General features: G+C 41.3%; 1 protein-coding gene and 1 pseudogene across 1 annotated transcript; both read left to right on the plus strand.

The window, feature by feature from the left end:
• Nucleotides 1-27,456: 27,456 nt before the first annotated feature.
• LOC147608954 (V-type proton ATPase catalytic subunit A-like) lies at nt 27,457-75,970 on the plus strand. Its single transcript, XM_086788789.1, has 20 exons — nt 27,457-27,814; nt 35,484-35,610; nt 35,703-35,758; nt 35,872-35,928; nt 36,092-36,203; nt 36,282-36,319; nt 36,401-36,502; nt 38,944-39,000; nt 39,282-39,353; nt 39,458-39,559; nt 39,661-39,723; nt 39,814-39,946; nt 41,057-41,163; nt 41,288-41,482; nt 41,593-41,679; nt 41,907-42,011; nt 74,200-74,297; nt 74,386-74,464; nt 74,665-74,753; nt 75,273-75,970. The coding sequence occupies exons 1-20, from the start codon at nt 27,746-27,748 to the stop codon at nt 75,385-75,387; spliced, it is 1,863 nt and encodes a 620-aa protein (XP_086644915.1). The 5' UTR covers nt 27,457-27,745; the 3' UTR covers nt 75,388-75,970.
• LOC147608955 (uncharacterized) lies at nt 28,006-32,062 on the plus strand (annotated as a pseudogene).
• Nucleotides 75,971-129,606: the final 53,636 nt, after the last annotated feature.

Consider the following 129,606-nt stretch of genomic DNA (forward strand, 5'->3'; position numbering starts at 1 on the left):
TCCACTACCCTTTCAACCATATTGAAATCTCCCAAGATAATACAAGGAGCCTGAATATTTAAATTGGCAATCCAATTCCACATCTCACTCCTGATTTTATGATTGTGAGCCCCATAAACATTAATGAGCCAAATTCTTTCTCCCCTCACCAAAGCTTCTACCACAAGAAACCTACCATTAGGGTGATTAGCTATGATGCTAGGGTTGAAATCATTCCTCAATATAGTCATAACCTCGCTATACCTCGCACTTACTCCCCCATACATTATTGTCCAATCTCTGAATCTATAGTTAACGAGGAAGTGCAAGTGGATGGGAGTCCTTGATGCTTCGACTACCTCGGGGATCCCCATAATACATTGTTGGGGATGGTCATCGAGGGAGCTGAGCGGAGGGAGCTCTTCTTGGCTACCCTCTCTCTACTTGAGCACTCTCTCTCTAACTATTACCACCACCATCTCCACCCACCACCTCCTAGCCCCCGCCCCCTCCACCACCAACCTTTCTTTCCTCTCTCCCTTATCTCACTCTCCCCTCTCTCTCTCTCTATTCTGCTTCTTTTCTCACTCTCTCTATTTTGTTTCTTTGCTCCCTCTCTCTATCTTGCTCCTCCCTCTCTCTACATTGCTCCTCCCTTTCTCTCTCTCTCAATTACCATCTTCCCTTCCTCTTCGTTAATCTCTCCAAACATCTCACATCTTTCCGTTGTTATTCTCTCTCTCCCTTGTCTCACTCGTCTCATTGTCCCCCCCCTCTCTATATCTGTATATATCCTCCCTCTCTCTCCCTCTCTCTCTCTCTCTCTCTTTTTTCTTCTCTTTTCTCTTATCCTCCCCTCTCTCTCTATCCATCTCTTTGCTCACTCTCTATATCCTCCTCTCTCTCTCTATCCTTTTCTTTGCTCACTCTCTCTATCCTCACTCACTCTCTCTCTCTCTCTCTCTCTCTCTCTCTCTCTCTCTTTGTGTATGTCTCTCTTTATCCTTCTCTTTGCTCGCTCTCTTTATCCTCCCTCTCTCTCCATCTCTTCACGCACTCTCTTTATCCTCTCTCTCTATCCATCTCTTTGCTCACTCTCTATAGTCTCCTCTCTCTCTTTCTATCCTTCTCTTTGCTTGCTCTATCCTTCTCTCTCTCTATCTTTCTCTTTGCAAACGCTCTCTATCATCCCTCTCTCTCTCTCTCTCTCTTTCTCTTTGCTTACTCTCTATGTCCTCCCTCTCTCTCTCTCTCTCTCTCTCTCTCTCTCTCTCTCCTTCTCTTTACGCACTCACTCACTCCTCTCTCTCTCTCTCTCTCTCTCTCCTTCTCTTTTTGCACTCTCAATCCTCCCTATCTCTCTCTCTCTCTCTCTCTCTCTCTCTCTCTCTCTTTTCGCACTCTCAATCCTCCCTCTCTCTCCCTCTCTCTCTCTCTCTATCCTTCTCTTTGCTCACTCTCTGTTTCCTCCCTCCTCTCTCTCTCTCTCTCTCTCTATCCTTCTCTTTATGCACTCTCTCTATCCTCCCTCCCTCTCCCTTTCCTTCTCTCTCTCTCTCTCTCTCTCTCTCTCTCTCTCCTTCTCTTTATGCACTCTCTCTATCCTCCCTCCCTCTCCCTATCCTTCTCTTTACTCTCTCTCTCTCTCTCTCTCTCTCTCTCTCTCTCCGCTCACTGTTTATAGCTATCTCTCTCTCTCTCTCTCTCTCTCTCTCTCTCTCTCTCTCTCTCTCTATCTCTTCACTCACTCTCTATAGCTGTCTCTCTCTCTCTCTCTCTCTCTCTCTATCTTTCTCTTTGTGCTCTCTCTCTCTCTCTCTCTCTCTCTCTCTCTCTCTCTCTCTCTCTCTATCCTTCTCTTTGCTCACTCTCTCTCTCTCTCTCTCTCTCTCTCTCTCTCTCTATCCTTCTCTTTGCTCTCTCTCTCTCTCTCTCTCTCTCTCTATCCTTCTCTTTGCTCTCTCTCTCTCTCTCTCTCTCTCTCTCTCTCTCTCTCTCTCTCTCTCTCTCTCTCTATCCTTCTCTTTATGCAAGAAAAAATGAGAAGTATTTATTACTTACTTTTAGGGATTTGTGACTCCTTTAGCCTTTGCAAATTGCCACATCAATCAAAATATCTAAAATCTATGCTTTTTGGCCATTTGGCAATGAGCTAGCTACTAAGCTGTACAACCTATCCTCTGTCAAGCAATCTGGTTTCTCGTCTCAATTAACTTGCACTAGTCATCTATTACACAACACCAAAATTAAAAAAAAAACACTAATAAAGACCATAATTGTAAAGGTGGAGAGAGATAAAACAACACTTACGTAATCTCTTGCTGGCCATACAATTGATGTAGTCTATGGTTTGATTTAACTTGTCGATATCACCATCTCCGAGGGGAAAAAGAATAGGTACTTCTCCCACTCAACATCTTCTATCGACACGCCAACATGACCAAGTGGCAAACGAATTCCATGGACAATATCCACTGTCAGCAGTAGTTAGCAGGTGTACATGCAAAATAGCCCCAGTAGATGCCTTGGTACCATTGAACATCAAGGACACTCTTGTCCCTCTTTCAAGCTGGGGAGACACCATGTAAAAAAAAGGACAAGCAAGAAGCACGAGAGACAAGAAAGAGATTGCTGAATACAACCACTTGGAAAGAAGAAGATTGAACAAGAAAGAAAGAATCCTAGAAGATATAAGAAAGAGACGAGGAAATATAAATAGAGCAAAAGTTATAAATAGAGAAAAAAAGCAAAAGATATAAATAGAGGAGATATAAATAAAGCAATAGATATAAATAGAGAGAAAAAAATATAAATTTAAAAAAATTAGGGTTTTAAAAATGGAACGTTAGAGAGAAGGAGGAGAAAGTGGGAACAAAGAAGAAGAGAGGAGAGGGAGGGAACAACAAAGAAAAGAGAAAAAGGAGAGGAGAGAGAAGGAGAGGGGAGGAAAATGGGTAGAGAGAGAGAGAGAGAGAGAGAGAGAGAGAGGGAGGGAAGGGAAGGGGTGGTCCATGTGTGAGAGAGAGAGGGCGAGAGGGGGGGGCTTGTCGCGTTTGAGTTGAGGGGGCGGTGCATTTTAGTTGAGAGAGGGGGGGCGGACAACCACACTAAGGGCCCTTAATAAGGACAACCATCGCCCTTAGTGAGGTTGGGCAACGGTCACCCTTATTGAGGGTGACCGCCGTGAGAAAAGAGAAAAGTAGAGGATAGAGCAATAGTCCATTTATGCCCCAAGATCAAATATGCTTCCAACACATACTCCTCCACAAAAAACTTGCAAGTGAGGGGGTTAGTTTCAATATACATTGTATGTTCAAAGTACCCCAAACATGGCGTGTTCAAGTCTTGTGTAAAGTTTATTCTTTCAGGATGGGCCATGAGTGTTGGTTGACCTAATAAATCCCATAGCTCTAGGGTCATGAGATTGTGTTCTCGTGTTGGGTAAAGCTGTGCTTGAGCTGTGGTGATTTTATTTGCAATTTCCAATCCAACCAGAATCCTAGGGACCTTTTCAGTAAGATATTTTGGAAGTTCCAGCTCTTGCAAGGTCTCTTCCTCCCATAATAGCAATTTTACATTGCTTGCAGGAGTGTTCAAGGTGACTATTTGCATGGATTCATCTATTGAATACAACGATTCACCTATACAAGTTCTTCCAAGGACGACATCATACTCAAGGGAATCTAGGGTAACATGGAATGTAAATTCCATATCGCCATCGATTGTTTGAGTAGTGTATCTAAAGTAATCTGGAACTTCAATGTTTTGTCCATTGGCTCCTCTTGCAAGACTATTGCTTGTAGGGATGAGTTTAGGTTGTCCCAATGACACCCAAGTGTCTATTGTCACTCACGATGTTATGACTAGCTCGAGGGCTGCGATTTAACGATTAATCCAAGAGTAATCCTTTCACTAATCTTTTCCTCTTTTACACTAATCAAGGACTCTACTTAACCACTAATCCCTAATTAATTCACACAATTGAGCATATCATTTGATAGAGAAACCTTTATGTTGGACATATAGTTATTAAAGAGGAAGTGCAAGTGGATGGGAGCTTCTGCTCCCAATCTGCCTTGATGCTTTGACTACCTCGGGGATCCTCATAATACATTGCTCTCTTCCAAGAGTGGCCAAATCGAGCCCAATTCAACATCACCAGAAGCTTCTCTAACAATTGCGATAAAGCACTTCCCACTTCCATATTTAAAACCTTGGCTTTGTTCCTTGTGCTACTGAATCTTGATTGACTTTGCACCAATACTGATATAACTCAAAACTCAGAATGACTCATCAAAGCTTGTAAGATGATGCTAACAAAACAACTTTTGACTGCTGCATTGTAAGACATCTACATGGAAAGGCTTCCCATCAAAATCTATACAAATAGCTAAGTAAATGAATCTAATAGAAATTAAATAGCATATAATGAGAATAATATTAAAAAATCAAGAAAATAAATTTCAAGGATAACGAGCTCTTGAGAAAATGATAAATGTTAATAAAAATTGACTAGGACTTGAGAATGTTCAACAAGCAAGGTGTGTGTGTGTGTGTGTGAGAGAGAGAGAGAGAGGGGGGGGGGAGATGACTGATGAGATCAAAACTGAGAGAGAGAGAGAGAGAGAGAGAATTATTGCTCAGGAAGCATCATTGAGGACGCTGCAGACCTTGCGGATATTGCCGGCGGTCTGCTTGGAGACGACGCTGCTGAGTCTGATCATGGATTGGGCAAATTGGTCGAAGAAGAGCTGCTGCGAGCTGACCCACGGCGAATCGCGTAGGTCCATGTAGTATGTGTTGTCGAAGCCCAGGGATGACGTGGGGTCAAATGGTACAATGGTCCCCCCCTGCCCCTCTGCAAAGGTCGGGTCCATGCTTGGATCTGTGCTGTTGCTGCTGTATAGCCTGTCCCTGAACTGATCGCAGTGAGAGAACCCAATTGTGTGGCCACCTGTGAGTATAGGCCTATGTTAGTTCACTTTAACGTGTGTGTGTGTGTGTGTGTGTGTGTGTGTGAGAGAGAGAGAGAGAGAGAGAGAGAGAGAGAATTTGTGTGTGTGTGTGAAACCCATAATGTGGCCTTGCCTGAATGTATGTGGGGGGGGAGGGGGAGGGGGAGGGGAGAGAGAGAGTATTAGTTCACTCTGAAGTGTAATAAGACCATACACACATGGGGGGAGAGAAAGGAGCCTGGAGTGTAATAGTTCACTCTGAAGTGCAACAAGACCATACACATAAATACATAATGTGACCTTGCCTGTATATGTTTTGTGTGTGGCACATCTTGTGTGTGTGTGTGTGTGTGTGAGAGAGAGAGAGAGAGAGAGAGGGAGAGAGAGAGAGACTTTGCCTGTATATGTGTGCGCATGTGTGTGACATTATGATCAACGAAGAACTGAAATCCTTGAAATCTCAAGAAAGGCATCATGACATTGCTTCTACCGCGAAGACCCTCTTGCCCCTGCTCCGAGGACATGCACCAATTAAAGAGGTGGTATTCTCACCACCACCACAGCTGCAAGTAGCAGTAATCCTACACATGAACAACATCACCTTCCAACAACCTCGTTATGGTCTTAGCAGCTCCTACTCTGCCACAAGTTTTCAAGTGGCAAGGGATTTGACAGTATTCCAAGCGGCATCTACAACATACCACATCCTGCTATGCATTCTCGAACTTGGAAGGCTTATCAAGCTCTTCCTGTACTTTTGCAGGTTTGGCGTACATGATGACCAAAGTGCTGCCAACACAAAGGTCTCTTTTACAAACTTTTGGCAATCTGAACATGCTCGATCTTCTGGTACTACACTGCCACACACATCTAAACTGCAAACAAACATGACAGTTCTCCCTGCCACAGCCATGTTTGGCATATCATTCCACAACTGCTGCTCAGGAGACATCTTAGCCTGGAAGCTTTGTCAAACACTTCCTCTTCTCCAAGCAAGCCACAGTTGGCATACATATCAACCAATATATTATCACTTTACGACCACCCGCTTTTGGCAAATTTGATGTGATGCTGCAACAAGCTTTCAAAGTGCAAGCAAGAAAGAGACAGCATCAAGGGAGAGGCTGTCCTACAATCAGTGCGGTCCACGGTACAATATCTTCAAGTAATAGGTTGTTAAGAACATCCTGTGCCTGCTGACACATGCCAGCCAGGTGGGTAGTGGGCAGGTGGTGGTGCACTAGAGGGCATATGTGAAAGATGTTGGGCTGTTTAGCAGTACAGGGTGAGTTTAATATCTTCTGTCTGATCTGCCTGATTTGCACAGGGTCAGGGCTCCTAGGAAGAAAGCAGTACAGAAGAGTCAATCTTAATGGGATGATTAAAAAAGGCTAAAAATATCTTTTCATTTCATTAGTTGGTCTGCATTTGGACAATGCACTGCCTTCCTAGCTCTGTGTCACCACAAGTTCTACAAGAGAGATGATTTGGCATCGTTCTAAGGAACTCTTCTGCCTTCTTGCACAACCAAGAAGATCAATAAGAGTGTTTAAGAAATGGTATCTAAGTCAAAGCCGCTTCTCATAACCTTCTGATGGACATGCCTGCCCTGCTTAAGGGTGAATTCAACAGAGGAACATGCTTTCATAATTCAAATTTGCCGGGGGTTTACTTATGCTGTGCATGTGATGGTAGAGCTGAAGGGCCACATCATGTCTCCCAAGAATGGTTTTTATGTCATGCCATGTGTGGACAGCTGAGCATGCAAAAAGGAAGATAAGCAAATAAAACGATCTCCTAGGACAGCTATATATGCCTGCCTGCTTCAAAAGCCTGCAGTCTTGCGGCATAGAATCAATTTGGTGTCTTGAGAAGGGCACCCAGAGGGAATCAAAGCAGACATGCTGAAGGAGGAAGACTTACGTTTGACAACCAGCCCAACAAAGAAGTAAGTTTCATGCAAAACGTGTGTGACCAATGTCTGCTCTGCCCAAGAGATTCTCGACCCTTATCAAAGGCTTTAGGAAGAGTCTCAACCTTTCAGGGGATGGCAAAATATAAACTAGGGATATCGTATCATTTCATTATGATGGCAGTATGCTGTGGTTCCAAACACACTGCCTTTTTACTCTGTGTCACCATGAGTTCTACAAGATACATGATTTGACGTCATTCCAAGGAACTCTTCTAACTCCTCTGTGCATTCGGCATGACCAAGAAGATCAATGAGAGTGTTTCTAATAACAATATCCAAGTCACAGCCAGTTTGCATAACCTTCTGATGGGTGCCTGCCTGCAACATAGCTCTATGCGACCAGAGCCTTCAAAGTCCATTAAAAGACAAAGCCATCGGGCTTTACAGCCTCTTCTAGCATTCTTTCAAAAAGCTTGTTCAAGCTCCCACATTTGGCATACCTGTGAATTAGGGTGTCCTGGAACACTACATGTGATTTGAGCCCACTTCACATAATCCAGCCATGCTGTAGTTGGCTTTTAAGGGTGAATTTAATGGAGGAACATGCTTCCAAGTTGCATGAAAGGATGAATTTGCTGGGGCTTTATACGATGCTGCTAAAAGTTGATGGGCCACATCGTGTCTCCCAAGCATCGAATGGGCTGAGATTCTGGCATATGCCATGTGTGTAGACAGCAGAGAATGTGAAAAGGTGAAGAAGATGATCTACTAGGACACCTTGTCACGAGAGAGCTGTTAGCCCATTCATCTCCAGATTCTGCTCATCATTGGAGTCCCCTTTTTGGTCCCTTTTCATGGCCCTTGGTTGTGGGCTGGCCAACCTATTTTTGTATATTTTTCTGGCATTTTTCCCAGGTCGGGTACCTCATGCCTAGTCGGCCAGCTACTCCATGTCCAGTTGGCCTGTTTCAGGTGTCTAGTCGGCCAGCCCTTCTTACCTATAAATAGGTGGGCTTGCCTCCCTCTTTTCCCATGGTCTAGTCTTCCTTTTGCTTCCCTCACTTATGAGACTGTTCATGTCTCTTGCTTGGGACTGTATCACTTCAGTATATTCAGCATAGTTGCTTCATATCTCTCTCTCTCTCTTGCACTCTCTCTCAGCACACTCTAGTGCTTGTTTGCTTCCGCTTTGTGCACTCATTCATGGTATCATCGCTCCCGGTTCAGCGTTAATTTGCTGCCCTAGATCTGCCTCAGTTTTCAGCACCTTCACATCTGCGTTTTCTTCTCAGATCTGCTGCTAGTCAGCTAGCTTCTTGCGATGCCTCTCCACTACAGATTCAGGTCTCCCTTCACCAGTTTGATCTCTGAGATGTCCCTTTTCACCTGTCAGCTACTCCTTTTCAGGGTTGCAGCATTTGTTTTGCTGCGTTTTCTTCCCTACAAGTGGTTCTTGCAGTTGTTGGTGTTCTGAGTTGAGGATTGGTGGCTTTTGGTACCTATGGTGGACACTCCTTTCCAGATTGTGCATTTTTTTCTTCTGAGATTAAGCCCAAGCTCTTGTGATGGCTGCCTGACTATGCTTCATATGTTCTCCGAGTCTGCAAAGTTGGATGGCTCCAACTACACTTTGTGGAAGGTGAAGGTGAAATTAGCCTTGCGTGGCGTGGATCTTTGGGATTGGCTTGTTACACCTGCAAATGCTACCTCTCCCACCCTTGCTTCTAGTGGTGTAACTTAGGCACAGATTGATATTTGACAAGCGAATGATTGTCGTATTCTCTTTTCTAATGTTGAATTGATGGTCCATAAACCCTCAACCAACCCATCCTTCGAAACTCGCTATAGAAGCTAATAGCTCAAATGGCCAAACCGAGCATACCAAAAAGAGCTAAAAAAGAGCCAGAAGAAAGCAAAGCGGTCAACTTGTACAAACCATTATCTTGGACTCCTTAAGCCAAGATGCTACCAGTCTCCTTATCACGAATGGTAATCTCATAACAAGAGAAGATCACCTTCGCAACAGCCTGAGCTATAAAAGCACTCACTGACAAAAGATTAAATGCCAAATCTGGAATGTACATAACATCATAGAAGTACCTCTTATCCTCGGAGGAGCGAAAGATGGAGATGGTGCCATGTCCATGCACTGGCATGAAAGAAAAATCACCCAAAGTGATCTCGCTTGTCCTGGTAGTGAAGTCCTCGAACCAATCTCGATGGGGTGTCATGTGAGCAATAGCACCACTATCCACAATCCACGGCCGCGACTGAGAAGTCACAACAACAAGTATACAAATAGAAGAATACCATCATCCTTCTTGGTTTGAGACACCGCTGTAGAGGAAGAGTTCTTTGCTTCTTCATCCCGCTTCTTCTTGTGACATTGAGGCGATTTATGACCCTTCTTGTCACAATAATGACACTCAATGTCTTTGTTTTTAGAAGATCTGTTTTTGTCTTTGTCTTTATCCTTATCGTTATCTTTGGAGTTCTTGTCAGAACCCCCTTTCCCTTTCTTCTGTTGATTCTTCCCTTTATCTCGTGCAGACAAAGCTCCATCACAACCACCAGAGGTGCCAGTCCGCTCCTCAAAACGAGACTCAATCTGCATGATGGAAGGGAGAACTTCCTCCCAAGTAACTGAAACAGGACGAGAAGAAGAAACAAGAGACTGAAAATAAGCATCAAACCTCTCTGGAAGCTTGGAGAGAAGCCGAATAGCCATATCCTCTGTAGAGATATCCTTGCCACAAACAATTAGCTCGTCTCGGAGTCTTCTGTTTGTTCCTCTTGTTTACAAGGGAAACAACACCGAGCCGCCTTTTCGAAGGAGGCGACACACAGATCTTCGACATCACTTGCTCTTGTTTATGCAGACTTATGTAGTCCTATGAGTATCACGTCTTTGAGTAAGGCGTTGTACATGCTTGTGATGGTGGATGACTTCTCCAGACATACTTGGGTCTTCTTTCTGAACTCCAAGGATGAGGCTTTTAGCACTTTTGTGATTGGAGGGTTGAGGTGGAAAAAGAGACCGGTTCCTCGGTCAGGACTTTTAGGACCGACAGAGGGGGTGAGTTTACATACCAGGAGTTTCAACAATATTGCAAAGCTCATGGCATTGGGAGACAGCTTACTACAGCATATACTCCATCATAGAATGGAGTTGTAGAGAGAAAGAAGAGGACCATTATGGAGATGGAACATGCTATGCTTAAGCATTCTTCATTACCTCGACGATTCTGGGATGAGTCGACTTCTACTGTTGTCTACATTCAGAACATGTCTCCTATTGTTACTCTTCCAGATAAAACTTCCTATGAGGCTTTCGATGGTGAGAAGCCCTCTGTTGTTCATTTTCGGGTATTTGGTTCTTCGACGTATGTACATGTGCCTAAGGAGCATCGCTCCAAGTTGGACTCGAAGTCTCAACACATGACTTTTATTGGATACAGTATTGTGTCCAAGGCATATCGTCTTTATGATTAGCAGACTGGCAAAGTTGTTGTGAGCCGTGATGTGGTGTTTGATGAGACTCCTACACCTTTAGAGGGGGTAGTGAGCTGCTTCTTCCTCCTCCTCCCTCTGTTTCTATTACACCTCCAATTGTGGATTCTCAGTCAGACGATGATGACTCTACTCCTCCTTGAGCAGATCTGTTCTTGGATGGTATTTTCAGATAGTTTGTGATTCTGGGTTACGTGAGCTTCCTTTTGCTCCTTTGCCTGGTTCTCTTAGGCGATCTTCTAGAGTTTCAGGGAAACAAATTCATGAGGACAACATGTTTGTTAACTATGCTCTTATGTTCTCTATCATTCATGGTCCTTCTGATCCCACTTCTGTGGACAAGGCTCTTTCACATGAGCCTTGGCGTCGTGCTATGCAGGCAGAGCTGGATGCTATTGAACGGAATGGCACTTGGACTTTGGTGCCTAAGCCACTGTAGCGTAAGGTGATTATTGTGCCCTGGATCTTCAAATCGAAGTTCCGAGCTGTGGTAGCTTGGACAAGCACAAGGTGAGGTTGGTTGCCAAGGGTTATGCTCAGCGCCCTGGAGTCGACTTCGATGAGACCTTCGCTCCGATGGCCCGGATGACTACCATTCGCACTGTTCTTGCTCTTGCAGGACATCACAGATTGTCCGTATTCCAGATGGACGTTAAGTTAGCTTTCTTGAATGGAGAGCTTACACAGGAGGTTTATGTTGATCAGTTGTCGGGATTTATTGTTTCAGGCAAACAGGATCAGGTGTATCGAGACTAAAGAAAGCTTTATATGGTCTGAAGCAAGCTCCGCGGGCTTGGTACCAACAGATTGATGAGTTCTTTCAGAAGCTTGGCCTGAGCCGTTCTCATGCAGATTCGAACATTTATATCCTCCTTGAGAGGGGGTTGATTGTTATCATTGTAGTCTATGTTGATGACCTCATCTTTACAGGTTCTTATTCTATGAGGATCCGTTCAGTCATGGATGCTTTGGAGATAGAGTTTGAGATAACGGATCTTAGCCTTTTGCATTATTTTCTTGGCTTTGAGATTTGGCAGACCCGAGATTGGGGGAATTGCTTCGCACTTTCCTGGCTTCGCCCCTTCCTGCTTCCCCTTCCTTCCTAACCCAGCAGGGGAGCGGCCCCCTACCCTCTTCCCTTTTATGTTCCCCCTTCCAACGCTAGGAAGCATTTTCCGCCCCTCGGGCCTCCAAGCCAAGGCCAAAGCAAAGTCTTCGCGCCTTCATTCGTCCTAAGGGCATTTTATTCTCTCAGTAGAAGTACACACAGGAGATACTTGACAGATTTCAGATGACTGGATGTAGATCAGTATCTTCTCCTACGGATACTAGTGAGAAGCTTTTTCTTCTTGATGCTTCTCTAGGGATTGATCAGGGACAATATCGAGTTCTCGTCGGTTGTTTGGTTTGGTTGACCTACTACTGATTGGACATTTGTTTCGCAGTCAACTTATTGAGTTCTTTCTCATCCAAACCCCGTTAGTAGCATTGGCAGTGTGCCCTTGGAGTTCTTTGGTAATTATGTGGTACTCTGGACTTTGGTATCTTCTATGGCCAAGGATGCACTCTTCTTGGATGGTCTGGGTTGGAGATCCAGATACTCGGCGTTCGACCACCAGTTGTGTTTTTTCACTTGGGTTTGGAGCCATTTCATGGAGTAGTAAAAAGCAGCCTACTGTGGCACTTTCCTCTACAGAGACGGAGTATCATGTAGTTTGTTATGCTGCATGTGAGGCGATTTGGTTACGGAGATTATTGGGGGAGCTTGCCTTTCCTCCTACTGAATCTACTCTTCTTTGGTGTGACAATCAGAGTTGCATCGCCATCGCCAAGAACCCTGTGTTTCATGCTCGTACGAAACACATTGAGATACAGTATCACTATGTTTGTGAATGGATTCTTACGGGAGATTTGCGTTTGGAGTATTGTCCTTCAGCGGGGAATGCATCAGATTTGTTCACCAAGCCGGTTTCTCAAGCTTCCTTGGCTCCTCATCTTCGGCTTCTCAGAGTATGTTCAACATCTGGTGTGCTGAGAGGGGGTGTTAGCACATTCATCCCCAGATTTTGCTCATCATTGGAGTTTCCTTTTTGGTGGCTCTTGGTTGTTGGCTGGCCATCCTATTTTTGTATATTTTTGTGGCATTTTTTCCAGGTCGGGTACCTCATGCCTAGTCGACTAGCTGTCCTATGTCCAGTCGGCCTATTTCAGGTGTCCAGTCGGCCAGCCCTTCTTACCTATAAATAGGTGGGCTTGCCTCCCTTTTTTCCCATAGTCTAGTCTTCCTTTTGCTTCCCTCACTTATGAGATTGTTCACGTCTCTTGCTTGGGACTGTATCACTTTAGTATATTTAGCATAGTTGCTCCATCTCTCTCTCTTGCACTCTCTCTCAGCACACTCTAGTGCTTGTTTGCTTTCGCTTTGTGCACTCATTCAAGAGCATGCACAAGCCTGCCTACTGCAAAAGCCCACAGTCTTGCAACATAGAATTAATACGGTAGGGAATCCCAAGAGGGAAAATATTACAACTGCCAATCAAGGCAAACATGAAAAGCAGCGTGAAGAAGTAAGACTCATGTTTGACAACCACCCCAACAGAGAACATGCCTAGTAAGTTTCACAAGAATCTGTGTGAAAGCCCTGTCCTTTGTGAACAAAGGGTATGATCGGCCAAGTGTGAACACTAACCATTTATTTATAAGGTAATTTTGACATCAAGCAATACACAATCATTTCTTTCCTTGTAATGCAATTGTTGCAATACACAATCATTCCTTCCCTTGCAATATAGCTATCTTCTCTCTTGTCTCTACTCTGACCTTCTTAGGTAGGATTAAAAAAGTGAGAGAGAGAGATTGCCTTGTATGGTGGTGTGAGCGACTCTACGGTGACAGCGTGGAGGTGAAGCTTAGAGGATTGGAGCTTCTCAAAGTGAGCTTAGAGACCTCAAGGGACACGAGCTCGAAGAATTGGTAAGTTCCCTATGACGGTTGTGATCTATTGCTTCTTCCAAAGGTGAATGTTTAGAGTTTCTTCTTGGGAGGTGTGGTAGCCTATAACATTTTTGGCGCCACCAGGGAAACACCCTTGTTTCTTCCGTCTTCCTTGAGTTTCAGCTCCCACTATACAAGTTTCATCGTGGCCTTTGCATTCTGGTAGTGCATTGTGTAAGGAATGAATGGATAAGGTTTGAGTGGAAGTGAAGGTTTGTTGAGAAATTGTTTTTTTTTTGTTGTGTGGGGGGTGAGTACTGGGGTGACCCCAGAGGAAAGCTACACTGTTTTTTCCTTTCCATTTTGATGTTTGTATCACCAAATTCATGAACGTGAATGAGCAAGGTGACTCTATTTTCTGTTTTTTGGGAAAAAAATCCACAAAAATCATAAAAATAAGGAGCCATTGGTTGCATTCTGGTAGTGCATTGTGTAAGGAATGAATGGATAAGGTTTGAGTGGAAGTGAAGGTTTTGTGAGAAATTGGTTGTTTTTGCTGTGTGGGTGAGTATTGGGGTGACCCTAGAGGAAAGCTACACCGTTTTTTCTTTTCAATTTTGATGTTTGTATCACCAAATTCATGAACGTGAACGAGCAGGGTGATATTCTGTTTTTTGTTTTTCCCAAAAAAAATCCATAAAAATCATAAAAATAAGGAGCCATTGGTTGCATTCTGGTAGTGCATTGTGTAAGGAATGAATGGATAAGGTTTGAGTGGAAGTGAAGGTAAATTGGTTGTTTTTGTTGTATGGGTGAGTACTGGGGTGACCCTAGAGGAAAGCTACACCATTTTTTCCTTTCAATTTTGATGTTTGTATCACCAAATTCGTGGATGTGAGTGAGCAGGGTGACTCTGTTTTTTATTTTTTTGGGAAACAAAATCCACAAAAATCATAAAAATAAGGAGCCATTAGTTGTGTTTTGAACTTGCATTACACTCCTTTGAACTAGCACAACCATTTTGGAGCATCTAGATAGGTAATTTGCACCCAAACTCCTCTCTATCGACGCGAGAACTTAATACATGAAAGTGTAGGAAAACATTCACGACGTGAACTATTTCCTGCTATCTTTCTGACACAACGGGTTCTATAGAATTTTATTCCGTGAACTAGCAGAGAATATTTCACGATGTGAAACACCATCTATTTCATGGCATGAACCAATTAGATCTCACGACATAAATCGCATATCTTTTCATGACGTGAACCAGTAAATATTTCACGACATGAACTGTTTTCTGTAGTTTCACGACGTAAACGAATCTAGAACACGAACCAAGTATTGTCAGATTAAGGTTAGGGAAGTGCCTTAATTGAGCAATTTGAGACCAATCAACTTAAATCAAGGCAACACGGACTTGAAAATTTGAAGTAACCCTCGAGCACGTGATAGTGCAGAAACTAGTTCATGACGTGAACTACTTACCATTTCACAACATGAACTATGTTTCACGACGTGAACGATTCCCTGACATCTCACACCGTGAACTACTATTTACAGCCTCACAACCAAAAAATTCAGATCGATAGAACCCTACCAAAATTCAATCAGGGTAGCAAATTAGCTTATCAAATCACATTCACATGCACTTGAGGTCTAGCAAATTCATCGGATTGACCCTAGAAGGAAAGACTCATTAATGGTTTCGAACCCTCAAGTCAGAAGATAAGATCAATTTCACTCGGCTCAAGAATGTGTTCGTGCCAAGTTTTGCCCGAACTGGTGACAAATGGAGCCCTGTGACATAGCTGCATAATATTAAACAGAAAGAAAACGAGTCTATGCGAGACTATGTATCCCGACTAAAGCACTTGAATTCGAGATGTAAATTATAGGAGACGCTAACTGATGACCAGTTATTGCCCTGCTTCCAGAGAAGAGTCCGAGATCACAAAATGCATGATTATCTAGTGTTAGCCCGTCCGACTACTCTGGATGCATGCTGTAAGTTGGCAATCAAATATGAAGACAATATGCTTGAATTGCGACAACCTGAAGATGTCAAGGCAGCTTCAGCAGAGCAGCAACGACTTCGCGAGTTTTGAGTCATCAAGACACAGAAACTCGGAGTAAGCAAGTGGGAAACATGACTGTGGATGAACTCAGTAATGCCATACTAGACAAAGTGAAGGGGAAGGATGGAAGAGAAGCATCAGGGCATGAGCATGCTCATCTCTACCCTCGTAGAGATTTGGTATGGTGTTCTATGTGTAGAACGAATCACACCACCATTGAATGCCCTAAATTAAGAGTAAGGCCATTACTCTATTATGCTCATTGTGTAAAATTAGGGAACCATGACACTTCCATGTGTAGGTGTCCGAGATTCCAAACTGTAGCACAATTGCCGGCACACCCAGAGCACCATTGGTCTTACCAGCACCACCAGGGCAAAGCACTGTGGGGCTGCAGGATAGCCAAGCCCATCCTATTTACCTAGGGGGATGTTTTGAATACAGGATACGTCACCTCTGCCGCGCCACCTCTTTTATCGCCACAACCACCACAGGTTAAAATCAACCAAGTGCTGATTGAGGAGCCATCAGATGAGGGTGAAATGGTGTGTGAGGTAGAAATCAATAGTGAGAACTACAAGGAAGCTGCGAAGATTGCACCAGAATTTTATGTCTTACAAAATAACATGCCAGTACAGTTGTTCAAAACCACGGTACAGTGGAAAGGTAAGGACATAAACACAAATAGGAGGAGGGGGCCACTAAAATGTTTTAGTTACGGTGGACCTCATCAAATAGTATAATGTCCTAATAAGAATGTGGTTCATACGCATCAAACTTAGCAAATGGCTGCACCGCCTAATGACATGCCAATGCTTACTTGTACTAAATGTGGGGTTGATCATTTGATTAAAGACATTTGATTGAAGACTGCCCATATCGTGCAAGTGGTTCTGCTTCCACTTCTAACCAGGCCACTATCAGGACCATAAGTGTGCAACTTGGAAACATCACGCCACTAAATGTTCTTACATGAGCCCAAGCCCTAGGGGACAAAGGGAAGAACCCAGCAGATGGCACCACTTCTAGAACTGGCAGGAGAAGGAGAGTGAAAAAAGTGGGTAATAGTGACACCAGGGTCACAATTCAGGATGGATCTAAAGAAGATACTATTGACACCGGATCCACCCAATCAAGGGAAGAGAGTGATTAAGCACCAAAATCAGACGAGTTTGCCCAGGAGGTGTAACGAAAAAAACTAGCAACCCGTAAGGGGATTGGTGAATACCCAAATGTTGAAGAAGAGATAAGAAAGCTTGAAGAAGCTAGGGCCCTAGTAGAAGCATGTCAATGACTTCATGAAGCCAATTAAGGGCTAACCAGGCCAAGGATACAATGTATCCAAGAAACAAGCCGATAAGGGATAGAGAATTCGACGTGCCTACTCCAATTCCAGAAGAGTCTGAAGAAGGATCTCAAGGAAACCTTATGGCAAGAATGTTTGAGGAGATTGAGCAAGATGTGTCCATTCATTCATTCCCTAGGGGTGGATATGAGATGCACATGTGGAAGGAACCCTCACTTGCTAGAGAGCCCAGAGATATACGCACTCTCACAGCTGTACTATCCACTCCTGTACAAATGCCATTGGGACAACTACTACACAGTTCACCAACATTGTGGGCATACATAAAATAATGGGTAGAGGGAGGACTAAAGCCAACGACCACTATAGAGGAGATCCAATCACCTCTAGTAGAAAGAAACTTAAAACGCACAGGGAAAAGAACGCCTAGATTTGTCAAGATATCGATCAATCAATTGGGGGGTATTATGAAAGTGACGACACTAATGCTAGAATCCCAATTCATCATAACAGATACTAAGCATTGGCCATCCTGGATGAAGGAGCAAGAGTCAAAATCATCACAAAACGATGTTGAGAGAATTGGAAAAAACCCGATCTGGAAAGAGCGGATCTCATTGTTAAAATGGCAGACATAACATCTTCAAGACCCATGGGGCCTTTGAAGAATGTACGACTTAAATTCTTTACGTTCCGCTACTATCATACATTTGTTGTAATGGACTTTTTGTGCCAACCAGACTCATATGAAAACATTCCAAAGCAGTTCACGTCGTGAATTGGTCCTAAATGGTTCACGTCATGAACCGCCTTACTACTTCACGGCGTGAAACACTCACCTTCCCTCGGCCAATCATGGAATACCACGTAGTATACTTCATTAAGATAGCCAGCAAGGCCAATGGCCGCGTAATAAAATCAAATTTTTCCTCTTTTGAGCATTTCGCTTTTGCGAATTCTTTAACGTTTGCATTGCTTGTATATTGTTGTTCATCATTGTCGATTTCCAAGTGCTCACCAGGATATGCGGGCAAGTGCTCACTTGCCCACATATCCTGCAACTTCGGTTTGAGGTGGGAGCTTGTGCCTTACCTTTATTTACTTCTTTTTGTTTCTTTCTTTCTTTTCAGAATTGCAAATCGCATGTCATGATTGATTCTTGCAAACGGTGAAAACTGTGGCTTCTGCATGCATGTGTATGTTCATGTTTCGTCCACACAATACATAAAATGATCACTCACAACTTGATATTTCACAGAACACAATTTGACTCTCAATATGCTGACAAATCACAAGTTTTCTAAGTCAAAAGACCTTAGGGGTCAAAAAAACTTGCTAACTCACGGGTCCGGAACCTACAATTTCACGGGTCAAAAAACTTGCTAGCTCACGGGTCCGGAACCTGCAATTTCACAGGTCAAAAAACGTGCTACCTCACGGGTCCAAAACCTGCAATTTCACGGGATTAAAACCCCACTATCTCACGGTTTAGCCATCTCACAGTTTGAACCATTTCACGGCTGAACCATCTCACGCACTAACTGTCCTCACAGTTTAAGCCATCTCATGGCTGAACCATCTCACGACATAAAACCGTGCAATTTCACGATTCAAAAAACATGCTACCTCACGAGTCCAAAACCTACAATTTCACGAGATTAAAACCCTGCTATCTCACGGTTTAGCCATCTCACGGCTTGAACCATTTCATGGCTAAACCATCTCATGCACTAATTGTCTCACAGTTTAAGCCATCTCACAACAATTGAACCATCTCAAGGTGTAAAACCCTGCTATCTCATGGGAAGAATCTTGCTCTCTCACGGTTTGCACCTTCACGCCTGTACACTCGCACCTTGTTATTGCTCACCCCACTAACACCCTTTTTAAATATATGAAACACACATACTCACTTACTCACTTACATACACACATACTCACTTACATACCCCCCCCCCCCCCCCCCGAAAAAAAAGAGGCAATATGACTGACTCTCTTATCATTGCTACAGATGTCGATCTCCGCAACCTCAGAACCAGAAGTCGAGGAGACTCTGGTTGTCACACAAGCTAGTGCTACAGAATCACCTATAGACAAGAAGAAGAGACCATCACGAGGAGACTCTGGTTGTCACACAAGCTAGTGCTACAGAATCACCTATAGACAAGAAGAAGAGACCATCACGAGGTCCAAAACTGAGCTATTTAGGACAATATGCATAGATGTTCCATGGCTCAATCATTAGCAAGGACGTCCAAACTACTCATGGGAAGATAGCTCTGCAGTACCACATCATGGAATGTTTGCAGATCCTGGAAGATTCAAAAGTCAAGGACAAGCTACAGAAGGTAGGCCTCAGACCAATGAACAGAATGTCTCCCCCCCGCACTATCAATACAGAATTATATGCAGAGTATCTAAAGTCCTATAATAAAGCCACTAAGAGAGGGAAAGTAACCAAAGCAGATGGAACCACTGAACAGGTCTTTCTCTTAGAGGACTTGATCCGGGAAGCCTTACAGTTACCACCACCAATAAAGATCCACACTCACAACTTCGAAAAGATACATTTGGATGAAATGTTGAAGAAAAGCTCATACAATTCCAACGGGGTGGATATGAAAATATTAGGGGATGAGGTGACAGAGAAAGCTTGCCGAGCCATGTCTCTCATTACATGTAGGTAAAAAAACCCGTTGACCGTTTACAACAGAGTTCCTCTTAACAGAATTGCCAAGGTGCATGAAGAAAAGGAAGATGATTGGGCCTATTATATTCATAGGGATATGGAAAACTACTTGAAGGTGCACCAATCAAAGGTTTGCCACCCCTACTTACTTGCCAAGGTGCTAAGCCATGTAGCACAGCTTCCTATTCCAGATCCAGTGCACAAAGAACAGGAACAGCAACCAAGCAACACAGGTAGAACCACCCGCACTCACCTCTGGAGAGTTGCAAGAAGGGAAAACATTATTAAAAGACAAAGGAAATCATGAAGGAGCTTAAGAAAAGTAGAAAAAAGAAAACCGACATGAAAATGAGGGGTATCATACTTGGTGTCGCTGAGGAGTTGCGACGCCTAGAAGCAGAACTGGCCCAAGAAATAGCTTTTTATCAGGAAGTGGTAAGGTAAAAGGAAGCCAGGGGCATAAGCTTATCAGAAACTCCCATAAGCACAACAACATAAATACCTCAACAAACCCCCCTTCGAGCCCACAGCACATATCATTTTCAGAAACCTCTCCCCACTTTAGAATTCCATTATATCAGATCCAAATGCATCAACTGAGTTTGGTACTGAGAAAGCCACAGGAAAAGAGGTGTTGCAAGAGGAAGGGAATCAAAGACATGAAGAGGTAACCTCATCACCTATAGAGGTCCATGAAGAAAGATTGGAAGTAGATAAGAGAAAGAGAACTGAGGAAGCAACCAGCCCAAGAAAACGCCAAAGATTGGATGATGCAGAGATAACATCCCGTCAACTTCCTTCTTACATAATCTAAATTACGAGCGTTTCCTCCACGAGACTATGGAGGGCCTAGACAATTTATTACACCTTAAATTACGAGCGTTTCCTCCACGAGACTATGGAGGGCCTAGACAATTTATTACACCTTAAATTAGAAGGTGCAGTTACAACAAGTGCCTCCATTTGGGAACAATAACAGAGGGTCTGGCGCTATCACCTGTTGACCACTCACATGCTTAATGACATAAATGCAACACTGTGGTCCAGGAAGCCACAAACCAAGTTTAGACGCTCCAGGAACACTTGGTAGCAGCAGAATGAGACAATCAATGCCAAATCTTTGGAGATGGAGAAGCTGATCAATACCCACAAATAGGAAATGCTACATATTACTCAACAACTCCAAGCCAGCCAAACATTGGTAGCTAAAAGGCTTAAGAAGATTGAAGAGTCTCACGAGTTGGAAGCATCAACCAGAAGAGAACAAGAAGATTTGAGGAATTAGATACAGCTAGAATGGTCAGAGAAACAAAATTTTCAGATCTTCTAACAACCCAAGACTCAAGGATATAGGAACTGGAGCACCAGCTAGCTATCCAGAAACAAAGTGAAAGACATGAGCCTACAGAGATGAGTTACGCTTGTTTCTTGAGGGAACCTCGAAGATAGGTTCGTTGTTGTTGCCGTTGACTCGTCGGGCCCCTCCTCAAACTCTTACTCTCTTTTTGTCTGAAGACTTAAGCCTAGGAGATTTAACACTAATTAGGCAAAATAAAGAATGCGATGCCAACCCTACCATTATTATGGATATCTTCCAGGGGGGACCTAGTACTAACCGATCCCAAAGATGTATTCTTTTATCCATTACACCCTATTGTGCTCAACCTACGTAGTTGGTGTTGGGTGTTGCAAACTCAGACATCTTGGACAACAGTGTCAGTAAACTAGACCTGTTTGTACAAGATAATATTCCTGATACACTGGCCAATTATGAGGTTGTAGCTCGAAGCTACCAATGGATAATCTGTCATGGGTGGTTAGAGGTGTATAATACCCATCAACACTTAAATCTCTGTGAATCTACTCTCTATCATCCTTTTGGCATTCTTAAACTTTATCATTATATACATAAACATCTAGAAGCCATGCTGACAACAGTAATCTATAACTTTGATAAAATACACATTGAATATCCTGACATATCTCTTGAGGAAGTCATAGAACTCAAGGAGTTTATGAAGCTCAACAAGCCCACCCACCCACCCCTAGTTCCAGAGAGGGTCAAGAGGAAACCACAAGTTCATATAATCTTCCAACTTATCATGTGCTTTTCTTTGTAGCAAGTAAATTACTAAATCCATACCCTAGTGTTCCTCTTATTGAAAAATCCCAAGCAAATTGTATATTCTCTCATCTTCCTTCTCTTCCTTTAGAATTTCCGACTTAACACTCTCGCCCCCGAGGAGTTGCTGGCACCCCACCCGTCTCCACCACGGCCAACTCAAGAGGTATGTCACACTCTACCACAAGATAATATTCAACCTTTTAGTGATGATACTGTGCTTAAGTCTTTGTCTACTACAGAATATGAAGGATTAATTAGAGCAGGAAATCCATTGTTGAAGCCAAAGTTGCTGTTCAAGGTGTTTCTGCAAATCACATCATTTAAACCTACCAGGCAGATCTTGCCAGAAGCGTACTCTGTCGCCATAACCTCTACAAAACAACTTTATGTACCATATCCTCTCCGAGCACCCATGCCGGAGTTGGAGGAACCATTGCCCATAGTTGGAGTGGGCACCTTATGGGCAAATGTGGCAAGCCATACAAGCTGGCTAACCCTCATTTGGCATATTTACTTGATTTCCGGATTGTGACATTTATATGATCAGCTACTGCTTCCATAGGTGGAGAAAGGCACATGTATTTCATACACGCCGGGGGGGGGGGGGGGGGGGGGGGGGGGGTATACAACAATTGTCACAAATGATGCAAACCCCAAAATTGAAGATTTCGGTATACAGCCAGCATGGTGGCGAGAGTACTTGACAATCCTAGAATATAGTCACTAGTACATGTGTGCTCCGCCCACATAAAGAGTGGATCCATTGTATATGCCACTGAAACGAAGATGGACGCCACTAGAATTCCATGATGCAAAGCAACGGGATTCACATATATGCTACAACTTTCCTCTATTTTTGCCAGCAATATTTTCAGATATAGGACAGCAAAGACAACAATTGTTGACATGGATACGTGCATGGCACCGCATCCCGGATCCTACTGTTGTGGCCAGTGTTCGATTTTTGAAGTTGATCGTGGTACTTATTGACCAGCCCAAAGAGAGATATGATGGATATGAAGCAGATCAACTACTATTCGACATGAACAAAGGCCCCATTATAGAGGCATGATGTTATACTACCATCGCCTCAGGTGTCTACCAGCTTACATGTATGTACCTCGATGATAGGTTCTGAGAGGACAAAAACTACATCAGGTAGTAGGGGGGATGTTAATCCCAGTTAGGATTAATAATTATGCTCCTCCATTTGAGGACATAAATAAGTGTCATGCAAAGGCACTGTAAAAGTTGTAACATTATATGAAATACTAGCCACCCAAGGCCTTAGTTAGTAAGTTTTGACGCCCAAGTGTGAATAAGGGCCAATTGTATATAAGGTATTTTCTCATAATGAATGGACCTTGGGGAGTACACTATTAGAAAACCCTAGGTATCACGTGCGTTCAAGAGGTATTTAGAAAACACCTTAACTAAAAATTCCCCCCCCAATAAATCAACCCCTCTTTACTTATAAACTAACGGATTTTTTTCTAAAGTTAAATTAAAAAACCCCTCCTGTTAATGTAATCCTGTTAATTTTTCTCAACGTATCTAATTAAAAAACCCCTCCTTTGCTGAACTCACGTGATACACTAACATTTTTTGAGGTGAACCCCTCGAGGAATGGACATGATTCCCCTTTGTGCTATGAGAGTTCTTACCTTGTTTTGAGAGAGAGTGTGAAAGTGTACTCTAGTACATGTGCCTTCTCTATGCTTGTATGCTTGTGTAGAGAAGTGAGAGAGAGAGATTGCCTTATGTGGTGGTGTGAGCGACTCTCTACGGTGACAATGTGGAGGTGAAGCTTGGAGAATTGGAGCTTCTCGAAGTGAGCTTGGAGACCTCAAGGGACACGAGCTCGAAGAATTGGTAAGTTCCCTACGGCGGTTGTGATCTATTGTGCTTCTTTCAAAGGTGAATGCTTAGAGTTCCTTCTTGGGAGGTTTGGTAGCCCATAACATCTACTTTTTTTATTCTCATAATGGGATGAGTCTATCGACATTGGTCTTACTCAGAACCTCATTGTGTATGCTTTATGAGGACTTTTAGCATGTGATGGTCTTTCTAGCACCTCATTATGTATGCTTCAATTATAGAGGACTTTTAGCTTGTGATGGTCTTTCTAGGCTTGCTAGAAATTTAGTGTGGAACTTTCATTTATATTAATCTTGTAATTTCTTCTTATCGCTCGCAACTTAACCTTGATGTTAACAGCATGGGTGCTGATGGTGCTTCAGCCATGATTGGACATGTGAATGGGCTTGTTGGCTATAGAAAATGAGCTAGTCCATACATAACATCTATTCATTTACATTGCTCTCAGGGCATAGTAAAAAGATCGGCATGTGCACAACAAAATGATGACATACCTGGAATAAGATAGCTAGAATCTTCTTTAAAAAAGCCTTGGAAAGTGCTTAGGATACCCTATTTTTGAGAGTGATTCGTAGGAGCCAAGATGGAAACTTGTTACCATTGGCCACTGGCCAAAAAGGGATAAGCGAAGGCCGCAATCTTTCAAAACTTGTTGCCAATGGTAGCAAGTTTACATCTTGGCTATACTACGAATCGCTCTCCAAAATAGGGTAATCCAAAAGACCCAAGTTCGATTCACCACTGGCCAAAAAGGGATGAGTGAAGAATGGAATCTTTCTAAACTTGTTGCCAATGGCAGCATGTGTCCATCTCAGCTACTATGAATCCCTTTCAAGAATAGGCGAATCCGAAAAGTGCTTCATTAAGGAACCTAGAGTTGGAGTTTGGTTGTGCTGAGTTACACATGAGTCACATCCACAAAACGAGATGGCTGAGCAGATCTATGTTGCTATTCATTAAGTATGTGAATCTTACAAGTCTCTGCTAGTGTTGCTAAAATTTGAGAATGCATATTTGTATGGGAAAGTGAGCAAATTTCAGTTTATATACTACATTCATTTCATGGTGGCCGATATCCTTGAGAGGTTAGCTATACTCAGTTGACATAACAACTATGGCCAGGCTTATAGTAATAGCTATGGTTGGGCTTATAGAAACATAAGTATGCCTAATCTGTGTGTAACTCATTGAGAATTCAAAAGTCGATTCTACATGTAATAGTATGGGTTATCACGTATTCTTGACCACGGGTCCCTCGCCTGCCCTTCGATCCTCTCTTCATGATAATAGGTATAGGTCTCTTTTGATTTAAAGAAAGCTTAATGACATGGAAAAAGGCATTGAATTTCAAAAAGAGTTTACAAATTTGGAAAGGTTTCGAGATAAGGATCTCATAGGATACTTCAAAGCATCGGTACCTTCTACCTTTTCTAGAGGTAAACAATTTAAAAATTATGGTATTTTTGAAATTGAAACATTAGCCTCTTATTATGGTGAAGCAAAATTGCTGGAAAGTGGAGAGGAAATTATTCCTCTTGTTGATATAAGAGGAGGGAAGTCAAAAGAGAATATCAATAATTAAAGGCCCAAGAACCTTATGAATGGAATGAACATAGCTTGCGGGGACACTTCTGGGTGTCTATAGGCAGAAATCACCACGTGTGCTAAATATCCCATATTGCTTAGTTTGGCACATATTTCCATGCTCCAATGTGCTAGTACAACAACATGTGAGGGGTTTTAGCATCCAAAACATAATCAAAGCTTCAAAATTCTTTGAGTTTCAACATCCAAAACATAATCAAATTCAAGCTTCAAAATTCTTTGAGTTTAAGAAGTTTAGATGCACTCATGCGTGTGTCGATCAAAGGTCCCCCTCTTGTTGATTATAATTTCAATATTGCCATTAATATGTGGAGAAGTAGTGCAAAAACCAACCGCCATATCTATGGTGAAAGCACAAGGTATGTTGCTTAGTGAGATACTCATTTCATTAGTAAATATTGAAATTAATAAGTCTTACTTTATTTGTTTATATGTAGGGTTGATGGGATTTAAAGAGGTTAAAGTTATTTTGGTGATAATAGTATGTAAGTTTTGTTTCAAAAGGCTTTTATTGTTCAAGTAAATAATTAGAGTTTAGTTTTTAGTTGTATGCGCTCTATAGTTAATTGCACCATGGCTAGTTTTTTAGTTATATCTGTGCTATGTTTATCTAGAAGAGAATGGATGGTAATTTTTTCTTTTGTTTTTTAGAAACTAATTAGAAAGCATGTACCTTTGTTGAAAATCTTATGCTATTTGATTTTGTAGGACAATTTTTTGTACTCAAGTTATTCTCTATTTAAGTTTTCCATATACTTTTAACGGAGATACCTTTTGAGTACTCTAAAGGATAAGTATATCAAGTTTATACTTTTTCTTTAGCCATCTTCCTCGTAGTTATGTAATATCTCAATGGTAAATCCACTTATCTTGTGTTAATTTGCAATACTTTGAAAACATGACCTAAATCACACATAATTTAAACTCAAAGGTTATATATTTATGTGCTAGATGTCTTGGGGGTGCACATGAGAAGTGAGGTTTTTAGGTTGGTGCAGTACTATATGGACATACCATGGGACATTGTCAAATGCACACACCATGGGTAGGCATGTAAGTGGTTGCCATGTGTGCCCTACAAGGCAACATGGGTATTCTATTTTATAAGCTATCCAATCTTTAAGAACTATTATTATGAGAAATTTGATAATTTCATCATCACAACTTATTTTTACATTGTTTTGTGTGTAGGGGCTAGGTCCTCTCAATCAACATCGACAAGAAACATAACTCTCAAATCTAGGTGTTTGTTGTTGGTGTGGTGGGCAGCTACATCAGAGGGCTGGGCACATTAGATTTGCAATTAGAGGCAAAGCAAGAACTTGACTTAATGTTACATTGTTGGGTAGGTACATCTGAGTTGTCCAAGTGGTGTAAAACACATAACAAAGGGTTGGGCAGCAGATTTACAGGTAGGCATGGGCAGCAGATTTACAGGTAGGCATGGGCAGCAACAAGAAGGTGGCTTCAAGAGAGCCAAATAGAGGCATACACATCATGGGAAGAGAAAGACAAAAACTTGTTCTATAAGGCAGAACAATTGTAATGCTTTGGAAATAACGTTCAAGTAGCATAGCTAGCAATGTTGCATGTATTTTTGAGCATATTTAGTTTTTAGCAAGCATAGTTCTTAAAATAGCTTGTTATTAAGCAATACTGAAACGTATATGCTTGTGTTTTTTAGCATATTTAGTTTTTGGCAAGCATAGTTCTTAAAATAGCTTGTTATTAAGCAATACTAAAACATATATGCTTGTATTTTTTAGCATATTTAGTTTTTGGCAAGCATAGTTCTTAAAACAGCTTTTTATTAAGCAATACTAAAACATATATGTAATTTTCTTGGTTATTATAATATTAAAATATTTTCACATCATATTGGTTGGTCTCACATAGATAATAACTTTTAAAGAGATTTGAAAGAAGATTACATGGGTGTTCAGCTACATGTGAAAGCGTTACGAGAGTTAAGTAGTAGGAGCTCATTCAAAAATAAATTTGGGAGCGAATTCAAAAATTAGTTTCTCCTAGCACTTGTTCAAACCAAAAAGTAGACAATGCCCTTTGTAATGTGGAGGTTGAAGTGTCAAGCGGCTCAAAATCAATCATCTCCTTTTATAAAGGTTTCATAAGAATGTGTGCCTTTAAAAGACTGGTTGAAAATTAAATAACTCTTCAAGAACGGTTGGAATTTTAAATTACTGGATGTCTTAGAAAGCTGCCTTTATTTTGATTGGTTGATAAAAAGGTTTTTCGTGGATGGCTCGAGGAACAAGATCTCCCATGTGTGCAAGGGATGATAACCAGGGCTTGACAAAAACGACATTTCAATGTATTTTTACTAGCTGAAATTTGGAAAAACCAATTGGAAATAAATCAAGCCCTTACAAAAAACTATTCAAATTTACTAGTTTTTAGTTAAAATACAGGCGAAATATGCAAATTTAGCCTAGAAAACCGGTTGTTTATGAGCATGTCCTTATTTTGACAAGTAAAAAAAAAAGTTTTTATTAACATGTGTTTTCAAGCCAAGATTTTGTTAAAAAAAATCTAGAGAGAGATACCCGTGGCAACGAAATAGTGAGAAAGACAAGGTAGTTGTCTATACGCACACGCGAACACACACACGAAAGGTCTGTGTGCGCTCCTCTCCATGAGGAGCTTTCAGTGAGAGTAGTTTGCCTTCTTCTCTTCTGCAAACCCTAAGTTGAGTATAGCTTAGACGACCTCTCTCTCACACACACACACACACACACACACACACACACACCATGCCTCCCGTCGGATTGGCTACCTTCGAGGACTTCGAAAAGGAAAGCGAATACGGATATGTCCGCAAGGTACCCTCTCTCCCTCTCTCCCTCTGTATGTGTGTGTGTAATTCTATCGTGCTTTGTGTTTGTTCTTAACACTCTTTCTCATGTTGGATCACCTTAATCACGATTAATTCGGCCATCCCTAGCGTGATCATGTCAGTACATCGTAGCTAGGGGGAGCAGGTCGTACATTATTACCTGCATGGATTACCTGGATGGAATATGGAAAGGACGTTGAGAGCTCGTTTTACCAGCAGCCGGGAGGAGCCGCTTTTGGACTGGCATCCTTTCCAGGCCGTCATGGCTGGAAGAGACACCAGATCAGAAATTGGTATGCAAGGCTGAAATTTGAAGGCCTACCCTAACCTTCAATTTGAAGGCCATAAACTAGGTTGACTCTCAAAATATATATGTTTATGTGTAAAATTTTGAAAATAGTGGCCTTCCTTTGCAACCCTATTTTCTAAGAGGCCTTCTCTAGAAGGTTTAAAGGGCTTTGATGCTCTCCGAAGGCTTCAAATTTCAGCACTGGAGGTATGAGTGTTGCTCTCGACACATCAGACACCAAATTCTTGTTTTTTGGAATGCTAGCTGCAGCAGACACTTTGTTGCATGGAGCCTAAAAAGGGGCTTTGTCCCGGTAAACATACCACTTGCACGAACTGTTGAAGGCCATGACGGGTGGAGTAAAGCTACATTTAACCTTGAGAATTCTATGGATTGTAGTGATCTCTTCTTTGAAGACTTAGTAGATGGGTCAATTATAGCCACAGTTTTGTCGCCTCACTTTTACCCGGAGACATCTTTGGGGGTGGATGATAGCTGCATTCAATTTGGGGATTACCTGGACAGCTGATGCTTCGCAACTAAATTTACCAGATTGACTCGATGTTAATTGAAGATACGAGCATCTTGAATGTCAGGATCACCATAGCCCGCTTTTAGTTTGGAGACTCTAGATGGGTGCTACAGTCAATCGGGGGATTACCTTGATGGATGCATTATAGCTACATCCAATCTTGAGGATGATCTAGATAAGCATTAATGACATCAGCTTGAGCAATGATTGCAATGCTTGAAGCTGACTAGATAGAAGGGGGTTTTTCATACCCTACTTTGGGCTGCAGCCGACAGGCCGTTCTCATAGCAGATAGTATAAATGCCAAACTTAGTATTTAGAGAAGAAGACTCCAGGACATCCAGGGTGTCCAGTTCAGCAAAAGTACTTGCAGATTGGAAGAGGAGAATAAGATAGGCTTGCCCAGTTTTTGGCCTTATTGTGCATAGAGCATTTGTACTTTTCACTAAAGTCACTTGAAGGGAAGGATTCCGGCTTGCCATTGGTACACCCAGTTCTGTGGATGAATTCAATGATTTCGTGATTGATTGCTGTCAACGGTGATTCAGATCAACAAATTCTTGTTTTAAGATAGTTGCTTCCACTAGAGTTCCTCGTATAGGTAACAGAGCAAGTGATTTTTTCTTGTTTGTGGGAGGTTTTTTCAAGCCTTTTTTTTGGGCGTGTTGTGCTCGAATTGAAGTACAGATGTGGATTCCTCATCATAAGAAGGAACAGTTTTGATTCTGACAATCAGACTCCTTTATAGACACTTGAAGGAGTTGAATCTTTTGGTGCAGACCTTAGAATTCCCTACAGACATCAAGTGATACGATGATGCAAATGATCCTTCATTTGATGTAGAGGCAGCAGCATTACATGGAGAGCTAGTGGCAGACATGCAGACGAGTAGACCGTCTTGTAAAACACCAGGCACACATAGGCACACATTGAAGAATTGGTACTACAGAAGGCACAGATGGACCACAAAATTGTCATACTGAGCACTAGTTGGACTCGGAGCACAAGAAAGAGAAACTACTAGCTGAAGTGTTTTCTCTACAGTCTTTTGATGTTATTTTCTTTTTGTTATATAAACTCACACTTCTGATAGATGCGCCTTACAATCATCCTGCGGTACCTTCCACCTAGACTCAATATGGTCTCGGCGCCATCTTATTGGTTGTTCTAGCCCCCACTCCAAGGCATTGATAGTTTATGTGTGTTAATGAGACCATCATAGGTGCCCGATCGGTACATACAAATGGGACTCAATTCTGTAGAAACAATGTTCCAATGTACAGCGTGCCCCCATCAGTAGCATAGTTCATTCTATTTATGGACATGAATCACTTATTTAGACAAGTGTGGATACTAGCTTCATCATGTCTATTTTAAAAAGAAAAATCTGATATGGATGAAAATAAATGAATTGAAATAAACAGGCATGAAAAAAAAGTCGAGAAATAAAGCAAGCAGATATGTGCACTAAACAAAGAAGAGTAAACTCTCATGAACTTTATAATTCTTCTCAAAGTTCTTTTCCAGAATTATAACGTGAGAAATTTTTTGTAAACCTTAAGTTTTGAAGCATTTGAACCAGTTAAAGAGAAAGGCCTCAAGATTTGAAGTGCAAAACTATAGTATGTATCTATATAAATATTGTGATATATGCATGCACATAATCATGCCTCTGCAAACATACATGCACACACGAATGTTGCTAAATGAGTACACACAAGACAACAAAAAATTGCTCATGAAAGAGAGGGACAAGAAATAGGGATAGTGTTTTCACTTTGGTGACCTTTGGAAAAATCTTCTTAAAGATACTGACGTGCCTAAAGACACAAGACACAAGTTGGGTCTTAAAAGACTCTGTAGGAGTAGCTCCCGTCTTGAAATTCTTAAACTCCTCTCGGAGCTTGGCTGAAAAGTCGTCTCCTTTATGCCTTCAAACCTTTTACTTCACGACCTTATACACCAAACTAGACTTAGGAGACTTACGTGTAAGGATTAGATCCCTTATGACGAAAGTTTTTGCCTATAGATTAGAAAAGGATAGATGCAAGGCTTTATTAGTAGAAAAGTCAGCTTTGCATTTTGTTTTTTTTGGGTTAAAAAGTAAAAATCAAGATGTAGATAAGAGAAAGAAAAGATTCACCAAAATTGTAGACAAAGATGACATTTGTACGTAGTTAGATTTTCTCCTAGATAACCTTTATATATCCTTAGGTGACTCTTTATTTAAGCAAGCAATTGGTATTCCCATGGGTACCAATTGTGCCGTCTTTCTTGCTAATTTTTATCTTTTTACTTATGAGTTTGATTTTATGGAACGCCTTATTTCTGCTAATACTTGTCCTGTCTTTCTTCACAAACTTTGTAATGTAAGACGTTTTGTAGATGACCTCTTCGCTCCGGACATTCCTTCCTTTTAAGAGTTTTTGTATATCGGGATCTATCCCAAGGAATTTTGTTAACTTAACCGCACCTCGAATAGCGATAGTTGTGCTTTTTTAGACCTTAAGATCACTCAATCATTTTCAGGCTTCATAGTAGATATTTATGACAAACGCTTACAACTTGAATATGCTAGCTCAAAGATCATTCGGATGCCACACTTTTCTTCCAATGTTTATGATACAGCTAAGTATGGTGTTATCTGCTCTCAACTTTTTAGATTCTCTCGTCTTTGCTCTACTAAATTTGCCTTTGTCTCTCAATCATGCCATCTTATTTTGCTGCTTATCGAAAAAGGTTATAGTTTCAATAAGATTTTGAAAAAGGTTCGTTCTTTCATGAATTGTAGTAAGTTTATCTTTGGTATTTTAGCTTTTGGAATGTTTAAAATGATAAGGAGTAAGTTTTATAGAAGTGGGAAGTTGAAAAGCCCACTTAATTCATAATTCAATGCTCTTTTTTGTAAAAGTGGGTTGTTCTAGCTTAGAGTAGGGTTTGTTGTTTTAACTTAGAGTAGGCCTTGTTTAGTCTTTTCTTTCTTGCTCTAGCTTAATATAGACTTGGTTTGGTTCTTTCCTATGTTTTGTAATTGTTTGTTGTTATACCTTAGAGCAGACTTTGAGTGCTAGTCTCTATCATGGCTGAGTATGCCCATCACCTCCGGAGAGTGATAGAAACTCAGTTCGTTGGTTTTATAAAGCATGTTCTTTTGGACTAACCTTATACAAACGTGCACCTACTCTTGGGCACTGATGACGTGAGTAGGGACATCATAGCTTATTGTCCACGCTATGCATGATAGAGTTGATGAACCTACACTTCATGTTTGGACAGACATTGGAGTTAATGGTTGCACTTTTGAGTCGAAGTCTTTTTTAAAGTTTAGCTTAATGTTTGGTTCTAGCTCTTAGTGCTTTAGGTCTAGAGTTTACAGTTCTCTGTTTTGTTATTTTGTTTTTTGTTTTTTGTTTTTTTTTGGTTTGTTTGTTTTTGTTTTTTGTTTTTTGTTTTTTTGGTTAATGTCTTAATTAAAAGTCTTCATTTGATATTATCTTTTGATTTCCTCTCCTTAGTAGCTAGGTTTGTTAGTTTATTTATTTTTGATCTTTCAAATGCTTTGGTTTTGTCTTTGTCCTTCTTCACTATTATCTCTTTCTCAAATCTCTCAATTCGTAAGTTCAGATTTTTCTGACCTTATGAAGGTATATATATATATAAGCATCCAACTTGAGAATCCTAAGGTTTCATCAGGTTGAAGCGAAAGATTTTTATTAGCTTTCATGAGCCCCCTTGTTACTATTTATGCAGTAGGAACTTGGAAGTGATAATAAGTTTGAAGTCTTGAAGAATTAGGACCTTTATACGGAGTTATGGATGAAGTTTAACTTCAGAGACATTAAAGCTATCTATCGTATTGAGTGAGGTTGTGCAAGTTATATGTTATCTATGTTTTTTCTCAAAACTAAAGTGCAAATAGCCCAATGCTTGCGGAGATCCTTCATTGAATATATGGGCAAACTTGCAATTTCGGGTTTAGTTGAGGGGTTACATTGAAGAGTTATGCCCCATGCATGGAGGTATGACCTTTTGTGTATGGATGTGTGCTTACATAATCAGTCACAAGGGTTGTGATCCCCTTTTTAAATCCCCCTTGAGTAGATCATTATGTGGTCGCAATTCGGTATCCACCCAGGGGTGGGTCTTCATGCCCAAATGTGTTACAACTTGTGGCCGCAAAGTGGCCACAATATTTACAGGGGCCTGTGGGGATTTAGGGTTGTGACCTTCACAAGTGTCCTTTGAGATACTAATCAATAATTAATCAAGTGTAAAGAGGGTTAAGTCCCAATTGTCAGTAGGACCCTTGTCACGTGCATCCCGCACTTGGATGCCACGTTGACATATCTGAACAGAAGGTGAAGGACTTAGGATGTAAACTGGTCCCATGTGAGCCCAGTCCGGAGAAGTTAGCCAGGGATCCATCTCAGTCGTCCAAGGTCAGGTGTGCATTGTCCTGCACGGGAGTCCAAGGTCACAGGTGTGTACTGTCCTACACATGAAATAGTGCCAGTCCGCGCTGTGAGTCTCCCTCTGGAATGATGTCAGTGATTCTGTGTATCTAGTATGGTACTGGATGCCAGATCATTATGTAGATAGTTAGGGTTTGCTTTTAGGAAAAGGGGCCAGCCCATAGGGCTACCCCAAGTCTTAGTGTGGGCATGGGGATAGTGTGAAACCACCCCCATGAGGGCCAGGAAGGCCCTGGCTGAACCCACCAGCCATGGAGAGGCTATAGGACAGCCCTAGGGGCATTCCAGGGGCAGCCGACAACACATCAAGTATTCTGATGGCTGTAGAGCAAGTTTGGGACAGCCCATACAGGCTGCCCAGTCCCCAAAGCAGCCTAGATTCAGTGCCCAGCCCCTATAGATTCAGGTGCATGATGCCCAGCCAGCCATGAAGAAAAGCGCAACCTTTTATGTGAATTTTTTTAGCATTAAATGCTGATTTACAGCCGTGGGCAGAAAAGTGAACCGGCCGCTTGGATAAGAGCTGGCCGACTGCTGTTTATAAGTAGTATAAATAGGTGAGCCATAAACCATTTGTGTCATCTCATATTTGCTAAGGCAATCAAGGGCCAGGACAGCCAAGGAGTGCTAACGCAAAAGGGATGAAGGACTGCAGGTTAAGGGCAGAGATTTCTCAGCCAAGAAAGGTCAAGATTTCTGTATTTTCTTTTCAGATTTACATCATTCTAATAAAGCAAATACACCATTCGTGGTGGGGGCCCTACAGAGGGTATTTGGGACCCAATATTGTGTCCTCTCCTCTCTCCCTCTCTCTATCTATTTTTTGCACATCTTCATTCAGTTTTGTGCATTAATTCTGTCGTGAAAAGTGTGCTGATTTCTAAGCATTGAAGTTACCGATTTCCCCTGAAGCTTCCTCATGTTACAACCTTATAGCCTTTCCTCATCTGCTCCCCCTATGTGGATGGTGATCTTCTCTTGGTATGAGATGCCCTTTGGGTCTTCGGTCTCCACGAGGATCTCACCATTTGGTCTTCGGGCTTGGCTTATGTTTGAAGATTCATATCCATGTCTTTTTATGTCAAAGTAACTTCCGAAGTCTATTGGTTCAAGGGTTCTTATTTGATTTTCTATCGATAGAGTCTTTATTCATATTCTTTTGACTAAACCAGTTTCAAAATTTTAGATTACTGTGCAATAGCTGCACATTGAATTTCCGCAACCTGTTCATGTGTAGAAGTTGAGTTCATGTATATCATGGCTCAGCAAGAAGCAGCCTACAATGGCCACTTCTAGCTATGAAGCTGAGTACAGGGCAGCTTTTACAGCTACAGTTGAGTGTGTGTGGCTCAGACGTTTTATGACTGATTTGGGTGTTGGACAGTCGTCTAGCACAACGATTTTCATTGACAGCCAGAGCGCATTAGCAGTTACGAGAAACCTAGTGTTTCATGCTTGCACTAAGAACAGGGAAAGACTCTTTACAGCAGAGATCAGCTTGGTCTATGTGCCTACACATGACAACATGACAGATTTATTCATGAAGGCTCTTCCTCGTGAAAAGTTCGAAGCTTTTCGTAAAGCTTTGAGTTTACTGCCTTTTGAGGATTGATCAGCCATACCTGGTACATGTTCACATTATCACTCTAGGAGGGATTTGTAGCATTATATGGTAGTGATGTGTGTGAACACACTTAGGACCTCCGGGGTACTTTTTTTCCCTCACTAGGAGGTTTTTTCCCCCGTGCGTATGTACACCATCTTATCTACTCATTTTGGGGTGTGTACTTATCTTTTGTATCTGGGCACACATTTTTTCATTCTAATCTAGTGAGTTTGTGTGCTCTCAAGCTTCTCTATCTTGTGTGTGTGCATTGTTGCAACCCTAACCATAATTCCAACATACATAACCCTCTGGTTGCTCTATAAATACTTCCTCTTGCAAATCACCATTTAGAAATGCATTCTTGATATCCATTTGATGCATTTCCCAACCATTTGTTGCAGCCATAGCAATAACTGACCTCACAATTCCCATCTTTGCCACTGGACTAAATGGCTCTAGGAGTGGGTAAGGGTTGTGAAAGATGTTTTACTTGAACCTCAGGTTTACTTATGTATAGCTTTGATGGAAGCATTGATTGCTTCTGATCGATATTCCTTGGCAACTCTTTGGGTCTCCAACACCTTCTTGTCTTTTTTTAATGATGTCAGCTTCTTCTTTGCATAGAGCTGAATAAGTACATGATTAGTGCATGCCTTTTTCTGACTATGGCATACAATGTCTTCTAATTTTTCTTGCTTCTAAAGCTTTCTTTCTTTGCATAAAAGTGTGTATTTAACACGCCTAATGGAGATGCAGGTTTCTGGCCCAGTGGTGGTTGCCGATGGCATGGGAGGTGCAGCTATGTATGAACTTGTTAGAGTTGGTTATGACAATTTGATCGGTGAAATTATTAGGCTGGAAGGTGACTCAGCTACTATACAAGGTATGTGAACAGATGTTTGCTCAGGCTTAGAATTGAATAACGCATAAGTAATCTGATATGGAGCTCTGGCCTTATTCTGGCTGTTTTTCCAGTTTACGAGGAGACAGCCGGTTTGATGGTTAATGATCCTGTATTGCGCACACACAAGGTACTTTTCCATGCAATAAGAAGCCTGGTTTCTTACGTCTCTGTGTGGAGCAGTGCATATTGTGACTGGAGTTGATGTACTTATACATTTTGAACAAACCGTCTTGAATGCAGCCGCTTTCTGTGGAGCTTGGACCTGGAATCCTTGGAAATATTTTTGATGGAATTCAGGTTGTTTGGTGATAAAGTCTAATGTTAAGTTTGCTGAGTTATTGTGGGCTGCATCCTTGGCTGAAGTCTAAACTCTGATTTGCTGAAAAGTTAAGGACTCCAAGTAACTCCATTCTAGTCATCATTCACATTAATGTGTCATTCTACTATTACTTTTTGTCAGCGCCCTTTGAAAGCAATTGCTATAAAGTCTGGTGATGTATACATCCCTCGTGGAGTTGCTGTCCCTGCCCTTGACAAGGATACTGCATGGGAGTTCCAACCAAAGAAACTAGGTGATTTTTGAGGTTTAAGTTATACACATTGCTCTTGTGATTCATAGGAGTATCATTGATATAGAGTTCTCAATGCAGCTGTTGGGGACGCCGTGACGGGGGGAGATTTTTATGCTGTACGTTTTCTTTTTGATGGTAGGCTTTGATTTGCATTAGCTGCCACGGAGCTTTGGTTGATTGTTAAATGGTTGTTACAGACTGTCTTTGAAAACAGCCTTATGACTCATCACATTGCTGTACCGCCTGGAGCAATGGGAAAAATCACTTATGTTGCACCAGCGGGTCATTACACACTCAAGGTTTTCTGTTTCTACTCTCTAGTGTTCTTACATGAAGGACTTTAAGTGGAAACTTGTACACATATGCTGTTGAAAGGGTTGAACCGCAACGCGTTAAGTGCATACCAAGTTGGGTCCTTGCATAAGTGTGTCTTGTGAAAAGTAAATGTTTAAATGTGTGGTGTTAAACTGGAATCAATGGAAAATCAACATTTTCTGTTCAAAACTAAAGCACCCATGTTCCCCGTGATCAAATCTGAAGCAGAATCAGACACAAGTCAAATAAGGGTTAAAGCATTCAAGAAAAATGAAGCATTCAACATTAAGGGTGAGTCCGTTGAAGCAATAAACAAGTGGAAGATGAAGACAAAGTGTTCAACTACATTCATGAATTCAAAGGTCAAATCCAGAAGCCCAAATGCAGACTAAAAGTGGTGAATTTCAGCATTCATCATACTCAAAGTCAAAGAAAAGGAGAAAGTGAAGAAGATCCCAAAGAGATTAAAAGTGGAGATAAAGGCATCAAAAGATGCAAGATTATATGTGGGGAGGAAAGCTCCTCAAATGTCATCCAATCCTAATAAGTCGGTGACATGATGAAGTGAAGTTCATCTCTTCTAACAAGGAGATGAAAAAGACGAAGGCTCTTCCAAAGGGAGAGAAAAGAAGTGTGGAAGACACCTCCATGGAGAGCTTGTGACCAGATGATCAACTTCAAAGAGTAGGAGTGACATGCTAGCAAAGTTTTCATTAAGGGAGGGTGTAAAAAGTGAATGTTTAACTTTGCTATGCCTTTGAGATAGATTTTAAAATGTGAAGGATTAAAAGACATGATGTAATGGGTGTGAAGCATTTATGATTTAAAGAGGTACAAATGTACACGAGGTATGTGATGCTAAAGCCTGAAGGGCACGTATGTTCATGTGAATCTTCAGCTACTTCGTCAACAGCAATGTAATCATGCAATTCTGATAATAATAGAATCATCGTTCATCTCTCTCCTCTCCTGTGCATATACTTGAATCTGTGTGTTTAGTTGTGTGAGGGAGGGCGTGAATTTCTACCAACATGTCTTGCTTTCAACAGGATCAACATATACTAAACACAACATAGACAATGGATTTAATAGAAGCATAGAGAATTGTCATATGCATACCTTTACTACCTTAGAGTCTCTAGTTGATATCTAATAACTCGTGTGGACTCTCCTATCTCCCAAGATCCATCTGAGGGGAGATGTGGGGTTGCAAAGAGAAGGTTTTCTGGCACCATTGCAATAGTTACAGACTAGCTTCCACCCCTTCAAGTTAGACGTGCGATGTAGCTCAATGGAACCTGGAATTCTTAAAAACACCTTAATGCACAAAGTTGAAAATATACAGAAAGTAGGAAGAGAGGAAAAGAGAGTTGACAGTGGAAGACCTAATCTACTGTATATTATTTATTTAGAATGATCTACTGAAAATGGTTCTCTCTGAATAGCGCATGAAGCAACTGATTTGAATTAATGCTGCTCTTTGGGCTGAATCTGCTAGTGATCTTGACTTGATATTCTCCTTCTCTCTTGGTCCTGCAAACGATTGTAAAAGATGTCGTATTTGTAGGAAAAATCGTTGTCCAAATAATTTCAGTTGGCCAGCCTTTTGCAAGCACAAAATAATGTCATAAAAGCCACTAATCATGTTCAAACTAGGCTAAAATGGTGCCCAATCCTTGGTCCCTCGACTAGGCTGGTACCCAAATAATGTCATAAAGTCATTAATCGTGCTCAAATCAGGCTAAAAAGGTGCCCAACCCTTGCCCTCTTACCTAGGCTGCTCTGCATATGCAAAGGTGGGTCAAAACTCCCCCAAGTCTGCAAATTTTTAACCATGCTGATTAACTACCAACTCTACCCCAACGCTAATGATTTAGAACGGATCTTTAGCATGTGTATCTATGGTGTGAGAGTGAACAAATGTATGTATGCTTGGTTTATGGTCAGATCTGGGATTCAAAGATGTGAAAGAAGAGCCTGGAAACTTCATCTAATTGCAGAATGGACGAGCATAGATACTTCTTTATTGAAGATCATCCCAGTGACAAGCAGGAGGAGCCTTATGTTGTGCTCACTCCAAATGCAGATCGTCCCCTATCAAATGAGGAGTTGTTAGCTTGTAGAGTCCAAGCTGCAGACCGAGCTAAAAGTAGCATGAGTGTCTTTTCTTAAATGCGTGCTTGCTTTTGGTTAAAATAATTATGCAGTTTTGCCTTAATAACTAGGCCCTCATCAAGGACGTAAATAGGCTGCTTTTGCTTGCTGCGGGGTCTACCACTTTGAAAGAGAGCTCTTTCTATGGCATGGTTACTAGCATTTTCTCTGAATTGCATGTTGTCACACCATGCTCAAATGCTGAGATAATGGCACTTCTTTACCCACCATGAGCACTTTCTATCTGCTAAGAATTTGAATGTTTTTTCAGGATACAGTGCTTGAGCTTGAGTTTCAGGGTGTCAAAAAATCAATAACCATGCTTCAGGTGAATCATCTCTCTGCTTTACCATTATTTGTGGGTGTAAATAATCGTTGCCTCAAATTTTTGATATGGTACACCACCCTCCCACCCTCCCACCCACAACAACCCCCCACCACCCCCTAACACACACCCAACCCCCCACTGGCCCCAAAACCCTTCGGCCCTAGTAGGCTAGTGGTCCTCCCTTCTCTTCTCAATTAGACTCTGTAAGTGAACATAGTAGCTCATTAGTTGCTTTGATGTTGAGGAGGAGCTTTTGTCTAAACACACTTTTGCATTTGTAGACATGGCCAGTTCGGACGCCAAGGCCTGTTGCAGCAAAGCTGGCTGCAGATACACCATTATTGACAGGACAGGTATATCACAAGATCTTTGTCTAATATTCTAAATAGGTGAATGTTGCTTTACTCTTATATGCCTTGAAGAGCTGATGCATTTGGTTGGGTGTTTTGAAAAATAGAGAGTTCTTGATGCTCTTTTCCCTTCCGTGTTGGGAGGCACATGTGCGATTCCTGGTGCTTTTGGCTGTGGAAAGACTGTCATCAGTCAAGCTCTGTCAAAGGTTCTCAATCTTCAAGTTTTTGCTAGGAAATTATTGCAATATATACTTCATTTTTTGGTTTAAATTCTTTTTTTTTTTTGGGTGTGTGTGTGTGTGTGCAGTATTCTAATTCAGATACTGTAGTCTATGTGGGCTGTGGAGAGCGAGGAAACGAGATGGCGGAGGTTCAGTATTGAGTTCAACCTTTTTTACAAGATATGTCAAATGCTGAATGCTGCAAAACATTCATTTCTCATCCTTCCAATGTATTCCAGGTGCTTATGGACTTTCCACAGTTGACAATGACTCTACCTGATGGCCGAGAAGAGTCTGTCATGAAGCGAACTACTTTGGTGGCCAACACATCAAACATGCCGGTGGCTGCTCGAGAGGCATCTATTTACACAGGTTTGTGTGGATCCTCATCATCATGAACGTAGTATTGTGCTTAGAAGGTGGGCGATATTGGTTCAAAGACTTTCTAGGAAGAGAAACATACGACCTTGCTAGGGGAGGTCAGAGCACTCACAGAGCCTGAGGCATTGCCAATGCCTTGGTGACCACTCAGATTTAGGCTAGACTGACATGGCGCTATTTTCATTGCCCAAAATCTGGTGTGTTATACCACTGGAGTTATCCTCAAGGAATCAGGACCTGGATCAAGTCGCTTAGCTGAAGCTTTACACTGGTGCATCTGGTTAGCTTATGTCTCACTTTAATGGACTCTAGGTGAGAGTGTCGTTAACTAAATTCACTATACACTAGCTCATAAATCATTATATTATAAGACATCTCTAGTGGGTAGTATCCATATCCCATGTGAAACAAACACCTACTTCCAGCCAACACCTGCAAACACTCAATAAGCACAGAGAACATCATAGTTGGGGTTGAAAAGCTTCTTATTCATCTGAAGCACCCCCGTTCATAAGACTAGATCAACACTGGGCCATGCTGTTTGCCCAAATTGTGGCAAGGTCCTGCTTGGGTATCTGGTTTCTTGGGGTCTCTTATGTGATATAACTCTTATGAGCCTGTCGGCCTTAACCCACTTATATAGGCGGTGGGTTTTAATAAAAAGCACACCTAATAATGATTATGTCCTTTCACACTGATCAACCCCCTATTGGCCTTAACTATAGGCAGTGGGTTATAATAAAAAGCACACCTAATAATAATTATGTCTTTTCACACTGATCAACGCTCTAAGTGACCCATGGATCACTTATAATCATAAATGTCCCTTGCAAGGGCCATTCCTAGGTTTAAGTCTAACCCAAAAACTAAAGCCAGCCATGTCATGACCTTTGGGGCCATAACCCCAAAGCATCAGTCTAACCTCATTATTAACGCCAGCCAGTTAAAGCCTAGGGGGCATAGCAGTCTTCAACCAGGACCAGGTTGTCTAAGTGAAGTAAAGAAGTGCAGTATCCCTGCCAGCCGACAGAACTCAAGAATTTTCTTCTTGTTTTTGAATGTTATCATCAACTTAATCTTGTGTTGCTGTTTGAAATGCAGGCATTACGTTAGCAGAGTACTTTCGTGATATGGGCTATAATGTGAGCATGATGGCAGACTCCACATCACGTTGGGCAGAAGCTCTCCGTGAAATATCAGGCAGGCTGGTATCTTTCTTAAGATCTTTACCACGTGCCATTGGATGTTTATTTCAGTGCCCTGTAAAATGTCTTGTTCTTGGCTTACTTTTGTGAGGTATACAAGTTAAGACTGTGCTAATGTTTCATGTAGGCTGAAATGCCAGCAGATAGTGGTTACCCCGCCTACTTGGCAGCCCGACTGGCATCCTTTTATGAACGTGCTGGAAAGGTGAAGTGCCTTGGGAGTCCAGACCGCACAGGTAGCGTCACTATCGTGGGTGCCGTTTCTCCTCCCGGTGGAGATTTCTCAGATCCTGTCACTGCAGCTACTCTTAGTATTGTGCAAGTATGCATTTTATTGGTACAAAACACAATTAATTGCAAAATTAGCCGACTTAGTTGGCCTGCTTTTCCTTATCTGCTGAACAGTTTCTGACCTAATGTTTTCCATGACAGGTGTTTTGGGGACTGGATAAAAAGCTCGCTCAGCGGAAGCATTTTCCCTCTGTCAATTGGCTTATATCTTACTCAAAATACTCAAAGGTGAGGCTTGCAATTAAGTGAAGTTTGTGTTAAAGGATTTTTTCTTGTAAAGTGGCTACATGGCACAAGCTGCCCAGGAGAGGCTGTGAGTTTGAGCCCTGACATCTAACATAAAGTGTTTTTTGTGATTTTAAGTTATTTTGTAAAATGGGCTGTTTTGAATGGATTTGTCTGTTTGGCACTTCATATTTTTTTCCTGATTTATGTTTATTTGTTCTTGAGGGCAGGCCCTGGAGTCATTTTATGATCGCTTTGATCCAGATTTTGTGTCCATTAGGACCAAGGCCCGTGAAGTCTTACAGCGAGAGGATGATTTGAATGAAATTGTGCAGGTATAATGCAACATATTTGTGTGTCTAGAATTTAATACATTGTCCTCGTGAAAAAGAGAGACGTGAGCCAGAAAGGGTTGTGGTAATGTCCAGCTTGTTATTACGATAGGCCTTAGTTGACAGGCCAACCCAGGGTTATCTCATGATACTATATGGTTCAACACATTGGAGATTTCTACCACAGCTCCTGCACGGGCTGATGCCACCACGACAGTAATTTGGATCAGGTGCCCCAAAATTTGGAGAAAACATCACCTAATCACCAAGTAGACATAAGTGGCCTTGTGATGGAATTGGCATGTTATTGCACCATGACGATCCTGGGCCTAGAGACTCTCATTGCGTAGATGCAGGAATTCAGGATGTTGATATTGTTATATCGAGGAGGAATGATATCCTCATCACTCACATATAGAGTTCCTAAGCCTGTATTGATGAGAATTTCTATCCCACCTTTCAGCCACTCTATAGCTAGGTGCTTTTTTGTGCATAGAACTAGCTGGAACTTGTGAAGGTGAAGCATTGATTTGCAACAAGAACTGACATCTTATGAAAGACGATAGGTGTTTATGTTGAAAGGCCCACTTTGTGAAGAGAAGCCGCTTTTGTCTTAGCAGCCCAGACGCTGAGCAGGTTCCAATTTGGACACTAGATGGTGGTCAATTGTGGCCTAGATGGTTTGAGACGCCTTGGATAGGTCTGACATAGAGCCAGACAGGCTACATACAAGTGTGGGCTGATATTTCATAGGTGACTGCACTAAGGGCTGAGGGAGTTCTTCATGGGACACAGTCCTTGGGTTGCAGGGCCCAAAGGGGTGCCAATGACCCCGAATGGGTTTGAAAGTTGCACTTAGACCTTTAGTTTATTGCTACGCCTAATATTACCCCAATTGGGTGAGATAGTTGGTTGGGCCTAGTTGGATACAACCAAAGGTGGCCGACATCGGCAGACTCTCATAGCTCTAGTCTTTGTGTTCTTTTGTACCATGATGAGATTACATGGACACTATTGTATCACTTTTGGTCTCATAGACCCACTGGGTCTTTTGAAGACGTTTAATATAACTTTCTTTCTTCTCTCTCTCTCTCTCTCTCTCTCTCTCCCAGTGAGGCTATTGAAGATGAATTTGACAGAGTCAGGGATACAATGGACCTTAGTGGACACAAGGCAGGAACTTCTAGAGATGGGTGCCATGCATGGGCTGTTTATTTATTAAATAAATGGATGTCCCATTGGCCATCATTAGACAGCCTAACCTGCTTCCCACTTGATGGTGGCTCGGGCATAGTTGATTACTTGATGGGGCCTCTTGCATCCCATCCCCACATGTAGAGAAAACCACGCATATCTTCCTTTCTCTGTCTCCTATTTCCTACCGCTGCCATTGTCCAATCCTTCCACCTCCACCTTCATCCGCATCCACTTTCACCACGACCTCGACTCAGTTTATGCTGATCATCTCTACCACCACACAGCCAGCTTAGACTCGTCGTTACCTCTCATCATCATCACTTCACATAGCTTACCTCTATTATTCTCCAGTCTGCTTAAGTGAGCTTCCCTCACACTGTCTCGTCCATTGCCAAACCTCCCATGGACGGTGGGAAAAGATGGGATGGTATGCTGAGCCACATGGCTTCATCTCTACCGGAGGGCTCCAGTAGAGAGGTGTACCCTCTACTGGGGGATGATGTGCTTCATATTCTCATATACTCCATGATGAGACTCTCTTGTACTAGTGCTTATACCCCATGTACTACCCCATGATGATCATTGTATCAGCCTCTACTTTGAGAGAGCTGTTATTTGTACTTGTTTTGTTTATCTTTTCCATGACGTGACATATCATGGATAGCATTGTATCACTTTGGTCTCATAGACATTGTGTCTTTAGGAGACGTTTAATATAACTTTCTTTCTTTCTTTCTCCTCTGAAAAAGGGATTGCAGACGGACCTCTGTATAGAATTTTTCTTGCCTCTGGAAGAAGCGAGTCTGACATCAGCATGCACCTGGTTTATCCCAGCTTATCCCACACACCATGAAAGACCAAAGGGTCTATGAGACCAAAAGTGTTACAATACATCCATGAAGTGATTGTATCTTGGAAAAAGATAAAACAAAATAGACAAAGAAACTAATGAAAATTTCAATGACAATATTACAAAGGAGCCCATGTACTGCCATTAAGAGCAAGGAAGGTGTACTATCTTTTCAGATGCTGAGTGTACTATGAGATACGAGGGAGATTTCATTCTCTTTTCAGGGAGGGATTTGGGCCCATAGTCACAAGGGAACGTCGTTCCAAGCTCTTGGAACGGGGGAACGCGTTCCATACAGATAGCCGTTCCCGTTCCCGTTCCAAAATGGCACCGCAGACCATGTAAGAAATATAAGTGAACTATGTATCATGTAGAACACATCTATGCATTATCATGGCCACTACTGAGATGGTTTGAGGTTCTTTCTTTACTATGCCTCTTTCCAAAGCATTTACAGATATATAAAGTAAATTTATAAACACATTTATGCAATGATGTGGCGTTCCCGATTCCGTTCCCTTTTATTCAAGCTTTTCGTTCCCGTTCCAAACAGTCATCCGTTTCCCAAAACGTTCCCGTTCCCTTGTGACTATGTTTGGGCCACTGTCTCGGGCCATTGATTTCTTAGACCAACGATGCTTGGGATTTGATTTGATTGAGCTGCACCACCACAGAGATCAGCTATGCAGAGAGGCATAGAGGCAGACTCCAGATACCTCGCAGCCCACCATCGCGAGTTTCTTTCATCCGACGGAGGATGGAGGCCCTCGCCAACGACCATGAGATAACCCTAACCCGGATGCCCCTACTCAACGGACCAGGCAGTGCACTTTGGCAGCACATGTGCTGCAAGTGCACCCCACCTCTTGGGCGTCTTCCTAGACAAAGCAGTCCAGGTGCAGCGAGCTAGACGCTCGAGACCAAATGGTTCGAGGGGATGCTATTAGATTGCATGGTACCAGGAGAGCTGGCTGAGAGAGAGAATGAAATGAAATGTTATATTAACATCTTCAAAAGGCCATAATGACCTATGAGACCAAAAGTTACAAAGTTGTGTTACAGAGAGAGAGAGAGAGAGAGAGAGTTCTATTAAACGTCTTCAAAAGACCATAAAGGTCTATGAGACAAAAAGTTACAAAGTTGTGTTACAAAATCTGGTAATAGATGAAATGAAATGGATAAAAGAAAACTTGTCTACCTCAAGCCCGAGGGCCGTACATCATGTCAGCGTAGATGTGCCATTGCTATCCACATCCGTAAGGTAGGATACCTCCACTGCTAGGGGAGGGCGGTTCTGATGTTGTTGAAGTAGATTTCAGATCTGGAGCTGTTGCATAGAAGGGCCTCTCCTTGGTGGTTGGGGTCGTCGTGCCCGTTGGATTTGGCAAGCCCTCCTAGTAGTGACTCCTCGTGGTGGGCGTGTGCTCATGATAAAGGTGCTGGTGAGTGTGTCTGGGCTGAATATCCTCCTGTGCATGGGCATGCCATCTGGTCACCTCCTGTGGTGTTTGGGTAAAGTACTCTGTGAGGATTATCTGTGAGTGTCTCCTCTTGGTCTTTGTGCTTGGCATAGCCTATCTCGGTGGTGACGCATCTCCAAGAGAAATAGACCTAGACATCGCTGGTCCTCATAGTCCATGATCGTGGAGAGTGGGCCAAAACCCCCCCCTGAATAGGCAGTGGTATCTGCCTCATATCTCATAGTACTGTGGGTATCTGCAAATGTAATGCTCCTTTGTCTCTACCTCCTCTTTTGCAAATCCTTTACTCCTCTATGTCCTCATATCTCCTTGTCTCTATTCTTAGGCTGTGGGATTATACCCGAATTTGACCAATGGCTATCCTCATAGCATGTGATATGTGTCTTTGTAGGTAGCTTGGCCTCTGTATGAATCCATCTAGTGTGAGCTTGAGGAAGTGCTCTTTGTAGAAGCGGGATTTAGGGGGTAGCTCTTTTGTGGACCCAACCATGTGGTGTGGGTGTCTAATCTAATGTGGATGAGACGAGCGATCTCTCCGTGGGAGAGGGGTAGGAGAGGGACATCGAGATCGTAATCAAAAAGTGGCAAGTCATCAATGTTCAAGGAATGTGAGGCAAGCAAGTTTTGGCATGAGCGATTTGGTCACATTGGATTTGTAGTGCTAAAGGGGATGCAGAAAAAGGATATGGTAGCTGCATTTTCAGAATTGCAAGAACCATGTGAAGCTTGTATGATGGGCAAGCAACAATGCAAAGCAACAATCGGGCAAAGCCTCCTCTAGAGCTGGTACATGCTGATCTTTGTGGTAAAATGCCTACTAGGGGGATCTTCTTACTTTATGCTGTTAGTCGACGATTACAGTAGGAAGATGTGGGTTTATTTTCTTCGGGATAATGTTGAAGCTTTTGGCAAGTTCAAACAGTGGCATAAGCTTGTGGAAAATGAGACAGGAAAGAAGGTGAAGAGGTTTCGTACAAGTCGAGGAGGAGAATTCCTTTCAACGGAATTTGATAACTATTGCAAGGAGAATGGCATCAAGCGCCAGCTCACCATTGCTGACACACCTCAGCAAAATGGTGTTGTAGAACGCCGCAATCGAACTATCATGGAGATGGCTCGATGCATGTTGAAGGCAAAGGGTTTGTCCAATACATTTTGGGTTGAAGCAATCAACACAGCAGTTTGTCCTCAATGGGAGCTACACAAAGACACTCAAGGATGTTACACCTCAAGAGGCCTACTCTGGTAAGAAACCTTCAGTTTCTCATTTCAGAACCTTTGGCTATGAATGTGCATATTCTAGATGTATCCAGGACCAAGCTAGATGCCAAAAGCAAGAAGTGTATCTTTCTTGGATATAGTCAAGAGTTGAAGGCATATCGGCTCTATGATACAGAGGCAAAGAAGATTGTGGCCAGCCGAGATGTGGTATTTGCAGAACAGTCACACTCAGTGGAGGAAGGAGGTTCATCCACTCTTATCATTAGCCAGAGAAATAGTCCACCATGAGCCCAACCCACCAGTCAGATTTCCTCTCAAGAAGGAGTTTTTAGAGGATGAAGACTCTCACACATCACAACAGCTTGCTGTTGCACCACAAGGAAAGCCACTTCCAAAGTGGGCACAACAGCTCTTTGATGAGCGTAATCCAGTACCTGAGAAGCCAAAATCTTAAGTAGATGGACCACGCAGATCAAGGAGAATAGAGGAGCAGAGAAGAGCATCTGATCTCATTGTCAATATGGTCTTGATGGCTGAGATAATGGGAACAGTGAAGGAGCCAGCCACCTTGGATGAAGTCTTAGCAAATCCAAAGTGAAGCTGCGATGCAATCTGAGTATGACAACATCATAAAAAACAACACCTGGGAGCTAGTTGACCGACCACGAAACAGAAACGTAATTGGTACCAAATGGGTTTGGAAAGCTAAGTATAAGGCTGATGGCTCACTTGAAAAATACAAAGCTAGGTTGGTTGCAAGGTAGAGGGTTTCAACTTTGATGAAACCTTTGCTCCCACAGCTCGTATGGCAACTATAAGGGTGGTACTTGTCTTGGTTGCTCACAAAAAGTGACCAGTTTTTCACATGGATGTCAAATCAACATTTCTGAACGGCCACCTCAAGGAGGAGGTATATGTAGCTCAGCCACCAGGTTTTGAGATGCTCGGATCAGAAAGCAAAGTTTGCAGGCTGAAGAAGGCATTGTATGGACTGAAATAGGCCCCAAGGGCATGGTTGTCACGATTGTGACGTATTATCAGATTCTCTCTTCATTGCTGATTCTTGTTGCAGATGCAAAGAGTAACCAGCCAAAGGGAACCCCTACCCTCGACTGGTTGCGACTCTTCGCCAAAGGATGTACCTCTTCATCGAATAGCCACATCCCTTCGACGAATGGTTGTATCCCTTGATGAATGGTTGTGCCTCTACATCGAATAGACACATCCCTTAGCCTAAAGTTGTACCCTTTCGTCTAAGGTCATGTCCTTTCGTCAAAGGACATGCCTCTTCAAATGTGTCTCTTCATCTCTTATATAAGAGACCTATTGTACTCAGTTCAATACAACAAGTCAATTCAATCTTCTCTCAAGTGTTCTCCTGAAGGTTCTTGTTCCAAGTTAAGTACTTAAGTAGTAATTAGTACACAATATAAAGGATTAACAACATAATCCTCACAGTGGTATCAGAGCAAATTTTTTTCCTACCGGTGGGTTGTGAAGCCCTCACCCTCTCCGCGGCCCTCCCTCATCCACCTCTCCTCTCGGTGTTGTATGGAAGAAGCAGAGCGATGGTGGACTTGGCGTAAATCCTTGCTCAAAGTGATGTAAACAAGAACAAAAGGTCTCACACCCATACACACGCATTGTGTGTATAGCAGAGAGGGACCCCCTGCTGTATTTCCGGACTACCCTCCCTCCTTGCTGACCGGTGGTGATCGGCGTTCGATTTTCTTGGGACTTGCTAACTTTTATCACAACAAGGTGCATAGATTTTCAGAGATTGCTGCCCCTTTGACAGAATTGACAAAGCTGGACAAACTTCAGTGGTCTTCGGAAGCTGAGCAATCCTTCAATAATCTCAAGCATGCCTTGACGACAACCCCGGTCTTGGCCATTGCAAATCCCACTCAACCCTTTGATGTAATGACAGATGCCTCAGATTGTGCTTCTGGTGGAGTTTTGATGCAGAAAGATCGTGTCATTGCTTTTGAAAGCAGAAAGTTTTCAGCCATTCAAAGCAGGTATCCTGTGTATGATAAGGAGTTTTTGGCAATCGTGCATGCTTATCGAACTTGGAGACATTATCTTCTTGGAGCAGATTCAGTTGTACGTACAGATCATCAATCTCTGACGTACATTTTCACTCAGCCTGATGAACTCTCGACAAGGCAGATAGGTTGAATTCTTCGCTAATTTTCACATGATTATTCAGTATGTTCCTGGTCTTCAGAATGTGGTTGTAGATGCTTTAAGCCGCATGCCTCGAGCCATTAATTTTGCCATCACAGATGTGCAAATGAAAATCCCTGCTTGTTTCAAAAACGAGTATTTGACTGATAGAGATTTTGGAGATGTGTTCCGTGCTCTCAAATCTTCTAATCCCAGTCCTGTAGAAATGAACATGTTTGCAGCCTACATTATCATGGATGAGTTGCTGTTCTTTTCTGATCGCATTTGTGTGCCTCACAATACTTCATTGCGGAAGATTCTTATTGAAGAGCATCATGAAGTTCCTTATGCTGCTCACCCTGGTATCAACAAGACATATCGGCTTTTGTCTGCTACATACTTCTGGCCTCAGATGCAGCAAGATGTTATCAAATTTGTCAAAGCTTGTCATTCATGTCAAACAATGAAAGGCTCTCGACAACTTCCTCAAGGGTTACTTCAACCGTTGCCAGTTCCCAATGAGAGATGGGAAAGTATCAGTATGGATTTTATCACCACCTTGCCTCGTTCATCCAAAGGCAATACTCAGATTCTTGTGGTGGTTGATCGATTTTCCAAAATGGCGCATTTCATTCCTTGCAAGAAAGCTGCTTCAGCCCCAGATGTGGCGTCATTGTTTGTGCAACATGTCTTCAAATTGCATGGTTTGCCAAAGACCATCATCTCTGACAGAGATCCAAAGTTCACTGGACATTTTTGGACGTCTTTGTTCAAATCTCTTGGCACGAATTTGTTGTTCAGTTCAGCCTATCATCCTCAAACAGATGGACAGACTGAAAGAGTCAATCAGATTTTGGAAGAAATGATTCGACATTACATTCAATTCCGTCTGGCATCATGGGAAGATTATTTACCACTCGTGGAATTTGCTTATAATAATTCCCATCATTCAGCAATTGGATTAACTCTATTTCAAGCAGCATATGGGCATACTCCTCTTGTGCCTACAAACTTTGTTTTACAACACAAAGTGGCGTTGGCAGATCAGTTGGTTCAGGAGATGCAAGATGTGCTTGTGCAAGTTTGAGATAAATTGGTCCATGGGCAACAAAAATATCAAAAACAAGCCAACAAGCATCGTCGACATGCAGATTTCCAAGAAGGAGATTTGGTCTTGTTATATGTGGCACCTCACCGCTACAAAACAGTGAAGTCAGTTTTTCCAAAGTTGCGACCTCGCTTCTATGGGCCTTTCAAGATTCTTAAGAAAAATTCAGTTGTCAGTTACAAGTTGGAACTTCCACCGTCATGGGGAAAGATTCATCCGACTTTTCACATTTCTTGGCTCAAACAGTATGTTCAAGGAGATTCGCCTGTTCCAGACTTATCTTCATATGTACCAGAAATTGAAGATGACCATATTATCCTTGTTCCAGAAGTAATACTTGACGTACGACAAAAGGAAACAAGAAGAAAGTTGACTACAGAATTTCTTGTGAAGTGGATGGACTTGGATGAGTCTGATTCCACTTGGCAAACAGATGAAGAAATGCAGTAGTACCCTAACCTTCTTCAGGAGTTCTTTGACAAACGGATGTCTATCATTTGACACATGGGTTTTATTTTAAATGGGAGGGAATGTCACGATTGTGACGTATTTATGTATCAGATTCTCTCTTCATCCGGAACCATATGCACATTAGGCTTTGATGCATTTGCATTATCACGCTTCTTCTTGTTTGGGCATGCCTTTGCAATATGCTCGGTGCTACCATAAGTAAAGCGTTTCCCCTCACTCATATATTGCTTTTTCTGCTCTGGAGTGAGACCATAGTCTCTCAGTATGAAGGGATGCTTCTTGGTAGTGTTATTTTCAGCCTTTGGACCATTTTTATCTTGGTTTTGGTCCTTTTTAGGTGGCTGTCCATTATTTTGTAGGTTTTGGACAACCCTCTCTTTGCCTTGAAATGAGCTTATTGGATCGACTCAATATGAGTTCCAATTGCTCGGTGGCGGTGGCAGCTGCGATTAGTTGGTGTAAGGTATGACGAGGATACATTTGTAGTCCCGCTTTGTACACGGGTTGCAATCCCGATTGAAACCTTCTCTTCCTTTCCGCCTTGGTGACATGCATAAATGGAGACACCTCCAAAAGCACTTTCCAAAACTTTTGTACATATGCATTTATCGATTTCCCCTCATTTTGCTTCACCCAATCCCACTTCATTGTTATCTCATTCAATGCATTGGGAGGCAAGAACCTCTCCTTGAACTCTTCCCATGATCTAACAGGATTCGGTGAGAGCTTCTCCGTGAGCCACCAATGGGCAGCAATGCCTTTCATGAACATGCTTACATGTTGGATCATGGATTTCTGAGTGAAATCCTCATCACTGAAAGCAATATCAAACTGGGCAATAAAAGCAAGTGCCTTTGATGCATCATATTCCCCATGATATGTGTCAAACTTCACAGATTTGTCTCCGGCTTTGAAGTCACGAGACTTTGATGCATGTGCGTGCATCTCAACATGTTTTTCCCAATGTTTGTCCATTGGGACAGCCCCTGTGACTGGCATCATTTTAGGACCAAAAGGTGATGCATAAGGCATAGATACATGTGCCCTGTAAGCATGAGGCATGGCTGGCCCCTCAACATGCATTGATACATTTTCAGCCATAGCTTCTCTCTCACGAGCACACTCGAAGCCATGAGTGGCATGAGAGATATGCGGAATACCTGCACCAACAGAAAATTGCAGCCCATGTTGCGTGTGTTGTGCACGCATATTTTCAGCCGGCAATGGCATTTGACATACATTTTGACCACTGCCATAAACATTATATCTTTCACGGGCTACATAAGGTATTCCTGCATGGCGTGAAGTCACTGATTGTTCCTCTCCCATAGCATGGAGATTCATCCTCTCAGACATAAGTTCTTGTTCGGGCACCTGTGGGGATTCCAAGACATGTGGGATGGTTGCCTTTTCTACATAGGCATCCTCGGTACGAGCCAAGTATGCACGTACTGCATCCCTCGGTTGCATGTGCAACTCTTGAGCAATCATTGCCATTGCATGATCCATATAAGATTCAGCTTTCTTGGCCATCAAACGGTCATGTACCAATGGATCCTCACGGCGGTAGAGATTCAATTCTTGTTGTTGTGCATGGAGAAGAGCTTGCATACGAGTAAGTTCAGCCTTCAAGACTATGGACTCTTCTTCCTGCATCTTCTCTTTGCCACGGGACGGCTGTCCCACATATTCATGTTCCCTATTGTGCACCACATGAGTTTGCTCATCGTGTAAAGCATTTGAAGCATGCATTTCATTGTCCCTGCCTCTTGTGTTAGCATCTCCGACATTCATTGTATAGCTGTCCATAATGTTGTAAGTGTAGAGATAGCTAGTGTTCACGGTGATCGTCTCTCAAGATAGAAGTGAAAGAGAACCATATGCTCTGATACCAATGTAACTTGGTTGAACACAATGCTAATCAATACACTTAAATACACTAAGATTTGATGGACACTTGCTCAAATACAAGAAGTAAATTGCTGAATTGACAAGACACACACAATGAGCCGGAACGGCCGACCCCTCCCTCAAATAAAGTATATTGGAGAATCAAGTACATAGTGTCATGGGCATTTCTGACCAGATTTCCATACCAATGCATATGAATACAGTATTGCAAACAAGTGGTTGTCAATGTAGACTTGCAACCCACACTACCCTCTCAAGTGCCCATGTTCCCTACCATCTGCTCTCTATTGTTCCACCAATACATGGTAGCAACAATTTGCAAGAGAGCACGTAGGACAAGAGAACACTACACAGGGTATATGATCTTGTAATCGGGTTCCTCCCTCGTGCTACTTGCTTCCATATTTAAGCATTAAAGCTTACCAATTGCAAGTAGAGTCAATGACAGCGGAAGTCTTCGCGATGGAAGTCCTTCGAGTGATGAGATCTTCAATTTGTCGCATTTCTTTGTGACAAAAGTCTTCAAGAGGATGAAGGGAACCTTGGGAAAGCTTCCCCTATGGTTCAACTTGAGAAAGGAGGGCTGAAATTAGGGTCTTCAGCAAAAGAAATTACAGCAATAAAGAGAGTTGTTTTGCTGAATTTCAGTCATTGGGAGTGTGTAGGAGAGTAATTAGCATCCGGAAATACTCTTGGAAGCTTGAGAAACACCTTAGCAAGCTTGGAAATGGAGTTGGGAAGGAGAAAGTGCAGAAAATGCAGCCCAACAGCCCTCATGAAGGAGGCGCTGTCACCAGGAGGTGAAACTTTTTGCAGTTGTTTTCTTTATTTACATTTCTTTATAAATATATATATTTTTCTTTTCTTTCTCTTTGGTTGCTGTTTTCCCCCGGGATCTCTTGGAAGGGCTTGGGCCATTGCAATGTCAGAATGGGTCAGCCAGTGGTTGGCTAAGCCTGAGAACTGCACTGAAAGATGAATGACAGTGTCCAAGTGGCCGCCACCGAAATGTGAATGTATCTTGAATTCTAAGCAAATTCTGAAGTGACCATAGTGGTCAAAGATGGTCAGGAGACCAGAAGGAATGCAGATGACATCATCCCTAAAATCTAGGGAACTGCTATTTTTGGCAATGTCGGAATTGAAAAGTCTTCGCGTCAGTTTGTGCAGAATGTCAAGGGGACCAAAAGCTGGCAAAGGACTGTTGTGAGAGTATGAACCAGTCAGGAGATTTTTAGCTTGGAAGATTGCATGTGGAAAAGGCTTAAAAATGTGCCAAGTGTCAAATTTATGTGCATTTTCCACACTGGGAAGGGGGAAGCGTGGGATTTTGGGCTGAATGAGACTCATTTGCAGCCATTATGGTGGATTGTTGTTGCAGGTTAAGAGCTATTGTGGTGCACTCCCTTGCCCTGCAACTCATGTATTGAGGGTTGAGCTTGCTCCCCACAGCCTCTCTCTCTCTCTCTCTCTCTCTTTCTCTTGCAGACTATGGTAATGCTCTCATCAGATAAAATCAGGTACAGTTGTGTGAATTTCATGCTTATATGCAAAGGCTAGTTGCCTCCTTGAACAGGAACCGGTGTAGTTAGTTCCTACACCAAAGCAGGGACAGAAGAGGGTAATAACCTCTTCAATACAACGCTGTTTCAGCACTGTTTAGGTGCTGTTTTTGGGCTGTTATGTTGCCCGGTTGATGCCAGAATGCAGTAGGACTTTGCTAAAGTCTTCCAGGACAGTACAAGGGTTAATTTGGGCTGAAAACAGGTCTGTGCAGAAAATTACAGCAAGCTGAATTGTGATGTTTTGGACTCCATTGGGTAGTCTGATGCCTATGGAAGTGAGCCTGTCAGTTGGGACTCATTCTGAGATGTTATGGAACAGTTTTAGTGCAGTTATGTTGGCAAATTTCTCCCAGAATTTGTAACTCAGCTGGTGCAAGTAGAGTGCTCTGTTGCACTCGTGCTTTGTATTTTCCAACTTTTTAACAATAAAGAAATACCGCAAGGGGCGGCGGACTTCGGGGCCAATGTGTTGTTGAGCGAGGGAGCGAGGATTCTGTGATTGTGTGTCTGAGTAAGTCCAGGTTATTTGTGAATGAATTACCGCTTTATGTGTCCATAGACCGGTTTTATGGTTCCATTGCCGGGATAGGGTCCTCTTTTCTGCAAGAGCCCGGACACGGATTGCATTGGGTGAACAAGAGACACACACAGAGAGGTACAGCTGATTACAGGTGAGAAAGATTACGAGATCTTTCTTTGGATACAGGATTCCTTTGAGGGCTCAGTAGACAGCATGGCAGATAAGGGAAAAGGAAACCTCCCGGCAGAAGAGAGTTCCTCTTCTACCCGTCGACACCGTAGAGAGATGACAGGTGCCAGAGTGTCAGCATCTGAGCGGACACAGCCATTGTCATAGCCAGCCATGTCAGTAGAAGAACAGGAGAACAAGAGGATTTATTTCATGCGTAGCTCCTGAGCATGGTTGGTACCTTTGAACAGCTGGTGAAGAATCCCAGGATGAAGAGATATTTGCAGTCAAGGACAGGGGATTCCCAGGCTGAATCATCTCAGCATGCAGTTGAGAGGGCACAGGAACAAGTGCCATGGATGCCACAGCATGTAGAGCAGACACCAGCAGTGGCAGCTGATCCAGTGCAGCATGTTACATAGGCACAGGATCAGACAGTTAATGGTCAGGGCAGTAATGCACAAATGGTTCTGCCGACCATTCCTCCTTTCCTCCGCAAAGGTGATATCAAAGAGGGGGATGACGGAGAGCTGAAATTCAGAAATCCACCTCGTCTGAAGCATGGAGATCCCGCATCTCAAAGGCTGAAATCTTTTATGCAAAAGGAAGAGGTGACAGTCACCTCTCGACATACATCTTCTCCGCAAGGCACTAAGCCTGACAGATATATGTATGCCAGTGCTCATGGAGAGCATGAAAGTCACATGCATTCAACACATGTATCTCTTGGTAAGGGAGACAGGTTTGCTGCCAGAAAATTTTTGCCTTCTGAGTTGTCTCATGGAGAGACATTGCCTTATGCAGGTAAGTCACATGCATCTGAGTTTCAAGTTCGTGGAGCACATGCCACCGTGCCTCATGAAACTTCTATGACGGCCCATGGAGCCCATGCAGATAGGGCTGCCCCGTTGGATAAGGGGAAAAGAAAAAGAGAAGACCATGAGCCTCATGCCAGAATGTTGGGGTAAAGGCACTATGCCCACCCTTATAGTGTGTACAAGCCCATAAGTTATAGTACATAGTACACTTAGTACTTTTAATGTACTAAGTGCACTATGTGTACTAGTGCAATATACATGTGTGATAGGGGAGTCACACACTCACACTTGGTGAGTTGACTTATCCCCACAACTCTCTCTCTCTCTCCTTGTTCTCTCTGTGTATGTCTCCCACATGAATCTCTAACCCTAATTCTCTCTCCCATTCAACTGGTATCAGAGCACAGGCAAAGGCAAGAGCAATTGAAGACTGAATTTCAGTTGCATCTGTTGGGTAGAGTCGCTGCAAAACCATACAGGCTGAATTGATGATTGTAGCTTTCGTTTCAGCACTGTAGTAACCTGGAAGCTGAGGTATCCGGCGAAGAGGAGGATAAGCGCAGCGACGTGCAGGCAAGCTTGCTCGTAGGCGTTGAGACGCTTGGTCACAAGCGGTGAACGTATAGAACACCTGTAGCGCTACTAGGCGAAGGCTTTCGAGCGCTGGGCGTAGACTGGCTGCTGGGCGTGAGCGAGCGCATCGTAGCGTGTAGCGCTACACGGCGAAGGCTACTAGGCGAAGTCGTCGGCTGGCTACCTGCGCTAGGCGTCAATACAACAGGCGAACACGTCAGGGAAATCCTTCTCATCCGCTTCCGTCCTGCGTAGCGAACCCGTGGTGCACATGGTGGATGGCATAGCGGGCGTCCATCGAATACTAGGCGGCGTGCTGCGCTTGTTGCCCTTTTGCTGCACAAGAGCCTCCAACAACAAGAGGGTAAAGGACAACCATGAAGCTTCTGCCCAGGGAAAGCGAGAAGCTTTTCTTGCATCAGGCATGCTTCCTTGCACAAAAACGCCTTGCTAGAGGTCTCCGCCTCAATTGTGCAGAAGCCGTTGCCCTTATTGCTTCTCAAACGCCATAGCTCACAGCTCTCGTATGGTCCTGGTTGGGAGCGAAGCCTCCTGTGGACAGAATCGAATCCACAGCAACAAGCAGGAGCAACAGCATCAACATCAACAAGAAGTGCCCCCCCCCCTCTCTGCAACAGCATCAACACAAAGAAATTCAGCCTGCAAATCTCAGAGAAATTCAAACATTAAGAGGTATTTGCCTTCAATTTTGGGAATTTCTTATCAATTCAATCAATTGAGCAGGTATAGGTGCCGAATTGCTCAATTTCTGAGCAAAATTGGCAAAATTGGGTGACATTGGTCACAATCAGGATCAATTTGCAGGAAATTGGATGTCGAAATTTGGGGCTTTTGATGTAATTGTGCAATTAAGCATTCATACATGCTGTATGATGTGAGAAATCGCACATTCGGGCAAAATTGCAGCAAATTGCAGTGCAAATCAAGGGGCTTTTGTGCCGATTAAGTTGATTTGCATGTAGGCAATGGCATTTGATGCTGTGGATAATGTGTTGATGCCTTACAAGCACTCAATGTGCCTGTAAATCAAGGGGCTTTCATGTATTGGATGTATATGTGGCCAGGGGGAAGCATCGCGAAGACTCTAAATGCCTTCATGTGCGTCAATGTACCATGTATGATCAGCAATTGATCTTAAATCAAGGGGCTTTTCAAGATTGTATGCTTGTTGAGCTTGGCAAAGCAGCAGGCAAGACATTTATGCCTTGAATCCTCAGAAATCAGCTTGCAGTCAAGGGGCTTTTGCCCAATTTTTGTTCGGAACTGTTGTATGCAGTGTTCGGGACTGTAAAAGTCTGATTTTCACTCATTTGGACAGCCAGGAGAGCATTTATTGCTACTGTACCTGCTGGTACAGATTTGGCACAGCTTTGTGCAAGTTTTGGCATGGCTGCACATTGATTTGAGTGAGCAAAAGGTTCAATTTCAGCTGCTGTACTTGCTGGTACAGGTTTGGTATATCATTGGTGAGCACTTAGTACTGCTGTACAGTACTTTGGAAGGGCAACAGAGCACATTTAAGGTGCTGTCCTAAATCTGCAGCAACCAGATTTTGGTGGTTTCATCACATACAGTGGGAGAAAAGTTGCATTTGTGCTTCCGCAGTGGGAGATAAAGCTTGGGAGAACAACTGTGAGCACTTTGTGTGCTTTTGGTGCAGTGTTTGCACATTTTGCAGGGAGTCAGGCATTGACAGGTTGCATATTGCTATGGCAACCACAGGTGAGAGCTCTTCATTGCTTCACATCAAGAAGCTTGAAGGCTCACATAACTATGATATTTGGCAAACCCAGTGCTATAATGTGTTGCTCCAGAAGAAGTAGCACAAGCCTATCAAAGAAAGGGGTGTAATGCCCGCTTCTCTTACTGCTGAAGAGTGGGAAGATATGGATGAGCTGGCAAGATCTACTATCATGTTGTCTGTGTCAGACTCTTTACTTTTCAGCATTCGTGAAGAGAAGACAGCTTGGGGAATGTGGCAGAGATTGCAGGACTTGTATGCCCAGTAAAGTGCCTCAAGCAAAGTGTATTGGTTGAAGAAACTCATAGGTCTTCAGATGAAGGAAGGGGCGTCTATGACAGCCCATCTAAATGAGTTTAATGGTATTGTCAGCCAAGTTATAAATCAAAAGTTGGCAATGGACGATGAGTTCAAAGCCACTTTTCTCTCATGCACTTTGCCAGAGAGTTGGGACACATTCAGGACAGCCACTAGCAATTCGAATGCTATGCTGTCATATGCAGATGTTGAGGGTGCTCTCCTTCAAGAGGAGATGAACAGGAAAAACAACTCTGTTGGAAAGTCAAATGCAATGAATGCACGTGGGAGATCCCAGCAAAGGGGTAAAAGCCAAGAACGGGGAAGGAGCAAGTCTCGCTCCAAAAAGGACTTGGAATGCCATTATTGTGGCAAGAAGGGACACATCAAAAAGCAATGCTACAAATGGAAAAATGATCAAAAGGAAAAGGGAAAAGGCAAAGACAAAGACAAAGATGAAGCCAAAGATGTAAAGCCAAAGGGCAAAAGTGGAGTCAAGATTGAAGAAATCAATGTGTCACATGCAGGTGACAGTGAGGATGAGGTCCTATTTACGTCTTCACTTGATGCCCATTCACTTCTTACAGGTGGTCATGGTATGCACTCATGGATCATTGATTCAGGTGCCTCCTTTCATGTCACAGGTTGCAGAGACTTGTTTGTCAGGTATACTGCTGGCAATGAAGGAGTGGTTTATTTGGGTGATAACCATGCATGCAAGATTCTTGGCAGAGGTGATGTGAGGCTTGTGTTTTCATATGGCTCACAGCTTATGCTCCATGATGTCAGGCATGTGCCTGAGATCAAGAAGAACTTGCTTTCTACTGGACAGCTTGATGATGCTGATTATGTTACCACATTTGGTCGTGGAAAGTGGAAAATTAGTAAGGGCTCACTGGTTGTTGCCAGAGGCTCTAAGGTGGACACTCTTTACTTTATGCATGCAGGTGTTTGTCACCATGCTAATGTAAATGCAACCGAGCTGCCGGAAATCTCTATGTGGCATAGCCGGTTGGGACACATGAGTGTCAAGGGAATGGAGCAATTGTCTCGTTTGGGTTACTTGCCTTCTCTAAAGTTTTCAAGTTGTCAGTTTTGTGAGCATTGTATATATGGTAGGCAACTACAGTGCCCCCACAAGAAAGCTCTTGGACAGAAAGATGCTCAGTTAGAGCTTGTGCATACAGATGTATGTGAGATGCCTCAGCTTTCTTTGGGAGGGGCAAAATATTTTGTGTCTTTTATTGATGATGCCACACGCAAGGTGTGGGTTTATCCTCTTCGTTTGAAGAGTGATACATTCTCAGTGTTTCAGAAGTTTGTTGCTCATGTTGAGAATCAAACTGGCAAAACACTGAAGGCTTTGCGTTCCGACAATGGTGGAGAGTATATGTCCAAACAGTTTCAGGACTTTTGTGATGCTAAAGGCATCAAGAGGGAGCTCTCTACTCCTTATGATCCTCCACAAAACGGGACAGCAGAGAGGATGAACAGGACCATACAGGAGAAGGTCCGTTCTATGTTGTCACATGCTGCGTTACCTCATGGTTTTTGGGCTGAAGCTGTTATGACAGCCGTTCATCTTATAAACAGGTCACCTAACACAAGGCTTGGTGGGAAAGTGCCAGAAGAAGTATGGACAGGGAAGCCTCCGTCATACAAGCACTTGAGAGTGTTTGGTTGCGTTGCGTACGTGCACATACGCAGGGAAATGCGCACCAAACTTGATCCTAAGTCTCACAAATGCATATTCCTAGGATATGGTGACAGAGGTGAAATGGGGTATAGACTTTGGGATCCCGTGAATAGAAAGATTATACGCAACAATGATGTCATTTTTGATGAAACATGCATGTATAAGGAGCCTGCAAGGCAACAGGAGCCAGGCAGAGTCATCTTTGATGATGATGGACATCATGGACAACAACCAAGGGCTGTAAATCAGCCATTACAGCAGCAAAACCAGCCCTTAAATGGTGCTGAAAATGGTCCAAATGGACAGCCAGAGATGGCAGAAGATATCCCTATGGATATACCACAGTTAGAGGAGATACCGGGCATGATTTTTCAACCATATGGCATGGAACAGGAGCCACCAATAGGCGATATGCAGGCTGGACAGCAACCTGCAAATGATGGTCATTGGGTACGGAGGTCCACAAGACCCTCCAGAGCCCCTGACAGGTTTGTTCCTCCAGGGGTTGACTACTTGATGCTTATTGACTGTGGGGAGCCCTCATGTTATAAGGAGGCTTTACAGAGGGCAGACAAGGCTCTTTGGGAGCGTGCCATGAAGTCAGAGATGGATTCTCTGCACAAAAATGGAACATGGAAGTTGGTGCATTTGCCTGCAGGCAAGAAGGTTTTGCCTTGCAAGTGGGTTTACAGGCTCAAAGTTGCACCAGATGCTAAGCCAAGATACAAAGCCAGGTTAGTGGCTAAGGGCTTCAAGCAGGAATATGGTGTGGACTTTGAGGAGATCTTCTCTCCAGTGGTCAAAATGACCACACTTAGAGCTGTGTTAGCTTTGGTTGCGCATGATGATCTGGACTTGATTCAGATGGATGTGAAGACTGCTTTTCTTCACGGTGATCTCCATGAGGAGATATATATGCAACAGCCAGAGGGTTATGCAGTAAGTGGAAAGGAGAAGCTTGTATGCAAGCTGAAAAAGAGTCTTTATGGGCTCAAACAGGCACCAAGGGAATGGTATCATAAATTTGATACATTCATGAAATCCCAGAAATTCAAGAGAAGTGACATAGATCACTGCTTATACACCAAGAAAGCTTTGGATGGCAGTCTATTGATCCTCATCTTGTATGTTGATGATCTGTTAATTGCCGGAAAATCTCGTAAGGAGATGGATGCCTTGAAGAAGAGGCTGTAGGAGACCTTTGATATGAAGGATTTGGATGATGCAAATCACATCTTGGGTATGCGGATACTTCGGGACAGAAATCAGCAAGTGTTGTATTTGTCTCGGAAGGAATACATTGGCAAAGTTTTGCAGAGGTTCAATATGGACGGGGGGAAGAAGACTAGTACTCCTTTGCCTCCATATGTGAAACTCAGTGCTATGGACAGCCCACAGTCAGATAGTGGCAGGGTTGATATGGCCAAGATTCCGTATGCTTCAGCTTGTGGCAGTCTCATGTATGCCATGGTTGCTACTAGGCCGGACATTGCATTTGCAGTGGGAGTGGTTTCTAGATACATGGCCAACCCTGGCAAGAAGCATTGGGAAGCAGTGAAAGGTGTCATGAGATACCTGAAGGGCACACAGGATATGTGCATTTGTTTTGGCAAACAGGATGCATTAGTGCATGGTTACACGGATTCGGATTATGCCGGTCATCCAGATAACCGGAAGTCTACTACCGGTTATGTGTTTACATTCACAGGAGGTGCTGTGTCATGGATATCCAGGATGCAGAAGTGCACTGCCTTATCTACTACAGAGGCCGAGTATATTGCAGCCACAGAGGCTTGCAAGGAGGCATTATGGCTATCTCGGTTAGTGGTTGATTTGGGTTATACAGGGGATATTCCATTGTTGCATTGTGACAGTCAGAGTGCCATCCAGTTGGCAAAGAACCCTGTCTTTCATGCAAAGACGAAGCATGTGGATGTGAAGTATCACTTCATCAGAGAGGTGATAGAGAACAAGCAAATTCAGCTTGTTAAGATTCATACGGATGACAACCCGGCTGATCTGTTGACAAAGAGTTTGCCTCCGGAGCGGTTTGCTCATTGTAGACACTTAATGGGCATTGGATGAGGCGAGTTTCAGCCTTGATATGGCCTTGTATATTATCATGTACATGCTGATTTTTCTTTTCCTTTACTTAAGGGCACTTTGCCTTTAAGTGGGAGGTTGTTGGGGTAAAGGCACTATGCCCACCCTTATAGTGTGTACAAGCCTATAAGTTATAGTACATAGTACATTTAGTACTTTTAATGTACTAAGTGCACTATGTGTACTAGTGCAATATACATGTGTGATAGGGGAGTCACACACTCACACTTGGTGAGTTGACTTATCCCCACAACTCTCTCTCTCTCTCTCCTTGTTCTCTCTGTGTATGTCTCCCACATGAATCTCTAACCCTAATTCTCTCTCCCATTCACAGAAAGCTCAAGGAATTCAAAGCAGGTGACAAATCTGTTAAGTTTCATGTCTTTCATGGTGAACATGATGCTTCTAAAGTGTTAGCATTTTGTGGCACAGTTCGACATTGCTTTTAGCGATGAGGACTTCACCGAAAAGTCAAAAGTACGCCATGCTAGCATGTTTCTGAAAGGGACTGCTGCTCATTGGTGGATCACTGAAAAGATCACCAAGGATCCTATTAGCACCTGGAAGGAATTTAAGGATAGATTCTATGCTCAGTTTTTGCCACCAAATGCAGAGCAAACTCTCACTCAAAAGTGGGACAGGCTGGAACAAAGAGATAATAAAAGGGTGCAACAGTATGTTAACAAGTTCTGGAAAGTGTTGCTGGAAGTAACTCCCTTTATGCAAATCACTGAGGATGAAAGAAAGAGGAAGTTTCGTTCTGGACTGCAACCAGCATATCGTTCGGGCATTGAATTGCACCCGAAACATACCTTGCAACAGCTCACAGCTTCTGCTCTTGCTACGGAGCAATTGGTGCTCAAGATTAAACAGGATCAAGGAGGTTCAAAGGGGAAAGACAAGGCTGTCCCAAATCTGCAAAAGGGTGGACAGCCACCTAAAAAGAACTTCCGGGAGACCCACAAGGGTGGTAAAGCTGAAAATAACACATCTAAAGATCAGGGCCCAAGGAAGAACAAATTCGGCTTAACCCAGGAGCAAAGAGAGCAATATGCCAAGGATGGAAAATGCTTTTCTTGTGGTAGCAAAGACCACATGTTTCGACAATGCCCAGATCGCAAACCAAAGCACGAGGACAAGCCGACCAAGGCTAATGTACATGCAGTTCTTGATGTGCAAGGAAATACAACTCATGATGCAAAAGAGCGAACGGTTTGCAAGGCTTGGGGACAAATCAAGGATCAGCCCGCACTATTCATGTTTGATGACTGTGCAACCGATAACTTCATCTCTATGCAAACGACAGCTGCATTGGGTATTGAGGTTGAGAACATGGGACCTCAGATTGAAGCCGAAGCTGCATTTATTGGTAAAGAGGTGCAGGTTACCCCTTTGATAGGGAAGTTGCGCATCCATATCCAGGGCTACCTTGATAATGAACAGTTCCTAGTTGCTCCACTAAATGGATGTGATGTATTGTTGGGCAAGCCGTGGTATCATAGGCTTGAGCCCCGCAAAGACTACAAGTCCAATATGATTTCTTTTATGCATAAAGGCCGCATGCATTTTATTAATGCTGGCAAAGAAGGGGATTCCATCCCACTTGTATCACACATCCAAATTAATAAAGCAATCAAAAAGAGTCTTTCTGCGTACTTGGTTTTTGTGCGTGATAGCCTTGTGCCAAATCATCAAAATGTGGATGCTATGTCTAATGATAGGCTGAATTTTCTTTATGCATTTAATGACTGTTTTGCTGATACTTTGCCAGGAGAATTATCTCCTCAAAGGCTCGAAGATCACCGCATAGATCTTGTGCCAGGTAGTTCTCCACCCAACAAACCCGCATACCGAGTGAGTGCTGCACAACAAGAAGAAATCATGAAGCAGGTAAATGAGCTTTTAGAGAAAGCTTTGGTTCAGTCTAGTTCCTCACCTTACTGCTCTCCTGTACTTCTTGTTCAAAAGGACGGATCATTCCGTATGTGTGTGGACTATAGAGCTTTGAACAAGCTTACCATCAAGAACAGATTCCCAATCCTGCGAATTGATGATATTTTGGATAAGCTTGATGGTTCGGCTTGTTTCAGCCTTGATTTGAAGAGTGGTTATCACCAGATACGAGTGGTGCCACAAGATGTCCATAAAACTGCATTCAGGACAGCCTTCGGATTATATGAATTTTTGGTAATGCCTTTTGGTCTCACCAATGCTCCTGCTACGTTTAATCGTATGATGGATAGGATATTCCGACCCCATCGCAAATTTACAGGAGTATTCTTTGATGATATCTTGGTTTTCTCCAAGAATGAGTAGGAACACAGAACTCATTTGGTCACAGTGTTCGAAGAGTTGCGGAAGCATAAACTTTTCATAAATGCCAAGAAAAGTGAGTTCTTCCTTTCAGAGATTCATTATCTGGGACACATTGTATCCAAGGATGGAGTTACAATGGATCCTGCAAAGATAGAGACCATTCGGAATTGGCCCAAATTGCAAAACGTACATCAAGTACGTAGTTTTCTGGGATTATGTTCGTATTACAGGCGTTTCATAAGGCATTTCGCTATGATAGCCACTCCTCTACATGATCTCACAAAGAAGAAAATCACTTTCAAATGGACTCAAAGGAACAGGATGCTTTCTTGCAGCTCAAGCATGCTATCATATGTGGTCCAGTATTGATTGTTCCTGACTTGCACAAGTCATTCGTAGTTGAATGTGATGCTTGTGGTGATTGCATAGGAGCTGCTCTAAATCAAGAAGGGCATGCAGTTGCATATGAGAGCCGTCGTTTGCATGATGCCGAGCTTCATATGGATATCTATGAGAAAGAGCTCTTGGCTGTAATTCACGCCTTAAAGATATGGAAACATTATCTTCTTGGGGCTGAATTTGTAGTCAAGACAGATCATCAAAGCTTGAGATACTTTCTATCTCAGACAAAGCTTTCAGAGAAGCAGATGAGAATGGCAACAGCTCACAGCTTCTGCTCTTGCTACGGAGCAATTGGTGCTCAAGATTAAACAGGATCAAGGAGGTTCAAAGGGGAAAGACAAGGCTGTCCCAAATCTGCAAAAGGGTGGACAGCCACCTAAAAAGAACTTCCGGGAGACCCACAAGGGTGGTAAAGCTGAAAATAACACATCTAAAGATCAGGGCCCAAGGAAGAACAAATTCGGCTTAACCCAGGAGCAAAGAGAGCAATATGCCAAGGATGGAAAATGCTTTTCTTGTGGTAGCAAAGACCACATGTTTCGACAATGCCCAGATCGCAAACCAAAGCACGAGGACAAGCCGACCAAGGCTAATGTACATGCAGTTCTTGATGTGCAAGGAAATACAACTCATGATGCAAAAGAGCGAACGGTTTGCAAGGCTTGGGGACAAATCAAGGATCAGCCCGCACTATTCATGTTTGATGACTGTGCAACTGATAACTTCATCTCTATGCAAACGGCAGCTGCATTGGGTATTGAGGTTGAGAACATGGGACCTCAGATTGAAGCCGAAGCTGCATTTATTGGTAAAGAGGTGCAGGTTACCCCTTTGATAGGGAAGTTGCGCATCCATATCCAGGGCTACCTTGATAATGAACAGTTCCTAGTTGCTCCACTAAATGGATGTGATGTATTGTTGGGCAAGCCGTGGTATCATAGGCTTGAGCCCCGCAAAGACTACAAGTCCAATATGATTTCTTTTATGCATAAAGGCCGCATGCATTTTATTAATGCTGGCAAAGAAGGGGATTCCATCCCACTTTTATCACACATCCAAATTAATAAAGCAATCAAAAAGAGTCTTTCTGCGTACTTGGTTTTTGTGCGTGATAGCCTTGTGCCAAATCATCAAAATGTGGATGCTATGTCTAATGATAGGCTGAATTTTCTTTATGCATTTAATGACTGTTTTGCTGATACTTTGCCAGGAGAATTATCTCCTCAAAGGCTCGAAGATCACCGCATAGATCTTGTGCCAGGTAGTTCTCCACCCAACAAACCCGCATACCGAGTGAGTGCTGCACAACAAGAAGAAATCATGAAGCAGGTAAATGAGCTTTTAGAGAAAGCTTTGGTTCAGCCTAGTTCCTCACCTTACTGCTCTCCTGTACTTCTTGTTCAAAAGGACGGATCATTCCGTATGTGTGTGGACTATAGAGCTTTGAACAAGCTTACCATCAAGAACAGATTCCCAATCCTGCGAATTGATGATATTTTGGATAAGCTTGATGGTTCGGCTTGTTTCAGCCTTGATTTGAAGAGTGGTTATCACCAGATACGAGTGGTGCCACAAGATGTCCATAAAACTGCATTCAGGACAGCCTTCGGATTATATGAATTTTTGGTAATGCCTTTTGGTCTCACCAATGCTCCTGCTACGTTTAATCGTATGATGGATAGGATATTCCGACCCCATCGCAAATTTACAGGAGTATTCTTTGATGATATCTTGGTTTTCTCCAAGAATGAGTAGGAACACAGAACTCATTTGGTCACAGTGTTCGAAGAGTTGCGGAAGCATAAACTTTTCATAAATGCCAAGAAAAGTGAGTTCTTCCTTTCAGAGATTCATTATCTGGGACACATTGTATCCAAGGATGGAGTTACAATGGATCCTGCAAAGATAGAGACCATTCGGAATTGGCCCAAATTGCAAAACGTACATCAAGTACGTAGTTTTCTGGGATTATGTTCGTATTACAGGCGTTTCATAAGGCATTTTGCTATGATAGCCACTCCTCTACATGATCTCACAAAGAAGAAAATCACTTTCAAATGGACTCAAAGGAACAGGATGCTTTCTTGCAGCTCAAGCATGCTATCATATGTGGTCCAGTATTGATTGTTCCTGACTTGCACAAGTCATTCGTAGTTGAATGTGATGCTTGTGGTGATTGCATAGGAGCTGTTCTAAATCAAGAAGGGCATGCAGTTGCATATGAGAGCCGTCGTTTGCATGATGCCGAGCTTCATATGGATATCTATGAGAAAGAGCTCTTGGCTGTAATTCACGCCTTAAAGATATGGAAACATTATCTTCTTGGGGCTGAATTTGTAGTCAAGACAGATCATCAAAGCTTGAGATACTTTCTATCTCAGACAAAGCTTTCAGAGAAGCAGATGAGAATGGCAAACTTTCTTTCCATGTTTCATTTTCAGATTGTGCATACTCCAAGAAAGAAAAATGTAGTGGCCGATGCACTATCCAGGAGGCCTTATGTAGCTGCAGTCTCAGTGGCCTCTCATGGAGACTTATCTGCTATGCGAGATTTCGATCATTTGGATGCTGTTTTTTGCCATATATGGACTGATTTGATCGTTGGTCATTCACATGCCTCTTATGTTATCAACGAGGGTTATCTTATGAAGGATAATTGCCTATGTGTGGTGAAGGATTTGCGTCCAAAGATTATGGAGGAATGTCATGCTCCACCTTATGCTTGTCATAGAGGTATCATGCCTACTACACGCATGATTCAGAGATATTTCTTTTGGCCAACCATGCGTAAAGACATTGAGGCTTATGTGCGTGCATATATTACTTGCCAAAAGGTGAAATTTGACAGGCAAAAACCTCCAGGTTTGCTTCAGCCATTGCCTATTCCCTCGCAACCTTGGGAAAGTATTACTATGGATTTTATTATGGATTTGCCTAGATCCCAGCATGGGAATGATGCTGTTTGGACCATTGTGGACAGGTTTAGCAAGCAAGCTCATTTCTTGCCCGTCAAGAAAAACATTAAAGCTGAACATATGGTAAAGCTTTTTCTTGCTAATATTTTCAAGCATCATAGTATGCCTAAATCCATTGTTGGGGATAGAGATCCCAGGACTACAAGCCTCTTTTGGAGGGCTTTATTTGATAATATGGGTACTAAACTTGAGTTTTCATCAGCTTATCATCCCCAAACGGATGGCCAAAGTGAAGCTGCAAATTCAGCCGTGTTGGATTTATTGAAGTGTTATGTGGCAGATCAAGCTGCATGGGAGAAGTATCTTGAGTTTGCCTACAACAATACGATCCATGCCTCCACGGGAAAGGCTCCGTTTGAGATTATCTATGGTAGAGTGGTATTGCCACCCATCCTTCGTACAAAGGATGAGATTTTTGCAGCTGATGAATATGTTCGTGACTTGGATGTAGCCTTTGGTCAGGTGCGGATAGCCATTGCAAGATCTCAGGATAAGCATAAAATGGCTGCTGGCAAGCATAGAAGGGACATGGAAGTCAAAGAAGGTGATTGGGTTTTGCTGAAATTTGAGAAAGCTAGGCTTCGGAAGAGACCAGGACGAGAAGGATCATATCCTAAGCTTTCTCCTCGCTATTATGGACCCTTCACCTCGCTATTATGGACCCTTCAAGGTGATTCAGAAGATCAATGAAGTATCCTACAGGCTTGCTTTGCCTAGTCACTGGAAGATTCACAATGCTTTTCATGTGAGTCTATTTCGGAAATATGTGGGGCCAGATCCTGATGAGCCTGTCATAGAAGATCCGCCAGAGATTGAAGAGCTTGAGGAGATCCTCCAGCCAGAACAAATTGTTTTTCACAAGGAGCGAAAGCTACCTGCAGGAAAGCTTTCCAGGAGATACCTTGTGAAGTTTAAAAATTATTTGCCAATTGATGCCAAGTGGGTAAATGAGGACTATTTTGTTGATTACCCATAGTTGTTGCAGGCATATCTTGAGGCTTTTCAGTTGAGGTCAACTCTTTAGAAGCCCGGGGGGATGTCACCAATTGGCCGACCATTTGGTCCATCTCCAGTTTTTTTGTCTCGTTCACTTGAGGCCAGGCCAGTGTCTCATGTGAAGAGGCCAGTATTTTGCTGACATGGACGGGAGCCAGACTGGTGCCACCCGTGTGTTAGCAGGATGGTGTCGTATGGACGGGAGCCAGACTGGTGCCACCCGTGTATGACCTGGACTGTGTTCGATCCATCAGTATTCGTGCCGTGTTTTGCCTATGGGGACTGTCACTCCATAGGGAGGCTCGTGCCTGGAACTGTCTTACCTATGGGACTGTCACTCCATAGGAAGACCAGGTTTTTATGTTTTACGTCGTGCCATTTTTGTGCCGACAGATATTTTGTACTTGTTCCATGAACGGGAGATATGTCCATGTTACTATTTGCACATGCACACATGATTTGCATGTTTGAAACTGTTTTCGCATGACATGTATTTTTGTGTTTGCCTGCTTGACGTGTTACTTACTGAGCGGGGACGCCTGCCAGTGAGTCGTGAAGTCTGCTCTGTCTTCTGACGAGTTTTGGTGCATGTGAACAGGTGGTAAGTATATTAAACATGTTAGTTTAATACTTTTATTTTTAACCCTTCATTTTATAAGGTCATTTGTTCACACCCACTTAAAAGTGGGCACCCCCTTTGGGCACCCACTTAGGGGCCAAGGAGGGGAGCCCCACTTAAGTGAGTGTGTGGGGGTGGGTGCATGGTCACCTACCCACACCCCCAAAGAGCTGGCCGCCCACATGCAAGCGTGGGGAGCCAGCCAGCACTAGTTGTATCACTCCCTCTCCAACCTTATTAAAAAGATGCCATCATCTCCATCGTGGATACCACCGGCGTGCTCTCCCACCATCTTTCGTAAGAGAAGAATCTGGCAACCATCTCCCGCACACGAAATCCCAGGCGGCTGCTGAACCAGTTGCGCTCCTGTACTCACTGCTGACGGCTGTACATCTATAGGCGGCTGCATACTCCACGCCATCTTTTCCTGCAGGCTGCTCTTCCTACACAGAGGCGGCTGCCATATCCTGCTGTACGGCTGCGCATACTTTACCAGGCGACTGCTCCTAACTTCAGCGTGCTGCCTCTGTTTCCTCAGGAGGCTGCTCCTACAGGCGGCAGCATACCTGCAGAAGGCGCTGCCCGTTTCTCTTGCAGGCAGTCGTGGGCCCTCTTCAGCGAGCTGCGCCTGTTTCTCCAGCAGGCTACCCACTACAGGCAGCTGCGCAGGCTGCAGCCAAGCGGCTGTGCACAGCAACCAGGTGCCTCCTCTCGGCTACTTTTCCCTCTCAGGCGGCGGTGCCTACAGTAGGAGGCTGTGCCTGTCTTCAGTTGGCAACTGCACAAGCCTCTCCTTCCGTTTGTGTTCTTCACCAGGCAGCTGCATCGCTAGGCGGCTGTAGCAAAACAAACTACGCCTCCTCCTCCACAAGAAGGCAGGTTGTGACCTGCACAATGGGTGGTTGCACTTCCTTTCCATAGGCGGTGTTTTCTTTCTTCAAGTGGCCACATCTCGGTATTCCACTCAAGTAGCTACACACACGAATACCTCGGGTATTGGTCTACAATCTGCAACCTTCAAGTAAGTGAATTTCAGATTTAAGTAAAGTACTTTGTGTTAAATCTGATAAGAGATTCATCCCCCACGGTAACACCCGTTCGGTGCCGGGTAGTCCAAGCTCTATTGGAGAACCTCAGTCCAAAGGTGCTGAGATCGGGAGAGCCAGGCGTTAGTACGAGAGCGCCTGTTTGTGCGTGGTCTCGGAACACCAGTGAGGCGCTCTCCGCGGAGTCCAGTGAAAGCACAGGACCGTAGAGACTGGACCACGCTAGTGGTCGTTCTGCTTCGAACTTCTACTTCGAACGTCGACTTCGAACGTCGACTTCGAATCTATTTGTTTGGTACTGTATTCATATGTACATGGACATCATCTGGTTCTTGGAACCCATGGAGCATTGTATTTGTTAAATACTCCCAATAAATGTATCATATATTGAGGGGGGGGTCGGCCCGTTCTGGCCCCAGTGCTGGTGTCCATCTTTCCATTTCATTTCATTTCAATTTCAAGTTGTATTAAGCTGTCCATTTCAAATTGTGGTTTTAAAGTTGTGCTATCACGCGTGTGGGTGTCCAACGGAGTCTTCCCATTTGACGGGATCGGTTTCATCGAACATGTAGGTTAGTAGGGACGCGAGGGTATCATCGGCATGCGAGATGTACTTGGCAGTGAGTCCCTCATGATCCTGGGCTCGCCCATTGTGTAGTCTACGAATGGCCTTGAGGATCATGCCCTTTGTGAAGAAGGTGGAGGTGGTGGGATGGGAATTTGGTGGTGGGGGTAGGGGTAGGGGTGGCTGAAGGGGGATATGATAGAGGGAGCGTGCATAGGAGTGCCATGTGTCCGGGTAGGTGATAGGTGTGGGAGGGCAATGTTCTCGGAGTTTCCTCCAAGCGTCTTTGCAGTTCGGCCCTAGGAAAAGTCGGTATAACTCATCCTCTTTCCGAGCATAGGACTCCCGTTTCTTGCGTTGGGTGAGCTGTTGAGAAATCCATTGCGCTTGGTGCTTCGTGATTTGCCCAATCCGTACCTCATGCTTAAGACGGGAGCGTGTGGCCGAGGAACAGTTCTGAGGCATGGAACCGCAAGGTGGCTTGGCGTGAAAGAAGCGGTGGCGGATGTGTGGAGTATGGTGGTGAGAGCTGTGATGTGAGGGTGGATAGGGGGACAGTAGGTTCCACATCCTAGCGTTGGCGGTAGATGTGGTTGGAGTAAACAAGGTCAAGCTTGTGATCAAAAAGGACCTGAGTGTAATGTGAGATGGGGGGTGGTGGTGGAGGGACGGGTGGTGTGCAGGTAAGAGTGAAAGAGAGGTAGGTGGGAGCGTGTGGCCCAGGAACAGTTCTGAGGCATGGAACCGCAAGGTGGCTTGGCGTGAAAGAAGCGGTGGCGGATGTGTGGAGTATGGTGGTGAGAGCTGTGATGTGAGGGTGGATAGGGGGACAGTAGGTTCCACATCCTAGCGTTGGCGGTAGATGTGGTTGGAGTAAACAAGGTGAAGCTTGTGATCAAAAAGGACCTGAGTGTAATGTGAGATGGGGGGTGGTGGTGGAGGGACGAGTGGTGTGCAGGTAAGAGTGAAAGAGAGGTAGGCATGGTCAGCTTCAAAAGGGGGTGGCAGGATGGAGAAGTCGAGGAGAAGGTGTGCCAAATCCGGAGATCCTATAAGGTAGTCCATGGTACTAGTACCTCCTGAGTGAGGGAAGGAGGTGAGGGCGCCGGAGGAGGGCCATCGAGACGTCCCGTTATAGATAACGAGACCATGTGCAGCTCCCAGCTCTAAGAAATATCTCCCATACACTGTGACCTCCTCACGGTCCTACGACGATCGTTGCAGCCGTGTGTCAGTGATGCCCAACTCCTGTAGTCTGAGAGAAATGAAATGATATATTAACGTCTCTAAGAGGCCATAATGGCCTATGAGACCAAAACTGAGAGTACATGTGAAGTTGGTGTCTTCTCAAAGAAAACAACTAAATGAAACTGAAAAGTACAATTAACTGATTGTCTTACAGTTATAAGAACTGTAAGTAAGACTCCTAGATGATACTGAGTAGAAAATATTGGAAAATGTATATCAAGTAGATCCATGTATGCTGATCAGTTGAAGTCCTGCCCTCTCCTCTGATCAAATATCTCCACCAGCCATGGGGCTGTCTAGAGGTCGTAGAAGCGAGGTAGGCGCCTCCGATGCCGAGCAATAATGGCTCTGATCTGGCGATGGTGAGGATTCCGTAGTCGGGATCTTGATGGGCGTGGCCGACAAGCATGACATAAGATGATTGCTCTATCAGTGGTGACTCCTTGGGAGCGTGGCCGGTGCCTTGATGGCCCGATGGAGGAGGTATCAGGAGGTGTAAATCATCTGGTGAGAGGTGTAGAAAATGGCTCTTGTAATGAGCCATTTTTGTGCCTAAGGGCTTAAGGGGACTAGTCCATGTCCTCTCTGTGTCCACTCTGATGATATCCATCCTGATCACGCGGTTCTGCTCTGAGCGGGTGAGATCCAAAAACGGACAATCTAGGCTGTACTGAAAGGGTGGTAGTGCCTCTATTCGCAAACCATGTAGGTCAAACCATGATCTCATCTGAGTACCAGCAATGAGTATCTCCATCCTCTGCCAATTGTATGGATGAGGTCAATGCCAATCAGGAGTACCTCTGCTGAGGGAGCTCCCATAGCCGCTGTAAAAAGGTAACTGCCTGGAATAGGGCCTCGGTCACTACTGGTGCGGCACCCAGCTCAACCCGAACAATCTCATGTGGTACCGATGATTTGCTCCGAATCATGCGGGCAATCATCATAATCAGTGGTCTCTCCATTTGCCTCCATCCCTCTCTGAGATCTGTGATGTATGTTGGGCCCCCAAATTGGAGCTCTGTACAGGAGGGTCGGTGTGACAAGCGTATCAAATAGCCACAATTTGGTGCGCAGCTCTTGAAACTGTATGTGTGCACACTGCCTCTCAAGTGCCCTCAAGGCTTCATGCCCTCAGGCTAATTTAGCTGCTGCTGCCTCCTTCAGGGAGAAACGCGGTCCTGTGAAAGAGAGAGAGAGAGAGAGGGGGGGTGGAAAATGGCGAGCTGGTGAGAGAGAAGTGTGCACGACTCATGATTTGATTGATGTGTTGAACCTTCACCAAGTACATACTTTTCTAGGCTTGAAGCCTTATCTTTTGGCCCATAGAAATCACACATGCACACACAACCGATGATACGTGGCACACTTATCCTATCCAAACATATAGGAGGTGTTCACACCCAAATCCCAACAGATGCTCCACCCAGCATCTTCAGATCAAAGAGATCCGCTAGAGATACAGGAGTGCCCCTCCACAGGTAGTGGATGTGGAGAGCCTCCAAATAGTCATAATAGATGTCGAGGACCCACTTTGATCTCCTCGTATTGTATCATTGTAGCATTGCACCATTGGCACTTATGAGGCTGTTTTTTTTTTCTCTCAGCTCTAGTTGGGTTTTTTAATCATGTGCTTTCCATGATTGTGTCACTTCATGGACACATTGTATCACTTTTGCTCTCATAGACCGTTTGGTCTTTTGTAAACTTTCATAGAACTCTCTCTCTCTCTCCGTGTGTGTGTGTGTGTGTCCTCATGTTTGAATGTGTGCGTGCATGTGTGTTCATCATCACATTGATGATGGCTTGGCTGCTGCTTGTACACTTGAACTATCACCTTTAGCAATGGCTTGAATTGCAGCTGTCAGTTGGAGAACTGTTAGAAGATAAATTCATGCATTACAAATGATTGTAAATGTAAAATATTCACCTTTATGTGTCTTTCTTACCATAATTCATGGCATGTGTGAGGCGGAAAAATCAAATAGGGATGTGCTTGAACGTGTCTTTGTTGGTGTTGAGTTTGTGTCACATTGGCAAAGTCTGTGTGAAGGCACAGCTTTTATGGAACCATCTCTCAACATACTTGACCCTTACATGGACTGTATTGAGGGCAGCTTGTAGGCAAAGACGCATTAGCTGAGAGTGACAAGATAACTTTGGAGGTTGCCAAGCTTTTGCGTGAGGATTACTTGGCACAAAATGCTTTCACACCGTAAGCTCTTATGCCAGATGTCGGGTTTTGGTGCTCTGTATGCCGGTTTTTGTTTGAGAGGATACTAACTCTTATTTGGATGTGGCAGTTATGACAGGTTTTGCCCTTTCTACAAGTCTGTTTGGATGATGCGGAACATCATTCATTTCAACACTCTGGCAAATCAGGTAAACCAGACTATCAACTGCTACAAATCGTCTCTGCGTAGAAGGTTTTGTGCATGCATTGGAATGCAAGGTCTTTCTCTGCATCAAAAAAGTAGCCTTGGTTTGCCTCAAAAGAAAATTGTTGTTTAACCTCTTAATACGATAGCTCGCGTAATCTGCTCTTGTTCATGATTGAAGTTATCATGGATGACACTATTCAGGCTGTTGAAAGAGGAGCTGGAGCTGATGGCCAGAGAATAACGTACAACATTATCAAGCAGCGGCTAGGCGATCTTATTTACAAATTGGTGTATGTTTGTTTTTCTAACCAACACAGCAAGGCCGCACACCCCCCCCCCAACACACTTTTTTTTTTTGTAATGATTATTTCGATTACTAGTGGGAAACCTCAGAATGAGGAAAACCCACAAAAAGCATCATATACAAGAAATGCCAGAGTTCATAGTGAACAAGGGCATGATCAAAATATATCCGTGAAAAGGCTATACAATGATGGGTCAATCTCATGTAGAGAGAGACAATCATAAAGGGATTGATGTAAAGATTCTTTGAAATAGTGAAAGGCTTGAATGGGCGGCTCACCAAAAACAGCCCGATTCCTGGAGTACCAAATCGTCCCCCCCCCAACACACACACACACACACACAAAAACACTATCGGCTCTCCTCAACACACACCGCGGCCACCAGGTTCCAGTATCCATGTTTTTGTGTTTGTGTTTACTCGTTGTTTGGTTGTCAGCAACCATTTTTAAGAGCTGTTTTGGCTGTTAATGATTATATATTCTGTGGGATGAATGGTGCTGCAGGTCGCAGAAATTTGAAGACCCTTCAGACGGTGAAGCTGCGTTGGTTTCAAAATATAAGAAACTTCATGAAGATCTATCAAGTGGATTCCGAGACCTGGAAGACGATTATCGTTAAGCTCAGAAATGGTTGGTCAACTTTCAAGTTGCTGTGCCATATCTTTTGCAGTTCAAATTTTGGTGCCAAGGTTGCTGCAAAGGTTCTATTATAGGCAATGAGCCTTGTGTAATCATTGGGTCTGCAATCTCAAAAAAAGTTTGTTATTTACTTGTAAAGACACACATACAAGGTGTTTTTGTAGGGGCTCTGGTCAGTGCTTCAATTGTAGCCTCCGGTAGGCAAAAATAAAGTAATTGAAGAAGATAATTGATGTGTGATTGATCCAAGAGAAATTGTAACATTATATAGGCCTAGTTTTGAGTGAATTTGTTGCATAAATCGGGCCCTTGCCTGAGTGGCTGTTGCACCACGCTGTCCAGAAGCGGGTGTGTGTTTGAACCCTCCACACCTAAAGACATAACTCACTAAAGTCATGATTTACCTTTGTTGTGGTTAGGAACATTAAGTACGGTGCGCACTGTACACTTATGCGACAAGCTTGAAAAGTGCTGATTGAATTAAATTATGTTAGGCATGTTTAAAAAAAAGAAGATAGATACTTGCACATTCATTTATATTTTATGTTTATTCAAGCATATGCAGAAGCTAAAGGATTCAATCTAGCCTATGAGATGATCCATGTATATCAAGTATTTAAAAGATGAGAAGTACCTGATTCCAGTTCCAGAAGAAGAAGAAGAAGAAGAGAAAACTTGATCCGATGCCTTGTCTGTCGTGTATGTAATGTTCCAAATGTGGGTGCCTTGATTCGGGCCCGCCGGCTCAGTTCCTCAGGTCTTTGCTCCACTTGTTCCAACTGCCTCATGCACACCTACGTGGGCAACATACTAACTTCACCTCATCAACAAAACAACTCCACTATCCCTCAGGATTGACAGGCCCCTTAGCCTCCCCTCCCCCTTCCATGTGGATGCTGATTGAATTCTGGCATGACATTCACCTCTGCATCTTTAGCCTCTGTGAAAGACACCCTTCCCTTGCTGGCGGGGTCGGCCCCTGTCCCTTTCCAGCCAACCGGGGACACTTAAGAGAACATATGCGTCCCCGTCCAGAAGGTTTGCGTCATTGAGCTTCGAGGAGTGAGCATGGCACATTGATCTCTCTTCAGTCCGGGTTGCTGATGACCCCTCTTGGCATCTTTGGCTGTGGAAGAACCGCCACTGCCTTCCCCTGAAAACTTATGCTTCCCTTACTTTTCATACTCAGCTCACTTGAGGCAACAAATTCGAATGGCTTCATTGGACGGGTGTCATCCCCACTGCTATGCCAGACTGACAGCACACGGCATTTTGGCTCATGCCCAGTGCAGAGGAGTGTTCGCCCTTGCAATCCTCTAGGTTATTGCCTACAGGAGCCTTGCAGCTGGCACCTAGCTCACCTGTCCTGCAGTAGGCTATCGCCTGCAGGAACACACATGATTAGCAGCACCATTGCAGGCCCAACATGTCTGGCGGCAGACCCTTTGCCTCCTCACAATGGACATATAATGCCAGGACAGCATGGATCCATGCAATACGAGGATTGCATGAGCACAACAGTTTGGCTGTGGTGTTTCTACGAGCACGGCATGCACATAGCGCCGTCGTTGCATTACTGTGTCATAACCATCCCCACCTCTCCCATTTGTGTCACACGGTGGAACTTTCTGATATACAATAATCAAAGATGGGAACAAAGGGGAACTCATTAGTAGCATACCTGGCAAATCTGGCGTGCATGGTGCAGCAAGACTTCCTACACTGGAAGCACCTCCAAGATGACTCTGAAGTCATATGTGCTTCTCTCTGCACTTGGACCATGGCTACCAAACACATAACAGTCTAAATGCTTGTAACGTCGAGGTAGTTTTTCTCGTACAAGTCATGTGTACACACACGCACACACACGCGCACACACACACACAAAAAAAAAGTGTAACCGAGAAGATTAGAACATTTGTGACTTGCAATCTGAAAAATAAATTGCCCTTTCTGGCATGCTGCACACAATCTCTGCAATCATGTTTATCAACTCTTGCTTCACAGGATAGATGAGTACAAGATCCAAGCTGGTGACTTGAGGGAAGGCAAACCAAAGGGTTCCAGTGGGGCTACTGAAGACAATCCTCATCCACATCCAAGGGAGGGGGGAGGGGGGGTTGGAAGACGGATGGTTTCAGTTTATTATAAGCACCAAGGAGGCTAGCTGCAAGGGGAGGTACTGAGCTTGTGGGCAATGCCTTGGTGAAGATCCTCTCTTGCAGGCCAGGTAGCCAGGTGGGTGCAGATGTGGGCAGGGAAAAGGATGTGAACGAAATCCTTCCTCAGGTCTCTTAAGGAGTGAAGGAAAGCCTTCCATAGGTCTCTTACGTTGGAGGCTGTGGACAATGAAGGAGCCCTCTTCTTTGGATTGTGGGGTCAATGGTGCCAGCGCTTTCTTGTGAGGAGGCAAAATCATGATGTGCAGGCTGTGGCCGTTACTCATTGCGGAATAAAAATTCATTGTGAGGACAATGTACGATGTGATGTACACATGGTGGCTAGAAGATTTGGTTCACCACCACAATCCTTCCTGCAAGGGAGAGTTGTGCTCCTCCAATGAAGGAGCTTCCAATGGATGCTAACGAGAAGGGAAGTGATCTGCTGCTGTGGAAAATATCCATGTCCATCTATGTAAGATTCCTCTCTCCAGTGTTTGAGATGTAAAGATATAAGAACCTCTCTTTTTGTTCTTGTAATCATCCCCGCTGAAATAGAAGAAAGATCTTGTTTTACCTTATTTTGGCCTAGAGAGAGAAAATATCTAGAGAGAAAATTCAAAATTGAGATATCTTTGGATACAAAAATTCTCAGTGTCTAAAATGAATTTTCCTGAAACAGAAGTTTAAAATGAACTTTTCAATGTGTATTAGGAAATAATTGAAAATGGTATAAGGAACCTTAGCTTAAGGGTCTATATTTTCAGAAATTTTTGAATTATGATCCAAGTAAGGTTCTAATGGGTCAATTAGATTAATCCAAGTGTTGGGATGAGATAAATCCAAAGAATAAAAGAAATATCAAAAAATGAGTAGATGCTCACGTAAGATGAGTTGACTGAGTACAAGGTTTATTAGTTAAAAATTAAGAGATATTACTAAAAAAATAAGATATTTTAGAGAAATGATATATTTTTGACACCTTGGTAAGGAGAGGGGGACGTTTGAGGTAAGTACTTTTTTCACCTGTGGTGGTTGGGTTTTTTAATTCAAAAAAATGTGATTTTTATCTCTTCTCTTGGATCAAACCGAATAAAAAAGAGAGTCAAACTGATCCAAATCTTGTCCAAATTGAGTCAAACTGAAGGTGAAAAATTTTAAAACCCAGTTGGACTTGGTTAGTGACCTTCCTCATCCATAAATAGACCCTTATTCTTTTGTATTTTCATATTGGAGCTATATCATGTTAGTATTATATTAAAATAATCATATTTTTTATTATCCCTTAAAATTTTCTCTTGGAAGCTTGGAGCTCTCTCCAACAACTCTTGAAGTTGCTCTTCTCTTCTTGGTGAACCAATTGATTGATTGGAGGCTTCACTACTGCTAATAAAGAATCAAGCCAAACTTGGAGGTAAAATTGATTTGATTTTTTTTTAAATTATCACAATGACTTTCTTCTTCTCAATCCCTCTGAAGCTTGAGAAGCTTTCAAAATGCTAGTTTTTATTCAAATCAAGCTTTTTCTAAGCTTCTTAATATTTAATTAGTATTAAGTTAATCTTTATGCTTAATTGTACTATTCTTTAAGTAAATCTCTTTAGTTTTTATTCAAATCAAGCTTTTCTTAAGCTTCTTAATGTTTAATTAGTATTAAGTTAATCTTTATGTTTAATTGTACTATTCTTTAAGTAAATCTCTCTCTAAAAGAGTAGCTATCTTTATGGCTAAATCTTTTAGAGAGTTTAATGTTTAATTAGCATTAACTTAATCTTTATGCTTAATTGTAATATTCTTTAAGTAAATCTCTCTCTAAAAGAGTAGTCATCTTTATGGCTAAATCTCTTGAAAAAGGATGTTTTTCAATGTTAGTCTCTTAATTCAAATCTAAACTCTATACTCGATGAGCTAGAGGATAAGAATTGATATTTTTATAATTATGGATTAGTAAAAATAATGATTAATCTTTTTTTAGATTATTTATGAGTAAATAAAGATTACTTGTATACATTCTAAATTAAAAATGGATTATCCTAACAATTTAGAAAAAGAGGAATGTTTAAATTAGCTTAATTTAGTGAGATAATCATAGTTATGTTTATAATTATAGTTAAAATTATGATTTAAATACATAGTTTGATTTTAAGCATAAAAAAGAAACTACTATCATATTTTCATTACAAGCTTTTATTCTTTTAAGAAAAATTAAGAAATATCAGTGATAGCAGCGAAGCTATAATTTTTTTAAAAGAAAATAATACATATCTTATTTTTATGCATAATGCTAAAAGAGGACTTCCTATCATATTCTAATATTAAACATCTTATGCAAAAAGAATGATTTTTATCATATTTATGAGAAATAATTTTTTATATTTATGCATAAATAATTAATTAAGAGAAAAGAGAAATTTTGATAAATTTTTTTTAATGTAAAAAGAGAAATTCTCATGATATTTGAGATCTAAACAATTAAATGTTAAAAGAGAAATTTTTGGCATAATTCAAATTATGAGTATTTATCAAAAGTGAAATTTTGAGTATTATTATTTTTATTGAGAAATATGGGTAGAATTGATTTTTGTAAATCTCATGAATATTTTATTCAAAAGAAAGAATATTAAATATATCTTAATTGAGAAATTTAAGAAAAAATATAAAAATATCCATCAAGAAAACTTGCATATTTCTTATTCAGAAAAGAGAATCTAGAATCCGTGGGAGGATCGAGGATCCAATGAGTAAACGAAAGTTTAGAATTAGTTCTCATTAATGAAACTTAAGAAATAAAAATACAATACGTAAATACGTTTTTTGAGTTTTTACTATTCAATTTGATAAGGTTTATTTTCTCTTTTTAAACCTTCAACAACACTCATACTTAGATTTAATGGAATCGATAAAAAGGTATCTTTAACTAGGTCAAGCAATCGATAGAAACTTAGAAAAGTCCTATCAGTATCAAAAGTTGAGAAACTGTACTAAAAGTGGATGTGATAAGATGTGATGTGGATCTAAATAGATATAGATGGATGTGATGAGATGTGATGTGGATCTAAATGAATATGGATGTGATGGGATGTAAATGGATGTGAATGTGAGGTGATAAGATATGAATATGATGTGATGAGATGTGAGTGGATATGATGAGATGTGATGAGATGTGAGTGGATATGATGAGATGTGATAGATGTGAATTTGGATGAATGGATGGATGTGGATGAATGTGATGAGATGTGAATGGATGTGATGTGATATAGATAGATGTGGATGTGATGTAATGTGGATAGAATGAATGTGATGTGATGTGGATAGATGTGGATGTGATGTAATGTGGATAGATGTGGATGTGATGTAATGTGGATGGAATGAATGTCATGTGATATAGATGGAATGAATGTGATGTGATATGGATGGATGTGAACGAGATGTGATAAGATGAGGATGGATGTTACGAGATGTGAATGAATGTGATGTGATGTAAATAGATGTGGATACGAATGTGATGATATGTGAATGTGTGTAATGAGATGTGAATGGATGTGATGTGATGTAAATGGATGAGAGTGAGATGTGATGATATCTGAATGGATGTGATGAGATGTGCTGAGATGTGAATGTGATGTGTGATGAGATGAGAATAGATGAGATGTGATGTGGATCTGGTTAGATAAAAATGGATGAGATGTAATGTGGTGGATTTGGGTGCTGACCATACAGTGCTCAGACTCTGGGTCGCATAACCACGCTTACGTCGGGAAAGAAAATGGAATAAGGAGTTAGAGTTGTTTTCTAAACTCAGACATGGATCTGGTTGATTGGCCTTGCTGGTCCTCAACGGACGAGTCCATGGCTCTTTTATATGGAGCTGTTGGTTGATCTTGCTGATCTTCAACAGAGAGTCCAAGTGGATTTTTCTTATGTGATTATATTTTCGGGTACTATGAGCTAGGAAGAACTATTGAAAAGGTCCCTGAGTGAATAGGTGGTGAGCGTTCTAGTTGTCAATGATGCCATAGGTACATCGATGAAGGAGTGATTAAAAATTAGAATTCAAGCTAGATATTTTGGAGGATTATGATCAGTGATACTAAGGTTTCATTAAAAGATTGTTTTAAATACAGCTGAATCTGTGAAAAAGAAAATTTTATATTGGATGTGTAAGTGATGTGACTATCTTGAAGTTTGCTTGAAGAAGCGCCGTCTAGGGGGTCTAGGAACTCTTTTCCCTGGTACCCAGGAGGGCAAAACATAACCAAATTTCTAAATGGATCCTATCACTACAGTGGTTGGGCGGTTGGCTAACCCATGGGATTGGATGGGGTTAGGCTGGACTGATAGATCCTTAAAATGAGACTCAATTCTGTTATGTTGCAATAGTTGAGGTAAAATCCTGGGGATAACTCTTGTTCTATGGAAAAGAATCAACGGATGTGCCTCTTGATGAGGAAAAAAGCGTTGGTCTCTATGATCTAAGTGCAAGTCTCTTCCTTGATTTGACCATGTGACTAACAGGTTCGGTCTGATCAGTTTGGTTAGTTAAGGCTCTTGACTATGTTAGAATAAATTTTCTTGGAGGAATCGCCCGTGCTTTCTGGACAAGGGAAGTTTTTTTCGAGTTCGATTTTGAGAGAACCGAGGGATTAGTCTCTTGTCCGGATTACCGTGGGGCAAGGCCCTGAGTGAGAGGCTCTGCCCTATGCAAGAAGTGCTACTTCCGTTTTGCTAGCATCCCTGAATTCGATGTGCGATGGGGACAGGGATCTTTCAGCTGGTATCAGAGCGAATTGGCTAAAGTGGATCAATCGAGAAGCAAGAAATGTCAAAAATTTATGAAGTGCCAGTAAAAGATTATAATTGTGATGAAATTCATACAAATTGATATTCAGAATAAAGATTTATAAATGAGAAATTGGGTCTTCAGATAGAAGTGCCGCAATTGTGTGGAATCACTTCCTTGAGACTTAGATATGATGGTATTTATCTTATAGTTCCAAGGACCGTGATTACCCATATATATCGTGGATATAACTACAGCTCTTTACTGGCAATATATACGAGTAAATCTAAGACCTTGAAGTTATAAGCAAAAATGATGTCCAGATGATGAATTCGAATGCTGGTTGATAGGATTTTAAAATTTTGATTGAGAATTGATGAATTGATTTGGATTTTGACTGAAAGATGATTTCTGAATTCTGGTTGAAAGAAGATAAGTTGAATAAAGCCACAATGAGGATGAACAATAAGGATGAATGGAGAGAATCCCAGGATGATGTTAGTGGACTGAAGGACGATTATGACTTTCAGTAGATCACTATGAGATTAGTGGATTGTGTTGTGACAGATTGTTGCTATTTGACCTTTGACCCTGTGGACCTAATTAAGGAATGACAAATTGAGAACCTGCATAACTGAAATTCTCGTGGAGAAATGTTCAGAATGAAACTTTCGGTTTGGTGGACCATTATTGTGTTAAGAATATAAAATAATTATTCTCTGGTAATGAGTTCTGTATGTTCTTCTTGTAGAAGGGATCCTTATCCTTGGATTTTGTGGAGGGCTGACTAATCTATAAAGAACTCTAAAATCAGTTGGATCTAAAGTCGGATTTGAATTGTAAGATTCCTCCCCCAACCCCTTTTTGATGTCTAGCATATTTTCCTGTAATCAACCCCTCTTCAGAAATATAAAGATCTTGTTTCTAACTGTTTTAACCTAGAGAGAGAAAATATTCTAGCGAGAGAATATTCATATTTTTAATATTTTTGGATAGAAAATTATCTCATCTTATTAAAATAAGTTTCCCTGAAACAGAAATTCAAAAAGAACTTTCCAATGTGCAATTAGAATTTATTAGAAATGGGTATAAAGGACCTTAGCCTAAGGGTCTAGATTTTCAGAAATTTTTGGATTATGGTCCAATTAAGGTTCCTATGGGCCAATAGCATCAATCCATGTGTAGGGAGGAGATAAATCCAATTTGTAAAAGAAGATACCAAAAAATGAGTAAATGCTCACATAAGATGAAGAGTTGAAAATGTACAAGGTTTATTAGTAAAAAACTATGAGCAATATTAAAAATATAAGATATTTTAGGTATAATGATTCCATTTTGACACATATGTAAGGAAGGGGAGTTCTTTAAAGGAGGTGCATATTTCACATGCTTGAATGAGTTTTAAACTCATAAAAATTGAGATATTTCATCTCTCCTCTCTCCTCATTCAAGTCTAGTTCCAAAAAGTTAGCTTAACTGACCTAAAAATGGTCAAAAAGTGACCAAACTGACTTGGAAAATTCTAGAATCAGTTTGTTTGGTTAGGAGCTCAATTTTTCCTATAAATAGAAGCCACCCCTTGTTGAAAATAGATAGTGTCTTATGCATTGTTACTCTACTCCACCTAAGCCAAGAACTGTGAATTCTTTAATAATTCACTAGTTTTTGACACTTCTCTCTTTCTTCAATCCCCATTGGTGGCTCCATCAACATACTAAACCAATTGATTGGTTGGGGGCCTCTACCGTGAACAAAGAATCAAGCATTTATAAACAGTTTACAAATACAGTTTCTATATTAACTCTTATTTTTCCACATTATCCCTCATCAATCCACATTACTTATTCCACATTCCATTTATATGTGTACTCATCCCATCACATCATTTTCCATCTCATCACTTCAGATTCCTTCACATCACATATCATATATTCACATCCATACATATATCCACATCCACATCTACATCCACATTCACATCCATACATCCACATCTACATCCATGCATCTATTTTCACATCCACATCTACATGCACATTCATGCATCCTCATCCATACATCCACATCTACATACACATTCTCATCCATACATTCATATCTATATGCGTACATTCACATCTACATGCATACATCCACATCCTCATTTACATCCATACATCCACATTCACATTCACATCTACATACATACATCCATACACACATCCACATTTACATCCATGCATCCACATCCACATCCTCATTCACATCCATACATCCACATTCATGCATCCACATCTACATGCATACATCCATACATACCCATCCACATTCACATCTATATTCTCACCCTATCACAACCCATACATATCCCATCACATACACTTCTTACCTCATCCCATACACATCCTATCACTTCTTAACTCATCTTATCACATCTTAACTCATCTCATATGCATCTTATCACATCTTATCACTTCCCATATCTTTTATGCATACCTCTATGCATGAAATTCAATTATGCTAAAAGTAACACTTTTATAATAAAATAATTATCTTTTATGCATACCTCTATGCATGAAATTCAATTATGCTAAAAGTAACACTTTTATAATAAAATATTCATCTCTTATGCATACCTCTATGCATGAAATTCAATTATGCTAAAAGTAACTCTTTTATAATAAAATATTCATCTCTTATGCATACCTCTATGCATGAAATTCAATTATGCTAAAAGTAACTCTTTTATAATAAAATATCCATCTCTTATATGCATACCTCTATGCATGAAATTCAATTAATCTAGGATGATAATTCTTAGAATATGGTAGGAAATCCTCTTTTCATGCTTTGAATGAAGTTATTTTATGCGTAATTTTTATAAAAATTTTACCATAGCTCCGCTGCTATGACTGATAAATCTCAAATTTTCTAAGGGATAAAGCTTATCATTAAGAAAATAATTAGAATGATCCCCAATTGGATCATTAATCCATAATGGATTGAATCATCAATATTCATGAAATACATAAACTAAAAGCATAGGAAAAGCCATTAATTTGGTCTTAAGCATAGATTAATCTTGGATTAAGAAAAAACTTTATGAAAAGCTTCATTTGGATTGAGAAATGATCATGAGTATGACCATTTCTTGAGTGTGAGAGAGATATTACATAAAAACTATTAGAATTAAGCATAAATGAAAATTTATGTAATTCTTTACTATCATTCATTAATTACTTCAATAGCATTAAAAAAAAACCATTTCAATTAAGCTTCTCAAGCTTGAGAGGGGTTGAGAAGAGAGAAACATTGAGAAAATATAGAAAAGATCAAAATTCACTACACTTACCTTACAAATTGCTTGATTCTTTGTTCACGGTAGAGGCCCCCAACCAATCAATTGGTTTAGTATGTTGATGGAGCCACCTATGGCGATTGAAGAAAGAGAGAAGTGTCAAAAACTAGTGAATTATTAAAGAGTTCACAGTTCTTGGCTTAGGTGGAGTAGAGTAACAATGCATAAGACACTATCTATTTTCAACAAGGGGAGGCTTCTATTTATAGAAAAAGTTGAGCTCCTAACCAAACAAATTGATTCTAGAATTTTCCAAGTCAGTTTGGTCACTTTTTGACCATTTTTAGGTCAGTTAAGCTAACTTTTTGGAACTAGACTTGAATGAGGAGAGAGGAGAGATGAAATATCTCAATTGCTGTTTGTAAATGACTGTTTTATGTCAAGAATGCTGGGAAAGCATTTTGACCGTCTTGTGATTAAGGTCGTGGAGACCTAACTGATAAAGTTACAACTGCCGAGACGGAGAGTCAATGGAGGACGTCTCGCGTAGCAAGGTCGACCGAGGTCTTGACCAGCCTCGGTTCGATTAAAATGGTGAGCTTCCGATACGGTGGATGAGAGGCGGCCTATGAGTAAAGCGCTAGGTCACCTGCGAAGAATCCTAGAGGGTGCTGACCATACGATGCTCGGGCTCTGGGTCGCCTAGGATACCCACGCGTGCGTCGAGGAAGATATTGGAACAAGGAGTAAGAGTTGTTTTCTGAAACCGGGCATGGATCTGGTTGACTGACCTTGCTCGTCCTCAACGGATGAGTCCACCATGGCTCTTTATATGGATCTGTTGGTTGATCTTGCTGATCTTCAACGAGAGTCCATCTCGATAAGTGATTATATTGCCGAGTATTATGGGCTAGGAACTATTGAAACGGCTCCTGAGTGGACAGGTGGTGAGCGTTCTAGTTGCCAATGATGCCATAGATACTCTGATGAAGGAATGATGAAAAATTGAATCAATCGGATAATTTGGAAGATGGTGATCAGTGATACTATGGTTTTATTAAAGGATTATTTTAAAATTAGTTGAATCTGTGAAAAGGCAATTTCATATTGGGTGTGTAAGTGGTGTGACTAGTTTTATTTTGCATGAACTTCCGGCTAGGGGGCCTTGGAACTCTTTTCCTTGGTACCCGGGACAAAACCTAACCAAATTCTTAATTGGATCCCATCACTACAGTGGTTGGGCGGTTAGCTAACCCATGGGAGTGGATGGGGTTAGGCTGGACTGATGGATCCGTAAATCGAGACTCAATTTCTGTTATTACGATAGATAAAGTAAATCCCGGATAGTAATTGTTTTATGGATAGGAATCAACGGCTGTGCCTCCTTGATGGGGAAAAAAGCGTTGATCCTAATGATCCAAGTGCAAGTTTCTTCCTTGATCTGACCGAGTATCTTTATAGGTGCAATTGGATCAGCTTGATCAGTAATGGTCTTGACTACGTTAGAGTAAAAAGTTATCCTGGCGGAATCGCCCGTGCTTTTCGGGTAAGGGAAGTTTTTCCGAGTCCGGTTTTGGAAAAACCGACGGATTAGTCTCTTATCCGGATATCCATGGACGAGGCCCCGAATGTGGGACCCCTGTCCCGCGCGAGAAGTGCTACTTCCACTGCTAGTACCCGAATCCGTTGCTCGGTGGGAACAGGGGGATCTTACAGTTGGTATCAGAGCAATTTGGCTAATAGAGATCAACTGAGGAGACAATTATATCAAAAATTTATCAAGAAACACAAAAAGGTTATAATTGTGTGATATAAGTCATACAATTTGATATTATAAAGACCTTGTTTCTAACTGTTTTAATCTAGAGAGAGAAAATATTCTAGAGAGAGAATATTCAGATTTTTAATATTTTTGGATAGAAAATTATCTCATCTTATTAAAATAAGTTCCCCTGAAATAGAAATTCAAAAAGAACTTTCCAATGTGCAATTAGAATTTATTAGAAATGGGTATAAAGGACCTTAGCCTAAGGGTCTAGATTTTCAGAAATTTTTGGATTATGATCCAATTAAGGTTCCTATGGGCCAATAGCATCAATCCATGTGTAGGGAGGAGATAAATTCAATTTGTAAAAGAAGATACCCAAAAATGAGTAAATGCTCACATAAGATGAAGAGTTGAAAATGTACAAGGTTTATTAGTTAAAAACTGAGCAATATTAAAAATATGAGATATTTTAGGTATAATGATTCCATTTTGACACATATGTAAGGAAGGGGAGTTCTTTAAAGGAGGTGCATATTTCACATGCTTGAATGAGTTTTAAACTCATAAAGATTGAGATATTTCATCTCTCCTCTCTCCTCATTCAAGTCTAGTTCCAAAAAGTTAGCTTAACTGACCTAAAAATGGTCAAAAAGTGACCAAACTGACTTGGAAAATTCTAGAATCAATTTGTTTGGTTAGGAGCTCAATTTTTCCTATAAATAGAAGCCTCCCCTTGTTGAAAATAGATAGTGTCTTATGCATTGTTACTCTACTCCACCTAAGCCAAGAACTGTGAATTCTTTAATAATTCACTAGTTTTTGACACTTCTCTCTTTCTTCAATCCCCATTGGTGGCTCCATCAACATACTAAACCAATTGATTGGTTGGGGGCCTCTACCGTGAACAAAGAATCAAGCAATTTGTAAGGTAAGTGTGGTGAATTTTGATCTTTTCTATATTTTCTCAATGTTTCTCTCTTCTCAACCCCTCTCAAGCTTGAGAAGCTTAATTGAAATGGTTTTTTTTTAAATGCTATTGAAGTAATTAATGAATGATAGTAAAGAATTACATAAATTTTCATTTATGCTTAATTCTAATGGTTTTTATGTAATATCTCTCTCACACTCAAGAAATGGTCATACTCATGACCATTTCTCAATCCAAATGAAGCTTTTCATAAAGTTTTTTCTTAATCCAAGATTAATCTATGCTTAAGATCAAATTAATGGCTTTTCCTATGCTTTTAGTTTATGTATTTCATGAATATTGATGATTCAATCCATTATGGATTAATGATCCAATTGGGGATCATTCTAATTATTTTCTTAATGATAAGCTTTATCCCTTAGAAAAATTGAGATTTATCAGTCATAGTAGAGCGGAGCTATGGCAAAATTTTTATAAAAATTACGCATAAAATAATTTCATTCAAAGCATGAAAAGAGGATTTCCTACCATATTCTAAGAATTATCATCCTAGATTAATTGAATTTCATGCATAGAGGTATGCATAAGAGATGAATATTTTATTATAAAAGAGTTACTTTTAGCATAATTGAATTTCATGCATAGAGGTATGCATAAGAGATGAATATTTTATTATAAAAGAGTTACTTTTAGCATAATTGAATTTCATGCATAGAGGTATGCATAAGAGATGAATATTTTATTATAAAAGTGTTACTTTTAGCATAATTGAATTTCATGCATAGAGGTATGCATAAGAGATAATTATTTTATTATAAAAGTTTTACTTTTAGCATAATTGAATTTCATGCATAGAGGTATGCATAAAAGATATGAGAAGTGATAAGATGTGATAAGATGCATATGAGATGAGTTAGGATGTGATAAGATAAGTTAAGAAGTGATAGGATGTGTATGGGATAAGGTAAGAAGTGTATGTGATGGGATATGTATGGGTTGTGATAGGGTGAGAATATAGATGTGAATGTGGATGGGTATGTATGGATGTATGCATGTAGATGTGGATGCATGAATGTGGATGTATGGATGTGAATGAGAATGTGGATGTGGATGCATGGATGTAAATGTGGATGTGTATGTATGGATGTATGCATGTAGAGGTGAGTGTGAATGTGGATGTATGGATGTAAATGAGGATGTGGATGTAGATGCATGGATGGGATGTGGATGTATGCATGTAGATGTGAATGTACGCATATAGATGTGGATGTATGGATGAGAATGTGCATGTAGATGTGGATGTATGGATGAGGATGCATGAATGTGCATGTAGATGTGGATGTGAAAATAGATGCATGGATGTAGATGTGGATGTATGGATGTGAATGTGGATGTGGATGTGGATGTGATATATGTATGGATGTGAATATATGATATGTGATGTGAAGGAATCTGAAGTGATGAGATGGAAAATGATGTGATGGGATGAGTACACATATAAATGGAATGTGGAATAAGTAATGTGGATTGATGAGGGATAATGTGGAAAAATAAGAGTTAATATAGAAACTGTATTTGTAAACTGTTTGTAAATGCTGTTTGTAAATGACTGTTTTATGTCAAGAATGCTGGGAAAGCATTTTGACCGTCTTGTGATTAAGGTCGTGGAGACCTAAGTGATAAAGTTATAACTGCCGATGGAGAGTCAATGGAGGACGTCTCGCGTAGCAAGGTCGACCGAGGTCTTGACCAGCCTCGGTTCGATTAAAATGGTGAGCTTCCGATACGGTGGATGAGGGACCAAGGAAGCGGCCTATGAGTGAAGCGCTAGGTCAACAAGGAGTAAGAGTTGTTTTCTGAAACCGGGCATGGATCTGGTTGACTGACCTTGCCGGATGAGTCCATAGCTCTTTATATGGATCTGTTGGTTGATCTTGCTGATCTTCAACGAGAGTCCATCTTGATAAGTGATTATATTACCGAGTATTATGGGCTAGGAACTATTGAAACGGCCCCTGAATGAGTGGACAGGTGGTGCGTTCTAGTTGCCAATGATGCCATAGATACTCTGATGAAGGAATGATGGGAAATTGAATCAACCGGATAATTTGGAAGATGGTGATCAGTGATACTATGGTTTTATTAAAGGATTGTTTTAAAACTAGTTGAATCTATAAAAAGGCAATTTCATATTGGGTGTGTAAGTGGTGTGACTAGTTTTATTTTGCATGAACTTCTGGCTAGGGGGCCTTGGAACTCTTTTCCTTGGTACCCGAGACAAAACCTAACCAAATTCTTAATTGGATCCCATCACTACAGTGGTTGGGCGGTTGGCTAACCCATGGGACTGGATGGGGTTAGGCTAGACTGATGGATCCGTAAATCGAGACTCAATTTCTGTTATTACGATAGGTAAAGTAAATCCCGGATAGTAATTGTTCTATGGATAGGAATCAACGACTGTGCCTCCTTGATGGGGAAAAAAGCATTGATCCCAATGATCCAAGTGCAAGTTTCTTCCTTGATCTGACCAAGTATCTTTATAGGTGCAATCGGATCAGCTTGATCAGTAATGGTCTTGACTACGTTAGAGTAAAAAGTTATCCTGGCGGAATCGCCCGTGCTTTTCGGGTAAGGGAAGTTTTTCCGAGTCCGGTTTTGGAAAAACCGACGGATTAGTCTCTTGTCCGGATATCCGTGGACGAGGCCCCGAATGTGGGACCCCTGTCCCGCGCGAGAAGTGCTACTTCCGCTGCTAGTACCCGAATCCGTTGCTCGGTGGGAATAGGGGGATCTTACATGAATTATAAATAAAGTGGTCTTTTCACCTGAACATCTTGGTTAATTTGGAAAAAAGAGACTTAACAAGAATTTTCGTATTGATAGGATCATGGATTGAGGTCGTGGTGGTCGGAATGTTAATTCCCAACTCGATGAGAAAGAGCTTGACCCCGATGCTTGTAAAACTCTTCATAGATCGCAGCCTGGACCTTTCAAGGGAGAAGGAAAAAACTTGGGCAAAGCTGTGGAGAAGTGGATCGAAGCAATGGAAGAATACTTTGATATCACTGAGTACAACGAGAGGAGTAAAATGGCTCTTGCAAGAGTGAAGAGAGTAGAAACAGCCAGAGTGGCATGGAGAAACCACTGCGAGACAAACCGTCTGGATCGGAACACCCAGACATGAAATGATCTCAAGATTTACCTAAGGAAGAGATTATGTCCTCCTAGCTTTTTGAAAACCAAGATGATTGAATTCTTAGAGTTAACCCAGGGGAGCAGAACTATTGAAGTGTATCACCAAGCGTTCGCTCTCCTTCTCAAGTACTCGCCCTCTGTTGGATGAAGAACAGCTATGCATGGCGAAGGATTTCGCCAAGGCCTTTGTTGTCAAGGTCCCGCCAAAGCTAGTCCCATCATCTTTCAAAAGATTTCTAGCTCCGGAAGGTGATTCCAACTTTCCACTGCCTAAGAGACAACAAGGTCAATCTTAAGATATGGGAAGTTCCAGAATGAAAGAAAGGTCTTTTTTTCGGAACTCAATCCCCTGGAATTCAACTTTAGAAGTTCTATCCTTGAACAAAGAAATGAAATACTATAACTGTCAAGGATTTGGACATCGCAGTATGGACTGTCCAACTCCTTTTAGATCAAGGTTTTCGGGGCACAGAAGTCGGGAATAAAATTTCCAGACTCTAGCTCCTTCCTTCCAGAGTAATCAGGTTCCTTTCCGTCAAAATTAGGGAAATCCCAGAGGAAGACCCTCTAGTCGATTCTCACTTTCAATCCAAAGTAATGCAAGACCTCTGCCTTAGAATAAGGAAAGTCAAAGAGAGATGTTTCCAAATGGACCATCTACTTTCAAGGCAGTAATGCTGGAAGTGGTTAAAGAAGAAGAAAGAGATTATCCCTTCAGTTGCGAGATGAGGATATCTCGCGTTTTTTAAGTGGGGTAGGATGTAAGATTCCTCCCTCTAGCGTTTGAGATATAAAGGTGTAGGAACCTCCCCTTCTGTTCTTGTAATCATCTCCTCTCTAAAATAGAATAAAGATCTTGTTTTACCCTGTTTTGGTCTAGAAAGGAAATTCAAAATTGAGATATCTTTGGATACAAAAATTCTCCTAGTGTCTAAAATGGATTCCCCTGAAACAGAAGTTCAAAATGAACTTTCCAATGTGTATTAGGAATTAATTGAAAATGGTATAAGGGACCTTAGGTTAAGGGTCTACATTTTCAAAAAAATTTAGATTATAGTCCAATTAAGGTTCCAATGGGCCAATTGGATTAATCCAAATGTTGAGATTAGATAAATCCAAAGAATAAAAGAAAATATCCAAAAATAAGTAAATTCTCACAAAAGATAAAGAGTTGAATGAGTACAAGGTTTATTAGTTAAAAATTAAGAGATTATTAAAAAATGAGATATTTTAGAGAAATGATACATTTTTTACACCTTGGTAAGGAGAGGGGGACTTTTAAGGTAGGTGTCTTTTTCACATGTGTGGTTGGAATTCAAAAAAATGTGATATTTTTCTCTCCTCTCTCCTCGATCAAACCGAATAAAAAAGAGAGCCAAACTGGTCCAAATCTTGTCCAAATAATCGAGTCAAACTGAAGCTGAAAAATTCTAGAGTCCATTTGGACTTGGTTAGTGGCCTCCCTCACCTACTATAAATAGACCCTTATTCCTTTGTATTTTCATATTGGAGCTTTATCATGTCAATATTATATTAAAATAATCATATTTTTTATTATCTCTTAAATTTTTCTCTTGGGAGCTTGGAGCTTCTCTCTCACTCCAACTCTTGAAGTTGCTCTTCTCCTCTTGGTGGATCAATTGATTGGTTGGGGGCTTCACTGCTAAAAAAGAATCAAGCCAAACTTAGAGCTTTATCATGTCAATATTATATTAAAATAATTATATTTTTTATTATCTCTTAAATTTTTCTCTTGGGAGCTTGACTTCTCTCTCACTCCAACAACTCTTGAAGCTGCTCTTCTCCTCTTGGTGGATCAATTGATTGGTTGGGGGCTTCACTGCTAATAAAGAATCAAGCCAAACTTAGAGGTAAAATTGATTTATATGGTTTTTTTTAAATTATCTTAATGACTTTCTTCTTCTCAACCCCTCTCAAGCTTGAGAAGCTTTTAAAATGCTAGTTTTTTATTCAAATGAAGCTTTTCCTAAGCTTCTTAATGTTTAATTAGTATTAAATTAATCTTTATACTTAATTAAAATTATTTCTTTAAGTAAATCTCTCTCTCTAAAAGAGTAGCCATCTTTATGGCTGAATCTCTTGGGAAAGGATGCTTCTCAATGTTTGTCTCTTATTTCAAATCTCAACTCTAGGCTCGATAAGCTAGAGGATAAGAATTGATATTTTTATGATTATGGATTAGTAAAAATAAAGGTTAATTCTTTTTTAGATTGTTTATGAGTAAATAAAGATTACTTGTATTCATTCTAAATGAGAAATGGATTATATTAACAAATTGAAAAAAGATGAATGTTGAAATTAGCTTAATCTAGTGAGATAATCATAGTTATGTTTATAATTATGATTTAAATTCATAGTTTAATTTTAAGCATAAAAGCTGAACTACTATCATATTTTCATTACAAGCTTTTATTCTTTTAGAAAAAATTTGAGAATTATCAGTGTAATAGCTGTGAAGTTATGGTAATTTTTTTAGAAAATAATACATATCTTATTTTTATGCATAATGCTAAAAGAGAACTTCTTATCATATTCTAGGATTAGACATCCTATGCAAAAAGAATTATTTTTATCATATTTATGAGAAATATTTTTTTTATATTTATGCATAAATAATTAATTAAGAGAAAAGAGAAATTTTTGATAAATTTTTTTTATGCAAAAAGAGGAATTCCTATGATATTTGAGATCCAAACAATTAAATGTTAAAAGAGAAATTTTTGGTAAATTTATTTTTATGCAAAAAGAGAAATTTTCATGATATTCGAGATTCAAATAATTAAATGTTAAAAGAGAAATTTTTGGCATAATTCAAATTATGAGCATTTATCAAAAGTGAAATTTTGAGTATTATTATTTTTATTGAGAAATTTGGGTAGAATTAATTTTTGTAAATCTCATGAATCTTTTATTCAAAAAGAAGAATATTGAATATATCTTAATTGAGAAATTTGAGAAAGAATGTGAAAATATCCATCGAGAAAACTTAGATAATTTTTATTCAAAAAGGGAATCTCAAATTCTTGGGAGGATCTAAGATCCAATGAGTAAACGAAAGTTTAGAATTAGTTCTCACATTAATGAAGCTTAAGGAATGAAAATATAATACGTAAATGCTCTTTCTGAGTTTTTACTATTCAATGATAAGGTTTATTTTCTCTTTTTGAACCTTCAACAATACTCTGATACTTAGATTTAATGGGATCAAGAAAAAAATACCTTTAACTAGGTCAAGCAATTGGCAAAAACTTAGAAAAGTTTTATCAGTATCGAAAGTAGAGAAACTGTTCTAGAAGTGGATGTGATAAGATGTGATGTGGATCTGAATAGATATAGATAGATGTGATGTGGATCTGAATGAATATGGATGTAATGGGATGTAAATGGATTAAATATGATGTGATAAGATGTGAACGTGATGTGATAAGATGTAAATGTGATGTGATGAGATGTAAGTGGATGTGATGAGATGTGGATATGATGTGATAGATGTGAATGTGAATGAATGGATGGATGTGGATGAATGTGATGAGATATGAATGGATGTGATGTGATATGGATAGATGTGGATTTGATGTAACGTGAATGGAATGAATGTGATGTGATGTGGATTTGATGTAATGTGAATGGAATGAATGTGATGTGATGTGGATGGAATGAATGTGATGTGATATGGATGGATGTGAACGAGATGTGATAAGATGAGTATGGATGTGATGAGATGTGATGTAAATAAATGTGGGTGTGAATGTGATAAGTATGATGATATGTGAATGGGTGTAATGAGATGTTAATGAGATGTGATATGTGAATGGTATGATGTGATGTAAATGGATTTAGGTGCGGAAGCGACTCCTTGGCTGAATGTTGTAGGAGATGCATTTTGTTGATAATATGCTGAATGCTCTAAGCGTTAATGCTTGTACTGAAGGCCTGATGCGCTAACTCCAATTAGGATGGATGAATGGAATGATGCAACGATGGCTATTTATATGCATACATCTGCTAGTCGGCTACCTATAAATGTTGGCCGACTGTAGCATAAGATGCTACACGACTTGCTAAATGAATAAATATAATAATTATGGTATTAAATGTTGGAAAAATATGGAAAAAATGCCAAATAATTAGGATAAAATATTAGATGATATCTTGAGGCTTCTACAATGGTCTAGATGGTCTACATGCATATGGGATGAATGCTAAGCAAAATGCAGACATGTCCTGATGCAAACCCTAAGGCTTCTGTGACTTCTATATGCATGAATGATTCTCTCCAAGTGGGTTAAAGGACTTTGACTGACTGACTAACTCTCTAAGGTGAGGAATGACCTATGTAGCTCGTGCATGACATATCTTGGACTACGGATTACAATGGGGTCAAGGCATATGGAAAATATCAAATCCTAAAGGGTTCTACTATTGTACAGTGTTGCACTGATGATGAGCCATCTTGTCACCATGAACTTCAGTGCAAAGTGCATGTGACATTCTCTCCTGCTTAGCTTGGTGGTAGGTTCATGGCTTCCAAGTAGTCCGCCCAACAACTGGGGGTACTCTTGAAAGAACTCTTTGTCTAGCCAAACTGCTTCGTGGGTACCTCGATCTTGGAACTTTGTATAGAATTGACGAAGTCTTCGACCAGAACCATGCTTCCAACGATGAAGAAGGATTTGCTCGGGCTCAATAAATTTTGATTCATCTACCACATCTAGCTGCTCTTCATTTGAAACATTAAACACTTTTGGTCCAGCATATGGTTTTAGCCAAGAAACATGGAAAACATCATGCATTGTCCAACCGCTAGGCATTTTCAACTTCATATGGAGACATCACTTATCTTTTTAACTATAGGAAAGGATCCAAAACTATGGAAAGAAAGTGTGGGACAACGTTTGCCCACTTGTTTCAATCTATGTTTCATGATGCGCAAATAGACCCAATCCCCTTCCTTGAAGTGGACATCTCGTCTAGACTTATTTGTCTGTCTCCTATAAGCTTCCTGGGATTTGGTCAAGTGGTCTCTAAGTGACTCAATGATTTCGAAAAATGCTTCCATCGTTTTGTTAGCCTCAAAAGATGGAGACACCATTCTCATCAAAAGAGGAGAAACGGCGGACCACCAAAGGCTGCCTCATACAGAGTCCGTCCAACACTAGATGAATGAGTATCATTCAAGATGGTCTGGACCAATGGAAGATAATGTTCCTATTTTTGGACTGTTGGTCATGACAGTATGACTTGAGAACATCAAAGGCCAAATGGCTATAGATTTCTTTCTGGCCATCTGTCTGTGGATGGAATGCACTAGACAACTATACCTTGGTTCCCAAGTTCTCGAATAATGCCCTCCAAAAATGAGACGTGAACTTGGAATCCCTATCTGATGTAATGGTTGTTACGTGACGAGTGAAGATCAATGCAAGGATGCAACAAAAAGATACTTAGGGCTCTTGTAAAGAGTTCCAAGTTGTAGATGAGTGTGGGAGTGGGCTTGACAATAATCCCACATGAGAACTCTTGGGAGTTTTAGAGTTTTTGTATAAAAAGTGGCTCATTTGAGAGCATAGACACATTGGGCAAACTCATGTTTGAGCTCTCTTGAGACTAGCTCTCCCTCTTTTCCCATAGAGGTGCAAGCTCTTCACTCTCCCTATCTACATTGTTGTAAGTTCTATTTTTGTTAATTCAATGAGTTGATATTTGTCTCTCTTCTCATGTCAATTCTCTAGTGTGCATGTTTCTTGTTGATATGCAATGAGTTGATATTTGTCTCTCTTCTCATGTCAATTCTCTAGTGTGCATGTTTCTTGTTGATAACTTCAAGGTTTGTGTGCATGCTAGGGAAATGAGTATTTGAGAATGAAGAATGCTTTGAGCTTGTGAACGCTTTAGCTTAGCTTTCTTCTTGTGTTGGATGCATGAATGAGTGGGATGATGAGTGAGTGAGCATGGCAAGATTGAGCTTGTGTGTGTGTTAAGTCTATGTCAATAGTAGTAGTATTCTTAGCATTCTCTCCATCAAATGGATAAGCTTTTGTGCACCGGTACGAGTTGAATCCCTAGCTCCGAAAGGGATGCAAATCCCATTGGATTGAGCTACATGTGGATCATACTACTCTTGCTACAAGTGAGAGAGTTTTCCGTCTCTCCATTGGCGCCGCTTGCCGGGGAGAAGACTCAAATCCAGTTGAGAGTGTGTGGAAACCACCACTATTTCCTCTTTTGGTTGCAAAACCATTGAGTGATTAGGTTAAGTTCGGGTGTGCGATCCCGGTGTGAGTGGATAAGGTTAGGATTTAAAAAAAACAACCATTGAACGGTTGAGTAAAATCTATATTGTCTTCTTTGTGTGTTGTCTTGGATGGTGGCAAGAAGAGGTAAGGGCTACTGCCTGTTGGCGGAAGAAGGAAGAGGCAGCTGACGTGGCTGTGAAAAAAAAAAACAAAGAGGCTGTCGGCTGGCAATTGGAGGTGGGGCAGCAAAAGGCCGTAGGAGGCCGGCTCAAAAGGCGAAGAAAGGTGCTTAGGCGGCGGCTGTAAGCAAAGCCTAGAAGAAGCGATCTCAGTGGAGGTGGCGAAGGCGGAAGGCCTAGCAGTGGCTGCAGCTGACATGGCCGTGGAAGGAGGTGGCATGAAGTGGCGTCGAGGCGGCGGCGGGGAGGCACAGCAGCAAAAGGCACGACCTTCAGCTACTGGAAAACCGGCGGGGAGGCACAACAGTTGTGAAGGCGGCTGGCGGCGGAGAGCGAAGGCTGACCGCGTCAGGCAAGGCGCAGCAAAAAGAAATAAAAAAAAGTGAACTAGCCGGCAGTGAGAAGGCGGGCTGTGGATGCGTGGAGTAGCCGGCGTGGAAGAAGAAAGGCAGGAGAGGTGGCGTCGAGGCGACTTGCGTGGAGTTGTGAAGGCGGAAGGCACCTGAGAGCCAAGAGCCGGTGAGAGGCTGCAGCTATCGGTTAACTGTAAGCTAAGCGAAGGCTGTATGGAAGCGAAAGAAGGAGGCCGGTTTTGCAGCTGTAGAGTAGCCGGCAGTGAGAGGCCGTTGTAGACGAACGCGTGGGCGCATTGAAGAAGGCGTGTGGGCGCATTGAAGAAGGCAAGCAGAAGCGGGCTGTAGCAAGTGTGGAAGCGGCAGAGAATCCGGAGCCGCACGATCCGGAAGAGATAATGTTAAGGTTAGTATTTTTTCTTTTTTTTTAATTTGTTATTTTGTTTTAAAAAAAATAAAAATAAAAGATAAATAAAAGAAAAAAACCATAAAATAATAAATTTTGAAAAAAAAAGAGAAAAAAAAGGAGAGAAAAGAAAAAAAGAAGGAAAGAAAGAAAGAAAAACAAAAAAATAAAAAAAAATTTGTGTTTTTTTTAGGAATCCATATTCTTTACCTATTCTGTAATTTTTCATTTTTTAAAACTTTTGTAACATTTTTTATGCATAATTAGAGTAACTTGCATTTTTTTAGAATTTTTGTAATTTTGTGCATAGTTAGTATTTTTGTTTAATTAGTAAGAATAAAAATAAAAATAAAAATAAATAAAAAATTAAAAAATTAAAAAAAAAGAGAGAGAAGAAAAGAATATAACAGAAATAGAAATAGAAAGAAATTCTGTAAATTATTTGTTTTTTTTAGGAATCCATATTCTTTGCATATTCTGTAATTTTTTATTTTTTTAAATTTCTATAATTTTTTGCATAATTAGAGTAACTTACATTGTTTTAAAATTTTTGTAATTTTATGCATAATTAGTATTTTTTTAGCGTAATTTATATTTTTGTGTAATTAGAAAAAAAGAATTAAAAAAAGTAAAAAAATAAAATCATTAAAAAAATCAAAAAATATGATAGATAATTACACACATATTTATTTTAGTTGCATTTAGTGGTTAGGTAGGGTAAAATATATATATATATATATACATATATATATACATATATATATATATATACATACATATATATATATACATACATATATATATATACATACATATATATATATATAACAAAAACAAAAATAAAAATAAAAATAAAAAAATAATAAAAATAATTTTTTTTGACCTTATGCACTTGCGGTCGAGACGTCTTATAGACTCTGCCCCCATAGGGCCTAGGGCACCTACTAGAGTACCTACGCAGGAAAGTGGGACCCAATCGGTAGGAAATTTGGCAGATATTGCTGAAACCCTTTTCGAATCCCAATCTGATACCCTTTCCAGAACAACTAGCTCATTGTCCATGGATAATCAAGGGCCGTCAAATAGTCATCCCTTAGCCCCAAATAGAACACCCACAAGATCTTTTAATCCATTTGAAGCCGACACCATGGAGTTAACACTCAATGTGAGACTCCAATATGTCTACACGAATGCTCAAGGAGCTGAGATCTATAAGGACTCTTTAGAGGGATATTATGCCACAACTAGATTGCCAGAGCTAGATCTTCCTCTAGCACTTGTGGTGGTAGTCGAGAAGCTTGCAGGACACATGAACCGAATTGTTGATAAATGGGCCAATGAATACCGAACCTTAGATTGGAAGGAGATTCGGGAGCTCACGTGGAAAGGACAACCATTATTCATGGAAGTGTTCTCAACAAATACAGCTAAACCAGGAGAGACAGCCTTTCTTGGAGAAACTGTTGCTCCTCCCCTACGAGAGTTCATTAGAGAGGGACCCTCAACATCAAAGTGGACCACTGCTAGTAGCCCAACTCTAGCACCAAGATATTGTCCTACACCAAGAGTGCGACCACAGGTCACACCACAACAACGTTTTTCTCACTATGACAATCGGAGGGTAGGAGAGCCAACTCGGCCTCCCATAAATGCACCTCCTGAAATGTGGGTGACAAGATCTTTGGAGGGGGTTGGTGAGGCTGGTAATAGGGGACCCACACCAATTTGGGATGCATGTGGACCATCTTACCAACGAGAGGAACAATTCCCACTGAGAGTGAGAGGCCATAGGCCCTATGATGAGTATTCAAGACAAGTAAGGCCATCAACTCTTCAGAAACTGGTAAAGAAGTATGAAGGGTTGGGAGATCCATACGACCATGTAGCAGCATTTAGGCAAGCAATTCGAGCTGACAAGCATACTCAAATTGAAGGATTCGGGCTCACTCTTGAGGGAAAGGCCCTTGCTTGGTTTCAGGCACTAGAGGCTTCAGACAAATCTTCTTTACGAGTTTTGGAAGAGAGATTTATTGCTGCTTTTTCCTTGATGGGGATTCAACATGACACAGTAGCAAACATCTACTCTTTCAAGCAAGGTGAGAATGAGAGTGTTAGAGATTGTGTAAATAGGATGAAGCAGTACATTAATCGTTGCCCAGAAGATGAGAAGCCCACCCAGAGTCGATTAATTTCTCTCTTCTTAAAAGGACTCAAAAATTCAACACTGCATACACATCTCTATGCAAAGAAGCATACAAATTTCAATGAGTGTTGCCATGATGCTATGGATTTCACAGATAACTTCAAATTCCAAGATGGTTCTGGCCCTGAAGTGAAACCTAGAGATCAGTGGAGTGATGACCAAAGTTCAGGGTCTAGTACGCTACTAAATCCAGACCAGATAGCTAACCTAGTACTAAGGAGATTGGGACAAACCTATCGCCCACCCATGCAGCCACAACAACAGCAGCATCGAATGAGGAGTGTACTACCTACAGGTCCTCATCTTTGTGGAGCATGTGGCGGTAACCATAAAACCGAGGAATGTAATACCTTTTCTCCTCTAGTCACAAACCAACCCACAAAGAAGTGGTGCCAGGCCTGTGCTTGGAACTTTACCCACACCACGCAGGAATGTGCTCGCATTGCAAGAATGAGACAGGAGCGTGAGCAGCAAAGGGGTGGAGTGGCTCCACAAATGCATCAACAGTATACCAATTTTGAATGTAAGCCACCGATGGCACAAGAGCAAGCACGACCTGTTCTTGGTGCTCAATCAATACTTGAGGGACCACCTCCACCTATCCCTCGTGGCCCAACCTCTCTTAAGCCAACATTAGAAACCATACCAGAAGTGTCATCAAGTCGGGAAAGGAAAAGTGAGCTCATCTCACAATCTCATAGCGAGAAGTCTGCAACAATTGCCACCCCTTTGAAAGAAGGTATTCTGCCACCACCTAGCCTTGTCTTCCCATGCAATGATGAAGTTATTGATGCTAACGAGGACATGGCAAATGAGATGTGGGCAGCAGTTCATGAGAAAGTTAATGAGAATATGTCCTCTATTAGTTCACCTCCATTCTCTGAGGTGGATTTTACCAGGGGCACAGAAAACAACTTTAGATGCCCAAGCATCCAGGAGGAAGTTCAAACAATTGTTTCTCCTAGAAAAGTAAGCATACAATGAAAACCTTACCATCATATTTGGGAGAATATGAGAATTGTTCTCAAACCTTGAGGATACCCTCCATGCATAAAAGGCTGACAAGGAGATAGATATGGGTATCGTGCAAGCTATTTTGTCAGCACTAGTGGCTTGTACCTTACCTTTGCTTGATTTGATAAAGCTTCGACCTGAGTTGTGGAATGATATTGCCACTTGTTTGTCAGAGTAGGTATTGCTACAAAAGTGTCACCATGAGTGTACTATACACCCTGAGACAAAGCATGTTATGCCAGTTCCTATCAACAAAGTAGGAAAATTTTATGAGGATGATCAGGGAAATGCTACCCTCCCATTAGAAGTGCGAAAAGTAGCTTCAATTGCAATACTTGATAGTGGTGCAGGAGTGGGCATGGTGACAAGGTCCATTTGGGAAAAGTGGGGCAAACCAGCTATTAGGAGTACCAGGATGTGCTTGCAGCTAGCAGATGGAAGCTTAGAACATCCCCTTGGGCTGCTTGAGAACATATTGGTCACCACATGTGGGATTGAATATGAGCACACCTTTGCAGTAGTGGATTTTGGAAAACATCCAAACTATGAAGTGATATTGGGTAGACCATTCATGCGACAATTTCAAATGATTCAAGATTGGGGATACAATTATTTGTACCTCCGACATGATTCTATCATCACAAGGGTAAACCTAAGGAATCACTCATATCGTGATGTAACAAGGTCTCCAATAGATGAGTTTGATTCTGCTTCATCTGAGGGCTCAAGAGTTACATTGTCAGATGGGCGAGAAGATCTGTGGATGTGTGGAGCCTCATGTAAGGATTTCAACACTGAGAGACTTAAGGGTAATCGCAGTGTATCAGATGAGGCATACATTCCACAACCCTTCCCTGAGCACTTAATTGATCCACTAGAATGGAGTCATGTCCTTGCGACATTATCGACATGTGCTTTACCTAAGCCAATTCAATTTTGTGACTCGGATGGATATGACATTATTCCTATACGAATGGTACAACCATGTAACCTTCTAGATGTTTTTGTACTATGGGGATGCATCCACAACAGCACTGCATGTAGAGGAAGTCTCAGTGGAGGATTTAACACTCGAATCTGCTAATGATGCTGATCAAAAGGGTGGTGTTTCTACCTTACACAACCCACTTTCAAAATCTGCTCTTGAAGCTCCAACACAAATGATGTGGATAATTGATGAGTACTCAAGAGAGGGCCATGGTGGCTGGCATGTTCCAACTACTCTAGTCAATGCTCAAAGAAGGCCAAGCGAGAAGGAATTATCAATTTGGCTACCCAAAGATGCGTACAAACTTGTACCATCTAGCCTAGTTGCTAAGCCTCCTAAAAAGCACATCTTTTCCAAGCATAAACCTCAGATTGTTACTCGTTGGGTCCCAAAGCATGTTCTTAAAGCACAAGGCTATTATGAGGGTGCAACAGTAATTTGGCTTCCTAAATGTCATGGTTTGCTAGGGGTAAAAGAGTGTATCAATAAGATTCCAAAAGCCACCCTCGGTTTTTCATATCAGTGGGTGCAAAAGAAATCAACACAACCTCTTCAAGATAGGATAGGTGGATGTGATAGCACCTACAAATCTCCTTGTGTTGACCTTCCCAAAATAAGTATTGAAACACCAGTTGTCCCAATTTCTCCTTGTTACACAATTCCAACATCAACTTGTGTACCTAAGACAAATCAAACTTTACATGAGTCTCCTTTGAGCATAGATTCTAGCACTTCAATGCCTAAATCCTCTTATCTTGCTCAAATTCCTCGACAATTGCTAACCTTTCTACCTCTTAAGAAGGACATACCAAAAACCAAAGGTAAGGCATTAACACTACAATTGAAGCTCTTTGGTAGATCAGTGTTTGCTTAACCTTCCCATAGAACCAATGCCATATTTTAGCGAGGAAGCACTCCTTCCTCTACCACCTTCTCTAGAGGCCGGTTTTTGTGAAGGGTTGTCCCTGTATCCTGAAGTAATTGATACCATCTTTCCAGCAGAAGTGGACACGGATCCACCAAAGGCGCAAGGGTAAGCTCAGCGACTCCACAATAAGATCAACAAGCTAGGGCACTTTTCTCCCACTGGGTTTTCCCCTCGGCTATATTCGGTGATTGGCACCAATAACAAATTTTATTCCTTTCTTTTCTTTTCTTGTTTGTTAATAAACATTTTGCAGAGATCTCAGCTAAACAAGAGCATACAAACACGCCCCACCTACCGTGCACACAAATTAGGAAGGGGGGAGACATGCAACGCCTACAAAGAGCAAAGAGAAGCAATCTGCACAACATCAGCAATGCATCAATGCAAACACACAACATTAACGAGCACTACAACAGGTGTATTCAACTCATAATCTTTTGTTCTTTATGTGCTTTTAACTTTTGGGTATATTGTTTGCATGTTCACACATAGTTGGCTGGTTTAAGTTTTAGATTAGTTGTTAAAATGTGGTGAGTGATTTCTAGATTCTTAGAGGACTTAGTAGAAGATATTTCTATTTAAAGACAGTGTAGGATATATACCAACGGAGTATGCCAAGTTCTTATGCTTTCAAAGTATATTAGTTATCCATAGTGGTAGTTATCTCTTAGGTATGGGTTAGGTGCTAGGATTAATAAAGAAATTTACGAAAAATATGCCCTAAAAATATATATACAAGTGAATCGAGACATGATGTGTCTACAGCCATGTGGAATGCTTGGTAGGACCTGGGGTTGTCTTAGCACCTTGGGGCCGATGCCTTGGTTTCCATGGGGTGAACACTGACGTCTAAAAGCTTCAGAAAAAAACCTTCAAGGACTCTATTGCCTTGATAGATGCTGGTAGGAATCTGGGGTACATTATGGGCCCTCGAGACCGATGCCCTCATCTTCATGGGGTACTCCTTATGTCAAAAAAAAAAGAAAAAAGAAAGAAAAGGGTCTGTCGCCCTTGAGATACTTAGCGGCCTTTAGATTCTCTTGGCGGAGGTCTCTTGGCCATTGCTTGGGTCTCATTGGGATGGAACCTTCCTCTTTATCATCTTTTACACACACACACCAAAAGAAATATTTAAAAAAAAGAAAAAAAAGAAAAAAAGAAAAAAAGAGAGGGTCCAATCACCATTGCTCATATTTAGGAGTAGGTGTGCCACTTAGGAATAACTTAAATACTTGTAGGACATTGAGACTGCGGTCATAACCTGTGGTGTGCAAGTACACTTGCCTTTGCATAGCACTATCTACCACTTAGTCTCACTTTGACTAGTCTTTACTCACCTATTTTAGTACTCTTTAAAACTCTAATCAGCCTTTCACTTGTATGCTCACGTGTGAAATTGTCATTGCTGGTTTTTTTCTTTCCTTTTCTTTTCTTTTTTTCAATAAAAGGCTTTACTTGTATCCATTGTTTTTTGCAGCTCTTGCTTCTACCGTGCTCGAGGACGTGCGCAAAATAGGAAGGGGGGAGTGTTGCGTGACGAGTGAAGATCAATGCAAGGATGCAACAAAAAGATACTTAGGGCTCTTGTAAAGAGTTCCAAGTTGTAGATGAGTGTGGGAGTGGGCTTGACAATAATCCCACATGGGAACTCTTGGGAGTTTTAGAGTTTTTGTATAAAAAGTGGCTCATTTGAGAGCATAGACACATTGGGCAAACTCATGTTTGAGCTCTCTTGAGACTAGCTCTCCCTCTTTTCCCATAGAGGTGCAAGCTCTTCACTCTCCCTATCTACATTGTTGTAAGTTCTATTTTTGTTAATTCAATGCAATGAGTTGATATTTGTCTCTCTTCTCATGTCAATTCTCTAGTGTGCATGTTTCTTGTTGATAGCTTCAAGGTTTGTGTGCATGCTAGGGAAATGAGGATTTGAGAATGAAGAATGCTTTGAGCTTGTGAATGCTTTAGCTTAGCTTTCTTCTTGTGTTGGATGCATGAATGAGTGGGATGATGAGTGAGTGAGCATGGCAAGATTGAGCTTGTGTGTGTGTTAAGTCTATGTCAATAGTAGTAGTATTCTTAGCATTCTCTCCATCAAATGGATAAGCTTTTGTGCACCGGTACGGGTTGAATCCCTAGCTCCGAAAGGGATGCAAATCCCATTGGATTGAGCTACATGTGGATCATACTACTCTTGCTACAAGTGAGAGAGTTTTCCTCTCTCCAATGGTGCTAGGCAAACCACAAATGAGGTACCAATGCTTGAGAAAAAGGCGGGCTATGTCCTTAGTTGTGGCCATATGCTTGCATGGGATGAGCATGCAGAACTTACTGAAGTGATCCACAATGGTAAAACACTGAGTGTTACGAGATCTGGTGGATGCTAGTAGAGGCCCTACAAAGTCCATAGAAATGTCGACGAAAGGTCCTTCAAGGATAGGCAAAGGTTGAAGTAACCCAGTCTTTTTCGTATGTGGAACATTAACTTTTTAACAAATCTTACAGGCTTGAACATGTGAATAAACATCACGCCTCATTTTTGGCCAATAAAGGGACCGTTCCAATTTCTCGAGGGTACTGTTGATACCTCTATGTCCTCCAGCTAAGAAGTCATGGGAATCATGGAGAAGAGCTGCTCGCTTTTCCCAAATGACATAGAGACGGTTCTTGTAGAACAACCAACCGTTCTGCATTGAATAATGGCCAGCATCAAAAGTGAGAGCCAAATTGTATTGAGTATCAAACTCAGGGGAATTGACATATTGATCTTTCATGCTATCTAAGTCTTTCCCAGTGATTTCAAGAATGGTAGACTCCTACATGGTCTGGATGCTGGCCTTTTGACTAAGAGCATCTGCCGATTGGGTTATGCTTACCAGGGATATACTCGATCATTCCTCTAAATTTTTGGAAGATCTAACTTCATCTAGCTTGCCGATCACTCTAGTGGGCACTTGGCATGGTTTGAAGCCACTTAAGTGCTTGGTGGTCTATTTTGACTATGAAAACATGTCCATAAAGGAAAGGTTTCCAATGTTTGAGCGTTGTGATCACACCCAAAAGCTCTTTGTCATAAATTGAACAATTATTTTTGGCGACATCCAAATTTCTACTGTAGTAGGCCATGGGTTTATTGTCCTACTGAAGAACTACACCTATGGCTACATTGTTGGCATCGGTAATGACCTCGAAAGGTTCATCCCAAGATGCTAACTTTAGAACAAGCGCCTCTATTGAGGTTGCTTTCTGGAGTGCACGGAATGCATCAAGCACCTTGCCTATAACTGTGACTTTTTGTCTACGGGTCTTCACCCTTGAGCAAGTCGGTGAGAGGTGCTGCAAGGTTGGAAAACTGGTAAACATGAGAGGCTTGGCAAAGACCTATGAAAGAACGGATCTCTTGGGCATTTTGAGGGATGTCCCAATCCAAGATCTCTTGAACCTTTGAGGGATCTAATCAAATCCCAGCGGAACTGATGATATAGCCCAATTATTAAACCTCTATAACACCGAAGATAGATTTTTTGGCGTTTATGTAGATCCCATTATCTTGTAAAAGCTGCAAGACTTTCTCCACATCTTTCTCATGCTACTCCGCAATGGCTGAGAATATAAGTATGTCATCAAGAAATATGAAAACACACTTACCAATGAGGATTGTGAAAATCCTAAACATCATTTTATTGAAGGTTGCAGGTACATTGGTAAGCCCAAAAGGCATGACTACGAACTTGTAGTGACCATGCTCTATCCAGAAAGTTGTTTTTGGAATGTCAACTTCAAAAATGCGGACTTGATGGTTACCACTCTTGAGGTCGATCTTAGTGAAAAATTTTGCACCATCTAAACGCTCCAAAATGTACTCAATCCTTGGCATAGGAAACTTATTCTTAATGGTGAGTTTGTTTAATGCCTTGTAGTCTACACAAAGGCATGCAAACTTGTCCTTCTTTTGGAAAAATAGGATGGGTGCAGCAAATGGTGAGGAAGATGGCCGAATGAATCCAACTCGGAGGAGCTCAGATAAGTGCTTTTCTAGCTCGCCCTCTAAAGTCTTGGAAAGATGATAGGGGAAACTACTAGGAGGTTCTGATCCAAGGACCAAATCGATATGATGGTCCTTAGGACAAGATGGGGGGAGATCATCCCTAAGCATAATGTCTTGATGTCTAGATAGGAGGTCTGCTAATTGTGGGACTAGGGATGAAGATGAGATGACCACTCCGATGAGGTAGAGGCTGTTTGAGCACGAACATAAATCAATGCTCCTTCTGCTCCCTTGTTGCGGATAGCTCATCGGCGCCTGGAGATGACAAATCAACGGGAGGCCAAGAATGCTACTATCCTAAGGAATCATGACGAGCTCAGGAAAACCTTTACAGATAGTAAAAGTGTCCTGCCCCCAATCGGGAATAGGCTCATACTAGCGAAACCATCGGATTCCTAAGATCATGTCACACCCCAAAAGAGGCGAGACAATGAAATCTCGTTGGAATGAGGCCTTTTGAACTACAAAGGCAAACTGCTGTGCCTTTTGAGATATCTGGGTGCGGAGACTAGGTGTGAATGTACAACTCATTTTGTTAGCCAACTGGGGAGAGATGGCGGCATCCTCATAATTGCGCATGTCAAATAGGACTACAAATTGGCGGCCCTTGGCAAAGCCATAAGCTCAAATGAGGCTTTTCTATGCAGCATCGCTCTCACCCTCCTGCTTAGCATCAAATGCCATGGATGGCATAGGATGCATAGAAGATAAAAGCTAAACTTCGTTTGTGGTAGTAGGTAGGGCTGGAGGAGCAGGAGATGCTGTGGCAATTGTGGAAGAAGGTGCTTTGGAGGCTTGCTCCATTTGCCATTTTTGGCAATCCTTCTTGCCATGCCCCATGGTATGACATAAAAAACATATGTTCTCGGACTGGTACTTCCTTTGCTCCTCTAGAGGAAGATAGCCTCTAGTGATGCTTATTTTAGCCTTTTCCTCAGGGGTTTTTTAAGGTTTGGATTCCTTATCCTTCTTACCTCTTGAACTAGAGCTAGAACTGTCATCCTTCTTAGCATCTTTAGAAGATGCATTACCTAGAAGATGCATTACCTTTCCTCGGTTGCAAAGCAGATTGCTGCTACTATTGGGGTTTGGTACTAGACTGCAATTGCTTAGGCTTGCCTCCGTTTATCTTCATTTCTTCATTTTGAGCTAGAGTCAAAGCCCAGTCATATGTGTTGGGTTAAAAGTTACGAATTGTGAACCGGATGTTAGGATCTAATCCACGAATGAATTGACCCATCTTGGCCTGCTCAGATAACCCTAACTGTTGTGCTAAAGTTATAACCTTATTGAAAAACTGAAGCACGGGTGACCCATTCTGTATGAGTCCATAAGAACTCATATGCCAAGTTGGTCAAATACTGGGGAGGGAGAAATATAGTCTCTTTAGGTCATGGACAAACGTATCCCAATGAAAATCTGGGACACATGTGGTCGAGTCTGTATGAAGACTAGACCAATGCTGCCACCAAGTGACTGCCTCACCCGTAAGGTGGGGATCCACTACATGGACTCTATCCTGAGGGTCTGTGATCCTAGCTAAAGAAAATGAGCATTAAATTGACGAATAAATTGATTAACTGCTAAATGATCACACTTAACATCATACTTACTAAAGTTCGGTTGAGTTCGGATGACGATAGTCGATGTCATGGGATTTTGGCTAGTGGCACCTATGGGTGGGGAAACTTAAGAGAGGTGTTGATACTTCAGATGTATGGCCTCCTTTTCCCTTTGGTGTTCGAGTAACATGCGCTCTCGATTGAGCTCTCATTGGTGCTCCCAAGCGGCGAGTTTGACACCGGTCTTCATCGATCCTGTGTTGGGCTTTCTCATAGTCCCATCTATCTACTTTTTCTTCCCACCATCTGGCTTCATCCTCTTGTCTTTGTTGTTCCATCTGAAAGAAGAGGGTGACAAAGTCGGGGGTAATTGGAGGAGTGGGTTTTGTTGATGTTGCCTCTAAGAGTAGGAGACGTTCCATAAGAAGCCGGTTCTATGCTTGAAGAAGTAGAGCTATGGTATCTGTAGTAGGCGGAAGAGCAAGGTCTCCTTCAAGGGAGACGTCTTCCTACTGATGTGTACTCTCCTCTCTGTAGACATGATACTGAAGTCGATGGTCATGTTGGAGTAGAGTTTGACCATCCAAGGATTCTCTCACGCTAGGATGCAATGTGTGTGGACAAGCTGAATCTAATACCAATGTAACATGCAGCAGAATTATGCGTAATTAAGGATCCTGTCACACAAGTCTCACGCCGCCTGAGTTTCATGAGTCTTTAGCAATCCACTTTTAGCACTTTAAAATTTAAGAGATTAGAGAGAGAGAGATATATATATACACTTTATTCGGTCCCAAATTAGCCACTGAAGAGCCCCCTCCTATTGCTAGAGTATTTGCTTTATTATCTTTGAGGAGAATGACTGAGGGACTGACTTTGGACTGTAGATAAGCCAAACACAAGAACTTTGAAAGACCAAGAGTTGGGCTGAACTGTACACGGCTGTAGAAGCACCAATGATGATCGATCTCAAGCCTATGCACTCTTCCAATGGAGTGTAGAAGGCTGCAAATCTGAGGCTAAGAGATGGGCAGCTTTGGGGCTGTTCTAGGCTGAGTGTGTGTGCTGAAAATGAATGAATGAATGCATGCGTTTTACCTTCACCGGAAGGGCTGTAGCAAAACGCTGATGAGATGGAGTGCTGAATTTTGGTTGTATACTGAAAATGCAGGGTGCTGAAGCGACTCCTTGGCTGAATGCTGTAGGCGATGCATTTTGTTGATGATATGCTGAATGCTCTAAGCGTTAATGCTTCTTGTGCTGACGGGATGATGTGCTTAACTCCAATGAGGATGGATGAATGGAATGATGCAACGATGACTATTTATATGCACACATTTGCTGGTCGGCTGCCTATAAATGTTGGCCGACTATAGCATAAGATGCTACATGACTTGTTAAATGAATAAATAAAATAATGATGGTATTAAATGCTGAAAAAATATCCAAAAATGCCAAATAATTAGGACAAAATACTGGATGATATCTTGAGGCTTTTGCAATGGTCTACATGAATATGCGATAAATGCTATGCAAATGCAGACATGTCTTGATGCAAACCCTAAGGCTTTTATGACTTCTATATGCATGAATGATTCTCTCCAAGTGGGTTAAGGGACTTTGACTAGATGGCTGACTCTCTAAGGCTGAGGAATGACCTACATAGCTCGTGCGTGACATATCCTAGACTGAGGATTACAATGGGGTCACGGCATATGACAAATATCAAATCCTAAAGGGTTCTACTGATGTACATTAGCCATCTTGTCACCATGCACTTGCAGAGTGCATGTGACACCCTTCCTTATCCACATCTTTCTTTTCCTTCTCTGTAAAAAATTATAGAGAGTAAGAAATGGTAGAACAAAAGGAACATGGAAAGCACAAATCTACCACATAGGCTAAGGAGGTCACTTTACTCCCCAATGTCAAGACAAACTCATAGGACTAAGGGATAAGCTAAACCATAATACCCAAAGAGAAGCCTGTCAACCAAAACCAATGATAATACTTACTTGTTTATCATGGGGATGAGAGTGGCTACCTGTTTAGAGCTTCCCAATGTCCAACCACTTATTGAAGTAGTTAGCTTGTACTGTAACTTCTACCATTATCACTTGCAGCATTGTTATAGCTTTCCAAGGATTAACCCCTCATCACAGTAAGAAGCTATGGGGTATGAGACAATAACTTGCAAGCTCGCTCTCTCTCACCACACACACACACTCAAGAGATAAGGTAGAATAGAGAAGCTAGTGCTCTTAGTCTCATACATCCACCATTCTCATTACAGAAGTTCTCTTTTATATAGCTTACTAAGTATCCAGGCACCCAGATTTGGGTGACCGCCCGGCCTTAAGCTAACTAATAAACTGCACATATGTATGTCTTAGGCTAACTAATGTACATCCCTTTGATGCTCGCATTACACTTAGCTCTGGTCATCCCTTGATTATATCATTAGCCCATTAGAGCAAAGAAAATTAACAGATTTACATGAAGTGCTAGGAAACCACTCGAGTGGCCAAAATTATAAGGTGACCCAAATGAATAGACTTCTTAATATACATCACTCGTTAAATGACTCCGCCTTTGTCAAAAATGGAGCATCAAACCTTTGATAATTTTAAATATATTTTATCATTCTCTACACATTTTTCTTAAGAATTTTTTATCTAAGGTTATATTTCACCCTAGCAAATTAATAGATGTCCAAACCTTATGCTAACCTTCCAAATTTGATTTAAATGTGAATGTGCATGTGCACATTCTAGGAGGTCATAGCTAATTTTCTATGCACATAACCCTATTGTTTTTACACAAATAATCCTTAAAAATTAATAGAACCGTTTATAAGATTTTTAACAAGGATTTGCATTTTCGAGTGAAAAAAACATTATTTTTACACATTTTATCTCTCTATAGTGGGATTTATATTGATTTATCATTTCCAAAAATAATACAAGAGTAAGAGGGATCTTACACTAATACTTGTTCAAGATGTTTATATATATTTTAATAGAACTTTAGTTTATCATATGGATGATATAGGAAACTCTCATGTAAAATTAAGTACTTATCATATGCCTCAAGCCACTCCTCAGTCTGGAACTAAGAAGAACTCTTAGTTATGGTTTCAATACTATTAGTTGTGGCTTCAAAATTAGCAGGTGTGGAGGGAAGGTGGTTAGGTGACATAAAAAGTCCTAGCATCTCTTCCCTTTCATCTAGAATGGTGGAAATCACACATAGTTGACACCATGGTCTCAAGTTAAAAACTATAGGGTGCAGGGGATATGTTGCATGGATGTGTAGCCAGTAAGATAAATGTCGTTATGAAATATGGCCATTATAATAGTGGGGTTTGCATCCCTATTTGAGTTTTGTTGTATAAGACCTATATCCCCGCATGTTAGATATTCACTAATATCTATGTCATATAATAAGAAAGAGATGGTTAATGGTAAGAAAAACAAGCATGACGAGGGGCACTTGGAATCATCTGCAAGGAGGGCGATTGTGATGGCACACTTTTCAAATTGTTTCACCATCTCGTTTAAGCTCAACTGCTTGTTGCGGCTCTTGCCTTTGGGATAGCTATTACTCTAATTCTACAATTCAAGCATCCTTTTTATTAAAAAGTAATGTAATGGCCACCTCACAAGTTTCTCTTGCTTAGAGGAGACTAGTATATTTATCATTGGATACCTAGTTCTATCTTGTTACCTCCTTAAGTTGGAGTAATAGCTTTTGAAGAAGCCCTTCTTTGGTTTCCACTTCTACCTTAGATTCATGGAAAGAGTTCATCAAATGTGTTACCACTTGTTGATGGCTCCTTATTGCTAACTCCATTTCTTCTTTGCCCCTCTATACCTTAACATGGAGAGAGCGAATGGCATATGCATGGGCCTTGTTTCGCACTCACCCTCCAAATGTGATATACATTACTTGTGAAGTTCCTTGACGTTTTGTAGCACTATCAGTTGCTCCTATGCTTGTTTCTCACTAGCTTCGAATCTTTCTTGTGTTTGTAACTGGGTTTTAATTCCATTGACTTTTTCTATTTCTAACTGTAGCTTCTATTCATAATCTTCCTTGATTTCCTTCAAATGTACCTCTTACTAACATACCGTGCCTTCAACTTTGTGGATTCCTCGGATTGGTAGCTCTCTTTGGTTGGAGGCATACTTTGAAACTATTAAGCTCATGTTGGCTTCCAATTCTCTAAGCTTGCCTTCATGCATTTGTTGTTTCTCCTTGAGTTCTTATTCAACTTTGTTTCTCTTGGATCTTTCCACTATTAGTTTATTATTTGTCATATCTAATTCTTCTTCACAAACTTTGAGTCTTTTCCTATGGAGATACTAATTGCGGTCTAGAATGTAGCTTGTTAGCATGTGGCAATCTAAGATCAAGTTTTCATTATCATCATCTTCCATATTTGGATTTTTAATGAAGTTTTGTTATCTCTATCCCTGTTTTTGAGACTATGCTCCATGGCTAACATGTAACTTACAAATTTCTCTTTTGTGTGGTGCAGTGTGATAGGAGTGGAAGATCTTCGATGAAATTTGGGAAGCTACTCTATATATTAATCAAATCCTATCACTTGCATCTTGGCCTTCCTTCTAGTCTCTCAAGAAACAAGAGGCACTTAAGGGAGTGATATTAGAAGGCGATTTTGTCCATGGTGGTTCGTAGCACCCTATTGATAATCCTGCTAGCCGCCACATTTCTAAGGTATGGCCCAAATGAGTCAGGTCTCCTAGGTCCTCGAGATCTTCTTCCCCCTTTTCTTGGTTGGTGATTCTCCAATGTCTTCTGAGAACTCTAGCTCATGCTCCTCCTTCTAGGGAGAAGCAATCATCCAATTTTCCAGTCCCACTGCAACTTGGATCCTTAATCTACATGCCCCTAAAAGATGTTGTCAATGTATATGAAGTTATATTTAGACTTGTATGATGATCTGGAAAGGTTTCATCACTAGCCATGAAAAACCAGACTCGTTTTTCACAACCATTGAATAACTTAAGATATTCACATCAAAAAGATGTCAACATTTTGAGGCACAAATTTATTAGAATGATTCACTTATGCAAAAGATGCAAATTTAGGTAGAGATAGAGATAGAGGTTATGGTCAAGGCCAAGGTGGTGGCTGTTTTGACAATCAAAATTATGGAGAATAGCAGTCCAATGATTTGTAGCAGCAACAAACACATATAGGTGGAAGAGACCAATCTCTGGCAAGAGGAGCCAGAGAGGCCGAGGCAATTGGCAAAGATAGCAATTGGGATCAGATTCAAAGGATTGCTTTTATTGTCACTTTACCAGCAGAATGTCACAAGAGGCAAAGTGACATAAAAAGTGGCAGGTTACAGCAAAACAATTATGCATCTTCAAGCAGGCAAGCTGAAGATAGATGTGAGCAGTTATTTGTTATGCAGCACATGTTAAATTCAGTGACTACAGATGTACCCACAAATGATGATGATGTATGGTATGTGGATTCGAGAGCCTCTAACCACATGACTTATCATGGTGGTGAGTGGTTTAAAGATGTCAAACATATGAAAAAACCAGGTTATATAGAGACAAGCGATGAAACAACTTATCCTATTTCTGACATTAGAAAGTGTCATTGGCTATGGAGGATGGCAAGATGAGGTGCTTGGCTAATGTTCTTCATGTGCATAACAAAGAATTTGGTTTCTATTGGATAGATGATTGAGCAGGGTTTACAGGTGCACTTTAATTCTGAGGGATGCTATGTTGAGGACTTCAAAAACAAATGTCATTTGGCTGCAAAAGGAAAAAAGAGTGGGCAGAATATTTACTTTGAATGTAAGCATGCTTGATGTGAAAGCTGTTATATTTGCAGAAGGTGCAGGTATTGTGCCAGTATAGATATTTGGTATAAACATATTGGTCATGTGAATGAGTAGCAATTGAAGTCTATGCAGCATTCAGAAATCATTACAAGTTTGCCAAATCTTAAGGTGGATGGAATTCATAAAGTATGTGAAGTATCTCAATTTGGAAAGCAAACAAAGAATGTATTTCCACACGACAAGAACATGAGTAAGAGAGCACTTGATGTGGTACACTTAGATGTATAGGGGCCAACAAATGTGACATTAATGGGAGGATATTTCTAGTATGTATCTTTCATTGATGAGCACACAAGGAAGGTGTGGGTCTATTTCATGAAAGAGAAAAGTGAAGTGTTTACAATTTCAAAATGTTGGCTGAAAAAAAACAAGTTTACAAGTCAAGTACCTAAGGTTAGATGGAGGGGAGAGCACTTCTCTAATGAGTTCAGTGAGTACTTGAAAAAGCATGGAGTTCAAAGGCAATTCACATACAGGTACACTCCACAACAAATTGGTATTGTTAAGAGGAAGAATACATACGGTACAGAGGTTGCTTGTGCATTGGTGGTGACTGACGAGAGCATGTCTCACCATTATTAGGCTGAAGAAGTTATGACTATAGTTTACATTATGAACAGGACCCTCACACAGCGGGGGGCAATACATGGTGTGACTCTAGAGGAAAAGTACACTGGAAGAAAACCAGTTTTGTCACACTTATTTAAAGGTATTTGGATGCATTACATATGTACACATTCCTAATAAGCTATGCAATAAGTTGGACGCTAAGGAGAAAAAATGTGTTTGGATGCATTGCATATGTACACGGTCCTAATGAGCTATGTTCCTAATGAGCTATGCAGTAAGTTGGATCCAAAGGTTGAAAAATGTGTGTTCATTGGTTACTCCCTTAAAAAAAAGGGGTACAGATGTTATAACCCTATCCCACGTGCGGAGGGTGAGAAAGGATGTTGTCTTCGATGAGATGAGACGTTGGTATAGTGGTGAATAGACTCAATTGGGACTGATGCATAGGAGCAAGTGGTTGCACATAATATAGGTCAACAATCACAGTCATTGAGTGGACTGTGAGAGTCCTCCGGTAGTGGGTCTATTATCGATAGACCATGGAGTGGTAGGCTATGTCAGAAAATCAATCCTGCAAGTTTCGCAAGTGCATCACATAAAGGTACAGAGAAGGTTGATGAGTCTCTTGGTATGCCTAACATTTAAGCATATGTCGATGGAAAGTCTAGTGGCTCAAAATAGAGCCTTCATGAGGAGTCTAGGATTCTAGCTACCTAGGACACCTGATGTAAGGAAGGCTAAGGTAGCCGCAAGGACACCAAGGACAGATCTCCTGGAGACATTTATTGCTTGTTGAGGAGCTTGTTGAGTGGGAGCAACCATTTTGAGTGGGCACTCCGCTACTCAACGGGGTCCTTATTGATAATGATAAAATTGCAATGGGGCCCTCTAAGCCAATTCTCTCCCCTTCCATTGGATAAAGGTTTGAAATATAGGCACTGGCATAGCTCTTTGCATAATGTAAAAGTTAGGCACAATATCCTATACGACTGCTCATAATAGTCATGGTTTAGTTTTGACTCCCGAGGATACTCACTTTCCTCCAATGGTTCTTCAACCAAAACCTGATTGATTTGGTGTTATCTTCAATGTGGAGGTGGTTGAGATGGCAAAACCGATGGTGGTAAAGGTACGCCGGCGGGTAACCTATACGTTCTCCATGCATAACCTTGTCCTTGTGCTTGTGATGGTTTGGAATTCCTAGTTGGACTGGTGGTGTTGGTGGTAAAGCTAGAAATGATCCAATCTGGACAATATCTTAGACTCTATTAAAGAATCAGTATCTCTCAAATGCATTAAGAAAGTAAATAGGTCAAACTGATGATGAAAAAAAGCAAATTCACATGGCCAATTCTCAAGGCATCTGTTGCCACCTTATTGGTAGGATATTTCAAACTCTTCCACAAGCTCCAAGCATGAATCACTACATAAAGCTCTTTTTCATGCATTAGCCACTTAGTATATGGGTTAGTTACCCTTAAAAGAAAATGGCCTAGTATCTTGGAACGGTGCTGCTCTAATAGCATAATCACTCGAACAATGCTACTCCAACAGCATAGTAGCCTAGTATCTTGGAACAATTCTTCTCTAATAGCATAATCACTGGAATAGTGCTGCTCTAATAGCATAATCACTCGAACAATGCTACTCCAATAGCATAGTAGCCTAGTATCTTGGAACAATTCTTCTAGGCTAATAGCATAATCACTGGAATAGTGTTGCTCTAATAGCATTATCACTGGAACAAAGCTGCTCCAATAGCATAATCATCCTAGAATAGTGCTACTCCAATAGCATAGTCACACTGGCATCCATTTTTCAATCACAAAAGGTTTATCTAGATCCACAATTTGGAGCATAGGAGCTTGTAGCCTCATGTCTCAACTCATTGAGACATTTATCTAGCTCCTCAGTCCATTACATAGGTTTATGTTTATATCTTCCATTAGTAGAGTTGGCTTAAAATCGTGCTACACATATATTCCTTTATGTAGGTGATGACATAAGGAGGTAGGGCGGATAGCCGAGCCGTAAGGGCTCTTGCTCTAGCTTGGGCTCAATACCCGCCCCCTTCTCCCCCATGCCTAAATGGCATGTGGTCTGTCCATTTCTTCACTAATAAATAAATAAAAATATCCCTCACAAATTATATATATATATATATAAGTTATGACATAAGGTTGGTGATAATTATTTATCTCAAACAACCATGCAATAGTGGAGTCCAGCCGTTATGCAGAGGGAGAGGACCATCATCTGTCAGCAGCCTCACTGCTCAGCGAGGCATGTAAAGATATTTCAAATGCAAAGAGGATCCTACCTACACAACAAGTGGCTATGGTGAACCTTGGTGGTGTGATCTTCCTCAAGAGCGCCACCTTACTCTGCAGACTGCACGCAGCAAATGCAGTAACTTTTCTGTTAGGGTGCAAGCACACCCTTCTGGTCCGCCGACCAGGAGTATGCCCAAGATGACCATTGGCATATCCTGGCAGGCACCACTTTCTCTTGCCACGCCACAATGGTTGCTCTGTCTCACAGTCCCTGGCACCTTGCCATGCCACAATGGTTGGCAACATGACCAATAGCAGAGGCAGACTCCCATGCAGGATGCAAGACTCCAAAGCATCAGGCTATCGATCTGCACTCTGGAGGAGCTCCTCGGTTGACACGGTAGCTAACTTAGCATGCAAGGAGGAAAATTTTTCTGCCACTCTCATCTTGGGTACATCGATAGGTGAACTGGCACGAGTCATGTGACTTTTAGGCATAGTCACCAGAAATGAGAAATGTTAACGGAAACATTCGAGGAATGGAAACGGGAAAACGAGTTTTTAGGTGTGGAAACGGCCATTTCCTGTGACACTATCACTTGAGAAATGAGAAACGGCCATGGAAACGGATGGGGTCCTGAAATAGAGAAATGCATTTCTAGAGACTGAAACGGCCGTTTCCTGTGACTATGCTTTTAGGTGAACAAGGGATTCCCAGAGGCACACCCCAATCCATGATGCTAGGTTGAAAGATCCCTGCCCCCACCGTGCATCGAATTCGAGGGTGCCAGCAGCAGAAGTAGCACTTCTTGCACAGGGCAGAGCCTCTCACTCGAGACCTCGCCCACAGATATTCGGACAAGACACTAATCCCTCAGTTCCTCCAAAATCGAACCCGAAAAAAGCTTCCCTCGCACAGAAAGCATGGGTGATTCCTCCAGAAAAATTTATTCTAATGTAGTCAAGAGCCTTAACTAACCAAACTGATCAGACCGAACTTGTAAGTCACATAGTCAGATCAAGGAAGAGACTTGCACTTGGATCATAGAGACCAACGCTTTTTTCCTCATCAAGAGGCACAGCCGTTGATTCTTTTCCATAGAACAAGGGTTATCCGAGATTTTACTTCAACTATTGTAACATAACAGAATTGAGTCTCATTTTAAGGATCCATCAGTCCAGCCTAACCCCATCCAATCCCATGGGACAGCCAACCGCCCAACCACTGTAGTGATAGGATACATTTAGAAATTCGGTTATGTTTTGCCCTGGGTACCAGGGAAAAGAGTTCCCAGACTCCCTAGCCGGCGCTTCAAGTAAGTCACACCACTTACACACCCAATATGAAATTACCTGTTTCACAGATTCAGCTGTCTTTAAAACAATTTTTTAATGAAACCATAATATCACTGATCATAATCTTCTAAAATATCTAGCTTGAATTCTAATTTTCAATCACTCCTTCATCGGTGTACCTATGGCATCATTGGCAACTAGAACGCTTACCTGTTCACTTAGGGACCTTTTCAATAGTTCCTAGCTCATAGTACCTGGAAATATAATCATATAAGAAAAATCCACTTGGACTCTCCGTTGAAGATCAGCAAGATCAACCAACAGCTCCATATAAAAGAGCCATGGACTCATCCGCCGTTGAGGACCAGCAAGGCCAATCAACCAGATCCATGTCCAAGTTCAGAAAACAACTCTAACTCCTTATTCCATTTTCTTCCCCAACGCAAGCGTGGGTATCTTCAATAACCCAGAGCTTGAGCACTGTATGGTCAGCACCCTCTAGGCTCTTTCGAAGATCACCTAGCGCTTCACTCATCATAGACCGCTTCCTTGGTCCCTTATCCACCGTACCGAAACTCACCATTCAAATCAAACCAAGGCTAGTCAAGACCTCGATCGACCTTGCTACGCGAGACATCATCCATTGACTCTCCGTCAGCTGTTGCAACTTTATCACTTAGGTCTCCACGACCTCATTCACAAAATGGTCAAAATGCTTCCCCAGATATAAAATAGTCATTTAAAAATAGGTTTCATAAATACAGTTTCTAACAAACTCTCATCTTTTCACATTATTCCACATCATTTCTCGTTATTCCACATTCTTCTACATCAATTCACATTGCTTATTCCACATTCACATCTCACCACATCTATTCAGATATCATCACATCTCATTCTCATCCATTTACATCACATCACATCCATTCACATATCATCACATCTCATTCACATCTCATTACACCCATTCACATATCATCATACTTATCACATTCACATTCACATCCATATCTATTAACATCACATCACATTCACATATCATCACATCTCATTCACATCTCATTACACCCATTCACATATCATCATACTTATCACATTCACATTCACATCCACATCTATTAACATCACATCACATTCACTCACATCTCGTCACATCCATCATCTTATCACATCTCGTTTACATCCATCCATATCACATCACATTCATTCCATCCACATCACATCACATTCATTCCATCCATATCACATCACATTCATTCGATTCACATTACATCAAATCCACATCTATCCATATCACATCACATCCATTCATATCTCATCACATTCATCCACATCCATCCATTCATTCACATTCACATCTATCACATCACATTCACATCTCATCACATCCACTCACATCTCATCACATCACATTCACATCTTATCACATCACGTTCACATCTTATCACATCAAATTCAATCCATTTACATCCCATCACATCCATATTCATTCAGATCCACATCACATTCTCATCACATCCACATCACATTCTCATCACATCCATATTCATTCAGATCCATTTACATCCCATCACGTCCATATTCATTCAGATCCATTTACATCCCATCACATCCATATTCATTCAGATCCACATCACATCTCATCACAGCCATCTATATCTATTCAGATCCACATCACATCTTATCACATCCACTTTTAGTACAGTTTCTCTACTTTCGATACTGATATGACTTTTTTAATTTTCTGCCAACAATTGCTTGACCTAGTCATCAAAATGGTACCTTTTTCTTGATCCCATTAAATCTAAGTATCAGAGTGTTGTTGAAGGTTTAAAAAGAGAAAATAAACCTTATTAGAATTGAATAGTAAACACTCAGAAAGAGCATTTACGTATTATATTTTCATTCCTTAAGCTTCATTAATGAGAACTAATTCTAAACTTTCGTTTACTCATTGAATCTTGGATCCTCCAAGGAATTCCATATTCTCTTTCTGAATAAGAATTATCCAAGTTTTCTCGATGGATATTTTCACATTCTTCCTCAAATTTCTCAATTAAGATATATTCAATATTCTTCTTTTTGAATAAAAGATTCATGAGATTTACAAAAATCAATTCTATCCAAAATTCTCAATAAAAATAATAATACTCAAAGTTTTACTTTTGATAAATGCTCATAATTTGAATTATGCCAAAAAATTCTATTTTAACATTTAATTATTTTAATCTCAAATATCATGAAAATTTCTTTTTTTGCATAAAAATAAATTTACCAAAAATTCCTCTTTTAACATTTAATTGTTTGGATCTTAAATATCATGGGAATTCCTCTTTTTGCATAAAAATAAATTTAGCAAAAATTTCTCTTTTCTCTTAGTTAATTATTTATGCATAAATATAAAAAATTTATTTCTCATGAATATGATAAAAATAATTCTTTTTTCATAAGATGTCTAATCCTAGAATATGGTAGGAAGTTCTTACTGTGCCTCATTGTAGCTGAGGCTATGAGCAGGTTTCTTTGGGCTGCCCCTAGTGTTGTGGGTCTCAAGCTGCCTTATGAATGGAGGAAGAGTTTTTGGACTCTGAGTTAGCATATGATACGGCATTGTTCCTTGAGGCATCACATGCTTGTTTATGTGCTTTCCGGACAGCCTTGGAGGCCTTTTGTTTGGCAGTAGGAGGTACTATCAATTGGCATAAATCAGTTGGTTTTTGGATCAATGATTCTCCTCTTGCAGATTGGGGTATAGATGTTGGTTTTACTTGGATTGAGAGAGGATGCTCTGCCAGATACCTTGGTTGTCAGGTGGGCGTTGACATCTCCCTTGCACAACAGTTTGCTCCAGTGCTCTTAAGCATTAAATGCAAACTTCATCAGTGGAGTAGGAGGAAGCGACTTGGCCTCTAGAGCTTTGGTGGTTAACCAAGTTTTGCTAGCCACGTCTTGGTTTATTGCTTTGTGTTGGATTTTTCATAAGGGTTGCATTGGCCAGCTTCGTCGCCTTATACGAAACTTTCTTTAGTCAGGGCTTGATGGAAATGCACACACCAGGGCCAGAGTTGCTTGGGAAACCATTATCAGGCCTAAGCAGGAAGGGGGATTGAATATCATTGACCCCAAGGTGCAATGTAAGGCTTTGCTCTGTAAGCTTGTTGTTAAGGGCTTTCTTCCATGCACTGAGCCGTGGAAGGACTTTCTCATGTAGCAGATCACGAAGTGTGTCCCTATTCGTGGAGGTGACTGGACTCTCAGCTCATTCTTTATTTTTTTAGATGCAATTCACCTAGAGAAAAATTTAAGAGATAATAGAAAATATGATTATTTTAATATAATATTGACATGGTAAAGCTCCAATATGAAAATACAAAGGAATAAGGGTCTATTTATAGGTGAGGGAGGCTACTAACTAAGTCCAAATGGGTTCTAGAATTTTTCAACTTCAGTTTGACTTGATTTAGACAAGATTTGGACCAGTTTGGCTCCCATTTTTTATTCGGTTTGAGATCTAGGAGAGAGGAGAGATAAAAATATCACATTTTTTTGAATTAAAAAACCCAACCACACATGTGAAAAAGGCGCCTACCTCAAAGGTCCCCCTCTTCTACCAAGGTATAAAAAATGTATCATTTCTCTAAAATATCTCACTTTTTTAGTAATATCTCTTAATTTTTAACTAATAAACCTTGTACTCAATCAACTCTTCATCTTATGTGAGCATTTACTTATTTTTGGATATTTTCTTTTATTCTTTGGATTTATCTCATCCCAACACTTGGATTAATCCAATTGGCCCATTAGAACCTTAATTGGACTATAATCTATATTTTTTTGAAAATGTAGACCCTTAAGCTAAGGTCCCTTTTCAATTTATTCCTAATGCACATTGGAAAGTTCATTTTGAACTTCTATTTCAGGGGAATCCATTTTAGACACTAGGAGAATTTTTGTATCCAAAGATATTTTAAGTTTAAATTTTCTCTCTCTAGATATTTTTTCTCTAGACCAAAACAGGGTAAAACAAGATCTTTCTTCTATTTCAGAGAGGAGATGATTACAAGAACAGAAGGGGAGGTTCTTACACCTTTATATCTCAAAAGCTAGAGAGAGGAATCTTACATCCCACTTCACTTAAAAAACGCGAGATGTCCTCATCTCGCAACTGAAGGATAATCTCTTTCTTCTTCTTAAATCACTTCCAGCGTTACTACCTTGAAAGTAGATGGTCCATTTGGGAACATCTCTCTTTAACTTTCCTTATTCTGAGGCGGAGGTCTTGCATTACTTTTTGGATTGAAACTGAGAGTTGGCTAGAGGGTCTTCCTCTGGGATTTCCCTGATTTTGATGGAAAGGAACTTGATTACTCTTGAAGGAAAGAGCTGGAGACTGGAATTTTGGTCCCTGACTTTTGTGCCTCGAAAACCTTGATCTAAAAAAGGAGTTGGGCAATCCATACACTGCGATGTCCAAATCCTTTGACAGTTATAGCATTTCACTTCTTTGTTCAAGGGTAGAACTTCTGAAGTTGAATTTCAGGGGATTGAGTTCCGAAAAAAGGACCTTTCTTCCATTCTGGAACTTCCCATATCCTGAGATTGACCTTTTCTGATTCAGTGGTTTCTCCATGCCACTCTGGCTGTTTCTACTATCTTCAGTCTTGCAAGAGCCATTTTACTCCTCTCGTTGTACTAGGTGACATCGAAGTATTCTTCCATTGCTTCGATCCACTTCTCCACAGCTTTGCCCAAGTTTTCCCCTTCTCCCTTGAAAGGTCCATGCTGCGATCTATGAAGAGTTTTACGAACATTCGGGGATCAAGCTCTTCCTCATCGAGTTGGGGGTAAACATTCCCACCAGGACGACCTCGATCCATGATCCTATCAATACGAAAATTCTTGTTAAGTCTCTTTTTTCCAAATTAACCAAGATGTTCAGGTGAAAAGACGACTTTATTTATAATTCAAATCCGACTTTAGATCCAACTAATTCTAGAGTTCTTTATAGATTGGTCAGAGCCCTCGACAGAATCCTGGGATAAAGATCCCTTCTACAAGAAGAACATACAGAACTCATTACCAGAGAATAATTCATTTATATTCTTAACACAATAATGGTCCACCAGACCAGAAGTTCCATCCTGAACATTTCTCCATGGGAATTTCAGTTATGCAAGTTCTCAATTTGTCATTCCTTAATTAGGTCCATAGGGTCAAAGGTCAAACAGCAACAATCTGTCAGCACGATTCACTAATCTCATAGAGTGATCTGTTGAAAGTCATAATCGTCCTTCAGTTACTAACATTATCACTGGGATTCTCTCCATTCATCCTCATTGTGGCTTTATTCAACTTATCTTCTTTCAACCAGAATTCAGAAATTATCATCTTTCAGTCAGAATCCAAATCAATTCATCAATTCTCAACCAGAATTTTAAAATCCTATCAACCACCAACATTCGAATTCATCATCTAGACATCATTTTTGCTTATAACTTCAAGGTCTTAGATTTACTCATATATATTGCTAGTAAAGAGCTGCAGTTATACCCATGGTATATACGGGTAATCACGGTCCTTGAAACTATAAGGTAAATACCATCATATCTAGGCCTCAAGCAAGTCAGGGATTCCACACAATTGCGGCACTTCCATCTGAAGACCCAATTTCTCATTTATGAATCTTCATTCTGAATATCAATTTGTATGAATTTCATCACAATTACAATCTTTTACTGGTGCTTCATAAATTTTTGACATTTCTTACTTCTTGGTTGAACCACTTTAGCCAATTTGCTCTGATACCAGCCTGTTGAAAGATTCCTGTCCCCACCATGCATCGAATTCGGGGGTGCTAGCAGCAGAAGTAGCGCCTCTCACTCGGGGCCTTGCCCACTGATATCCAGACAAGAGACTAATCCCTCGGCTCCCCCAAAATCGAACTCGAAAAAAACTTCCCTTGTTTAGAAAGCACGGGCGATTCCTCCACCAGGAAAATTTATTCTAATGTAGTCAAGAGCCTTAACTAACCAAACTGATCAGACCGAACCTGTAAGTCACATGGTCAGATCAAGGAAGAGACTTGCACTTGGATCATAGAGACCAACACTTTTTTCCTCATCAAGAGGCACAGCCGTTGATTCTTTTCCATAGAACAAGGGTTATCCGAGATTTTACTTCAACTATTGTAATATAACAAAATTGAGTCTCATTTTAAGGATCCATTAGTCCAGCCGCCTAACCCCATCCAATCCCATGGGTTAGCCAACCGCCCAACCACTGTAGTGATAGGATCCATTTAGAAATTTGGTTATGTTTTGTCCTGGTACCAGGGAAAAGAGTTCCCAGACCCCCTAGCTGGCGCTTCAAGCAAACTTCAAGATAGTCACACCACTTACACACCCAATATGAAATTACCTGTTTCATAGATTCACCTATCTTTAAAACAATCTTTTAATGAAACTATAGTATCATTGATCATAATCCTCCAAAATATCTAGCTTGAATTCTAATTTTCAATCACTCCATCGGTGTACCTATGGTATCATTGGCAACTAGAACGCTCGCCACTTGTTCACTCAGGGACCTTTTAATAGTTCCTAGCTTATAGTACCCAGAAATATAATCATATAAGAAAAATCCGCTTGGACTCTCCGTTGAATATTAGCAAGATCAACCAACAGCTCCATATAAAAGTGCCATGGACTCATCCGTTGAGAACCAGCAGCAAGATCAATCAATGAGATCCATGTCCGAGTTCAGAAAACAACTTTAACTTCTTATTTCATTTTCTTCCTCGACACAAGCGTGGGTATCTTCGGCGACCCAGAGCTTGAGCACCGTATGGTCAGCACCCTCTAGGCTCCTTCGCACGTCACCTAGCGCTTTACTCATCATAGAGACCGCTTCCTTGGTCCCTCATCCAGCATACCAGATACTCACCATTTAAATCGAACCAAGGTGGGTCAAGACCTCGACCGACCTTGCTACGCGAGACGTCCTCCATTGACTCTCCGTCAGCTATTGCAACTTTATCACTTAGGTCTCCACGATCTTATTCACAAGATGGTCAAAATGCTTTCCCATCATTCTTAACATAAAATAGTCATTTAAAAACAAGTTTCATAAATACAGTTTCTAACAAACTCTCATCTTTCCACATTGTTCCACATCATTTCTCATTATTCCACATTCTTCTATATCAATTCACATTGCTTATTCCACATCCAGTCATATGTATTCCCATTGTCCTTCATTCATTCTCATCCAATTACATCATGTTACATCTCATAACATCTATCCACAACTATCATCACGTCACGTCACATCCATCCACATCACATCTCATCAATTCACATCTATCTAGGTCCACATCACATATAACCACATCACAAAATATCCACATCGCATCTCATCCATTCATATCACATCATCACATCCATCTACACTCATTCAGATCCACATCACATCCATATATCATCACATCACGTTCACATCTATTTACATCACTTCACATACATTCACATCTACCCAGATCCACATCACATCTCATCTATCCACATCATATCTCATCCATTCATATCTAACCAGATCCACAAGGATTCAAGTGCAGAGAGCAAGATTAGTGCAAAGATTCACAGTTGTTGTGAGTGATATTTGTCAAATCCTACACATTCTTTACATCTCCTTTTTGTAGTTCTTGTTGAATTCTTGCAAAGAAAAAGTCAAATACCAAGAAACATTTGAAAATGCCAAGAAAATTTGGCAAAGAAAGATTAAATTACAATGGTGTATGAATATTATCCTCAGATTCGGTTGTTTAAAACTTAATCAAGTGGACTAGTATTAATCTTCAAATATTAGTGTTAATCTTGTGGAAGTTTAAGCAAACAAGTCCACAAAAGTGCTATCTTGGTAAAGTAAATGCAGTTTTGAAAAAGATTGAGTGCAAGTTGCAGCTTAATGCAAGAAATAGTGCAATTTTTGATGTAAATACAGAGTATCGCCCTACTAGGAATCGAACCCAGTCCACTGGCGTGAGCCAAAGTACCCCATACACCACAAGGTTCCCTAACCTACATACAACTGTTAGAGACAATATTGAGAAAAAAAGAAAACATGGAAAGCAATTTACAAATGATCTACTTAATTATAGCAGTGATGATGAGTAAGGAAAGAAAGAAAAAGGCTAGCAATAGTTACCTTATTAGGGTATACAAGGGCCTTAAGAGCACATGCAAATCACATAAAATCATAGAAAACCTACAATGAACAAGAGGAGTGCATAAGAGGAGCCTATGCAGTAACAACATTAGATCACAGATCTATTGATGAGTTTGGGGGTTAAGTGAATATAATTCCACAAACAAGAGCAGGTGGAGGGCAACGAAGGCAAGGAGGAAAGTGATCTACTACTGTGATTACAAAATTCTACCACTTTCATTTTCCCAGGAAGAATGTCTCAAAAAGAATTATGGCCCTTCTACTTAAATTGGATTCTATATAGGGGACTTTTCCATATGTGAGAGAGCGTAAAACTGCAACATAACGTCTTGTCCTTTCTCTCTCTTCCTTCATTCCTTGGACCTACGATTTCTTCCCTCACTCCAAGTACTATTGTTTTGGATGAGATAGCTGAAGCTAAGGCATATTAGAAGGAAATCAATGCTACTCTTGGGGAGCATCTTTCAGCTGAGGATGAGGAAGCAGTCTTAGCAGATTTTGAGGAGCTAGAGATGAACATGGAACTTGAAGGTCTAACAAAAGCACCTAAACCAATTGTTGATACTATAGAACCAGAAACGAATATTGTGTCTCACAAAAGCAATCAATTGCAAAGCTAGCAAATGCATCTAAGACAAGATCAGAAGGCAAAAAGCTGGAAGCTCATGTGGAGGAAATTTTGAATCTTTCAACTGCTCCTACGGTTGCCATTAAAGCTTCTAAAGGTGGTGGAGAGAAGGAGGTTTCAGACCATAGGCTTAGCAAATGTCTCAAACACAAAACAGTAGCAAAACTCCACGCACATGGAGCAAAGCAATAGTATTCGTTCGCTCTAAATGCCTACCAATTGTGCGAATGGGCCTTGCAGTTAATTGAGCTAATTGAGCTAATTGACCTCTCGACAGAAGCTAATGGTGCAAGAAGAAATGTTCTACTAAAGCTCTCAGCTAGCAAAAAAAATTAGCAAACCATAGCCAAGGCTGCCAACGTGGGCTTTAGGTAGATTGCGGGGTGCCTCAATACATGGCACCCCATTGACCTCGGTAGCCAGTCATCCAGCTTTGGGACTTAGAAATTTTTCTAAGTCCAAGTGCCATGTCCAAACATTGGTCTGTGCAAAATGGTGCGAACATATGTATAGACACATGTCTAGACGTCACGTGTATAGACATGTGGAAGGTGGGATTCGAACCCAGTACCTCCCTCATTCCAAGCGAGTGCCTTACCAACTCCACTATGGCACAACCGTGACAAACCCATGTTTGCACATGTATACAGCCTGATGTCTATACACATAGGCGCCTACACCCGCGATCAGGCGTGCATTCAAAAAGAGCCCCCGGCCCCCCGAGGGCCGCCGGCCCTACCGGCTGTGGGCCCGGTCAAATGGGGTGCCACGTACTGAAGCACCCCAAAAGCTACCTAAAGCCGCCAGCGTGAGAGAAAGAATCTTGTTTTTTTTTGTTATATGATAAGCCCTTTAACTTTTAGAGTTTTACACCCTTCTTACTCACACGTACTTGCCCATCCATATTTTGTCTAGCCCGTCAACCTTCCATTCCACACACTCTTTTTTTTTTACCAACCCATTATTCCTTTTGTCCCTCCCTTTTACCTCTTCACATATACTTGGGCTTTAGGGACATTTCACATGCAGTGTGCTTCGTTTGGATTTTGTTGGGTTTATTGACACGGGTTTATTGACACGCTATGTGACATTAGTGCATTATATAACCCTTGTTCACACATGAGTACACTTGGAGGGGCGTTCACATGCGCTTTGTGCTTTTATGGGCTTGTTCACATACCTTAGCACATTTTGGGCTTATTTCATAGACTTGGGGATTTTTTTTTTTTTGGCCTTTGTTCACACGCTTAGTGCTTTGTGAGTGTGTTTACACA

This window comes from Cibotium barometz, chromosome 52, assembly GCF_041138505.1.
Source record: "Cibotium barometz isolate CiBa-2024 chromosome 52, ASM4113850v1, whole genome shotgun sequence".
NCBI classification, from domain to species: domain Eukaryota; kingdom Viridiplantae; phylum Streptophyta; class Polypodiopsida; order Cyatheales; family Cibotiaceae; genus Cibotium; species Cibotium barometz.

Coding starts and splice junctions, on each gene's coding strand:
- LOC147608954 (XM_086788789.1), top strand. CDS start 27,746: ATGCCTCCCGTCGGATTGGCTACCTTCGAGGACTTCGAAAAGGAAAGC. Junction 39,001..39,281: donor AATCAATAACCATGCTTCAG/GTGAATCATCTC, acceptor TTGCATTTGTAG/ACATGGCCAGTTCGGACGCC. Junction 39,724..39,813: donor GAGGAAACGAGATGGCGGAG/GTTCAGTATTGA, acceptor AATGTATTCCAG/GTGCTTATGGACTTTCCACA.